Here is a 144,179-nt window from a genome sequence, read left to right as displayed (position 1 = left end):
CTGCTAAGGCCACCTTCTACCACTCTAAATTCCAAGCATCTGCCTCTAACCCTAGGAAGCTCTTTGCCACATTTTCCTCCCTCCTGAATCCTCCTCCCCCCCCCCCCCCCTCCTCTCTCTCTGTGGATGACTTCGTCAACCACTTTGAAAAGAAGGTTGACGACATCCGATCCTCGTTTGTTAAGTCTAATGACACTGCTGGTCCTGCTCACACTGCCCTACCCTATGCTTTGACTTCTTTCTCCCCTCTCTCTCCAGATAAAATCCTGCGACTTGTGACTGCAGGCCGCCCAACAACCTGCCCGCTTGACCCCATCCCCTCCTCCCTTCTCCAGACCATCTCCGGTGACCTTCTCCCCTACCTCACCTCGCTGATCAACTCATCCTTGACCGCTGGCCATGTCCCTTCCGTCTTCAAGAGAGCGAGAGTTGCTCCCCTTCTCAAAAAACCAACACTCGACCCCACTGATGTCAACAACTACAGACCAGTATCCCTTCTTTCTTTTCTTTCCAAAACTATTGAGCATGCCGTCTTTAGCCAACTCTCTTGCTATCTCTCTCAGAATGACCTTCTTGATCCAAACCAATCAGGTTTCAGGACTGGTCATTCAACTGAGACTGCTCTTCTCTGTGTCACGGAGACTCTCCGCACTGCTAAAGCTAACTCTCTCTCCTCTGCTCTTGTCCTTCTAGACCTGTCTGCTGCCTTTGATACTGTGAACCATCAGATCCTCCTCTCCACCCTCTCCGAGCTGGGCATCTCCGGCGCGGCTCACTCCTGGATTGCGTCCTACCTGACCGGTCGCTCCTACCAAGTGGCGTGGCGAGAAGCTGTCTCCGCACCACGTGCTCTCACCACTGGTGTCCCCCAGGGCTCAGTTCTAGGCCCTCTCCTTTTCTCCCTATACACCAAGTCACTTGGCTCTGTCATATCCTCACATGGCCTTTCATATCATTGCTACGCTGACGATACACAACTAATCTTCTCCTTTCCCCCTTCTGATAACCAGGTGGCGAATCGCATCTCTGCATGTCTGGCAGACATATCAGTATGGATGACGGATCACCACCTCAAGCTGAACCCTGGCAAGACGGAGCTGCTCTTCCTCCCGGGGAAGGACTGCCCGTTCCATGATCTCGCCATCACGGTTGACAACTCCGCTGTGTCCTCCTCCCAGAGTGCGAAGAGCCTAGGCGTGACCCTGGACAACACCCTGTCGTTCTCCGCCAACATCAAGGCGGTGACCCGCTCCTGCAGGTTCATGCTCTACAACATTCGGAGAGTACGACCCTGCCTTACACAGGAAGCGGCACAGGTCCTAATCCAGGCACTTGTCATCTCCCGTCTGGACTACTGCAACTCGCTGTTGGCTGGCCTCCCTGCCTGTGCCATTAAACCCCTACAACTCATCCAGAATGCCGCAGCCCGTCTGTTGTTCAACCTTCCCAAGTTCTCTCACGTCACCCCCCTCCTCCGCACACTCCACTGGCTTCCAGTTGAAGCTCGCATCCGCTACAAGACCATGGTGCTTGCCTATGGAGCAGTGAGGGGAACGGCACCTCTGTACCTTCAGGCTCTGATCAGTCCCTACACCCAAACGAGGGCATTGCGTTCATCCACCTCTGGCCTGCTGGCTCCCCTTCCTCTGCGGAAGCATAGCTCCCGCTCAGCCCAGTCAAAACTGTTCGCTGCTCTGGCACCCCAATGGTGGAACAAGCTCCCTCACGACGCCAGGACAGCGGAGTCACTCACCACCTTCCGGAGACATTTGAAACCCCACCTCTTTAAGGAATACCTGGGATAGGATAAAGTAATCCTTCTAACCCCCCCCCCCCAAATTGTAAAGTGGTTATCCCACTGGCTATAGGGTGAACGCACCAATTTGTGAGTCGCTCTGGCTAAGAGCGTCTGCTAAATGACGTTAATGTGCCCTTGAGCAAGGCACTTAACCCTAATTGCTCCTGTAAGTCGCTCTGGATAAGAGCGTCTGCTAAATGACTAAAATGTAATGTAAAATGTTACTTTGGTCCCAGCTCTCTGCAGGTCATTCACTAGGTCCCCCTGTGTGGTTCTGGGATTTTTGCTCACCGTTCTTGTGATCATTTTGACCCCACAGGATGAGATCTTGCGTGGAGCCCCAGATCGAGGGAGATTATCAGTGGACTTGTATGTCTTCCATTTCCTAATAATTGCTCCCACAGTTGATTTCTTCAAACCAAGCTGCTCACCTATTGCAGATTCAGTCTTCCCAGCCTGGTGCAGGTCTACAATTTTGTTTCTGGTGTCCTTTGACAGCTCTTTGGTCTTGGCCATAGTGGAGTTTGGAGTGTGACTGTTTGAGGTTGTGGACAGGTGTCTTTTATACTGATAACAAGTTCAAACAGGTGCTATTAATACAGGTAACGAGTGGAGGACAGAGGAGCCTCTTAAAGAAGAAGTTACAGGTCTGTGAGAGCCAGAAATCTTGCTTGTTTGTAGGTGACCAAATACTTATTTTCCACCATAATTTGCAAATAAATTCATTAAAAATCCTACAGTGTGATTTTCTGGATTTTTTTTTCTTAATTGGTCTGTCATAGTTGACGTGTACCTATGATGAAAATTACAGGCCTCTCTCATCTTTTTAAGTGGGAGAACTTGCACAATTGGTGGCTGACTAAATACTTTTTTTCCCCACTGTATGTGAAGTGAAATAGAATGGTAAATGCAGCGAAAAGGCTGGTTCCACCAGGCTAGGTTATGAAGGTGAATTGGGACAAAACTCCGCTGTTTTGACCAGGTCAAATGTCACCAACCTGATTCAAGTGTCCTCCCTTTTCCATTTACAGAAATGCTCACAGCGAGGGCATGTCTTTGTGATGCTGTGGGCCCCCTTGCTGGTCTTCTCTATGTTGCATGTTCGGCTGCAAACTGGACATCTCTCGAACAACTGCAGCAGGCAATCCTCATAAACAATGGGGAGCCAGGCCCAGCCAATTAGAATTCGTTTTTCCCCACAAAAGGGCTTTATTACAGACAGAAATACTCCTGTTTCATCAGCTGTCCGGGTGGCTGGTCTCAGATGATCCCGCAGGTGAAGAAGCTGGATGTGAAGGTCCTGGGCTGGCGTGGTTACACGTGGTCTGCGGTTGTGAGGCCAGTTGGACGTACTGCCAAATGCTCTAAAACGATGTTGGAGGTGGCTTATGGTAGAGAAATTAACATTAAATTATCTGGCAACAGCTCTAGTGGACATTCCTGCCATCAGCATGCCAATTGCACGCTCCCTCAAAATTGACACACCTGTTGCACTGTGTTGTATGACAAAACTGCACATTTAAGAGTGGCCTTTTATTGTCACCAGCACAAGATGCACCTGTGTAATGATCATGCTGTTTAATCAGCTTCTTGATATGCCACACCTGTCAGGTGGATTGATTATCTTGGCAAAGGAGAAATGCTCACTAACAGGGATGTAAACAAATTTGTTCACAACATTTTTGAGAAATAAGCTTTTTGTATGTATGGACAATTTCTGGGATATTTTATTTCAGATCATGAAATATGGGACCAACACTTTACATGTTGCATTTATATTTTTGTTCAGTATGCTTCAGCTTATGAGGTGGTGTTGACTAGGAGGGCCTGTGACAGGGTGATACAATAGACAGCAAAGAGGTACATGGCATTTTGTTATAAAGAAAGGACAAAGCTTTTTGATAATGCACTTCACAACCAAAATGACTCTACTACTTGTATCTGCTTGGCTGGGTAATTAACCTACTAGTTGATCAAACCGGGTAATTTTTAATACAACTTTTCACATAACACACACATTACCGTTGTCAATGAAGCCATCTTTGTCATCAGGGCAGTAATTTGTCTAAATCTACACTGAACAAAAATATAAATGCAACATGTAAAGTGTTGGTTCCATGTTTCATGAGGTGAAATAAAAGATCCCAGAAATTGTATATTATAGCCAATTTTGGTCATTATATTCAAGTATCTCTGGTTGTACTCACCACCACCGGTCGTTGCACACCAAGCTAGCGTTACTGGTGCAGACTTGGGGACCAACGAACTCCAAGCACCTATTCCGACCGCATACTAGGTAGGGTCCTTCGGCAGGGCAACTTTGGCTGTGGAGCATTGTCAATCCGTATAGGGGCCCGTGACCCCCATTCAATGAAGGGAAGTGAAGTGAGCGAAGGAGCGATTTGCACGTGGAGCTTGTGGTCATGATTTGTTGGCATAATTGTAATCCAAACCCAACCTTAATTTACTCTTTGTGATGCACTGAGGGTCCAAACTCCGTTTTAGACGAGACTGACTTTATGACCAGATTTATCCCATTTACACTTTGTAGTCAATTTTGACACTAGAATACATGTTTATGATTCATATCGATGCCACATTGGCCATTTTCAGAGGGATTAGTTGCTTTTTAGGGGCAGTCGCTCTTTAATTATAGGTCATATTTCATAGAAATCTGGAAACACTGGACAGTTTAAAGGTCGACATTGGGCTAAAAATAACAGCTTTAAACTGTACAACTGATCAATGCATCATCATACCAGGTCATTTAAAGCTTAAAAACAAAAACAAATTATGAATAAGATATTTGGCTACAGAGGTGCCATTTCTTACCGATCTCTACGGCTTCCGTCCAAAAACAAATCCCGTGAAATGATGTCAATACATACTGGAGGAGTTCCTAGCTAGCTACATATTTTGCCAATTTTTGGCAAAAGATCTGATCTGATGGGTCAAAAGACCAATTAGTGGCAAAAGATCAGAATCCGGGCTGCACAACTGATAATGTCACAGTGATGTCAAAGCAAACATCTCCATATGACCAAACATATGAATCACAGAAGACAAACAACAAATAAAGATGGTTCTAAAGGACATACTCTAACGGTTTTTATTGACATTATGATCATTAGCACTTTCCATCAGCAAAAGAGGCATTTTAAACTATAATATTTGACCGCAGTGTCATTTCAATCCAGTTATTATTTCCCACCGACTGGCTCCCTCTCTTCCTTCTTAAACACACACACACACACACACACACACACACACACACACACACACACACACACACACACACACACAATGAATATCTACCTTATAAATAGATTAGTGTCAAAGGTCACTGCAGCTCCTCAGGTCTCCATGGCTTGATAGCATTTTTTTACCAGTCAGCTGACTGGGTTTTTCTGTTGGAGGGAGTGTAGTCTCAGAAATCCCAGACCTAGTGCAAAAACATTGTTGACATTGTGGGAGGCAACCCATGTACCTTGGGAGACTAGTGGGACTCCCTGCTACCGAGGAACGTTTTTGCCTTGCACCTGTGATAAGACGTGTGATGTATACATTTCTACAGTATCTTTTCACAGTGCAGGGAGTACCGACTCAAGCCTCATCATCTTGGTGTGAACTATGGTGACCTCTATCCCCTGACACTAAACAGCCAACTCACCTTTTGTTCAGGAAATTAACTGTTCAAGTTGCTTTTATGGCTTTGGACAAATTATATGAAAATGTGTGTCAAAATATTTACTTTGCCAAGGTGATATATATTCCCATTGCCTTTTTTTGTTGTGGTGAATACTAGGAAAGGGCTATACTGACTTTTCTGACGTGCAAAACAATATTTAATTTCAGAATTAACAGACAGAAAAAACATTTACAACAGAAGACACCAAACAGCGTAGTGACTGGTCACTGATACACATCCTAGTATAAATATATCGCCATCGAGTATGGTATGAGAACATAAAGATCCTTCTGTGATCTTATTGTCATCAAATGGTGTGTATGATATCATTAGGGAGGACCAACTGGCAAGTGTCTTCACTGACATTTTCAACCTCTTCCTGACCGAGTCTGTAATACCTACATGTTTCAAGCAGACCACCATAGTCCCTGTGCCCAAGAACGCGAAGGTAACCTGACTAAATGACTACCGCCCCGTAGCACTCACGTCGGTAGCCATGAAAGGCTTTGAAAGGCTGGTCATGGCTCACATCAACACCATCATCCTGGAAACCCTAGACACACTCCAATTCGCATACCGCCCCAACAGATCCACAGATGACGCAATCTCAATTGCACTCCACACTGCCCTTTCTCACCTGGACAAAAGGAACACCTATGTGAGAATGCTGTTTACCGACGCCTGCGTGGCCAAGCACAACTCCAACACCATCATTAAGTTTGCTGATGACACAACGGTGGTAGGCCTGATCACTGACAATGATGAGACAGCCTATAGGGAGGAGGTCAGAGACCTGGTGACGATGAGACAGCCTATAGGGAGGAGGTCAGAGACCTGGCAGTGTGGTGCCAGGACAACAACCTCTCCCTCAACGTGAGCAAGACAAAGGAGCTGATCGTGGACTACAGGAAAAGGAGGGCCGAACACACCCCCATTCACTTCACATCGACGGGGCTGTAGTGGAGCGGGTCGAGAGCTTCAAGTTCCTTGGTGTCCACATCACCAACAAACTATCATGGTCCAAGCACACCAAGACAGTCGTGAAGAGGGCACGACAACGCCTATTCCTTCTCAGTAGGGTGAAAAGATTTGGCATGGGTCCCCAGATCCTCAAAATGTTCTACAGCTGCACCATCGAGAGCATCACCGCCTAGTATGGCAACTGCTCGGCATCCGACCGTAAGGCGCTACAGAGGGTAGTGCGTATGTCCCAGTACATCACTGGGGCTAGTCACCCAAGTCATAGACTGTTCTCTCTGCTACCGCACAGCAAGCGGTACCGGAGCGCCAAGTCTAGGTCCAAAAGGCTCCTTAACAGCTTATACCCCCAAGCCATAAGACTGCTGAACAATTAATCAAAAGGCCACCTGGACTATTTGCATTGACAATTTTACTTTAGTTTATTTAGTAAATATTTTCTTAACTCTATTTTCTTAAAACTGCAATGTTGGTTAAGGGCTTGTAAGTAAGCATTTCACTAAGGTCTACACCAGTTGTATTCGGTGCATGTGACAAATACAATGTTATTTAATTTTATTTGAACCCGGGAAAACCTTGTAGTCAAAAAGCTGTGTGATGCTGAAGACTAGTGGTCAGAGGTTAATACTACACCCCTACGTTCTCTAACAATAAGAAGAAACCAGATCACCTTGGGTTGGTAGACCAGTGCCAAGCAGGTAGAATCCAATCCTTCCTGTGCCTCCAGCTACATCCAAAATAGGGGAGGGTTGTCTAACTTTTTTTTGCTTTGGGGAGGGTTGTGTTATTTTTTATTAGGCACAGGGGAGAGTAGTACGTTTTTTCCCAGGTTTCCATTCGCTCTTTTCCAGGTTGTACTATATAATTTCTTCAATCATAGCCAAATTTCATCATCTGCTTGCATGCCCCTCCCCTATATCAAGGTGGTTTGGTACTTGCTTTACGCGCTCCAATTTTCTGCGCGCTAACATTTACTATACCACAGGTCAATATAGTCTACCAGCATGTCAATGCTGCCCTCTATACACCATTCAGTGACAATAGTGGTAGGTGGATCGTTTATCCAGATCTGCAATAGGCTAACTAGCATCATACCACACATAAAAGCATTCAAAGCTGCACCAATTTTCAATATGAATCCACAAGAACAAATAGGAATAGCTGATAGGCAGTGGAGGGGCCAGGTGAATCCTTGCGCATGAAAGGACAGTGAAGACATGAGACATGCAGCTCAAAAAGCTCCCCTGTTGATCTTGTTAACGGAAAATACAATTATCCTACCTAGACTAGCCTACAACACCACAACGTAATGAGTAATTGCATTATTGTTTTCAAGTGAGTAATCTAGGCTGCAGTGAAAATGTCATTTGGAATATTGGCACAAAAGCCCTGTGATTTGAATGTTTAATTCCATTTGGATTTTAGTTGAGAGGCTAATCTAAAGTCTCCAAGGTCTAGAAAGGCCCAGTAGCAGGCCAGGCTGTATTTTTACTTATATTTTATATTTGACTGAGATGCGCTGTCTGTTGCCGATCATTATTCTCACATGTCGTCCTATAATAATGTGGCTACATATGATCCTGGCAGGGCCAGTTCTTCTAAATCTTCTAAATATAGGACAGACACTTCAAAACCTTATTCCTTATTAATCTTTTTTTTTTAAGGTCTGTTTTGCCATTTATGAATGTGTTATTCAATGTGTTTCTATGGGCTACAAAAGTAAAGGCAAAATTATATATTTTGATACCTAAAGGGGTCCTAAAAATCTAAATCAAATAGCTAGATGATCCATGGTATGACCATCTTAAAATAATTCCATATGTTACGTTACAGCGTTATTCTAAAATTGATTAATTTAAAAAATGTCCTCATCAATCTACACATACTATCCCATAATGACAAAGCAGAAACAGGTTTTTAGAAATGTGTGCATATGTATTACAAATAAAAAACAGAAATACCTAAAACTCTTCCTATAGCTGGCCGCCTGGCCAAACTGAGCAATAGGGGGAGAAGGGCCTTGGTCGGGGAGGTGATCAAGAACCCGATGGTCACTCTGACAGAGCTCCAGAGTTCCTCTGTGGAGATGGGAGAGTCTTCCAGAAGGACAACCATCTCTGCAGCACTCCACCAATCAGGCCTTTATGGTAGAGTGGCCAGACGGAAGCCACTCCTCAGTAAAAGGCACATGACAGCCTGTTTGGAGTTTGCCAAAAGGCACCTAAAGGACTCTCAGACCATGAGAAACAAGATTCTCTGGTCTGATGAAACCAAGATTGAACTCTTTGGCCTTAATGCCAAGCATCACGTCTGGAGGAAACCTGGTACCATCCCTACGGTGAAGCATGGTGGTGGCAGCATCATGCTGTGGGGATGTTTTTCAGTGGCAGGGACTGGGAGACTAGTCAGGATCGAGGGAAAGATTAATGGAGAAAAGTACAGAGAGATCTTTGAATGAAAACCTGCTCCAGAGCGCTCAGGACCTCAGACTGGGGTGAAGGTGACATTCTCCCAATCCTCTTCTGGATCATCCAAATGCACTCTAGCAAACTTCAGACGGGCCTGGACATGTACTGGCTTAAGCAGGGGGACACGTCTGGCACTGCAGGATTTGAGTCCCTGGCGGCGTAGTGTGTTACTGATGGTAGGCTTTGTTACTTTGGTCCCAGCTCTCTGCAGGTCATTCACTAGGTCCCCCTGTGTGGTTCTGGGATTTTTGCTCACCGTTCTTGTGATCATTTTGACCCCACGGGGTGAGATATTGCGTGGAGCCCCAGATCGAGGGAGATTATCAGTGGTCTTGTATGTCTTCTATTTCCTAATAATTGCTCCCACAGTTGATTTCTTCAAACCAAGCTGCTTACCTATTGCAGATTCAGTCTTCCCAGCCTGGTGCAGGTCTACAATTTTGTTTCTGGTGTCCTTTGACAGCTCTTTGGTCTTGGCCATAGTGGAGTTTGGAGTGTGACTGTTTGAGGTTGTGGACTGGTGTCTTTTATACTGATAACAAGTTCAAACAGGTGCCATTAATACAGGTAACGAGTGGAGGACAGAGGAGCCTCTTAAAGAAGAAGTTACAGGTCTGTGAGAGCCAGAAATCTTGCTTGTTTGTAGGTGACCAAATACTTATTTTCCACCATAATTTGCAAATAAATTCATAAAAAATCCTACAATGTGATTTTCTGGAAAAAAAATTCTCAATTTGTCTGTCATAGTTGACGTGTACCTATGATGAAAATTACAGGCCTCTCTCATCTTTTTAAGTGGGAGAACTTGCACAATTGGTGGCTGACTAAATACTTTTTTCCCCCACTGTAAATGTGATATCCTTTCATTTGCAAAAAATGTATAAAAACCTGTTTTTGCTTTGTCATTATGGGGTATTGTGTGTATATCCATTTTCGAATAAGGCTGTAATGTTACAAAATGTGGAAAAAGTCAAGGGGTCTGAATACTTTCCAAATGCACTGTATAAAAATCAATCTGGTAAGAACACATTTTTATATACCAGCGCTGTTGAGTGGAAGAAACTACCATAGCAACTCAAAGTCATACCAACCATTACAACTTTTTTAAAGAATGTCAAGAGCTGGCTAATGTGTGAACAGTAGAACCATTTTTTGTCTGGTCAACGTTAGCTAGAGTGATCAGTGGTACTGTTGTTCCAGACAACCTATCCTCACCAATGTTGTTGTAATACTATGTTTGAACACTAGATGGTACACTTGAATATTTCTCCTCCACGAAAGTGTTACAATGTTCAATATTATTGTCCTCGCAGGTCTTGCTGAGCAGCATAGCCTTGAATCCAGAAACCAAGTTATTGGTAAGTTTATACATAAACATTCCAGGGTTTTAGTAGGGTCCCTCATATATTAGACATACAGTACCAGTCAAACGTTTGGACGTTTGGTGTTTTTCTTTATTTTTACAATTTTTCTACATTGTAGAATAATAGTGAAGACATCAACAGTATGATATAACACCTATGGAATCATGTAGTAACCAAAAAAGTTAAACAAATCAAAATAGATTTTATATTTGAGCTTCTTCAAATAGCCACCCTTTGCCTTGATGACATGTAGCTCAGTTGGTAGAGCATGGCATTTGCAACGCCAGGGTTGTGGGTTCGATTCCAGTATAAAAAATAAAAATGTATGCACTCACTAACTGTAATTCGCTAAATGACTAAAAACGTAAATGTAAAATGACAGCTTTGCACACTCTTGGCATTCTCTCAACCAGCTTCATGAGGTAGTCACCTGGAATGCATTTCAATTAACGGGTGTGCCTTCTTAAAAGTTAATTTGTGGAATGTCTTTCCTTCTTAATGCATTTGAGCAAATCAGTTGTGTTGTGACAAGGTAGGGGTGGTATACAGAAGATAGCCCTATTTGGTGAAAGACCAAGTCCTTATTATGGCAAGAACAGCTCAAATAAGCAAAGAGAAACGACAGTCCATCATTACTTTAAGACATGAAGGTCAGTCAATACGGAACATTTCAAGAACTTTGAAAGTTCCTTCAAGTGCAGTCGCAAAAACCATCAAGCGCTGTGATGAAACTGGCTCTCATGAGGACCGCCACAGGAATGGAAGCCCAGAGTTACCTCTGCTGCAGAGGATACGTTCATTAGAGTTACCGGACTCAGAAATTGCAGCCCAAATAAATGCTTCACAGAGTTCAAGTAGCAGACACATCTCAACATCAACTGTTCAGAGGAGACTGTGTGAAATCAGGCCTTCATGGTCGAATTGCTGCAAAGAAACCACTACTAAAGGACACCAATAAGAAGAAGAGACCTGCTTGGGCCAAGAAACACGAGCAAAGGACATTAGAACGGTGGAAATGTGTCCTTTCGTCTGGAGTCCAAATTTGAGATTTTTGGTTCCAACCGCTGTGTCTTTGTGAGAAGCGGTGTGGGGGAACGGATGATCTCCGCATGTGTATTTCCCACCGTAAAGCATGGACGAGGAGGTATTATGGTGTGGTGGTGCTTTGCTGGTGACACTGTCTGTGATTTATTTAGAATTCAAGGCACACTTAATTAACCAGCACGGCTACCACAGCATTCTACAGCGATACGCCATCCCATCTGGTTTGGGCTTAGTGGGACTATCATTTGTTTTTCAACAGGACAATGACCCAACACACCTCCAGGCTGTGTAAGGGCTATTTTACAAAGAAGGAGAGTGATGAGTGCTGCATCAGATGACCTGGCCTCCACAATCCCCCGACCTCAACCCAATTGAGATGGTTTGGGATGAGTCGGACCGCAGAGTGAAGGAAAAGCAGCCAACAAGTGCTCAGCATATATGGTAACTCCTTCAAGACTGTTGGAAAAGCATACCTCATGAAGCTGGTTGAGAGAATGCCAACAGTGTGCAAAGATGTCATCAAGGCAAAGGGTGGATATTTGAAGAATATAAAATATAAAATCTATTTTGATTTGTTAAACACTTTTTTGGTTACTACAGTTGAAGTCGGAAGTTTACATACACCTTAGCCAAATACATTTAAACTTGTTTTTTAACAATTCCTGACATTTAGTCCTAGTAAATATTCCCTGTCTTAGGTCAGTTAGGATCACCCCTTTATTTTAAGAATGTGAACTGTCAGAATAATAGTAGAGAGAATTATTTATTTCAGCTTTTATTTCTTTCATCACAATCCCAGTGGGTCAGAAGTTTACATAAACTCAATTAGTATTTGGTAGCATTGCCTTTAAATTGTTTAACTTGGGTCAAACGTTTCGGGTAGCCTTCCACAAGCTTCCCACAAGAAGTTGGGTGAATTTTGGCCCATTCCTCCTGACAGAGCTGGTGTAACGGAGTCAGGTTTGTAGGCCTCCTTGCTCGCACACGCTTTTTCAGTTCTGCCCACACATTTTCTATAGGAATGAGGTCAGGGCTTTGTGATGGCCACTCCAATAACTTGACTTTGTTGTCCTTAAGCCATTTTGCCACAACTTTGGAAGTATGCTTGGGGTCATTGTCCATTTGGAAGACCCATTTGCGACCAAGCATTAACTTCCTGACTGATGTCTTGAGATGTTGCTTCAATATATCCACATAATTTTCCTTCCTCATGGTGCCATTTATTTTGTGAAGTGCACCAGTCCCTCCTGCAGCAAAGCACCCCCACAGCATGATGCTGCCACCCCTGTGCTTCACGGTTGGGATGGTGTTCTTCACCTTGCAAGCGTCCCCCTTTTTCCTCCAAACATAACGATGGTCATTATGGCCAAACAGTTATATTTTTGTTTCATCAGACCAGAGGACATTTCTCCAAAAGGTACGATCTTTGTCCCCATGTGCAGTTGCAAACCGTAGTCTGGCTTTTTCATGGCGGTTTGGAGCAGTGGCTTCTTCCTTGCTGAGCGGCCTTTCAGGTTATGTCGATATAGGACTCGTTTTACTGTGGATATAGATACTTTTGTACCTGTTTCCTCCAGCATCTTCCCAAGGTCCTTTGCTGTTGTTCTGGGATTGATTTGCACTTTATGCACCAAAGTACGTTCATCTCTAGGAGACAGAACGCGTCTCCTTCCTGAGCGATATGACGGCTGCGTGGTCCCATGGTGTTTATACTTGCGTACTATTGTTTGTATAGATGAACGTGGTACCTTCAGGCATTTGGAATTTGCTCCCAAGGATGAACCTGACTTGTGGAGGTCTACAATTTTTTTTTCTGAGGTCTTGGCTTATTTTTTTATTTTTTTCCCATGATGTCAAGCAAAGAGGCACTGAGTTTGAAGGGAGGCCTTGAAATACATCCACAGGTACACCTCCAATTGACTCAAATTATGTCAATTAGCCTATCAGAAGCTTTTAAAGCAAAGACATCGTTTTCTGGAATTTTCCAAGCTGTTTAAAGGCACAGTCAACTTAGTGTATGTAAACGTCTGACCCACTGGAATTGTGATACAGTGAATTATAAGTGAAATAATCTGTCTGTAAACAATTGTTGGAAAAATTACTTGTGTCATGCAAAAAGTAGATGTCCTAACTGACTTGCCAAAACTATAGTTTGTTAACAAGACATTTGTGGAGTGGTTGAAAAACGAGTTTTAATGACTCCAATCTAAGTGTATGTAAACTTCCGACTTCAACTGTACATGATTCCATATGTGTTATTCCATAGTTTTGATGTCTTCACTATTAATTCTACAATGTAGAAAATAGTACAAATAAAGAAAAACCCTGGAATGACTAGGTGTCCAAACTTTTGACTGGTACTGTATATATTTTTTTTTTTCACTGACAATTTAAATCAATCCAAACTGTGCAGCGGACATTTGATGAATGGTAAGAGACATTTGTTACAAAAAAACAAAAAGTGTAATGCCATTAAGAGATTGTCAAGCCAAGCCTTTGATACTGGGTAAGCCTACAAGGGAGGGAGGGAGGGATTTTCTGTTTGTCCAGATTGACAGTATTTATTGTGGTGTTGAAAATGCAAACCATGATATTGAAGAGCCCGAAGTCAGCATGCTTTGTTTATTGGTTGTATGGTGCATTGGCACAGAAACCTGTTGGTAAAATCTGTTTTGCATACATTTTATATAAATTAGAAATATGGCATCAAAATGTCAAAAATCTGATTTCCCCCTAGCTGATCATTGTCTGCAGCCGGCTCTGATCGTAGTGTAATGAAACAGGCAGGGAGCGGTGAGCGGGTCTGTGGTGGTCGGCGAACCCTCAACCTTCTGGCCTGTAACCCTTTGGGGAGGGGGGTGCATTTTCTTTAATGACACCTTGAGTTGGACCAGCCCAGCCCAAATTTCAACCTGTTCCTTAGAAAGACATTAGGTGACTTGATGATAGGTATCAGCATCTTCTTTAGGCTTAATTTTGGCCTGAATCACTCGCCATTGTGATTGATAGTGTTCCAAAGTATACACCTCCACCACTGGCACATGACCTCTGTGCGTCTGAAAATCCATGTGAAATTCGTTCAAACAGCAGATGTGTTTTGACATGCTCAGACGAACGATTGACAGCAGAGTTATATAAATCCTCTTAAGCTGACAATCCCCAAAATCAGGGACTAGAATTACTTTTAAAAATATGTATATGTTTACATGACTTATTTTATTGATTTCCCACCGTTTTATAAGTCAGAAGACAGCCATCCAGACCATGTAAACGTCCTCCGCGACCGGGAGACTCATGGGCGGCGCACAATTGGCCCAGCGTTGTCCAGGGTAGGGGAGGGAATGGCCGGCAGGGATGTAGCTCAGTTGATAGAGCATGGCGTTTGCAACGCCAGGGTTGTGGGTTCGATTCCCACGGGGGGCCAGTATAAAAAAATATGTATTCACTAACTGCAAGTCGCTCTGGATAAGAGCGTCTGCTAAATGACGTAAATGTAAATGTATAAACGTGCATTTACCTCCCTCTGGTGGTCAGCTGCATCATTACATCCCTTTATATCACTTCACTGCAACATTAGGTCAAAGGGGCGGTCCTTAGAAAAACATTTATCCAACTCGACGTCAGCATGCTTTGTTGTGTGGTGCATTGGCACAGAAACCTGTTGGTGGAAAATTAGTTGCATATATTTTATATAATTATAAATATGGCATCAAAATATTGAAAATCTGATTTCCCCCTAGCTGATCATTGTCTGCAGCCGGCTCTGATCGTAGTGTAGGCCTTGTGAAACAGGCAGGGAGATTGAGTGCATCAGTGGTGGTCGGCGAACCCTCAACCTTCTGACTCGTAGCCCTGCGTGGCATCGACTGTGCCACAAAAGCATGCTGAAGTGTCAAAGTTGATATCCACATTCATAAACACAGGGTCGCAGCTGTTATTTGTGGTCATAAACATTTTTTAGAATAAATTCTATGAGTGGGGAGGTTTTGGAGAAAAAAAATTTAAAGGACACCTTGAGTTGGACTAGACCACCAGTAAATTTCAAACTGTGCCTAAAGGAATTTTGTTTGACTTCTGTTTAAGAACTCACTGGTTGAAATGACTTTCATGGAATAGAACGAGCTGGCTGAGTCCTCCGACAGAATGAATCAAATGCTGAATAATTACAATATAAATACTGTTCATTAACACACCAGAACACTGAGGCAAGGCCTGATCTTTCACAGTGTATCTCCATGTTTTATTAAAACCATTAAGACAAAATTACACACAACTAGGCACAAATGTACAATTGAAAGAAAAGTTCCACACAACACCTTATCTACTTTCTAATTCCCTTTGGTCCACTTACACATGGTGCTGTACATCTTTACTAAAGGTGAAGTGACTGTAAATGGTATGAGTCAGAGTTTATTTTGATACAATGTTGACTTTGACCAGCAGCACTTTGCACTACTGGAGTTTCCCTCTACAAGCATGGCGTCCTGAGCTCTGATGAGAGAAGTAACTCTTACCTCACAGTTGGTTAACACTAATGATACCCCTAACATTTTATTTTCTTAATGCACATCACATTTAAGACTTTTTCGCGTTTCTTGTACACACTTCCAAGATCATTAGCTAACACCAGCAACAAACACATTTAACAAACTCCGACATTGATTTGTTGAGCAGAGCTAACGATAAGCATGTTTAACAATCACAGAGTGAATGAGGATAAGAGTATATTAGAAAACCTGGTCAAACAAGTCATAAACCTCTTCAGCTTATACCAAGGGATGCATGACTCAGCGATGACTCACTTTCAAGTATTTATCACAGCTTTGTGGGAGATTAACATGTGACTTTCATTGTGTTCTTTGATTACGTCACAGTGGATTCTCACATTAATTGAAAACTTGTGATTATCTGGTAACCTGCTTCTATTTTTTATGAAAATGCTTCATAAAGTACAAAACATTGCAACTGATTGCCAAAACAACCAATATAGCTTTTGGAAAAACAATGTGACGTTAAATAGAAAATGCAATTGATTGCAATACGTCATGATTCCAATATACAACACTACTTCAGATGCAGGTGCCCATTGCTTAGAACAAGGAGAGAGGAAGGTCAAAAAGTCAGTGGCGATGTCACATTCTGTTGATTGTGTGACGCAGTCTCTTCCTCAAAGAACCAAAATCAGGGGACGTGAAGAGAGAGAGAGTGGGTACCACTGGCAAGTATAAACTGGCCATGAAAGGAACGTAAGAAATAGGAAGGAGGAAAGACTTAGCAGATGTACAGAGTTGTTAAGCCCTCTTCCTCATTGTACAAAAAGGATGTTGAGATCTTCTCCATGTTTTTATACCATAGTAACTTGATCCTGAAAAACAACAAACAAAACAAAAGCATAATACATCAGTCATTAAGGGACTAAAACAGAGACTTCATGGGTACTCAGACAGAGAAGGAACTGAATTCATGGCAGACTGTGTAGCTGCTTTGGAAGTTTACATTTACATTTTAGTCATTTAGCAGACGCTCTTATCCAGTCGACTTACAGGAGCAATTAGGGTTAAGTGCCTTGCTTAAGGGCACAGACAGATTTTTCACCTAGTCGGCTCGGGGATTAGAACCAGCGACCTTTCGGTTACTGGCACAACGCTCTTACCCACTAAGTTACCTGCCGCCCTGATCGACAGGTATAACATGATGCCCTGATGTTAGGTATGATACAGGTTTACTGAGTCGCCACAGCCTTAATCTACACACAATACCGCATAATGACAAAGCGAAAACAGGTTTTGAAATTTTAGCAAATGTTTTAAAAAAAAGAAGAAAAAAAACGGAAATACCTTAGTTACATAAGTATTCAGACCCTTTGCTATGACACTCAAAATTGAGCTCAGGTGCATCCTGTTTCCATTGCTCATCCTTTATTTTTTTTTATTTTTTTATTTTTTATTTTTTTCACCTTTATTTAACCAGGTAAGCCAGTTGAGAACAGGTTCTCATTTACAACTGCGACCTGGCCAAGATAAAGCAAAGTAGTGCAATAAAAACAACACAGAGTTACATATGGGGTAAAAAAAACATAAAGTCAGAAATACAACAGAAAATATATATACAGTGTGTGCAAATGTAGCAAGTTATGGAGGTAAGGCAATAAATAGGCTATAGTGCAGAATAATTACAATAGTATTAACACTGGAATGCTAGATGTGCAAGAGATGATGTGCAAATAGAGATACTGGGGTGCAAAAGAGCAAAATAAATAACAATATAGGGATGAGGTAGTTGGGTGGGCTAATTTCAGATGGGCTGTGTACAGGTGCAGTGATCGGTAAGGTGCTCTGACAACTGATGCTTAAAGTTATTGAGGGTGATAAGAGTCTCCAGCTTCAGAGATTTTTGCAATTCGTTCCAGTCATTGGCAGCAGAGAACTGGGATGTTTCTACAACTTGGAGTCCACCTGTGGTAAATGAAATTGATTGGACATGATTTGGAAAGGCACACACGTCTATAAGGTCCCACAGTTGACAGTGCATGTCAGAGCAAAAACCAAGCCATTAGGTCGAAGGAATTGTCCGTAGAGCTCCGAGACAGGATTATTTCAAGGCACAGATCTGGGGAAGGGTACCAAAAATGTTTGAAGCATTGAAGGTCCCCAAGAACACAGTGGCCTCGATCGTTCTTAAATGGAAGAAGTTTGGAACCACCAAGACTCTTCCCAGAGCTGGCCGCCCGGCCAAACTGAGCAATCGGTGGAGAAGGGCCTTGGCTAGGGAGGTGACCAAGAACCCGATGATCACTGACAGAGCTGGAGAGTTCCTCTGTGGAGATCGGAGAACATTCCAGAAAGACAACCATCTCTGCAGCACTCCACCAATCAAGCATTTATGGTAGTGGCCAGACGGAAGCCACTCCTCAGTAAAAGGCACATGACAGCCTGCTTGGAGTTTGCCAAAAGGCACCTAAAGGACTCTCAGGCCATGAGAAAGAAGATTCTCTGGTCTGATGAAACCAAGATTGAACTCTTTGGCCTGAATGCCAAGCGTCACGTCTGGAGGAAACCTGGCACCATCCCAACGGTGAAGCATGGTGGAGGGAGCATCATGCTGTGGGGATGTTTTTCAGCAGCAGGGACTGGGAGACCAGTTAGGATCGAGGGAAAGATGAACAGAGCAAAGTACAGAGAGATCCTTGATGAAAACCTGCTCCACTCAGGACCTCAGACTGGGGTGAAGGTTCACTGAAAACAGCTGTGCAGCGACGCTCCCCATCCAGCCTGACAGAGCTTGAGAGGATCTGCAGTGAAGAATGGGAGAAACTCCCCAAATACAGGTGTGCCAAGCTTGTAGTGTCATACCCAAGAAGACTCGAGGCTGTAATTGCTGCCAAAGGTGCTTCCCCAAATTCCTGAATAAAGGGTCTGAATACTTGTAAATGTGATATTTCCATTTGTTTTTTTAAATAAATAAAAATCCTCACATTATTATTTTTTAAAACTGTTTTTGCTGTCATTATTGGGTATTGTGTTTTTTTCCCTGATCAATCTACAATGTAATCCATTTTAGAATAAGGCTGTAACGTAAAAATGTGGAAAAGTCAAGGGGTCTGAATACTTTCCTAATACACTGTATCATCGGAGATAGTACTGCCACTGCTACTAGCACTACTAATACAATCACCACTGAGTACAGGAGAAAAACCTCCCCTTTTCAGGACCCTGTCTTTCAAAGATAATTCGTAAATATTCCAAATAACTTCACTAGATCTTCATTGTAAAGGGTTGAAACACTGTTTCCCATGCTTGTTCAATGAACCATAAACAATTAATGAACATGCACCTGTGGAACGGTCGTTAAGACACTAACAGCTTACAGACGGTAGGCAATTAAGGTCACAGTTATGAAAACTTAGGACACTAAAGAGGCCTTTCTACTGACTCTGAAAAACACCAAAAGAAAGGATGCCCAGGGTCCCTGCTCATCTGCGTGAACGTGCCTTAGGCATGCTGCAAGGAGGCATGAGGACTGCAGATTTATTTTTTATTTCACCTTTATTTAACCAGGTAAGCCAGTTGAGAACAAGTTCTCATTTACAACTGCGACCTGGCCAAGATAAAGCAAAGCAGTGCGATAAAAACAACAACAGAGTTACATATGGGGTAAGACAAAACAAAGTCAAAAATACAACAGAAAAAATATATATACAGTGTGTGCAAATGTAGCAAGTTATGGAGGTAAGGCAATAAATAGGCTATAGTGCAAAATAATTACAATTAGTATTAACACTGGAATGATAGATGTGCAAGAGATGATGTGCAAATAGAGATACTGGTGTACAAATGAGCAAAATAAATAACAATATAGGGATGAGGTAGTTGGGCGGGCTAATTTCAGATGGGCTGTGTACAGGTGCAGTGATCGGTAAGGTGCTCTGACAACTGATGCTTAAAGTTAGTGAGGGAGATAAGAGTCTCCAGCTTCAGAGATTTTTGCAATTAAATTGCAATGTCCGTACTGTGAGATGCCTAAGACAGCGCTACAGGGAGATAGGACTGACAGCTGATCGTCCTCGCAGTGGCAGACCACGTGTAACAACACCTGCACAGGATCGGTACATCCGAACATCACACCTGCGGGACAAGTACAGGATGGCAACAATAACTGCCCGAGTTACACCAGGAACGCACAATCCCTCCATCAGCGCTCAGACTGTCTGCAATCGGCTGAGAGAGGCTGGACTGAAGGCTTGTAGGCCTGTTGTAAGGCAGGTCCTCACCAGACATCACTGGCAACAACGTCGCCTATGGGCACAAACCCACCGTCGCTGGACCAGACAGGACTGGCATAAAGTGCTCTTCACTGACGAGTCGCGGTTTTGTCTCACCTGGGGTGATGGTCGGATTCGCGTTTATCATCGAAGGAATGAGCGTTACACCGAGGCCTGTACTCTAGAGCGGGATCGATTTGGAGGTGGAGGGTCCGTCATGGTCTGGGGCGGTGTGTCACAGCATCATCGGAGGCATCATTGCAGGCAATCTCAACGCTATGCGTTACAGGGAAGACATCTTCCCTCATGTGGTACCCTTCCTGCAGGCTCATCCTGACATGACCCTCCAGCATGACAATGCCACCAGTCATACTGCTCGTTCTGTGCGTGATTTCCTGCAAAACAGGAATGTCAGTGTTCTGCCATGGCCAGCAAAGAGCCCGGATCTCAATCCCATTGAGCACGTCTGGGACCTGTTGGATCGGAGGGTGAGGGCTAGGGCCAGGGCCATTCCCCCCAGAAATGTCCGGGAACTTGCAGGTGCCTTGGTGGAAGAGTGGGGTAACATCTCACAGCAAGAACTGGCAAATCTGGTACAGTCCATGAGGAGGAGATGCTCTGCAGTACTTAATGCAGCTGGTGGCCACACCAGATACTGACTGTTACTTTTGATTTTTTCATCCCCTTTGTTCAAGGACACATTATTCAATTTCTGTTAGTCACATGTCTGTGGAACTTGTTCAGTTTATGTCTCAGTTGTTGAATCTTGTTAAGTTCATACAAATATTTACACATGTTAAGTTTGCTGAAAATAAACGCAGTTGACAGTGAGAGGACATTTCTTTTTTTTGCTGAGTTTATATTGTGGGGGGGGGGGGGGGGGGGGGGGGGGGTAAGAACCACCATCAATACCACTGGTAGCAGTAGTAGTACTGTTATTACTATAACGTTAGAGCAGTAATTATTATTATTATTATTATTCAAGACAAAGTAAACACACAAGCTTGTCTTGACGACAGCTTAAACAACAATGATACACAACTGGAAGCTAAATTAACAGCAGATTACTTTTCTCCATGCAAATAGCTGCTCACTGCCGTGTTATGACTAAGCATTTCCTAAGCCATCTGCAGTGCGGCATTCCCCCACAGTCAGGCAGGCAGGTTCAAACGCTTCCTCCCTTCCTTGAAGTAATCATAGCTGGATTAAACTGGTGAGGAGGTACTGTATCTTTGAGCTGGCCGATATGGACAAAAATCCATATCACAATAAATTGACTACATTATCAAGATAACGATAAATTGAACAATATGTTTATAGCATTAATGTGCACCAGTTACTTTTTTATAATGCCCTTTAAACTACTACTACAGTACTTTGTCCTGTTAGCAATAGCCCATATGAACAGAATTACTCATTTCAAACTACACATTCCTCTAGTAAATGCTACTTATCATTTCTATCAATATCAGTACAATGTCCTCGATAAGTGTATGTAGGTTTGGTTGGTTTCGATAACTTCCGTTTCATCATCCCAGCTCTAAGATATCTACATTAAGTTGTCATTCGATATGGTGGAGAGAACAGCGCATTTGATTAGTATCTGTTTCAGTCCATTTCCTCTTTGTAAATGCCAGTAAGGCCCAGGCAGCATTGGAATAACCCCACTCCTGTCATAAAATACATGCCTGAACATGTCCTAAGGGTTTACATACATCATGGGTATTTATTTGGTACTCACCCATCCTCCCTGCTGGGTGATCCAGCCTGCCAGCCTGGTGTTAATGAAGGCAGCCATACAAGACTGGATGGTGGCTCTAAGATCGGGACAGGTCTTCTTTACGTACAGACCCAGGGCCATGGAGGCCCTCAGCAGCTGCATCTCAGGGGCCACCTCTGCACTCTGGGCCGCACACAGGCTGTCCACGCTACGCGCAAACTCCTCCACCGCCTAGGGAGAGAGAGAGGGAGAGGACAGGCTGTTACCCTCGAACTCCAGGGCGTCATCGTTGTCACAATGACAATGATTCTGTAAACACACATGTACAGTGGGGGAAAAAAGTATTTAGTCAGCCACCAATTGTGCAAGTTCTCCCACTTAAAAATATGAGAGAGGCCTGTAATTTTCATCATAGGTACACGTCAACTATGACAGACAAAATGAGGAAAGAAAATCCAGAAAATCACATTGTAGGATTTTTTATGAATTTATTTGCAAATTATGGTGGAAAATAAGTATTTGGTCAATAACAAAAGTTTCTCAATACTTTGTTATATACCCTTTGTTGGAAATGACACAGGTCAAACGTTTTCTGTAAGTCTTCACAAGGTTTTCACACACTGTTGCTGGTATTTTGGCCCATTCCTCCATGCAGATCTCCTCTAGAGCAGTGATGTTTTGGGGCTGTCGCTGGGCAACACAGACTTTCAACTCCCTCCAAAGATTTTCTATGGGGTTGAGATCTGGAGACTGGCTAGGCCACTCCAGGACCTTGAAATGCTTCTTACGAAGCCACTCCTTCGTTGCCCGGGCGGTGTGTTTGGGATCATTGTCATGCTGAAAGACCCAGCCACGTTTCATCTTCAATGCCCTTGCTGATGGAAGGAGGTTTTCACTCAAAATCTCACGATACATGGCCCCATTCATTCTTTCCTTTACACGGATCAGTCGTCCTGGTCCCTTTGCAGAAAAACAGCCCCAAAGCATGATGTTTCCACCCCCATGCTTCACAGTAGGTATGGTGTTCTTTGGATGCAACTCAGCATTCTTTGTCCTCCAAACACGACGAGTTGAGTTTTTACCAAAAAGTTCTATTTTGGTTTCATCTGACCATATGACATTCTCCCAATCCTCTTCTGGATCATCCAAATGCACTCTAGCAAACTTCAGACGGGCCTGGACATGTACTGGCTTAAGCAGGGGGACACGTCTGGCACTGCAGGATTTGAGTCCCTGGCGGCGTAGTGTGTTACTGATGGTAGGCTTTGTTACTTTGGTCCCAGCTCTCTGCAGGTCATTCACTAGGTCCCCCCGTGTGGTTCTGGGATTTTTGCTCACTGTTCTTGTGATCATTTTGACTCCACGGGGTGAGATCTTGCGTGGAGCCCCAGATCGAGGCAAATGATCAGTGGTCTTGTATGTCTTCCATTTCCTAATAATTGCTCCCACAGTTGATTTCTTCAAACCAAGCTGCTTACCTATTGCAGATTCAGTCTTCCCAGCCTGGTACAGGTCTACAATTTTGTTTCTGGTGTCCTTTGACAGCTCTTTGGTATTGGCCATAGTGGAGTTTGGAGTGTGACTGTTTGAGGTTGTGGACAGGTGTCTTTTATACTGATAACAAGTTCAAACAGGTGCCATTAATACAGGTAACGAGTGGAGGACAGAGGAGCCTCTTAAAGAATAAGTTACAGGTCTGTGAGAGCCAGAAATCTTGCTTGTTTGTAGGTGACCAAATACTTATTTTCCACCATAATTTGCAAATAAATTCATTAAAAATCCTACAATGTGATTTTCTGGATTTTTTTTCTTCTCAATTTGTCTGTCATCGTTGACGAGTTCCTATGATGAAAATTACAGGCCTCTCTCATCTTTTTAAGTGGTAGAACTTGCACAATTGGTGGCTGACTAAATACTTTTTTCCCCCACTGTATCTCAAGTTGGGATTCTGCCCTATATCAGCCCCAGAGCTACAAGCATTCTGAGAAAGTATTACACCATATCCTACTCTAACTGGCCCTTTTATTGAGTCAAACATGTTGCCTCGTGTTTGTGGTGTTTATTTTTATATACACCCTTTCCAAAGAACCTAACCAGACACCCCACAACTTAAGTTCTGAGTCTTTCTCTGGAACTGAAACAACCAAATTAGACACCAATGCACTGTAAATGTATGATTCTGCACTGACTTTACACAATTTCAAGACTACTACCAAAGAATTTAAAGTAGCCTACTGTTACTAAATGTGAAAGTCTCAAATGTTGGGCAAACTGGAGAAGTTCCTTTTATGTATAGTGAACAAAAATAAACGCAACATGTAAAGTGTTGGTGCCATGTTTCATTATCTGAAATAAAAGATCCCAGAAATGTTCCATACACACAAAAAGCTTATTTCTCTCAAATGTTGAGCAAAAATGTGTTTACATCCCTGTTAGTGAGCATTTCTCCTTTGCCAAGATAATCCATCCACCTGACAGGTGTGGCATATCAAGAAGCTGATTAAACAGCATGATCATTACACTGGTGCACCTTGTGCTGGGGACAATAAAAGGACACTAAACACCTACAGTTTTGTCACAACACAATGCCACAGTTGAGGAAATTTGCAATTGGCATGCTGACATTTACATTTTACATTTTAGTCATTTAGCAGACGCTCTTATCCAGAGCGACTTACAGTTAGCACATACATTATTTTTATCGAACCCACAACCCTGGCGTTGCAAACGCCATGCTCTACCAACTGAGCTACATCCCCTGCCGGCCATTCCCTCCCCTACCCTGGACGACGCTGGGCCAATTGTGCGCCGCCCCATGGGTCTCCCGGTCGCGGCCGGCTACGACAGAGCCTGGATTCGAACCAGGATCTCTAGTGCGATGCAGTGGGATTTTTTTTCCCTGACTGCAGGAATGTCCACCAGAGCTGTTGCCAGATAATTGAATGTTAATGTCTCTAACATAAGCCACCTCCAACGTTGTTTTAGAGAATTTGGCAGTACATCCAACCGGCATCAACGGCAGACCATGTGTAACCGCGCCAGCCCAGGACCTCCACATCCGGCTTCTTCACCTGCGGGATCTTCTGAGACCAGCCACCCGGACAGCTGATGAAACTGTGGGTTTGCACAACTGAAGAATTTCTGCACAAACTGTCAGACACCGTCTCAGGGAAGCCCATCTACATGCTCGTCGTCCTCACCAGGGTGCTACAGTAGGTTGGACTTCTGCTATAGTCTGTGACTCGGTCGGGAGTGTACAGAGTCAAACGTAGGGCAGCTAGAGTTGGCCTTTCTTAGTTGCCATGCAGGACTTGTAAACACCTTGTAAACACCTGCATTATGGTCTGAGGAACAGACTACTTCGGGTAAACAGTCATTCTAAATGTAAACACTTCCTGGTTCAGAATGTGTGTCAAATTATACAACGGGTGGGTCTAATCCTGAATGCTGATGGGTTAAAACCGCATTCCAGTTATAACAACTCATTTGACTGCGCAATATGCTCTCTCATCAGCCCAGCCATGCACTTTATAAACTTGATCTCCACTGTATAAAAAAGCATTTTTACATTATCTCACATTTCTTTTAGACTAACATTTAGTTTTCAACAGCGGAGATTTGTATAAACCTTGCTGTCTGTCTCTCCGACATTTGAAATATTGTTTCAATTTTCAAATTCGATCTCAGTTGTCCCATAGTAATGAACGTGTCGGGAGGAGACAGGCAGGCAGCTTTCTCAGCCAGTCGAAATCATGAATCAGCTGGCATCATTTTTATTATACATACATATATATATATATACACATACATACATATACACACAAAGAAATGTCAATTGAAAAAAGGTAAAACGAAACGTAGTGCAGCTAGTGCAGTCTTGCCAGCTTCAGTTTGAAATGATTGTGTTAGCTGTGTTGTTGGCTAGCTCCTCTGAACAACAGTGTGCTGACGAGAGAGCAAATGTTCTATGCCAGGCGAAATCGCGCCTCATTAGGTCACGGATATATCCAAATAAATGTCACTAGAAAACAGCTTAAACAAATGCGGCTACTTTGCTGTTATTCTGGCTGCACTTCTTGACGTGACTGTAAAGTAGCAGTAGTTGGCTAGCTAGAAAGCAAGGGATAACGTTGCCAGCCAGTATGGAACACAGAACGTGTCCATAGATACAGAACAAAAAGACTGAACGACTGGGTCGCCTCTAACAACCGAAACGAACCCTAGATTTTATAAAAGTGATAATGCCCTCGAAGCCGGTGTTTCCAAACACTGGCTTCTCGGGCATTATCACTTACATAGAACAGTACGCTTACCTTGTTTGCAACTGCTTGTTGGAGTCTTCTGATATGAGGCTGGATATACTTCTCTTCAAAATCATCTCCAAGTTCCCTCAGTTTATCAGCTATTACAACTGGGTCAAACATGTCATCTGCAAAACACGTCAGGTTATCTGTATGTCATTCATTATCTGGGATCAGTTTACCATCCCCAAATCCTAACATTACTGTATGATTAGGGTAGAAAACAGTGGCAGCTACTCCATCCTAGTCTCTCCAGTCTTACTGACGAACTTCGGTTCTGGAAGGGATCCAACCCAATGGTGCATTGAAAAACAAATTCCGATTCAAAATAAGTTAACCCTAGCCTCCTGTTGAGTCGACTATGTTTCAAGTAAATCAACATAATATAGCCTGAAGAAATGACAGAGTTCTCATTGTGTACTTTAACAAAAGTATTACCATCTCCAGGTCCATCGGACTCAATGCATCCGCCCAAATCCCGAAAACCTAATGCGTGCTCCTCTTCAAAAAAACAAGAAATAATTTCAAGTGTCTGTTGTTCTATATCTCGAGGAGCCATAGTTAAATTCCTTCAACAGCTTTCGGTGAAGCAGAAGACAGAGAGTTTATGTCGACTGTTCCTCAATCACGAGTGGACCAGTAAATGCAGCACGCCTAGATTTTATCAACGGGAGGTAGGGTTGGGCTTGTTCGGCATTGCAGACGACTGCCAACTAACTGATCTACAAATCACCTCCATCATAAATAACTACTCATTATTTTTTGTAAATCAGTCAGTCATAATTTACCCATGATACATTACGGTTTTGTTCTGCTTATTCTTCTGGGGTTTTTATCTGGCGGTTGGCAACCAAATTTATGGTGCATTACCGCCACCAACTGGACTGGAGTGTGGACCAGAGACAGTGAAGGGCTAAATCCTATCCAATAATCTCGTCTCCCTAAGGAAACGAAATATATAATTAAATACTACATCCCTTGAAGATTTCCCCAGCAGGTCACTTAATCCTGTCTCTTCAACCCCATTACTCCTCAAATCTAAAACAATCGCTCCCATTTTCTCACATATTTCTGGCACTGAAATAGAACATGTTCCACTGTCTCCAGCTCCACCTGACAATAATCACACCTCCCAGTCGGATGTTTCCCCACCAATTTCAATTTCCCCAGTCTCCGCCTTGTGACAACACTTTCCTCCTTTCCTGGATCTTATTCAGGGGTCTTCCCTTACTCTCCCTGTTCCACAACTCTTGCCACTTATTAATCACTTGGCTTCTGCTTTACTGACAATTCTATCTCAACATTAGGATGTTTAAGAGCCTGCTTGGCAATAATATCCACTTCCTCATTCCCCTCTACTCCCACATGAGCTGGTACCCAGAGGAACATAACAAAGATCCCCATCTGTTTCACCCTATTCAAACACTGCAAAACCTCATAAAATACATCCTGTCTGCTCTGAGACACACATTAATTTAATCTCATCAGTGCTGCACAGGAGTCAGAGCAGATGACTACCCTGTTTGGCCACACCTCCTCCACCCACTCTGCAGCCAATAGTATGGCCAACAACTCCATTGTGTAAACAGATAAAACTCAGGAACACTAAAAGCTGCTCCTGTCTTCCTTGTTTTAGGGTCCTTAGATCCATCTGTGAATATATTCAAGAAAGCATAGTATTGTGTTCTTAAATGTTCACTTACAACTGAATCTACTCCTTCCTCAACATCTCTTACCCTCTCAAGCAACCCTAGATCTATCACTGTGTCACGATCGTTTAAAGATTTGTGGAACCACGGCGCAGCGTGATAAGCGTACATATTTATTAAAGTACACAACACGAACAAAACAACAAACAAACGATATGTGAAGTCCAAGGTAGACTAATAACATACCTATACGGAACAAGATCCCACACAGACTGGTGCCAAACAGGCTGCCTAAGTATGGTCCCCAATCAGAGACAACGAGCTACAGCTGCCTCTGATTGGGAACCACCCTGGCCAACATAGATCTAAACGATCTAGAACCTAAACATAGAAAAACTTAACATAGAAACTACATACCCTGGCTCAACATTTAAGAGTCCCCAGAGCCAGGGCGTGACAGTACCCCCCCCAAAGGTGCGGACTCCGACCGCGCCACATAAACATAACAGGGTAGGGGCCGGGTGGGCATTCCGCCTCGGAGGCGGAACCGGCTCCGGGCTTGACCACCACTCTCTCTCCACCTCCCTGTTGCGCCCCTGGTCTGGTCTGGACCTCGGCACGCTGCTTCCCCTCTCCTTCCTCCCACGAAGTACCAAGCCCTGTCTGGACCCTGGTGTGGGAGACTCCGAACCTGGAGAGGGGCTGACGTCTGGGTCTGGACTGGCACCGCTGACTGGAGCTGGACCCGACGACGGTGGAGCGGATTGCTCTGGCTCCGGAGTGGAGCAGCTGACTGGAGTTGGACCGGACCCCGATGGAGCGGATTGCTCTGGCTCCGGAGTGGAGCAGCTGACCGGAGCTGGACTGGACCCCGGTGGAGCGGATTGCTCTGGCTCCGGAGTGGATCCGCTGACTGGAGTTGGACCGGACCCCGATGGAGCGGATTGCTCTGGCTCCGGAGTGGAGCAGCTGACCGGTGCCGGACCAAGCACCGGTGGAACAGGCACGGGCCATGCCAGACTGGACACACGCACCACTGGCTTGGTGCGGGGAGCAGGAACGGGCCGGACCGGGCTGACGACGCGCACCACTGGCTTGGTGCGAGGGGCAGGAACAGGCCGGACCGGGCTGGCGATGCGCACCACTGGCTTGGTGCGGGGAGCAGGAACGAGCCGGACCGGGCTGACGAAGCGCACCACTGACTTGGTGCGGGGAGCAGGAACGGGCCGGACCGGGCTGACGAAGCGCACCACTGACTTGGTGCGGGGAGCAGGAGCGGGCCGGACCGGGCTGACGCAGCGCACCACTGACTTGGTGCGGGGAGCAGGAGCGGGCCGGACCGGGCTGGCGACGCGCACCACAGGCTCGGTGCGAGGGGCAGGAACAGGCCGGACCTGGCTGGCGACGCGCACCACTGGCTTGGCGCGAGGGACAGGAACAGGCCGGACCGGGCTGGCGATGCGCACCACTGGCTTGGCGCGAGGGACAGGAACAGGCTGGGCTGGACTGGGAATACGCACCAAACAACAAACAAAGAAACAACAAACAAACGATACGTGAAGTCCAAGGTAGACTAATAACATACCTATACGGAACAAGATCCCACACAGACTGGTGCCAAACAGGCTGCCTAAGTATGGCCCCCAATCAGAGACAACGAGCTACAGCTGCCTCTGATTGGGAACCACCCTGGCCAACATAGATCTAAACGATCTAGAACCTAAACATAGAAAAACTTAACATAGAAACTACACACCCTGGCTCAACATTTAAGAGTCCCCAGAGCCAGGGCGTGACACACTGGTTGAGGGAGAAACCAAGGTGGGATAGCAGGAGGAACCACAGTGGGGCTAAACTCCCTCCCAAACAACCCCATCTCTCTCGCCATGCAGTTGCCTATCCACCCAAAGCTTGTATTCAGATTGTGTTCATGTTCCCAGCACTATAGGAGCACCTTTTTTGTAGGATGTGTAACCTTATTTCCTTGTAGATTTACCCAATATGTCATGGCTAGCTGTTGTCTTCTTAACTTTAACGGCATCTCTCCCAACTCTACCTGCATCGCTGCCACCGGGGAGGTCCTGAGTGCTCCACAGCATATTCTTAAGGCTTGGGCCTGGATAACATCTACATTTACAGCTTTTGCAGAGAGGAGAGAACAGGGATAGACAGACACATAGTTGACAGACTACAGAAAAAGGCTACAATAATGCAAAGGAGATTGGAATGAAATTAACTAAACATCTGGGTTTCACTGAAACACTCAAATATAACTCTCCCAACTTCCACTTTAGAAATTATAATTGTTGTAAACTACAGCGGTTCAATGTTTTCTAGGAATAGACTCTAACTTAGTTTATTCAGCTAGCTAACTTGGTACAGTATTCTTCCGTGAAAACCGTCCAGGGCACCGAATCCTATGACGCCATAGCCAACTAGCATGCCAGCCTCCAATAACACGGTTTAGCACCAATACTCGGTTACAACAAACCACCAGTGTGTTAACATGCCAAACAGATCATTCGTGTCTGTGTCTAACGCTTTTTTAAAGATGTCTGAGCTGCTGTTCCATATGCTATACTTCCATAATCCATTGATGACCTTAACAGCGCTATATATAACATTTTCAATGCCATTCTATCTGCCTCCACTCCATTCCTGACAAGCAATGCATCACATTCAATATTTCCTTTCCTTTGACAACTACTCTGTTAATATACTCCGCCCATGTCATTCAAGTGTCAAACCAGACCCCCAGGAACCTAAACCCTCCCACCCTCTCCAGATTCCTTCCATACAACTTCAAGTATATTTCCTCCCCAACCTTCCTTCTAGAAAAAAACACAGTCTGTGTTTTCTCAACTGAAAACTTGAAGCCCCACCTGATGGACCACTGCTCTACTTCACTAATCGCTTCTTGAACTCTTCTGGCTGTCTGGGTAATATTTCTCCCTCTCTTCCACAGCGCTCCATCATCCGCAAACAATGACCTCCCAATATCAGGTCTCACCTGGGAGAATACACTGTCAATCATAATGGAGAACAACAAAGGACTAATGACACTTCCCTGGGGGGTACCATTATCTACCTCATAGCTTTCTGACATAGAGCTACCCACCCTCATGTCACTTCCCTGGGGGGTACCATTATCTACCTCATAGCTTTCTGACATATAGCTCCCCACACTCACTTGTTTTGATCGCCCAAAAAGAAAATCCTTTATCCAGTTAAAAACCCTTCCTCCAACCCCCATGTTATCCAGCTTGATAAGTAGGCCTTCCTTCCACATCATATCATAAGCCTTCTCTACATCAAAGAAAACGGCTACCACCACCTCCTTATTTGCCTGTGCCTTCCGTATGACTCAAGGCACAGTACAGGATCCATCGATCCCCTGCCTTTCCTGAACCCACTTTGATCTGGTGACATTAGGCCTCTACTCTCCAGAAAGTACGTCAGCCTTTCCTGAACCCACTTTGATCAGGTGACATTAGTCCTCTACTCTCCAGAAAGTACGTCAGTCTTTACGTTATCATCTTTTCCGTAAGTTTTCATATACGTGAGATATCAACGCTATCGGCCTATAGCTTGATGGGACTAGTAGGGTCTTTCCCAGGTTTCCTTATTGACACCAATAACCCCTGCTTCCAACTTCCAGGCAATTTCCCTTCCTGCCACACCTTATCGTAAAGGCCCAATACTTTCCCCACTGCAGTGTCACTGAGATGAGCCATCATGATGTAACATATCTCATCCTTCCCAGGAGATGTTACCCCAGCTTTAGCTAAAGCTCTCTTCATCTCAGCCAACGTAAAAGGGCCATTCAATGTATCCCCCACCATCTCTTTCTGATCCATGACCCCTGGATGTTCTCCTCTGACCCTCTCTCTCCCACGCTGCCCCTCTTCTGTCAGATTATTTGAGCTGTGCACCACTAATGCCTGGGCTAACATCTCTGCCTTCTCCATATCTCTCACTGCAACAATCTCCCCACTTTTCAACACAGGGAGATCCCAATCTCTTCTGACCCAACTCATCCCCCATACCTCTCCCACGGGGGTGGTCCTGCCTATGTTTCCACAGAACCGGCGCCAATACTCCCTCTTAGCTGTCCTAATGATCCTCCTTACTACTGCTTGTGCTTGTTTATACTGAATCAGATGCTGGTAATTATGGGACCTTTTCAACATTCTGAAAACCCTGTCCATCAGGGAACATCGTTACTCTTTCCCCCCCCCTGTACCCATAGGAATCACCTGCCTTGCTCCTTCTCCCCCCTGTACCCATAGGAATCACCTGCCTTGCTCCTTATCCCCCCTGTCCCCATAGGAATAACCTGCCTTGCTCCTTCTCCCCCCTGTCCCCATAGGAATCACCTGCCTTGCTCCTTCTCCCTCCTGTACCCATAGGGCATTGCGTTCATCCACCTCTGGCCTGCTGGCTCCCCTTCCTCTGCGGAAGCATAGTTCCCGCTCAGCCCAGGCAAAACTGTTCGCTGCTCTGGCACCCCAATGGTGGAACAAGCTCCCTCACGACGCCAGGACAGCGGAGTCACTCACCACCTTCCGGAGACATTTGAAACCCCACCTCTTTAAGGAATACCTGGGATAGGATAAAGTAATCCTTCTAACCCCCCCCCCCAAATTGTAAAGTGGTTATCCCACTGGCTATAGGGTAAACGCACCAATTTGTGAGTCGCTCTGGCTAAGAGCGTCTGCTAAATGACGTTAATGTGCCCTTGAGCAAGGCACTTAACCCTAATTGCTCCTGTAAGTCGCTCTGGATAAGAGCGTCTGCTAAATGACTAAAATGTAAATGTAAAAATAGGAATAACCTGCCTTGCTCCTTCTCCCTCCTGTACCCATAGGAATCACCTGCCTTGCTCCTTCTCCCTCCTGTACCCATAGGAATCACCTGCCTTGCTCCTTCTCCCCCCTGTACCCATAGGAATCACCTGCCTTGCTCCTTCTCCCCCCTGTCCCCATAGGAATCACCTGCCGCTTTCCCAAATAACCATCTCCTCAAGCCATTTCCTACGGATTCTTCCTCCCTCAATCCTACAGTACACATGATAGGATAGTGATCTCTACCCACTGTAGATTCCTCCAAAACCTCCCATCTGCCTGCCATTGAACTTGAGATCAGAGTAAGATCCAGAGCAGATTCATTTCCAGTTACTTGGTCAATCCTGGTTCCCCGGCCGTCATTAAGACTCACAAGCCCTTTGTCATCCAGTAGTTCCTCCAACACTTGGCCATTTACATCAGTCCGTAACCCTCCCCAGAGCGCACTATGAGCATTAAAATCCACACACCACATTACCCGTCTCCTATCTTGACCTTCTACATTCCCAAGGGCCAGCAACTCCAGTCTCTTACACGGGTTATTATCATATTCCCCCGTCCCAACCACACCACTACATACTCCTGTTCCACTCCCTCTCCCACACACCTGTATGGGATCCCCCGCTTTATAAAGGTAGCACACCCTCCTCCTCCCGCTGCCACCCTAGCTCTATGGACTACAACATAACCTTGTAATACTAAATCTAGAGTAGGTTTTAGCCATGTCTCCTGGAGACATGTCACATCAGGTTTGGCTGGTACCTCCTCAAGAAACTGTTTGAACTCTTGACCATTAGCCATCACACTTCTGGCATTCCACTGAAGGATTAACACCATAATGCAAATGAACCAATACATGATTCCTGGCTGGACGGATCCTGTACATTTTCCCATGTCAGTCCCGTGATCCCAAGATACCTCACTGCCTGCTCCACTATGATCTTTATCTTCTTAGTCCTCCATTGTAATTTTTCTGTGTAATTGATTGCTGCTGTCACAAATGTAACAACCTTCCTCATGTCTCCTACCAGTGTTGTGTTCTCCCCCATTCTGCTCCCTCCTGTTTGTCACGTTCGTCTTCAAAATGAGCGGACCAAAGCGCAGCGTTGCGAGTGAACATAATGACTTTAATTAGAAAAAGGCACGTAAATACAAAACAAAAGACGAAAGTGAAGTCCTACAGAGACAACAACTAAACAGGAACAAAAACCCACAAACACAAGGTGAAAAACACACAGAATATATATGGCTCCCAATCAGAGATAACGAGCCGACAGCTGACACTCGTTACCTCCGATTGGGAGTCACCAGACCAATTACCAAAAACACAAACAAATGAAACTCACCCATACCCAACACCACCAAATGAAATACACCCTGGCTCTAACACACAGTCCCGGAGCCAGAGTGTGACAGTACCCCCCCCCAAAGGCGCGGACTCCGACCGCGCCTAACCCAAAAAATGGGGAGGGCTGGGTGGGTGTTACTCCACGGAGGCGGCTCTGGCACTGGTCGTGATCCCCACCCCACCATAGTCATTACCCACTTAAGTAGCCTCCTCCAATCGACCACCCTACATCCTAACCCCACTGGATTAAGGGGCAGCACCGGACTAAGAGGCAGCACCGGACTAAGGGGCAGCACCGGACTAAGGGGCAGCACCGGACTAAGGAGCAGCACCGAGCTAAGGGGCAGCACCGGACTAAGGGGCAGCACCAGGATAAGGGACAGCACCAGGATAAGGAGCAACACCGAGCTAAGGGGCAGCACCGGACTAAATGGCGGATCCTGGCTGGCTGGCTCTGGCGGATCCTGGCTGGCTGGCGGATCCTGGCTGGACGGCTCTGGCGGATCCCGGCTGGACGGCTCTGGCGGATCCCGGCTGGACGGCCCTGGCGGATCCCGGCTGGACGGCTCTGGCGGACCCCGGCTGGACGGCTCTGGCGGACCCCGGCTGGACGGCTCTGGCGGATCCCGGCTGGACGGCTCTGGCGGATCCCGGCTGGACGGCTCTGGCGGATCCCGGCTGGACGGCTCTGGCGGATCCCGGCTGGACGACTCTGGCGGATCCTGGCTGGACGGCTCATGGCTGGCTGACGGATCTGGCTGCTCATGGCTGGCTGACGGATCTGGCTGCTCATGGCTGGCTGACGGATCTGGCTGCTCATGGCTGGCTGACGGATCTGGCTGCTCATGGCTGGCTGACGGATCTGGCTGCTCATGGCTGGCTGACGGATCTGGCTGCTCATGGCCGACTGACGGATCTGGCTGATCCTGTCTGGCGGAAGGCTCTGGCTGATCCTGTCTGGCGGAAGGCTCTGGCTGATCCTGTCTGGCGGAAGGCTCTGGCTGATCCTGTCTGGCAGAAGGCTCTGGCTGATCCTGTCTGGCAGAAGGCTCTGGCTGATCCTGTCTGGCAGAAGGCTCTGGCTGATCCTGTCTGGCGGAAGGCTCTGGCTGATCCTGTCTGGCGGAAGGCTCTAGCGGCTCCGGTCTGGCGGACGGCTCTGATGGCTCATGGCAGACGGGCGGCTTTGCAGGCTTTGGGCAGACGGGCAGTTCAGGCCCCGTTGGGCAGACGGCAGACTCTGGCCGTCTGAGGCGCATCGTAGGCCTGGTGCGTGGTGCCGGAACAGGAGGTACCGGGCTGAGGACACGCATCTCAGGGCTAGTGCGGGGAGAAGCAACAGGGCATGCAGGACCCTGGGGACGCACCGTAGGCCTGATGCGTGGTGCCGGAACTGGAGGTACCGGGCTGAGGACACGCATCTCAGGGCTAGTGCGGGAAGCAGCAACAGGGCATGCTTGGCCCTGGGGACGCACCGTAGGCCTGATGCGTGGTGCCGGAACTGGTCGGGCTGGGCTGGCGACGCGCACCGTACACTTGGTGCGGGTGGCAGGAACAGGCCGAACCGGGCTGGCGACGCGCACCGTAGGCTTCCTACGAGGCTCAGGAACAGGCCGGGCTGGGCTGGCGACGCGCACCGTACACTTGGTGCGGGTGGCAGGAACAGGTCGGGCTGGGCTGGCGACGCGCACCGTACACTTGGTGCGGGTGGCAGGAACAGGCCGAACCGGGCTGGCGACGCGCACCGTAGGCTTCCTACGAGGCTCAGGAACAGGCCGGGCTGGGCTGGCGACGCGCACCGTACACTTGGTGCGGGTGGCAGGAACAGGCCGAACCGGGCTGGCGACGCGCACCGTACACTTAGTGCGAGGGGCCGGAACAGGCCGTACCGTACGGGGAACACACACCACTGGCTGTACCTCGGGACTAGGAACGGGCCGGACCGAACTGGTTACACACCCCAGTACCTCTCACCGTGCCTCTACACCTTCCTTCCCTGCTTTACCCAGTAGCCCCCTTGACCTGGTAGCCTCCTGAATCCGTCCCTTCTCTGCCTCCGTCAGCCCCCTTAACCTGGTAGCCTTCTGCATCTGCCTTGTGGCAGCCTCCTGCTGCTCAGTCGCCCAAGCCATGTGCCCCCCCCCAAAAATTTCTTGGGGTTGCCTCTCGTTCACGGGCTTCCAGCCTCGCCTTCGTGCTGCCTCTTCATACCACCTCCTCTCGGCTTTGGCTGCCTCCAGCTCTTCACGAGGGAGGCGATATTCTCCCGGTTGTGCCCAAGGACCCTTTCCGTCCAATAACTCTTCCCATGTCCAGACCCTCGGCTCCTGGACACGCTGCTTGGTCCTTTGATGGTGGGTTTTTCTGTCACGTTCGTCTTCAAAATGAGCGGACCAAAGCGCAGCGTTGCGAGTGAACATAATGACTTTAATTAGAAAAAGGCACGTAAATACAAAACAAAAGACGAAAGTGAAGTCCTACAGAGACAACAACTAAACAGGAACAAAAACCCACAAACACAAGGTGAAAAACACACAGAATATATATGGCTCCCAATCAGAGATAACGAGCCGACAGCTGACACTCGTTACCTCCGATTGGGAGTCACCAGACCAATTACCAAAAACACAAACAAATGAAACTCACCCATACCCAACACCACCAAATGAAATACACCCTGGCTCTAACACACAGTCCCGGAGCCAGAGTGTGACACTGTTAGGCCTACTGCTGCTATGTAGCTCTCTCTGCTCTCTCCCTCCCCTCTGTCTGTCCTTGATTGCAGGAGTGAAGTCTGGTGTGCGGGAGTCAGGGTTCCAGCTGCAGCTCATTCACCATAATCACCTCAGCCTTTAAGACCCGGTCAAACTTACCACTCATCGTCAGATCATAGTCAAGACGACCATATATTTGGAACCTGACTCCTGCCTCCGCTTCACTCCTGCCACCACCATCCTGCTCTCCACTACCGGACCTCTCTTTTTGGACTCACCACGGACACTAGTACATCACGGTACCACACCTGCCCTGATCTGGATCTGTTACCCTCCCTGTAACCTGGACTTGCTCTTCCCCTATATTTGGAAACCTGGACTTTGAACATTGTAAATAAACCTGTTAAAACTTCTCTGGCTTAGTGTACTTGTCTGCATTTGGGTTCTTATCCAGTTAAATCATAACACCTCCATCACGCCCAACCTGCATCGCAATCTGCCCTGGAATACCTGCTATTCTAGGTGCCCCGATTGTTTCTGCGTGAATTACCTTCACTGCTTCTCATACGAGATGTTACGCTCACTCCTCACCTGCTGCACATCCACCTGTCTTTTAATCACTGAACAACCCCCATATGCTACACTATGGGCGCCCCCCACAGTTACAGCACTTGAACTGGACCCCATCTTCACATTCCCCATATGCATGTTCTCCCCCACACTTCGCACATCTCCTTTTCCCTTTACACACCGCCGCCACATGCCTAAACCTTTGACAGTTATAGTAACGCAATGGTTTCGGAACATATGCTCGCACATACAGTGGGGAAAAAAGTATTTAGTCAGCCACCAATTGTGCAAGTTCTCCCACTTAAAAAGATGAGAGAGGCCTGTAATTTTCATCATATGTACACGTCAACTATGACAGACAAATTGAGTGAAAAAAATCCAGAAAATCACATTCTAGGATTTTTAATGAATTTATTTGCAAATTATGGTGGAAAATAAGTGTTTGGTCACCTACAAACAAGCAAGATTTCTGGCTCTCACAGACCTGTAACTTCTTCTTTAAGAGGCTCCTCTGTCCTCCACTCGTTACCTGTATTAATGGCACCTGTTTGAACTTGTTATCAGTATAAAAGACACCTGTCCACAACCTCAAACAGTCACACTCCAAACTCCACTATGGCCAAGACCAAAGAGCTGTCAAAGGACACCAGAAACAAAATTGTAGACCTGAACCAGGCTGGGAAGACTGAATCTGCAATAGGTAAGCAGCTTGGTTTGAAGAAATCAACTGTGGGAGCAATTATTAGGAAATGGAAGACATACAAGACCACTGATAATCTCCCTCGATCTGGGGCTCCACGCAAGATCTCACCCCGTGGGGTCAAAATGATCACAAGAACGGTGAGCAAAAATCCCAGAACCACACGAGGGGACCTAGTGAATGACCTGCAGAGAGCTGGGACCAAAGTAACAAAGCCTACCATCAGTAACACACTACGCCGCCAGGGACTCAAATCCTGCAGTGCCAGACGTGTCCCCCTGCTTAAGACAGTACATGTCCAGGCCCGTCTGAAGTTTGCTAGAGTGCATTTGGAAGATCCAGAAGAGGATTGGGAGAATGTCATATGGTCAGATGAAACCAAAATAGAACTTTTTAGTAAAAACTCAACTCGTCGTGTTTGGAGGACAAAGAATGCTGAGTTGCATCCAAAGAACACCATACCTACTGTGAAGCATGGGGTGGAAACATCATGCTTTGGGGCTGTTTTTCTGCAAAGGGACCAGGACGACTGATCCGTGTAAAGGAAAGAATGAATGGGGCCATGTATAGTGATCTTTTGAGTGAAAACCTCCTTCCATCAGCAAGGGCATTGAAGATGAAATGTGGCTGGGTCTTTCAGCATGACAATGATCCCAAACACACCGCCCGGGCAACGAAGGAGTGGCTTCGTAAGAAGCATTTCAAGGTCCTGGAGTGGCCTAGCCAGTCTCCAGATCTCAACCCCATAGAAAATATTTGGAGGGAGTTGAAAGTCTGTGTTGCCCAGCGACAGCCCCAAAACATCACTGCTCTAGAGGAGATCTGCATGGAGGAATGTGCCAAAATACCAGCAACAGTGTGTGAAAACCTTGTGAAGACTTACAGAAAACGTTTGACCTGTGTCATTGCCAACAAAGGGTATATAACAAAGTATTGAGAAACTTTTGTTATTGACCAAATACTTATTTTCCACCATAATTTGCAAATAAATTCATTAAAAATCCTACAATGTGATTTTCTGATTTTTCTTTTCCTCATTTTGTCTGTCATAGTTGACGTGTACCTACGATGAAAATTACAGGCCTCTCTCATCTTTTTAAGTGGGAGAACTTGCACAATTGGTGGCTGACTAAATACTTTTTTTCCCCACTGTAGTAACTCATATTTGCAGACGACACAACAGTAGTAGGTTGATTGATTACCAACGACGATGAGACCGCCTACAGGGAGGAGGTGAGGGCTCTGGGAGTGTGGTGTCAGGAAAATAACCTCTCACTCAACATCAAAGAAACAAAGGAGATGATGGTGGACTTCAGGAAACAGCGGAGGGTGCACCCCCCTATCCACATCGACGGGACCGCAGTGGAGAAGATGGAAAGTTGTAAGTTCTTCGGCGTACATATCACTGACAAACTGAAATGATCCACCCACACAGACAGTGTGGTGAAGAAGGCGCAACAGCGTCTCTTCAACCTCAGGAGGCTGAAGAAATTTGGCCTGTCACCTAAAACCCTCACAAACTTTTACAGATGCACAATTGAGAGCATCCTGTCGGGCTGTATCACCGCCTGGTAAGGCAACTGCACAGCCCACAACCGCAGGGCTCTCCAGAGGGTGGTGCGGTCTGCACAACACATCACTGGGGGCAAACTACATGCCCTCCAGGACACCTACAGCACCCGATGTCACAGGAAGGCCAAAAAGATAATCAAGGACAACTACCACCAGAGCTACTGCCTGTTCACCCCGCTATCATCCAGAAGGCGAGGACAGTACAGGTGCATTAAAGCTGGGACTGAGAGACTGAAAAACAGCTTCTATCTCAAGGCCATCAGACTGTTAAACAGCCATCACTGGCACAGAGAGGCTGCTGCCTACATACAGACTTGAAAATCACTGGCCACTTTAATAAATGGAACACTAGTCACTTTAATAATGTCACTTTAATGTTTACATATTTTGCATTACCCATCTCATATGTATATACTGTATTCTATAATATTCTACTGTATCTTAGTCCATGCCGCTCTGTCATTGCTTGTCCATATATGTATTTTTAAATTCCATTCCTTACTTAGATTTGTGTGTATTGGGTATATGTTGTGAAATAGTTAGATATTACTTGTTAGATATTACTGCACTGACAGAGCTAGAAGCACAAGCATTTCGCTACACCTGCAATAACATCTGCTAAACACGTGTATGTGACAAATCTAATTTGATTTGATTTGATTCAATTCGATATCTTGCATTACCCATCTCATGTATATACTGTATTCTATACTATCTATTGCATCTTAGACTATGCCACTCTGATAATGATAATGACATTGCTTATCCATATATTTATATATTCTTATATATCTGCTAACCAATAACATCTGCTAACCATGTGTATGTGACCAATACATTTGATTTGATTTGATATACCAATCCTAACTTTTCCTGGCAATACTAGATCCTCAAAGCTATCCACCTTCTTCCGATCTGGTGTCATCTGGAGGCGCTTGGCCTCAATAAGAGAGCCTCCCTTTAAGTGGTCCTTTATTTATTGCATGTTAACCATTTCTGGAACTCCTGTAATAACTCCCTTCACCCACTTCCGTCCAGTTTGATCCGGCATGCTACTATCAACCACACCTTTACATACCTGCTTGAGTTTGAGCTCCTTCTCATACTGTTTAGCATTGAAACCCACCACCACCAAACTTCCATCACAAAGAACTTTAGCAGACACAACCTCTCCTACTTTACTCTCCAAATCCCTAGTCAACGCGATCGGACTCACCGCCGGGACTCCACCTTGATCCTTACATTTCACCAACACCTTGAACTCCACTTCTCTCAGTACAACACTGCGACCCGAACCTCCCTCGTCACTACTCTCCTCTGACAAGACCTGCAAAGGCTCCTCAGGCTTCCTCTTCTTCTTAACCTTTACTCTTACTATACTGCCACCTTTTCCCACTCCACCACTACACTTCATCCCCTCATCCTCAACTCCTAACCCCCCCTACCTTTCCATCCATCCATCTCTGCTCCTTTTTTTTATTCGCTCCCAGTCTTACATATCTTCACGTCCTCTATCCTTCTCAAAACCCATTTCTGCTAGCTATGAGGGGTAATCGATGCCACTTATAAGGAGGAGCTAGCGATTGTTGTGGATCATTGAGCTGACAGCCGTTTTGCACATTGTTTCGCTATGGTTTTAGTCATCAATGTAGTAAGATGCCAATATTTTATTAATGTAGTAGTGTGTCCCGTCCTCCTCTCTCTCCCCCCCCCCCCTCCCCCTCCCCCCACCCCCCTTAGAAAGCTATGACCTTTGGCTTTCACCTGGAATTGTTTATATATGTCTGAGAAAAAAACACTTTTCAACCCAAATGATCTAGTAGACAATAAAAGTATAATAAAAATATACAGATATGATGATATAATAAAATAAAATAAATGTTTCATACTTTATAATATGTCCATATATAGTTATACATCTGTTTTAGAAAATATTTCACCTTTTTTATTACTTTACCAAACATATCATGACATCTGTTAAATCTGTGAACGTCTAAATCAACATTTGGGCTATTTAAACAGCGTTCATCCCTCCTATAGACAATGTCACACCCTGATCTGTTTCACCTGGCTTTGTGATTGTCTCCACCCCCCTCCAGGTGTTGCCCATCTTCCCCATTATCCCCAGTGTATTTATACCTGTGTTCTCTGTTTGTCTTTTGCCAGTTCGTTTTTGTTTCGTCAAGCCTACCAGCAGTTTTCCCCCATGCTCCTGGCGTTTTCAAGTTCCTGTTTTCCCGGTTTTGACCATTCTGCCTGCCCTGAGCCTGCCTGCCGTTCGGAACCTTGTCACACCACCCTGGATTATTGACCTCTGCCTGCCCTGACCCTGAGACTGCCTGCCATTCTATACCTTTTGGACTCTGCTCTGGATTACTGACCTCTGCCTGCCCTTGACCTGTCGTTTGCCTGCCCCCTGTTTTTGTAATACACTTTTGTTACTTCGACACTGTCTGCATCTGGGCCTTCTCCTGAAACATGATAGACAAGGGGAGAAGAGCTATGTAAAGGGATCGATGTTATCGTTCTGAGCATATGCAATGTGTCTGCCTCCGACGTAAAACAAACGTTTGACTTCCACACAAAATTACTTATTTACTTATTTTAGGTTTAAGGAAGTGTATAGGTCGCATTCTTTATCGTAGAGCTATGAAAGTTATGTATTTAGATCCGCCTGCTCGAGACAAATTCAGCGATTGCTTTGCCGTGAAGCAGTCGAGTTGGATAAATGTTTTTCTAAGGACCGCCCCTTTGACCTAATGTTGCAGTGAAGTGATATAAAGGGATGTAATGATGCAGCTGACCACCAGAGGGAGGTAAATGCACGTTTATTAGACAGAGGACGTTTACATGGTCTGGATGGCTGTCTTCTGACTTATAAAACGGTGGGAAATCAATAAAATAAGTCATGTAAACATATACATATTTTTAAAAGTATTTCTAGTCCCTGATTTTGGGGATTGTCAGCTTAAGAGGATTTATATAACTCTGCTGTCAATCGTTCGTCTGAGCATGTCAAAACACATCTGCTGTTTGAACGAATTTCACATGGATTTTCAGACGCACAGAGGTCATGTGCCAGTGGTGGAGGCAGGGGCGGTGTGTTCAATAGGGCGATATGGGCGACGCACTGCCAAACGGGAAAAGGAAGGGATTTTTTTTCTAATCAATTATATCACGGCAACAGTAGTTCAGTGTTCTAATCTAGACGTCTGATCTGCCAGCCACTAAATGTCCAATCAGGCTAAAGGCGTGCTTCAAATGTCCCCGCCCGTTTTGGGGCGATTTCAGTCAGGTTGAAAATCGCCCAGAAGTCTCTCATAGCCTCTAATGTAAAATATTTTTTTTTTCAAATTTCAGAGCTTTCAATACAATCTCTATGGGTTTCTGAGGGCTTGCACTTACGCGCTTTCGTCATACGTAACGTAACGTAACCATGAACGTAACTAAGAAACTACTCTTTCACCCTGAAGGCGGCACGGCAGACAGCACCGCTTGGACAGCGACTGGTGTAACCGACATGCACCATCTTTCAGAAAAGATTAAGAAAAATGAGCTGTCAAAGACCCACATTGATAGCTGTTTGAGATTGTCTGCTTTGGGGAGAGTGAATATTGCCACTCAACTGGATGAGGGATACAGGCTAGCTGTCCGCCGCCACAACGATGAGGTTAGCAACAGCAGAGTCGTGAACACTGTCTACGAGAATCGAGACGACCTCATGGAATGTTTTGAAGCCATCCGGACGGGTTCATTGGGTTCATTTGACCAGCCCACCGTACCAGAAGCTACAGAAGAAGGACATCGATGCTGTCTTTATCAAACGTGCCCTCGACAGCTTCGCAAGCAGTGTGCAGGCCATAAGGTAAGATAAAGATTAAACAATATCATTCGATCTTTCTCAAAGCAGAGCTTTATTTGAAAATGTATGCATGAAAGGAGACTGCATTTGTGTTTGAAATTACATTATTCTCATTATATATGGCCAGTGGTGTAATCTATCTTATTTTATATACTATGTGTACTGTACAGTGGTGCTCATAAGTGTATGAACACATTCTAAAGCTGACTAAAAAGAGGAATAAAAAAATCATCTTTTGGAAATTGATCTTAATGACTTAATTAAAAAAGTTGGAAAATCCAACCTTTAAGGACACCAATTTTATTTTCTTTTTTATTCCTCTTTTTAGTCAACTTTAGCATGGGATCATAAGCTTATGAGCACCACTGTATACTGTGCTGAACATCCAGGCTATGTGAGACACAAAGGCTAACTTAAACACTAAAGACTTTATGCATCCCTGCCCATTTTAAGTGGAACTGAAGTATTTGTACTATACATGGATACATTGCATATACCTGTGCATCACATAGACAACAATACTGTACAAAGCCAACAAACACATTGGTCTGTTTGCCTTCAGGGACTCCTCTCAACAGCAGCTGCAAGAAGCAACAGGAGCCAAAAGACCCAGAACAGCTTTGAGAGAAGAGGAGAAGCAGAGGCTGTCTGAAGAGGTCTGCAACACCATCCTGGATCACACCAAAGAAAGGTTCTCTTTCTCTGGCCACCTTGTGAGTGCTACCTTACTGCAAGCAGACATGTTTGAAAGGTACTGCCATTCAAAAAAATAAAAAATCTGTTCATGTTCATTTTTACAAATCTATACAATTGGCCAGAATATGGTTGTTCATATTTACAAATCTATACAATTGGCCAGAATATGGTTGTTCATTTTTACAAAGCCATACATATTGTTTATGCAGTGTTGAGGAATGTGAAAGAACACCCTTGATTATTTTTACTGTGATAACTTATTTTGCTTTTGTAAGCCAACACTTTTGAGATCAGTCAATAAATGCTTCTGGTATTGACTTATATGCTGCCCCTGTCTTCATGTTGTTGCTGGACATATCTTTTTAAAAATGTGTGTAGGTCACCTAAATCATCAGAAAAATTGCCCCCCCTGAGAATTTTTTCAGGAGCCGCCACTGGTCCTGAAACCTGACTGGTTTGGATCAAGAAGGTCATTCTGAGAGAGATAGCAAGAGAGTTGGCTAAAGACGGCACGCTCAATAGTTTTGGAAAGAAAAGAAAGAAGGGATACTGGTCTGTAGTTGTTGACATCAGTGGGATCGAGTGTTGGTTTTTTGAGAAGGGGTGCAAGTCGCAGGATTTTATCTGGAGAGAGAGGGGAGAAAGAAGTCAAAGCATAGGGTAGGGCAGTGTGAGTAGGACCAGCAGTGTCATTAGACTTAACAAACGAGGATCGGATGTCGTCAACCTTCTTTTCAAAGTGGTTGACGAAGTCATCCACAGAGAGAGAGGAGGAGGGGATTCAGCAGGCAGGAGAATGTGGCAAAGAGCTTCCTAGGGTTAGAGGCAGATGCTTGGAATTTAGAGTGGTAGAAAGTGGCCTTAGCAGCAGATGAAGAAAATGTAGAGAGGAGGGAGTGAAAAGATGCCAGGTCGGCAGGGAGTTTAGTTTTCTTCCATTTCCGCTCTGCAGCCCGGAGCTCTGTTCTGTGAGCTCGCAATGAGTCATCAAGCCACGGAGCTGGAGGGGTGGACCGAGCCGGCCGGGAGGATAGGGGACACAGAGAGTCAAAGGATGCAGAAAGGGAGGAGAGGAGGGTTGAGGAGGCAGAATCAGGAGATTGGAGGGAGAAGGATTGAGCAGAGGGAAGAGATGATAGGATGGAAGAGGAGAGAGTAGTGGGAGAGAGAGAGCGACGGTTGCGGCGGCGCATTACCATCTGTGTAGGGGCAGAGTGAGTAGTGTTGGAGGAGAGCGAGAGAGAAAAGGACACAAAGTAGTGGTCGGAGACATGGAGGGGAGTTGCAGTGAGATTAGTAGAAGAGCAGCATCTAGTAAAGATGAGGTCAAGCGTATTGCCTGCCTTGTGAGTAGGGGGGGACGGTGAGAGGGTGAGGTCAAAAGAGGAGAGGAGTGGAAAGAAGGAGGCAGAGAGAAATGAGTCAAATGTAGACGTAGGGAGGTTGAAATCCCCCAGAACTGTGAGGGGTGAGCCATCCTCAGGAAAGGAGCTCATCAAGGCGTCAAGCTCATTGATGAACTCTCCAAGGGAACCTGGAGGGCGATAGATGACAAGGATATTAAGCTTAAATGGGCTAGTGACTGTGACGGCATGGAATTCAAATGAGGAGATAGACAGATGGGTTAGGGGAAAAATTGAGAATGTCCACTTGGGAGAGATGAGGATTCCTGTGCCACCACCCCTCTGACCGGATGCTCTCGGGGTATGCGAGAACACATGGTCAGACGAGGAGAGAGCAGTAGGAGTAGCGAGAGAGCAGTACCAGTGTTTTCAGTGGTAATCCATGTTTCCGTCAGGCATACCACTGGTCTACTATAGGACATTGATTATATTAGGCATACCACTGGTCTACTATAGGACATTGATTATATTAGGAGTGTATATCTGTTCAGGCATACCACTGGACTTTGCTTCAGACTGTGTGTTTGTTTCCATTCAGGCGTACCACGGCCACCACCATGCTATGGAGGTCCTGGTTCAGTCTCTGCTGGATCTAGACGTGAGGAACAGCCAGGGGCGCACCCCTCTGGACCTGGCTGCCTTTAAAGGCCATGTGGAGTGTGTTGACGTCCTCATCAACCAGGGAGCCTCCATCCTGGTTAAAGACTTCACCCTGAAGAGGACCCCCATCCACGCTGCAGGTATGCATAGGATATCACGTAAGACCTAGAGATTCTGTAATTCAAAAGTTTTCCTGACCAAGATGGAGATTTGTTTGGTCATGTTGCTACGACGCCAATGTCCACTCTAGGGATGTTTATATAGTATAGTGTGAAATGCCCACTACACACTGATCTAAGGACATTTTTTGTCATGTTCCCCACTAATGGTTGAGGATCTGGGGAGGGTAAGCTGATCCTAGATCAGTGCACAGGGGGACTTCTATCCAGAGCCAGGTACACAGCTAGCAGGTGACAGGCTTCGAGGGCCTCAGCCCCAAAATGATTTATTATCTGCTGTGTTATCATGAGGATGTCATCTACCGATACCACTGTTCTAGAAATCTGTCTGTTCATGTGAAGGTAATAGTCGTCCAGCAATCAGCTCATATCCTCTCTGTTTAGCCTCCTCTAGCTACCAACGGTCAATCATCTCACATTCTTCTATCCTCGGTATTTATCCTCCTCTAGCTACCAACGGTCATTCAGAGTGTTTGCGTTTGCTGATTGGAAATGCTGACCTCCAGAGTGCAGTGGACGTTCAAGACGGGAATGGACAGTAAGTCAATTGGGTTTTGGATACAATTCCTGAAATAAAGAGATTTTGACACTAGGTATACGTCCCAAATGGCACCCTATGCCCTACTTGGTGCACTACTTTAAACCAGAACCCTATGGGTTCAGGTCAAAGGTAGTGTACCATATAGGGAATAGGTTGCCATTTGGGACTCATCTTAGTTATTACCAGTTTGTAATATGACCTTGTTGTCTTGTGTATCAGAACCCCTCTGATGCTGTCGGTGCTGAGCGGACACACAGACTGTGTGGACTCACTGCTCAACAAGGGAGCCAGCGTAGAAGCCAAAGACAAGTGGGGCAGAACAGCGCTACACAGAGGGGTGAGGAGGAGAGCTGGCTGTATACGCTCACACACAGAAAGAGACGGGGAGGCTTGTTCTGATCTAGGGATGGGGCCATTGAACTACTAGGGATGGCTTTGGGGTGGGATCTAGCATGGAATATAAGTTATGCCCAAATATACATATTATCTTCAGAAAAGTAGTTGTCCATGGGTAGTGGTGTATTCATCCCGGTAGGGGGACCTGCCTCCAGACATCATTTTAAATAATTGATGATTCATTATTATATCATTGATTATTAGTTATTCAAATCCATTCTTGTCTCCCCGCCCTTCCTCCCAGGCGGTGACGGGTCATGAGGAGTGTGTGGAGGCCCTGCTGCAGCACAGCGCCAGCTTCCTGGTTCGGGACTGTAAGGGGCGGACCCCTGTCCACCTGGCGGCGGCATCCGGACACATCGGGGTGCTGGGGGGGCTCCTACACGCCGCCCAGTCAGTGGAGACCCTCCCCGTCATCACAGACAACCAGGGCTACACGCCACTACACTGGGCCTGCTACAACGGTACGTACTGAACTAACGGAACACTAGATATTTTCTGATTTTCTCTCTTCAGCACTGTAAACATGTCCCTGAATTAGGTAGGCCATACAACGGTACGTACTGACTAACTGGACTGTAGCTCTGTTCTCTCCTCCATGAAGTGTACACCCATTCACTCCCTCTTGTGGCTTGAAAAGCATTTGATTGGTGTGGACGGAGCCATGTGGGGGAATGAACAAGACTACAACAGAATTAAGGGTTATGACTCTCAGTGGAGGACCTTACACTGAAACAGGACTTTGTCAGGGATTGTCAGATTTTTAGCTTTCTCGGAGAGTATTGTTGTGGTCTGCAGCGACGTCATCTTTTTCCTGTATGTAATGTTTCCTGCTGGAGCAACCTATTACTTTTAATTATAAATTAAATGAATCAATCTTCCACTAGGCCATGACACGTGTGTAGAGGTGCTGCTGGAACAGGAGGTTTTCCACAAGACTGAGGGCAACTCCTTCAGCCCCCTCCACTGTGCTGTGATCAATGACAACGAGGGGGCTGCAGAGATGCTGATTGACACTCTGGGGCCGGCCATTGTCAACGCCACTGACACCAAGAACCGGTAACTACAGCACATGACAAAGTCATTTTCTTCTGGAGAATAATGTTGTTAAAATGACCTCTGGGGTTGGATGAGGGATTGTAGATTACTTTTAATACATCTATTAGTGATTTTATATTTCTATGGTATAAACAGGGTTAATTGAACAAACTTGTTTATAACAGTCCTACACGATATCGGTGAAATACGTTTCCTCTCTCCAGGACCCCCCTGCATGCGGCGGCCTTCACGGACCACGTGGAGTGTCTTCAGCTGCTGCTAGGCCACAACGCCCAGGTCAATTCCCCCGACGCCTCCGGGAAGACCTCCCTCATGATGGCTGCTGAGAACGGACAAACCAACGCCGTCGGTATGCAGCCCCCTCTCCTCCACTTTGCCTCGCCAGCCGGCTTAAGTTCAACCTGTCTGTTTTATATTTTAATAAGTCGCTTAATTTCCTCATTGAGTTTCTTTATGTTTCTCTGTCTGTGTCAGAGCTGTTGGTGAGCAGTGCCAAAGCAGAACTCACCCTGCAGGATGCAGTCAAGAACACTGCTCTTCATCTGGCCTGCAGTAAGGTGAGCATTCCCACATCAAGATGACGTTCATCTGAACAGTTGGCTCTCTCTGGTTTAAATTTTGGTCTGACATGTTTGACTCTGGTTTTTAAAGGGGCATGAAACCAGTGCCTTGTTGATATTGGAGAAGATTACAGACAGGAACCTCATCAACTCGACTAACGCAGCCTTACAGACGTACGTATGGTTCAGCTGTATTAATTGGGCCCTGGTCAGAAGAAGTGCACTATATAGGGAATAGTCTGGCATTTGGGAGGTATCCTCATTTTCTGCTGTCTAATCTGACGGTACTTTCTCCTCAGGCCGTTACACGTTGCAGCCAGAAATGGTCTGACGGTGGTGGTGCAGGAGCTACTAGCGAAGGGTGCTAGCGTGCTCGCAGTCGATGAGAATGGTAAGATCCATTACGCTAACACTGTTTTCTTCTGTACTTCTCTTCTCAATGTGTCCACAAATGTTTCTCTCTAATCCACTGCTTGGTTATTGTCTTAACTTTGTATCTCCTAGCCTGGTGTTATTTCATGTTTTTCACCAAAAGCGTTGTAGTAAACGGTGATGCTCCTGAAGTGACCCTCTGCTGTTCTGTTTGAACCCCTCAGGTTACACGCCTGCCTTGGCCTGCGCCCCCAACAAAGACGTGGCGGACTGCCTGGCGCTGATCCTGGCCACCATGATGCCCGTGTCCCCCTGCAACCCGGCGCCCAGCCTGTCCTTCAGTGCCATTAACCACTACACCACCAGCCCCTCCAAGAGTGTGACCTTCGACAGCCTGCCCGTGCTGCGCAGCGAGCACAGCTCCTACTGCAGCTTCAACAACATCGGCCACCGCGACCACGATGGAGGCTTCTACAAGGATGAGGACCTCAACGACTCAGACTCAGAGACATACTGAGGGTGGTGGTGGTCGCTGCCCAGGAGGGGAGCCAAGGGCAGGCGGATGGACAGTGAAGTGGGGCAGAGGCCACAAACAAATACACACATACACACCGTGTCTTAAATCACCACAGCCAGCTTTGGGAGGGCACGAGCCGAGACAGATGGAGAGAAAGAAATGGAGGGAGGGAGGGAGAGGGGGAGGCACAACAGGCTGGCTGGCCACACTCATCCTCTCGTACCACCAGGTGTCCTTCCAGCAGATACTGGACTTCAGAGGAACTGCTGCTGCTATACCCCACCTTTACCTTTACCCACAAAGGTCCTAAACGGTAGAAACTGTCCAGCCAACAGACAGACGGACACCTTATGACGGCAATAACCTGTAGTCCTAAGAGATAGTAGCACTTCACTGAGTGAAAAACAGACATGGACCAAAAGATGTGGAAGAAGCCTTTTCAAAACCTGTTTTGACAGTAGAAATGGGATTGAGCGTTTTGGGCTGATAAAAAACATAAGGAGTGATGTTTCATTTAAGTTTTATGAGAGTGATGGTCATGTTTATCCGCACACTAAGACAGTCAACGTACCTAGCCTATTGTCTGTAATCCATGTGGAAGGAGGGGAAATCATTTATGTTTTATGAACAAACATTTTATTAAAATCATTCATGTCTTAAGCTCCTGACCCTCTGTGGGAACCAAAAAATCGTAGTATTTGCTCTCATTAGTAATTTCAGATAAATTCCATCCCCAATGGCACCCTATTCCCTTTATAGTACACTACTTTTGACCTGGGCCCATAGGGTTCTGGTCAAAAGTAGTGTACTCTATAAAGAATAGGGTGCCATTTAGGATGTAGATTTTGCATACTGGTATGTGAGCAACATGACTTTTTACATTTGCGTTATTAAACCTACCTAAAATATTTTAGAAAGTAAATTATTCATTCATGTATTCTTTCTTGTGATATTTATGTCATCATTTTGTGCCTTCTTTAGTTACTGAGTGGAGGTTAGGAGAGTAGGGGCAGCTGTATGAGCGAAAGCAATGATGCACACTAAGTATTACAACGTTTGTGAAAAGCACTGATACTATTCCGAGGCATACGAGGCGGAAAACATGCCTCCCTTGGAGAGGAGAAACACTGTAAACCAATGGTAGGACAGCAGCATTTAGATTTTCTTCTGTTGAAAAAAAAAAAAAAACATCTATATTATTTGTCTTGGTCTTATAATCAATGTATTTTGACAGGTTTTGCTTGCTTTAACTTCTTCAAAAAAATGAAACCACTCAATCCTTTTATGTGATGGCTTGTTCAAACCGCCGTTTTTTTGTCTCTTTTTGAAAATCATTTTAACTGGAAATATGTACAATACATATGCTATGTTAGTCAAATCAGGAACAGGAGGTTCACAGGTTTTTCGTGTCCTTTTTTTTTCTTTAAAAGGATGAAACTAGCATGTACATATGAAATAGTGACTGAATTCGAAACTCCCATGAATTCTTTCAGTATCTGAAGATTGCTGTATATTTTATGAGTAATAAAATAAAGAAATGAGTTATGTTATTTAATAATGAACTATGGGTTATCTGTTTTATGTGACAACCGCAGTATCAATTTCTAGGTGTCGGGCAGTGACAGTGGTGCTAATCCCAAAAGAAAGGCTACAACGAGGAACAAGAAGTCTATTGGCAAAGTGATGAAAATTGCATTTACTTTGGCCTAACGGTGTGGGTTATGTATTTTATTTTTCATGGCGTCCTCAACATTAGTTTTAAGGGCAACAATAGCCTACATTTGTTTCCAACTCGCAGGATTTCCATACGTGAGCTTTCAACAGCACAGAGCGTTGCATCAGCACCAGATCGGAAGTGCGTCAAATCTTTACAGCATTGTTACGTCATCACTGATAAACGTTGAAACGGATCAGAAACCGCTGGAGCAGTTCAGTCTGATCCTCCCTAGTGCTGGAGGAATGCGTTCATTTTGGCAAGGAAATGTGCTGATTTTGCAAGGAGATGGAGAATAATGAGTGCAAGGTAGGCATGTTATTTATTTTTTAAAATCTTCAATTATAGTAATTACACTGTGGATTAAATATTGTTTAACAAATGAAATAATGTGCTATTCATGCTGTAATATCAAACTAGAAAGCCTATGGCTGGGGAGTCATGAGAGTTGGCTAAAGGTACAGTAGAATCTGCTGTGGGTCAAAGGTTATGGCATCACCTTCATAAATACGTCCTAAATGGCACCCTATTCCCTATGTAGGCTAGTGCACTACTTTTGACCAAGAGCCATAGAAGGGTTGGCTGACGTCACGAAAATGATGCTCGCGCATCGATGGCCGGAAGTCGTGTATCTTGTTATGATTCTGAACCTCAGCTAACAACAAGCTGCCATGTGGGGAATCGTAGCTCTGTGGCATGTTTCAGCTCATTGTATGGTGTTATTGATACCATGTCTTGTTTTGAGGTGTTTTGACTGATATCATGTCTATGCAATGGCTAAAATTCGCTACCTAGCTAACCAACAACAACTGTAACAATGTATTTGAGACGAGTTCATTGTTCAAATGTATTTATGGTTGCAATAAACATTTAGAGACTAAATATAGTTTACATGTTGTCAACAGTCTAAGCAAACCCTGTCTATTTTGCCCCATAGTTGCATGCCAGTTTTGTTGCTAAACAACCAACCCCTCTATAGAGTCCCACAGTGGAGGTGTCATAATACCCATAAAACATAGCGGTCAAACAGGGAAATGGTTCCAATCGTTTTTCCACCATTCATTTTTCCCATAGGCGATTTTAGAAACACATAAAATAAGGGCTGTATTTCGTGTAGGCTTACCCTGGCGTGACGTTTTTGTAACCATGTAAATCTCTCTCGGACAAGGTGACTTTTATCAGTATATTCGGCTCCATTTACTCTCAGATTCGAAAATGCTAATTAGCATCAAAGTAGACATCATGCAAAACTACAAATCCCTGCAAGCTCCTGCATGTCATCTCTAGCTGACACCTTTGCTAACAGGTATTGTGTCAATTTAAAACTTGCACATACAGTTCACAGAATTGTCAATTTAAAGAAATGCAGCCAATTTATTCATATACTACATTTAGCTAACATTAGATAGTTAATCCAGAGATTCTTACCTTTGCCTCGATCAGCATGATCATCATGGCATTTGTAGTTCTTTATGATAGCCACATTAGCAGCTAATAAGCATTACATTTTTGGGAGGTAAATACAAGAGAATATATTGATAAGTCACCTTGTCCTAGAGAGATTTACACGGTTATCAAAACGTCACACCAGGGTAAGCCTACACGAAACACAGACCTTATTTTAAGTGTTTCTAAAATCCCCAATGGGAAAAATGAATGGTGGAAAAACTCAATTGGTAGAGCATGGCGCTTGTAATGCCAGGGTAGTGGGTTCGATCCCCGGGACCACCCATACGTAAAAATGTATGCACGCATGACTGTAAGTGGCTTTGGATAAAAGCGTCTGCTAAATGGCATATTATTATTATTATTATTATTATTAAAACGATTGGAACCATTTCCCTGTTTGACCACTAGGTTTTATGGGTATTATGACTCATACTGTGGGACTCTATAGGGCTCCAGCCAAAATAAGTGCACTATATTGGAAATAGGGTGCTATTTCGGACACAAGCATAGATATGATGCATTATGATGTGATCACTAGAAAGGATAGAGCCTCTGACCATGGCAATTTGACTGGTAAACTGAACTGTACACCTGATATGATGTTCTGGTGATTCTATTTCTATGAATATGATGCATTATGATGTGACAATGAGAGTTGGGTTAATGGTGCTCTCAAGGCAACCGGGAACTCGAAGAAAAAAAACTAGGTCAAATCATGACGTCTGTGATCTTCAGGTCGGAAAGTCGGAGCTCTAGAAAGATGCCAGAGTTTCCGACTTGGAATTCCTTTTTACATTTTGTGGTGGTAATTTTACCCCCTTTTCCTCCCCAATTTTTCGTGATATCCAATTGGTAGTTACGATCTTGTTACGATCTTGTCTCATCGCTGCAACTCCCCAGCGGGCTCGGGAGAGGCGAAGGTCGAGTCAGGCGTCCTCCAAAACATGACCCGCCAAGCCGCGCTGCTTCCGACTTGGAATTCCGAGTTGGATGACTGTTCAAAAAGATTTTTCCCAGTCGGAGCTTGTTTTTTTTCCCGATTTCCCAGTTGTCTTGAACGCACTGAAGTCGGAAGTCAGAGATTTCCCAGTTGTTTTGAACACGGCAAAAGGCGACACAGTAGGTGACATCTAAACATGACTTTGTGCTGTCTTTCAGAGGTCAGAGGTCAGTGGGAATGACCTCACCCTCATAGACCTGGATGACCCCATCAATGGTGCTGATGTTATGAAGGAAGTCAGGTAAGTGATTTACACTAATGACACATTTGTGACTGGTTACAGGATCACATAGGCCTAAAGATACAGATTCAGTAGTAGGTCAAAGGTCACCGCCTATGGAGAGGTAGGCCCAGAGCTATGTATTTATAGAGTTGGGACATTGAGATATAAACTCAGCAACAAAAAAAGAAACGTCCTCTCACTGTCAACTGCGTTTATTTTCAGCAAACTTAACGTGTAAATATTTGTATGAACATAACAAGATTCAACAACTGAGACATAAACTGAACAAGTTCCACAGACATGTGACTAACAGAACAAAGGGGGGGTCAAAATCAAAAGTAACAGTATCTGGTGTGGCCACCAGCTGCAATAAGTACTGCAGTGCATCTACTCCTCATGGACTGCACCAGATTTGCCAGTTCTTGCTGTGAGATGTTACCCCACTCTTCCACCAAGGCACCTGCAAGTTCCCAGACATTTCTGGGGGGAATGGCCCTAGCCCTCACCCTCCAATCCAACAGATACAGGCTCTTCGCTGACCATGGCAGAACACTGACATTCCTGTCTTGCAGGAAATCACGCACAGAACGAGCAGTATGGGGGAGGGAGGAGGATGTCTTCCCTGTAACGCACCACATGAGGGAGGAGGATGTCTTCCCTGTAACGCACAGCGTTGAGATTTCCTGCAATGACAACAAGCTCAGTCCGATGATGCTGTGACACACCGCCCCAGACCATGATGGACCCTCCACCTCCAAATCGATCCCGCTCCAGAGTACAGGCCTCGGTGTAACGCTCATTCCTTTGACGATAAACGCGAATCCGACCATCACCCCTGGTGAGACAAAACCGCGACTCATCAGTGAAGAGCACTTTTTGCCAGTCCTGTCTGGTCCAGCGACGGTGGGTTTGTGCCCATAGGCGACGTTGTTGCCAGTGATGTCTGGTGAGGACTTGCCTTACAACAGGCCTACAACCCCTCAGTCCAGCCTCTCTCAGCCCATTGCGGACAGTCTGAGCACTGATGGAGGGATTGTGCATTCCTGGTGTAACTCAGGCAGTTGTTGTTGCCATCCTGTACCTGTCCCGCAGGTTTGATGTTCGGATGTGCCGATCCTGTGCAGGTGTTGTTACACGTGGTCTGCCACTGCGAGGACGATCAGCTGTCCGTCCTGTCTCCCTGTAGCGCTGTCTTAGGCATCTCACAGTACGGACATTGCAATTTATTGCCCTGGCCTCATCTGCGTGAACGTGCCTTAGGCATGCTGCAAGGAGGCATGAGGACTGCAGATGTGGCCAGGGCAATAAATTGCAATGTCCGTACTGTGAGACGCCTAAGACAGCGCTACAGGGAGACATGACGGTGGCAGACCACGTACGGGCATCTTCGCAGTGGCAGACCCTGGGCATCTTTCTTTTGGTGTTTTTCAGAGTCAGTAGAAAGGCCTCTTTAGTGTCCTAAGTTTTCATAACTACCGTCTGTAAGCTGTTTGTGTCTTAATGACCGTTCCACAGGTGCATGTTCATTAATTGTTTATGGTTCATTGAACAACATTTTACATTTTAGTCATTTAGCAGACGCTCTTATCCAGAGCGACTTACAGTTAGTGAGTGCATACATTTTCATACTGGCCCCCCGTGGGAAACGAACCCACAACCCTGGCGTTGCAAGCGCCTTGCTCTACCAACTGAGCTACAGGGGACTAGCATGGGAAACAGTGTTTAAACCCTTTACAATGAAGATCTGTGAAGTTATTTGGATTTTTAGGAATTATCTTTGAAAGATCCTGAAAAAGGGACGTTTCTTTTTTTGCTGAGTTTATGTATACATTACATGACACAGTAGATATCCATATGACAGCTGGCTCCCCATGGGCAATGTTGACATTTTAAACAATGCTATGTAACTGAACATCTATAATTAGAATGTACTTATAATGAAAGGATAAATGAAAGGCTCCAAGGCGCTAACATGGAGTCCTTTTAAAAGTTGGCAGAATTCTCTAAATATTTGGCTCTGGATAGGCCGAGTCATCTCAAGAGTATTGGAGCCTATTCTATATATCTATTCTAATTCTAGAATGATTCATTCTAATTCTATGATTCTAATTCTATAATGGGAACACATCCTCACACTCACATTATAGCAGTGACCTAAGAGAGATTCCTTTTTCTCTATCTAGATCCCATAAGGATCACAGAGAGGCTGAGAGACTGACCAAGTTGGACGAGGCTGTTCTAGAGACAGATACCCCAACTCAGTCACAGGAGGTTGAAGGAGAGAGTGAGTTGGACGAGGCTGTTGCCATCCCATCTCAGTCGCAGGAGGTTGAAGGAGAGAGTGAGTTGGACGAGGCTGTTGCCATCCCATCTCAGTCGCAGGAGGTTGAAGGAGAGAGTGAGTTGGACGAGGCTGTTGCCATCCCATCTCAGTCGCAGGAGGTTGAAGGAGAGAGTGAGTTGGACGAGGCTGTTGCCATCCCATCTCAGTCGCAGGAGGTTGAAGGAGAGATTGAGTTGGACGAGGCTGTTGCCATCCCATCTCAGTCGCAGGAGGTTGAAGGAGAGAGTGAGATGGACGAGGCTGTTGCCATCCCATCTCAGTCGCAGGAGGTTGAAGGAGAGATTGAGATGGACGAGGCTGTTGCCATCCCATCTGAGTCGCAGGAGGTCGAAGGAGAGAGTGAGATGGACGAGGCTGTTGCCATCCCATCTCAGTCACAGGAGGTATGATGTATTTTTCTATTACATGTATGAAATTTCATTTAGATATTTTGTGTTTTAATGACGCAAAATTGAATTCCAGCCTAACTCTGCTTTCTGTTGTCGCCATCAGGCTGCAGTGGTGACCTTCACTACCGTGACCCACAAGGATGCAACCTCCCAGACCAGCCTCACCCTCAGCAGGGGAAAGAGAAGCTACCCAGACCTACACACCTTTGTGCAGGACATGAAGGACGAGTAAGTTGCTCTTTGGCTTCCCCATGCATCCCCTAGATATGTTCCCTGTCTCAATTGCATACTCCTCGTGTCCTCTCTTCTCGCCTCCTCAAAACCCATTGGATGAGAAAGCCAGAGGTCCCGCCTTTCTGACCTTCTCATCCAATGGGTTTTGAGAAGGAGGTGAGGAGATTGAGAGTCTCCTATAGTCTCGGGCAAATACAAAGGACTCAACGGACCAAATAACCAATCAGGGATGTCTGGGTGTGGCCTAGTTCCATAGAGGTCCATCCATAACGTAATCTAAGATAATAGAGGTAATTTCCATCCATAACGTAATCTAAGATAATAGAGGTAATGTCCATCCATAACGTAGTCTAAGAGAATAGAGGTAATGTAATTAATTGTGTACTTGCATTTATTTACTTTTCAGCCATTGGAATCTGCTGAGTGAGAATATGCGTGTCGGGGTGAGTTATAGTCACCTCTAAAGTAGTTAATGTTGGTAAAATGGACCAAATATTCATTTGTGGAAATCCTGCAGGACCTTTAATCCTGAACCACTGCTTTAATTGACAAGTTTGAGTAAATGGTTCTAAGTTTTATATCAGTGCAGCCCCTTTAACAAACTAACTCTGTATGGTCTTTTAACATTGCAGATGAGCAGACATGAGTTTAGTGCCAAGTGCATGGATATTGTAGCATGGGTGATGGAGTCTACATCCACTGTGGTTGTTCCCGCCCTTGACCTCACCATGCAGATAGAGCTCTCTGATTCGCCAAGCTCTTCTGGATCAGGAAGTAATGAGGCAGGAGAGGTGACCTCTCTTGGCCGCAGCGTCAGATTCAGCTGTAGTGGAGGACCCAGCAAGTGCACCAGCGCCAGAACCGCCTGCAGCACACGCACTCCCACGCCTTTCCCCTCCTCTCACAGGTACCTAGCCCTATCCCCTCCTCTCACAGGTACCTAGCCCTATCCACTCCTCTCACAGGTACCTAGCCCTATCCACTCCTCTCACAGGTACCTAGCCCTATCCACTCCTCTCACAGGTACCTAGCCCTATCCCCTCCTCTCACAGGTACCTAGCCCTATCCCCTCCTCTCACAGGTACCTACCCCTATCCACGCCTCTCACAGATACCTAGCTCTATCCCCTCCTCTTTTTGCAGGTCTTTCCTGTTATAGGTACAAATATCCATTCCAGATCCACTTAGTGAGAAATACTACTTAGATACTACACAACCACTCTAAAAAGTTTACTCTAAATGTTAATGTTTGGTCTGAGTGTGGTTTGAGATGGTTCACAATGCTTCCTTTGAATAACAATAACAAGGTTGAGTTTGTGTCCCAAAGTCTTGGATCATATTTTTTATTTTGTTACCATGTACTATTCATTTCTGTTGTGCATTCTGCAGGTCCATGACCTCTTTGCTGAGTGAGAACGAAGAGCGATATGTCTCCTCACCTGAGGGTGGCGATAGAGAGATGAGACACAGACCACACTCAGCACCACTGAGATCTGTGTTTGGAATCTCTGAGGACTCTGTCTTAGACATGGTCCAGAGCGGCCAGTCGCAGAGTGACATCGTACTGCCGCCGAAACGAAGTAGACAGGAGAAATACAGACTTAGCAAAATATCAACGGACGGCAAGTTAATGATGGATATTGTCGAGTTGGTTATAAACCTTCTCACCTCCAGATTGGCTGAGCTAATGCGAAGTGTCAGTCAGGGAACTCTAGATCCGCTGACTGGAAGTATCTCAGCAAGTCAACAGTTTGTCCAAGAGATGCTAAGCATGGCGACTTCTAAGATGTATTCCCATGCCATAGAGCATATTGCGCTCGGCCACAAGTCTCCCCTTGAGTTAGAGAGGGAGCTTGAGGCCATCTTGGGTCCTCTGGCTGGACAGGTCATAGTCATCATCATAGATAGCATCACCAAGGCTAAAGCCAACGGAGGAAATGAGGGGAGAGCGACCAGCCCCTTGACCTATTTTCTAACTGCCATTTCGGCAGAAATACAAAGCCTAGTGGTTCACAGATCGGCTAGCAGACCATCCACCAGACTGTCCAACAACGACCCACTGCTGAACATTTCCAAATCGAAGGTCTTAAGATCAGTTCTGCTCAAAATGGCAGAGCTCTTTGGCCAAGGTCAAAGTGAAACCTGTCTAGTTCCACTAGTCCAGAGTCAGTCCAACAACTCCATTTGCGACTGGACTGTGAATGCAGGCACCATTCATCCAAGTACATTTCTGTCTGACAACAGAATGACAGAAGTGTCATCCGATGTTGTGGATCTTGTACTTGAGGTTTTTTGGACAACAGGATTTTTGGATAACAGGAACCCGTCAAGGCCACAGAGTGCCTGCTCCCACAACTCAGCTAGTGGAGCAATAGATAAGAGAGCTCTTGCTGGGGACTTGGTCAGACAGGTGTCTGTCAAACTCAGCCCGTTTGTCTCTGAGAGTCAACTCTCCACCATGTCCATGACAGATCTGTCATCATCTTTTTCTGACTCCACCTTGAAGCAGTTGTGTTCTCGCTCTGTTGTTGCTCTGGCAACTGCCTGTCAAGCAATCAAAACAGAGCTCGAGAACCAGAGACCTACCAACCTGGCAGCCAGAGACCTACTATCGTCTCTGGTAGAGACCATTGAGGACATGGATATCTCTGACATCCTCCAGGGCCCGTCTGCCATTTTGGAGGAGGCTGCTGTGATAAAGCACCCAGAGATGTCCACCTCGACAATATACAGATCTCTGCTTCTCGACTCATCTCTCGCCTCCTCTAAGATGGTCACTGAGAGCATTATCTTCAACAACCCATGCCCATCAAAGGAGAATGTGAGTATTCAGAAGGAGCGCCCTGCTGATAAAGTTGACATCCTCCTTGGTCAGCCAGTGGAGGAGTATATTGTCAAAGCTGAGCAATGCATCACTCAGGTCATTCAGGATGCAGCTGTGACATATACTGCTGCGCTGGATAAAACCGACACTTGTGGGAAACTGTCGGAAATCCTATCTGTCCATGTTTCCTCAGAGAATATTGAGGAGGCATCCTCTGATCTCTTTGGTGGAATTATTTCCGACCTGCATGAGGTATATGAGGTCAATAAGGCCTCCAAGCGTACGAAACCAGGTCGCAAAATATTCTGGGTGGAAGTGAGTTCAGGTTCCCAGAAGATTTACACCAAAACCCTGGACAAACTAAGGAAGCTGTTCACCTCCAACCATCTCACTGAGGGAAAATATATTCCTGTGCAAATCGAGCTCTCTGCAACTGGACTACTTGTAACTGAGGCCACTGTGGAGGTATCTCCTGTAACTGAGGCCACTGTGGAGGAATCTCCTGTACAGAAGACAGACAGTAAGACCCCTTCTAAGTCCTCAGCCCACCAGCTCACCCTCGACACCTGCACTAAAGGGGTAATCAAACAGGTGATCTCGGTGCTGAGGGTGGACACTTCAAAGGAAGACTGCTCCGCTTCCGTTGGGGAGAGCAAGACAAATTCATCCTTCGACTTCAACCAGAAGTTGGACTCGATAATTTCGAAATTGGAGGACCTCACCATTTTGAGTGATGTGACGTCAGCCGAGATTGCCACACTCATGCGATCTCTTAGTGCAGCCAGCAGAACCTCTAACATTTCCATCCAGAGCTTTTACAGTACTGAGTTCCGAGCTAAGGCCAAACACATTGTGAGTGAGACCATTCTCAGAGCTGCTAGCAAAGCCAACCATTCTTTGCTACAGGGCATGCCTAGCACCACCTTCTCACACCATGTGGTTTCTACAGCCGAAGATATAGTAAATATTATCATGCAAGACCTTGAAAGTGTATCCCAGTACACTGTGGACGACGCAGACTCCTTCCCACTAGGAGAGAAAAAGCTGGAGTCCCAGCTCAAACCCAGAGTTGTCTTTGACAACCTATTGGATGCTGCTCAAACCATGTACCACAGAGTAAAGGATAGACTGAACATCTTTTTCTCTTTTCCACCAGTGTCAGTCACCACAGCCAAAGATGTGCTGGACTCCACCCCTGTGGAGACACTCAGACGCATTAAGTCCCCTGACACTGCTCTTGTTGAGGACAGGAGCCGCCATCCGTCTGTGAGAAGTGAGAAGCCTTTGTCAAAAGTCTGTTTGGCTAAAAGGTCTAAAGCCCTTGTGTCTTCAAGTGGCTCTTCAACAGACCACCATGTAATTGACACATGCAGTGAGGATGTCACTCTGCCCACCAGGAGTATGTCAGTTGTGAGCAACAACAGTTTGAAGAGAGCCTCTCCTCTCCACGGCAGTGGATTGAGTGAAAGTTGCAAACCTCTTGTGGCTCTAAAAGACGTAACAGTGGCAGTCAGCCAAGAAGGCTTTAGCAAAACTGCAAAGAAGATGCTCAGCTTGATCCTAAATGAGATCAAGTGTAGAGTGGCCAACTCTGAGAGTTCATCTGTTGGGCAGGAGTGTCTGATAGCCACTAACATGTTAGACTCTTTACTGGAGAGCCTTGACCAGTTACCTGACATGAGCGCTGCCGATGAGATCACAAGGACAGAATCCCATACCTCTATCGCAATGGACGAGACAGGTTCACGGTCAACGCTTGTGAGCCAACAAGAAATAAACATATCTGACACCAATATCATAGTGAAAACTATAATGGACACATTGAAGACGGACGACCCAGAGATGACTTCAGCAGAAGAACATCTGGAAAGGCTCCTGTCAGTTGAAGCCCTTCAAGGTGCGTCTGACAACCTGATCGCAAAGGTCCACGGTCTCATTCTGGAGATAACCATAAGCCGCCAGCTTCAATCCATGGCTGGCCACAGAAGCCTCTCTCAACCAGCGCTGCCTAAGCCAGCCCTGAGGAAGCTGTCAAAGGACGATGCCTCAGAGCTCATTTACAACTTTGCCCAGACTTCTGTTAGGAGACTCCTGGGGCAGTGTATGGGAAGGCCTATGCCACCCTCGGCTGAAATGGTTTTGGATCAGGTCATCAAGTTGATGACAGACGTGGTGATGGACAGCCTGACTTATGGGTCCAAGTCTGCAATGGAGGATGGTAAGTGAAAGTATCTATTTTCATCTGCATAGGACTTAATTGTAACATGATGCTCAATACTTTGCGTTTTATGATGTAAAATTCACTGGTTGTGTCCAGAATGGCACCTTATTCCATATTTAGTGCACTACTTTTGACCAGACCCTATGGGCCCTGGTCAAAAGTAGTGCACTATAAAGTGAAGAGAATGCCATTTGGGACGCAGTGACTAACTTCCATGGCTGCGTCCTCTTCTCCCAGTTATTGTGCACAGGTCGGTCACACTAGCGTGCTCTTCTCACTCAGACACCAGCAATGCCGCAAGTGACATCATTCATGGTGTTGTAGCTGACCTTAATGCTACTGAGGAATTCCCTGCCAGGAGCCTTAGCCCGGCTGATGTAAAGGCTGACGGCATGGCCCGCCTTCCCTCTGCCAGAGGGGAAGAGACTAAGAAGAACAGGAAGTGGCATTTCCTACCGAAAATGCATACGTTTCCAAAGATCATGATTAAGGTAGGGTGCTCTGTGTTTTGAGATTACCTCTGTAAGGCAGGGCTGAAATTTACCCTACAGATTCACTACACACCTATTGTCTCTCAGCATTAGAACAATACTGTTGTCATTGTCTTGAGGAGGTTGAGTGAGGACGCTGTAATACAATCCTAATACACATGGGAGAGAGTCAATGGCTATGTCCCAAATGGCACCCTATTCCCTATATAGTGCACTACTTTTGACCAGCGCTCTATGGGCCCTTTTCAAAAGTAGTGCCTTACATAGCGAATAGGGTGCCTTTTGGGATGCACCCTCTGTATTTTACACAGGCTCAGTTGTCCTGATGTGTTTTGTCAACAGCTGTTCAAGACAAAAGGGGAACCGAAGAGACACCCTAAACTGGATTGGCTGCCTACCAAACGTCTCAGAGAGACTCATATTTCACAGGGTAAGTGATAAGCATCGATGTTATATTGATATATCACCCTATGACAAGCTTGTTAAAACAGTGACAACAGATACAGGCAGACGGACGGACAGACATGCAGACAGACAGACAGACAGATGGACAGACAGGCAGGCAGATGGACAGGCAGACAGACAGACGGACAGACAGACATGCAGACGGACAGGCAGGCAGACAGACAGGCAGACAGACGGACAGACACAAACACACACATTCATTTTCTGATTATGAAATGTTCTTATGACAGATGCTGAGTGTGAGGTTCCAGAGGTTCCATCCACTTCCCCTCCCAAGGAGGACCTGACAACCACACCGGCCCCTGCTCCCCAGGAGTCCCAGTCCCGTAAACGCCCTTTCATAGTCAGGGTGTTACACGCTCTCTCCAGAGCCATCTCCAAACCATTCAGAGGAGCTTCTGGGAAGAAGAATTAGCTAAATGCCTGATTTCATTAATATTATATTTTAATCAGAGCCTTTATTTAATAAAACATTACTGCATTGATTTCTGTCTATAACAGTCTTAATGTTTGTGCACGATAACGGTAAAGTACTTCAAACCACATAGTCAAAAGTATTCATAGTGAAGTACCGTTTATTATTATTGATTGTGGAAATACACATAATACAGAAAAGTTGTTGTCACATATAAAAAAGGGTGCCATATATATATATAAAGACAGACATAAAGGAGAAAACTCTGTAGACCAGTCACATTCTCAAGCCATAACTAAATCCATGAATGGATCTCCTATAAGATGACAGGAGAACATTTGTAACACTTTCTATGAAGCCTATATCTATAATGCATACACTCAAGTCATTTACATTTGACATTTTAGTCATTTAGCAGAAGCTCTTATCCAGAGCGACTTACAGTTAGTGAGTGCATACATTTTTTTTTCATACTGTCATACACTCATAATGACTTAATTGAGTTAAGTGTTAAGTTAAGTGCAGTTATAAACACATACAGGGGCGGTGTGTTCAATAGGGCGATATGGGCGAAGCACTGCCAAACGGGAAAAGGAAGGGATTTTTTTTCTAATCAATTATATCACGGCAACAGTAGTTCAGTGTTCTAATCTAGACGTCTGATCTGCCAGCCACTAAATGTCCAATCAGGCTAAAGTCGTGCAGGCTTTCAGTCAGGTTGAAAATCAGGCTTTCAGTCAGGTTGAAAATCGCCCAGAAGTCTCTCATAGCCTCTAATGTAAAACATTTTTTTTTCAAATTTCAGAGCTTTCAATACAATCTCTATGGGTTTCTGAGGGCATGCACTTACGCGCTTTCGTCATACGTAACGTAACGTAACCATGAACGTAACTAAGAAACTACTCTTTCACCCTGAAGGCGGCACGGCAGACAGCACCGCTTGGACAGCGACTGGTGTAACCGACATGCACCATCTTTCAGAAAAGATTAAGAAAAATGAGCTGTCAAAGACCCACATTGATAGCTGTTTGAGATTGTCTGCTTTGGGGAGAGTGAATATTGCCACTCAACTGGATGAGGGATACAGGCTAGCTGTCCGCCGCCACAACGATGAGGTTAGCAACAGCAGAGTCGTGAACACTGTCTACGAGAATCGAGACGACCTCATAGAATGTTTTGAAGCCATCCGGACGGGTTCATTGGGTTCATTTGACCAGCCCACCGTACCAGAAGCTGCAGAAGAAGGACATCGATGCTGTCTTTATCAAACGTGCCCTCGACAGCTTCGCAAGCAGTGTGCAGGCCATAAGGTAAGATAAAGATTAAACAATATCATTCGATCTTTCTCAAAGCAGAGCTTTATTTGAAAATGTATGCATGAAAGGAGACTGCATTTGTGTTTGAAATTACATTATTCTCATTATATATGGCCAGTGGTGTAATCTATCTTATTTTATATACTATGTGTACTGTACAGTGGTGCTCATAAGTGTATGAACACATTCTAAAGCTGACTAAAAAGAGGAATAAAAAAATAAAAAAATCATCTTTTGGAAATTGATCTTAATGACTTAATTAAAAAAGTTGGAAAATCCAACCTTTAAGGACACCAATTTTCTTTTCTTTTTTATTCCTCTTTTTAGTCAACTTTAGCATGGGATCATAAGCTTATGAGCACCACTGAATACTGTGCTGAACATCCAGGCTATGTGAGACACAAAGGCTAACTTAAACACTAAAGACTTTATGCATCCCTGCCCATTTTAAGTGGAACTGAAGTATTTGTACTATACATGGATACATTGCATATACCTGTGCATCACATAGACAACAATACTGTACAAAGCCAACAAACACATTGGTCTGTTTGCCTTCAGGGACTCCTCTCAACAGCAGCTGCAAGAAGCAACAGGAGCCAAAAGACCCAGAACAGCTTTGAGAGAAGAGGAGAAGCAGAGGCTGTCTGAAGAGGTCTGCAACACCATCCTGGATCACACCAAAGAAAGGTTCTCTTTCTCTGGCCACCTTGTGAGTGCTACCTTACTGCAAGCAGACATGTTTGAAAGGTACTGCCATTCAAAAAAATAAAAAATCTGTTCATGTTCATTTTTACAAATCTATACAATTGGCCAGAATATGGTTGTTCATATTTACAAATCTATACAATTGGCCAGAATATGGTTGTTCATTTTTACAAAGCCATACATATTGTTTATGCAGTGTTGAGGAATGTGAAAGAACACCCTTGATTATTTTTACTGTGATAACTTATTTTGCTTTTGTAAGCCAACACTTTTGAGATCAGTCAATAAATGCTTCTGGTATTGACTTATATGCTGCCCCTGTCTTCATGTTGTTGCTGGACATATCTTTTTAAAAATGTGTGTAGGTCACCTAAATCATCAGAAAAATTGCCCCCCCTGAGAATTTTTTCAGGAGCCGCCACTGGGTGGAGGTGTATACTTTGGAACACTATCAATCACAATGGCAAGTGATTCAGGCCAAAATTAAGCCTAAAGAAGATGCTGATACCTATCATCAAGTCACCTAATGTCTTTCTAAGGAACAGGTCGAAATTTGGGCTGGGCTGGTCCAACTCAAGGTGTCATTAAAGAAAATGCACCCCCCTCCCCAAAGGGTTACAGGCCAGAAGGTTGAGGGTTCGCCGACCACCACAGACCCGCTCACCGCTCCCTGCCTGTTTCATTACACTACGATCAGAGCCGGCTGCAGACAATGATCAGCTAGAGGGAAATCAGATTTTCAATATTTTGATGCCATATTTATAATTATATAAAATATATGCAACTAATTTTCCACCAACAGGTTACTGTGCCAATGCACCACACAACAAAGCATGCTGACTTCGTGCACTTCAATATCATGGTTTGCATTTAACACAATAAATAGACTATGTCAATCTCTACAAACAGAAAATACATCCCTCCCTAACTTGTAGGCTTACCCAGTATCGAAAGCTTGGCTTGACAATCTCTGAATGTCATTACATTTTGGGGTATTTTGTTACTGATGTCTCTTTCCATTCATCAATTGGTCGCTGCACAGTTTGGATTGATTGATTGCTAGATTTTATGTGTGAGTTAAAAAAATACGTATATAGACAAAGATGTTTTACAGTGACTGGGATTGCACATTAAAGTCGGGGACTTATTTCCATTGTGTACCTATTTTCTACATATACAGTTACATACAGTCCATTTGGAATGTATTCAGACCACTTGAATTTTTCCACATTTTGTTATGTTACAGCCTTATTCAAAAATGGATTACATTGTCATCATCAATATACACACAATGCACACAATGCCCCATAATGACAAAGCAAGAACAGATTTATAGAATTGTTTTCTAATTCATTAAAAAATAAAAAACTGAAATATCACATTTACATAAGTATTCAGACCCTTTACTCAGTACTTTGTTAAAGCACCTTTGGCAGAGATTACAGCCCCAAGTCTTCTTGGGTATTACGCTACAAGCTTGGCACACCTGTATTTGGGGAGTTTCTCCCATTCTTCTCTGCAGATCCTCTCAAGCTCTGTCAAGTTGGATGGGGATCATCGCTGCACAGCTATTTTCAGGTCTCTCCAGAGATGTTCGATCGGGCTCAAGTCTGGGCTCTGGCTAGGCCACTCAAGGACTTTCAGAGACTTGTCCCGAAGCCACTCCTGCATTGTCTTGACTGTGTGCTTAGGGTCATTGTCCTGTTGGAAGGCAAACCTTCACCCCAGTCTGAGGTCCTGAGTGCTCTGGAGCAGGTTTTCATCAAAGATCTCTCTGTACTTTGCTCCATTCATCTTTCCCTTGATCCTGAAGGTCTCCTAGTCCCTGCCGCTGAAAAACATATCCATGTCCAATCAATTGAATTTACCGCAGGTGGACTCCAATCAAGTTGTAGAAACATCTCAAGGATGATCAATGGAAACAGGATGCACCTGAGCTCAATTTCGAGTCAATAGCAAAGGGTCTGAATACTTATGTAAATAAGGTATTTCTGTTTTTTATTTTTGATAAATTTGCAAAAAAATCAAAAAACCAATTTTCACTTTGTCATTATGGGTTTTGTGTGTAGATTGACTTGAATGGGAACTGCCATCTATGGATTATATTTATATGGTTGGTAGCCACTTTCTGTTTGCCTTTTGCACATTTCTAAATACAATCGCGTGAAACACGTACAGTTTGAAAAGCAAATGCCTACCGCTGAAAAAAGACGAATCTTTCTGTAGAACCAATAGAAGGAAAAAAATCTCAACAACTCCCAATTTTTGGCGAACAGCAGAACTCTTTTTCAAAGTAGCTCATCTTGAGATAGGCTATTGCCAAGAGGAGCGCATCGGCCATCACTGTGAGTAGTAGCCTATGGCTTCATCTTCATCATTAGGTGAGTCAGTGTGTCACTGGAAATTGTATTTAGTAGCCTACTGTAGCCTATTATTTATATATATATATATACAGTTGAAGTCAGACGTTTACATACACTTAGGTTGGAGTAATTAAAACTTGTTTTACAACCACTCCACAAATTTCTTGTTAACAAACTATCGTTTTGGCATGTTGGTTAGGACATCTACTTTGTGCATGACACAAGTCATTTTTCCAACAATTGTTTACAGACAGATTATTTCACTTATAATTCACTGTATCACAATTCCAGTGGGTCAGAAGTTTACATACACTAAGTTGACTGTGCCTTTAAACAGCTTGGAAAATTCCAGAAAAGGATGTCATGGCTTTAGAAGCTTCTGATAGGCTAATTGACATCATTTGAGTCAATTGGAGGTGTACCCGTGGATGTATTTCAAGGCCTACCTTCAAACTCAGTTCCTCTTTGCTTGACATTAGGGGAAAATCAAAAGAAATCAGCCAAGACCTCAGAAAAAAAAATGGTAGACCTCCACAAGTCTGGTTCATCCTTGGGAGCAATTTCCAAACGCCTGAAGGTACCACGTTCATCTATACAAACAACAGTACGCAAGTATAAACACCATGGGACCACGCAGCCGTCATACCGCTCAGGAAGGAGATGTGTTCTGTCTCCTAGAGATGAACGTACTTTGGTACGAAAAGTGCAAATCAATCCCAGAACAACAGCAAAGGACTTTGTGAAGATGCTGGAGGAAACAGGTACAAAAGTATCTATATCCACAGTAAAACGAATCCTATATCAACATAACCTGAAAGTCCACTCAGCAAGGTAGAAGCCACTGCTCCAAAACCATCATAAAAAAGCCAGACTACAGTTTGCAACTGCACATGGGGACAAAGATCATACTTTTTTGAGAAATGTCCTCTGGTCTGATGAAACAAAAATAGAACTGTTTGGCCATAATGACCATCATTATGTTTGGAGGAAAAAGGGGGACGCTTGAAGCCGAAGAACACCATCCCAATCGTGAAGCACGGGGGTGGCAGCATCATGCTGTGGGGGTGCTTTGCTGCAGGAGGGACTGGTGCACTTCACAAAATAGATGGCATCATGAGGAAGGAAAATTATGTGGATATATTGAAGCAACATCTCAAGACATCAGTCAGGAAGTTAAAGCTTGTTCGCGGGGCGCTAGAGAGCGTGCTATGGAGTAGACGTGCATTGCTAGAGCTCCGCTCAATTTTGAAACAAATTAATATTTATCTTAACCTCTCACAACCTATAACTTCAAACAAATATGACAAAGGGAAAAGGCAACAAAAAAGGGGGCGCTAAACAAGATAATTGGAATGAGATAGACAACGAACCAATTTCAACGTCGCCGACCCACGAGGAGCTAGCTGAAGAGGCTAGCTTCCAAGAGTTCCCCACAGATCCTACTCAAAGTGACATACTGGCTGCCATAAACGCACTAAGCAAGAAGGTGGACACAAGGTTGGCTGATATCTCAAAGAGTATTGGGACTTTGGCCGAAACTGTGAAGGCAACTAAGGGAAGGGTGCACGAGGTTGAGCAGACGACAATCGATCACGAGGCCAGGCTACAGGACATAGAGAAACAGTGCGCAACGTTCAAAAATGACAACAAAACCCTGAAGGCCCGACTGGAAATGCTCGAGTCGCATTCAAGACGCCAGAACATCCGTATATGTGGGATCCAGGAGGACACGGAGAAAGGGAAACCCACTGAATTTGTCTCGGAGCTGATACCGGCATTGCTGGGGAGTGAACACTTCAAAACGGCCATCCTGATCGACCGCGCACACAGAGCACAGGCAACGAAGCCGGCCAAGGGCGGGCCACCAAGGCCATTCATTGTAAGGCTGCACTATCCCCACACCAGGGATCTCATCCTCAAGCTGGCTAGTCAAAAGTTCCCCCTTAACTACAACGGAGCCAGGGTGTCTTTCTACCCAGATCTTACCTTGGAGGTGAGGAACCAACGGAAAGAGTATGATGAGGTACGCAACAAATGCAGGGCGGCCAACATCCGATATGGATTCCTCTTCCCAGCCCGGTTTAAGGTGACAGTCGAGGGATCAACACGTACGTTTGACAACGCAAAAGAGGCAGATCTGTTCTTGACAAGCAAGCTCCCCTGATGAGGATACAGAACGGCTGTGCCAGCAGGCTAAATGGCCAAATACAGGCCAGGAATGTGTGTGAATTGAATTTCCGGCCTATGTCTTTTCGATCAGAAGATCAGAAATTGGGACTTATAGGATAGGTGAGATGTTGTGGCTAATATAGCATTGTTTGGCATGTCATGTTTTAGCGACACTCACCCCCTAACATGAGAGTTAAGTTAAGTGTTATTTAATATTAGTTAATATGCGGAGCATCTATAGACGACGAGTTAGTTCAAGCTTTATGTCTAGACACCCTAACGTTTGTGTGTTAGCCAAGGAGTGCTTCGTTTGGGGAAGTCACTCAGTAAAGGGACGGGAGGGGGGTTGGGGTCTGTGTTTTATGTTCACGTTTATTAGTACAGGTGGCATGACAAGCTCCCGCACGGCGGGACGTTTTTCTTCTGGGTTTTGTATGACAGCAGCAATTTGCTTTAAAATAAGAAATGCCACATAGTGACCGAGCACAGAGTAGACCAGGTGGAATAAAGATAGTCAGCTGGAACTGTAATGGATTAGGGCATGTCGTGAAACGAGCTAAGGTTTTTTCTCATCTTAAATCACTGGGTGCTGACATAGTGCTTCTTCAAGAAACTCATATTAAACGCCCCGCGCAGGCCAAGCTACGAGTCGGCTGGATCGGTCAGATATACCAGTCTAACTTTGATGCAAAAGCGAGAGGGGTAGCAATCCTGATAAGGAAAAACATTCCTTTTGTTTACTCAACCTCGATTTCAGATCCTAATGGTCGGTATATTATTGTGGCTGGTACACTGAATTCAAAACCAATAACCTTGGTCAATTTATATGGACCCAACTTCGATGATCCATTATTTTTTCAAAGGGTATTTAAGGCCATACCAAATATCTCGGATACAAGTGTTATTGTTGGAGGTGACTTTAACTGTACGTTAGACCCTCTTTTAGATAAACAGCTATCAAGGTCACTTCAACAATCAAATGCCAGTGTCTGTCTAAATACATTGATGACAAACCTTAACATTGTCGATATTTGGAGACTGACGCACCCAACAGACAGGGATTATTCTTTCTTCTCATCAGTTCATAAATCATATTCCAGAATTGACTATTTTTTGTTGGACTCCAAACTAATCTCAGCAGCTGAGTCGGTTACCTATCACCCCATTCTAATTACGGACCACTCTCCTCTGTCCATGGTGCTGAAACTCGACAATATGTCGACAGGTCGGCGACCGTGGCGCTTAGACGCATACCTGTTGAAAGATGAGGCTTTTTGTCAGTATTTGGAGGAGCAGATTGCCTTTTTCCTCAGTACTAACGACACGGGGGATGTTGACGACTCCACCCTTTGGGAATCTCTAAAGGCTGTGATTAGAGGTTACATTATTTCTTATACATCAGAGAGGAAGAAACGTGCCAATACTAGGCTGAGAGAAATTGAAAGAGAGTTAGGGGAACAGGAGAACGTTTTTAGGACAAATTCCTCGTATACAGTCCTTGAGAAGATCACAAAGTTAAAGTATGAATACAATACCATCCTTTCGAAACGGGTGGGCTCTTTACTTGCTAGAACGCAACAAAGTTATTTTGAACTGGGGGACAAACCACATAAATTATTAGCAAGACAGCTAAGGCATGTACAAGCATCTAGAGCTATTCACAAAATAAAAGACAAGAAGGGTAAAATAGTAACAGATCCGCAGGACATTAATAAATGCTTTGCACAGTTTTACTCAGAGCTATACCAATCAAAATGCGATGCTACTGATCCACAAACTATGGAACGCTTTCTCGCTGATTGTGAACTTCCTAAACTAGACAGGGGGGCAGCTGCCGCACTCGATGCAGGGATAACATTAGATGAAATTAACACAGCGATAGCACAATTTCCAAACAGCAAGGCCCCTGGGCCCGATGGATATGTAATAGAATTCTATAAGAAGTACTGCGCTAGTCTATCTCCACTTATGCTGCGAATGTTTCAACAATCCAAAGAAAATACCAAACTCCCGCAAACACTGTATGAGGCTACAATAGCCCTGATCTTGAAAAAAGATAGAGATTCCATGGAGATGTCGTCGTATCGCCCCGTGTCGTTACTCCCCATAGAAAACAAGGTGTTGACAAAGATATTGGCAAACCGATTGAAAAAATATATTTCCGACATCATACACCCTGACCAGACAGGTTTTATCCCGGGCCGACATATATACTACAATTTGAGACGCCTTTTCAACGTAATGTATCATGATCATAAAGTTGAGGCAGTGGTAATAGCTCTTGATGCAGAGAAGGCGTTTGATCAGATTGAGTGGAAGTATATGATATCGGTTCTGGAGCATTTCGGATTTGGAAAGGAATTTATTAATTGGATAAGAATTATTTATGCACACCCAATGGCGTCCGTGGTGACCAATCAGGAAATGTCGCAGTCATTCCGCCTGTTCAAGGGGTGCCGACAGGGGTGCCCTATTTCGCCTGCTCTCTTCGCTATAGCCATGGAACCCCTTGCTACGCGCATTCAGGCATGTGCCGATATAGCTTCTGTTAAAATAAAAGACACACAGCACAAAATTTCCCTATATGCAGACGATGTTCTTTTGTTTTTGTCCAAGCCTAAAACGTCTATTCCACCATTACTTAACTTGATAAACACATTCGGCTCCTTCTCTGGCTACAAGATAAACTGGCAAAAAAGTGAGATGATGCCAATATCACGGCCTGTGGATATGCAATTTCTGCAATCTACCCCGCTTAGAACAGTGAGGGACAAGTTCACAAGCCTTGGCATTGTAGTGACAAGAGACCTCGACCAGCTATTGAAAGTGAATTGGGACATGAAAATATATCAGCTTAAACAAAATATAGATTTCTGGAAAACTCTGCCTATTTCCTTGGTTGGTCGTATAAACGCTATTAAAATGGTTGTCCTACCCAGGTTTCTTTACCTCTTCCAATGTCTACCCAATTTCATACCACAAAGCTATTTTAAGAAACTGGATTCAATAGTAACTCCATTTTTATGGGATAACAAGGCAGCCAGAATTGCAAAGAAGCATTTATGCAAGTACAAGATAGAGGGGGGCTTTGGCATTCCTCACTTCAAACTGTATTATTGGGCTGCTAATCTGAACATTGTGTCTTTCTGGAGGGAAAGTTTACCTGAGATGAGACGGAAGGATATGCCTTCATGGCTTTTGATTGAGCAGGCCTCCTGTCAACGTTCCTCACTCCCTGCACTTGTTAATAGCCCATCATATGTGAAAAAAGCCACTTATGACTCCAATCCAGTCATTTGTCATACTCTTAGGATCTGGAAACAGATTAGGGATTTTCTTAACATACCCACTGTGTACATAGACAGCCCGATTAGCCGGAATCATGCTTTCCACCCTGCAATGGATGATGTGGTGTTTTCACAGTGGAGGGAGAAGGGGCTCACAACAATTGGTAATCTATACATAGATGGTCAGTTAGCTTCATTTCAACAACTACAGGCAAAGTTCAACATGCCAACAACACATTTTTTCAGATACCTCCAAATCAGGAATTTCTTAAGGACACACATCCCACAGTATGGCATGAAGCCAAATAGTCCTACATTAGATAGCTTGATCCTTGTCAAACCCCATTCAAAAGGGTCGGTCTCCAGACTGTATGATGTGCTACAGGCCCACATAGAGGTATCCACAGACACCATTAAAAGGGCTTGGGAACAAGAACTTGGTTCAGAAATCTCAAATGAGGACTGGATAGAAGCTCTCAGGAATATAAACCACATTTCAGTGAATGCCAGACACAACCTTGTACAGTTTAAGGTGATACACAGGTTACACTACTCAAAAGTAAAACTGCATAAAATATTCCCGGACACCTCACCACTGTGTGAGAGGTGCAAGCAGGAGGAGGGGACGTTGTCCCACTTATTCTGGACATGCCCTAAATTACAGGCTTACTGGGCTCTCATTTTTGATTACTTATCTAAGGCCTTTGATAGAGTTCTAGCCCCAGACCCATTGATCGCTCTGTTTGGTACAGTTGATGGGAATAACCAGGAGGGGAAAGCTGTCTCTCTTTGTACTCTATTAGCCAAAAGGCTCATATTGCAATTTTGGAAATTGGAGACTGTACCTACCTTTGAAATGTGGTTACGGGATTTAGGGAATGTAATCCATATGGAAAAGATTCGATACAACACCTCCAATAGAAGTCCATTGTTTTACAAAATATGGCAGCCGATACTGGATAAATGGTCTAGTCCCGCTTCATAACTGGGCTGACGATCTGCGGCTACTCTGTGCTGTACTCCACTCAATATTTATTTTTGGCTGAACTACACTGCTTGTAATGACTATATGCTGTCTTCTTATACACGTACCACCTAATAGGATTTTGTTTTATTTTGTGTATGTGTGAGTTAACTTTTGTTTTGTCCTCTAAACTGGCCATCCCATCCAACAGTACAATGAATGTCATTGTTTGTATTGCTGTCTCTTTTACTTTATTTTTATTGGAAAATAATAAACATATTATAAAAAAAAAAAAAAAAAAAGCTTGTTCGCAAATGGGTCTTCCAAATGGACAATGACCCCAAGCATACTTCCAAAGTTGTGACAAAATGGCTTAAGGACAACAAAGTAAAGGTATTGGAGTGGCCATCACAAAGCCCTGACCTCAATCCTATAGAACATTTGTGGGCAGAACTGAAAAAGCGTCTTTAGGTGCTTTTCGTCAAACTCCAAGCGGGCTGTCATGTACTTTTTACTGAGGAGTGGCGTCCGTCTGGCCACTCTACCATAAAGGCCTGATTGGTGGAGTGCTGCAGAGATGGTTGTCCTTCTGGAAGGTTCTCCCATTTCCACAGAGCTCTGTCAAAGCTCACCTCCCTGACCAAGAACCTTCTCCCCTGATTGCTCAGTTTAGCCAGGGGGCCAGCTCTAGGAAGAGTCTTGGTGGTTCCAAACTTCTTTGATTTAAGAATGATGGAGGCCACTGTGTTCTTGGGGATGTTCAATGCTGCAGAAATTGTTTGGTACCCTTCCCCAGCTCTACGGACAATTCCTTCAACCTCATGGCTTGGTTTTTGCTCTGACATGCACTTTCAACTGTGGGACCTTATATAGACAGGTGTGTGCCTTTCCAAATAATTTCAAATCAATTGAATTTAGCACAGGTGGACTCCAGTCAAGTTGTACAAACATCTCAAGGATGATCAATGGAAACAGGATGCACCTCAGTTCAATTTCGAGTCTCATAGCAAAGGGTCTGAATACTTATGTAAATAAGATATTTCTGTTTTTTGCAAACATTTCTAAAAACCTGTTTTCGCTTTGTCATTATGGGGTATTGTGTGTAGATTGCTGAGGATTTTTATTTATTTAATCTATTTTAGAATAAGGCTGTAACGTAACTAAATGTGGAAAAAGTCAAGGGGTCTGAATACTTTCCGAAGGCACTGTAAGTATCAAAAGTAAAAGTATAAATAATTTCAAATTGCTTATATTAAGCAAATCAAACAGCACAATTTATTGTTTTTATTTTAATTATGGATAGCCAGGGTCACACTCCAACACATAATTGACAAATGAAGCATTTGTGGTTTAGTGAGTCCGCCAGATCAGAGGCAGTAGGGATGACCATGGATGTTTTCTTGATAAGTGCGTGATTGGTTCATTTTCCTGTCCTGCTAAGTATTCAAAATGTATCGAGTACTTCTGGGTGTCTGGATAAATGTATGGAGTAAAAAGTACATTATTTTATTTTGGAATGTAGTGAAGTAAAAGTAAAAGTTGTAAAAAATATAAATAGTCAAGTAAAGTACAGATATCCCCAAAAATGACTTAAGTCCCCAGTGAAAGTTGCGCCCCTGGCATATATATACTCTTCAAAAAAAGAAACGTCCTCTCACTGTCAACTGCGTTTATTTTCAGCAAACTTAACATGTGTAAATATTTGTATGAACATAACAAGATTCAACAACTGAGACATTAACTGAACAAGTTCCACAGACATGTGACTAACAGAAATTGAATAATGTGTTCCTGAACAAAGGGGGGGGGGGTCAAAATCAAAAGTAACAGTCAGTATCTTTTGTGGCCACCAGCTGCATTAAGTACTGCAGTGCATCTCCTCCTCATGGACTGCACCAGATTTGCCAGTTCTTGCTGTGAGATGTTACCCCACTCTTTCATTCCTCCGATGAAACGCGAATCCGACCATCACCCCTGGTGAGACAAAACCGTGACTCGTCAGTGAAGAGCACTTTATGCCAGTCCTGTCTGGTCCAGCGACGGTGGATTTGTGCCCATAGGCGACGTTGTTGCCGGTGATGTCTGGTGAGGACCTACCTTACAACAGGCCTACAAGCCCTCAGTCCAGCCTCTCTCAGCCTATTGCAGACAGTCTGAGCACTGATGGAGGGATTGTGCGTTCCTGGTGTAACTCGGGCAGTTGTTGTTGCCATCCTGTACCTGTCCCGTAGGTGTGATGTTTGGATGTACCGATCCTGTGCAGGTGTTGTTACACGTGGTCTGCCACTGCGAGGACGATCAGCTGTCAGTCCTATCTCCCTGTAGCGCTGTCTTAGGCGTCTCACAGTACGAACATTGCAATGTATTGCCCTGGTCACATCTGCAGTCCTCATGCCTCCTTGCAGCATGCCTAAGGCACGTTCACGCAGATGAGCAGGGACCCTGGGCATCTTTCTTTTGGTGTTTTTCAGAGTCAGTAGAAAGGCCTCTTTAGTGTCCTAAGTTTTCATAACTGTGACCTTAATTGCCTACGGTCTGTAAACTGTTATAGTCTTAACGACCGTTCCACAGGTGCATGTTCATTAATTGTTTATGGTTCATTAAACAAGCATGGGACATTAAGATCTGTGAAGTTATTTGGATTTTTACGAATTATCTTTGAAAGACAAGTTTCTTTTTTTGCTGAGTTTAGTAGGAATGCTACACTTTTACCTGAGATTAATATGGGAAACCAGCTACACTGTAAACCCTAATAAATTCACATAACTCAAAAATTATTTTGTAACAGATTACACAAAAATATTTTAGTGATGTTTTTAAATGTTTTAAGTTTACATAAAATAAAAATTACATTTACAGTTGCCTTAAATTATCTCAATGTTATCTTATAAATATTTATATTCCTCAACTTATAATTGGGGAGTAATTCACTCAAAATTTTCAATATTTTTCAACTCATATAATGTGGGAAATACACTCAACATTTTCAATATTCTTCAACTCATAAATGTGGGAAATACACTCAAAATATTAAATATTCTTCAACTCATATAATGTGTGAAATACACTCAAAATTTTCAATATTCTTCAACTCATAATGTGGGACATGCAATCAAAATTAATTCTAAACTGAAATACTGATGTCGGTCCATTACACAATTATAATCAGCGAATAATGTTAGAAAACATGAAAGTGACACCACAGTGACAATTTAACTTTTTTTTTATTCAACACAATGTGCTTTTAAAAAGGCACGAATCAAAAGGAGCTCAGTCAAAACAAAGTGCTTGTCATAAATTAAAACAAAAAAGGAAAAGGAAATGACTCCATAAAAACAAAATGTGTTTTAAAGTACATTAAGTGTTAATAGTTCCATATTCTGATAGTGGTCATTGCTACAGAGGGTAGATTCAGTTTTTGGGTCTCCATATCACACTATTCAGTAAACATTATGATAAAAACTCACAAAGGCTTCATGATAAAATTCAATAAGATTCTAATTATAATCCATCCTCAACAGCAATGACAACTATTAGAATGTGGAGCCATTTAAAACGTTTTGGCACTTACTGTACCTTGAAGGCTGCAACTCACTTTTTTAAAATAAAACATTCAAATAAAAGTACTGGTTTCTACTGTGCCGTACTTCAACTGGCAACATCATGGTAAGCATTAGGTCACACAACATTAAACATGTATAGTGCACGAATTCAACAGTCGTTTCCCACAAGTACAGTACAAAAACTTGGGCTTGGCAATACGTCAATGTTGTGATATTTATCTATTAACAATCAATGTATTAAATCTGAGGTAGAAGAGGCAAACAGTGTAACATATTAAACATGAGGTAGAAGAGGCAAATTATTACATTTGTAAAGAGGGGAAAAAAACTAAAAACATCCTCAATACTCAGCTCAACAAATAGTCCATTCTGAGTGATTCACTCATTGAACAAATCATTCTTCAGTGTCAGTAGACAGCCTTTCAGTGGTTTGTTGTCCTCAAGACACATCACAACTTTTTGGATAAATGTGAATGTAAGCTCAAGATTCTTTGGGTACTGTAGGTCTAGTGCATAGACATACCCAAAGAGCAGGAGAAATGAGTCAGCCAGGTTTGTGGGACCACTCACAAGTATTTCATCTTCCACGACAATACAGATGCTCTCAGGGCTGAAGAGGGCCGCATCAGTAGTATCATCAGTGACAACTGTCAGGAGAGCCACCGGAGTGTCAGTGAGGTCTGGACCATCTGCTGACTATAAAACACAAATAATACAAAAATGAGTTCAGCCCCTCAAGGATACAAATCATGCTAATGATGTCTAGACATTACGGTCACTTTGCACTTAGACTGCAACTAAGCTACATGTTTAAACTATTTTCTTTACACATGCTTATTATTTTATGTTAGTTTCACACCTACCTGTAAGCATACTTTTTGTTTAGTGGAATTCTTTATACTTACCTTTTCATTTATGTAATTTCTACATGTCAGTTTGCAGAATAACAACTCAAGGAAACTTAATAAACAGGTTCTGGGGGCTATTCCAGAAAGGAGGTTCAACAATCTGAGCCTAACCCTGAACTCAGAGTTGACTTACCCTGTGAAGTGAAACTGAGTTTTCAGTTACAGAACAGCTGATCTGAGTTAGGTAAGTTGACTCAGAGTACGTTAACTCGGAGTTGAGCTTGTGCCTGACGACTAGTAAAAAGCCATCATCAATGGAGCTCCGATACGGTTATTCACCATGGCAACGGGAGAAAACAGGAAGCAGACATTTTCTGGCTGCGGCTGTTATATAAATCACTGACAGAGTTTCAGATGCAGTCGTCTTTTCATTTTGAATTTAACATCACTTTATTTTATATTAGCCTTTAAGGAAGTGGTTGAATGTTGTTCAATGTTTTATTTTAGGCTATTTTGTTTTATTTAAAATCGGCTGAAAATGAAATATAAAAACATTTTATCTCATACTCAATGCGGCGACAAACTAGAAACACGGACTTTGAAATTACATTGTTGGAAAAAATACAATTGGCTATACTGATGGTTTTCACATAACCTGCTTTCTGGAATGCCCCTCTGGTTCTCCTAGAGTTCTTTGAGTGATGTCATGTTTAAGCTGACTGAATAGCTAAGCAAAGGGATTGATAGTGAGGCCAGTACACTTACATTACAGGTCCTGAAAAACTTGGAGGCATCTTCATGCAGGTACACAGGAAGTGCACGAAGGACGAGGGCCCGTCTCATATTTACATCACGTTGTTCCTACATGGACAAAAAATATCCATTACAATAATAATTACACAAATATCAAAAACATTCATTGTACACTAATTATAGTAAAAATGAAAATGTTAAAAGATAAGCAAGTTAGTTATTAACAAGCAAAGCATCAAAGTTGTGTGCTTATAGATCTGCTATTTCTGTTGTTGTTCTTTGTATTTAACAAAGTATTAATAAAGGGTTCAAGTGATCAACTGTTGACCCCACAGTTGAGATAAAAACATTTAGAGAAATAGCAAAAGAATGACTGTGGAAACACATAAAATAAAACCAATTATTAGTGTAACCCTCTCACCAGGCTCGAATTTGACTCTCACGATATTACCTTATTTAGAATATCTGAACAGCATGGGATATTAGGTGAGAAGGACATCTCCAATAAGAATCCCTATTGTAAACTTGCTAGGGTGAATGACAAATAGGGTATTAACTTCAGATATAATGATTATAGACTTGGTTATTGTTATAAGGATATGCTTTCCCATGCATTAAATGAAACTGAAACAGTAAATGACTCCACCAATACAACAGACATAAGGTTCAAGTTCTATATTAATCAAATGTTCAATGTATCACATCAAAAGAAATACAAATTATAAACCCCAATGATTTTTCCACAACCCCATGTCCAAATTATTTGCAAGCTGGCTTAAACCCTGGGCGCGCGTTGGAGCTCATAAAAAAAATGACGACATACATAATGTCCCGAAGTCCACCCCACATTTGTAGTTACTCACTACTTGTAGATAATGCCTCAGCAAAATATAGTAGTTCCGTGCAGGTGTCCTCACAAGATCCACCCCGAACACAGCTATCAATGCAGCCAGTACTCGGTAGCAGCAACAGACATCCGTTGGAAACCCGAACTGATCGTCACAAGCAATTCTCTCCAAGTCTTGCACGATGCTAGGCTAACCTCTAGGATGTCGAATGTCTCCACAATGCGACGGCAGCTTCAGTCTCCACTTGGTCTTTCTTAACTAAATAATAAACACTCTTATAGAAATAAAATCAGGATTTCCCTTAAAAAAAACTCTGTAGGTATGGTTTTGTTCTCTCTTTATCGTTTCCTTTGGTCGTTTTTTCCTTCACCAACCCCACTAACGTCTCTCCTCTCCCTTCTTTCAACTTTTCCCTCCCTTTTCTTTCCCGGCAACCAGTCCACTCTCCCATTGGCCACAACTTAACAAGTTAGCTCATTGGTCAAAACTTTAACGGGATACGTGGGAAATTTAAACTTAAAAGTAAACCAACCTATTCACTTGTACATTTAAAAAAAAACATTGCTTCAAAAGAAATGCATTAATGACATTACAAATCAGGAGCTATTCGATCACCTTTTAAATCTAATACCAATGAATTATAACAAATACACTCTATACTTGGTTTTAGCAATGTATTACATTAGTAACACTATTTCATAATACATCCTACCTGAATTGTTAAAAGGATTTCGAGATGATCTCACAACCACACACTTGAGCCTAGGAAGAAATACAAACACAGGCCTGGTTAGCATCATGATAACACACTCACATTATGTTGTTTAGCATTGTTCGTTTCACGCTAGCACACACGTACACACAGCTCGATAACGTCAAATATTTACTGTGTAAGGCAGACACTTATTGAAATAAGTATACTCACAGTACGCACTTGCATTACCGGCGAACAGCGAAAACTCATGGACCTTCCTCCACCGTCAATGTCCCGGGCAAACATGCATTATGGGAAATGTAGTTCATCCAGGAAACCTGCTGATAACATTACACCGTTGTAAGATGAAGTAACGTAACGTATTTGTCACATATTTAACAACTTCTAAAGTTACAATTACTTAGATTTTTAAACTATTTACAACAAATATTCACTGTGCACATTGTACAAATGTATTCCCAGTTCCACATTTAAGACTATCGAAATTCAATTAAAAAAAAACAACAAAATAAAAACAGAGTTACTTACCAAATCAGAGGTGATGATAAGATGGCGCTTAAGAAAACGAAGGCAATAAGACTAATGATAAAAACGGAGGTGGTGGTGGTTTCAAGCGAGCAGCATAAAACTGCGCATTGCAAACAAATTAAAACAAATTAAACTGTGTTCCACATCCACACGGGCGGCCCAAACATCCCCGCATCAAGGCAAATTCAAGATGGCTGACTCAGCTTTCCTGAGGGAGAGATGACCCACCCACCAGAACGTCATGACGTCGATAACGTCATGACACTCCCTAAACTTTTTTGAGCGTTCCACACAAATTACCTATAAAATATTGAGCCCTCTTCAATTAAAGTGGCATAAATCTCAACAGAGCTCAACACTTTATAGTTTGGTCAACTGCATAACGACATTTGACTGTTATGACCTTATTACTTATGAGCTAGTACAACTGTTTGGGATTACAGTGTATTTAAGAATCTATGCTTGCCCTGATCGGTGTGTGTGCATACTCGTACCACTAGGTAACGCTACTAGACTGGTGTTGGACAGGTTGGCACTTGACAGTGCATCATCCAACCTGCATGCCATGAAGGCGTCTGGAAAATGTACAGAATAAATCAAATGCATGGCAAACTCCTGCTATAAATAAAGTAGGCCTAGACTTGGCCTAGGCCACATCTGCTTGATTGACGATGATCGATTTTTGGGGCAAGTGAAGCAGGACTACGGTTTATTCATGTAATAAGATTCGATATAATCATAAAGCAATAGGATCCATGAACATATTTATTTTCTAAGAGGATATATTTGGCATAAATTATTATTTTGTTTCATAGGTCTACCGAGGGGCAGAGACAGTAAGTGGGCGTCGTCAAGAGGGAAAGTTGTGGAAGTTTTCCCTGGAAAGGGGCGCCTGCGCTCACCGCTACACTAAAAACGGACCGCTCAACTCCAGCTTCAACTCCAGCCGGCTCGCTTACAGCATGGAAAGGAAAGGTAACCTGCCCAAAGAATAGGGACGATAAATTAATAGTATCAGTGAATGCGCACAGTAATACGCCAACAAGCTGAGGCCGTTGATTTTGGACATATGACTGTTATTAAAGGAATTGTCAAGGCCGTGCATTTTTTTTGCTAAACTGAACAATAGCGAACCACGCGTTGTAGCTGGCTAGCCACCACATGCTAGCTAAAATGAGCTGTAAAGCTAGCTAGCATTGCTAATTTTCACAGCGCTTGAGTGGGGGGAGAGACTAAGGACACAGCTGACGCTTAACCCGAATAGCAAAAACCTAAAACGGACTATTGCTTTAACCAAATCCGTACTCAAATGTTATACATTCTGGAATAAAACATTGGTTTGGGCGTCAGGCGTGTCCTACGGGTCTTTTCCGCTTGAGTGTACGCGCTCAAATAAACGTCGAACATCTGTTTGCACCATCCTGATTTCTGACGTTATAAACAGATTATTAAACTCGTTTGTGCAATTGAATAAACCAAACCATCTGTGTTAACTATAACTAGCTATATTTTGTCGCTAGCTAAGTCTGGCCATTTTAGCAACTGTCGTTATCGCTAACCAGTATGTTTGCTGCTACCTTCACACTTGTAACTTTATGCAACCGCTTTTGTATCCCTGGTTTTCGCTATGCAAACAGTCTCACTGGTGTTTTAGCTATAGCCAGTTACCAATATAAGTAGCCAGCCAATTGGTTGCTAGCTAGCTTGATACACCAGCTGCTAACTAGCTAACTAATATTGACATGAAAGTGAGGGTTCTGCTGAATGAAATGATATTTTGTCATCTATCCCGGTGACAGTTCTTGCACTCCAGGCTAGGAAGAAAAGGACAAAGACGAAGAAACCCGGCAAAAAGTAAGTAACTAACTAGTAACTTCTGTTGGTTAGTTAGACATTTACTGTCGAGTGCTCCTCTCCCTTACGGGAAAAAAATATTGCAGTATGCTGCAAATAATGCGTCCAAAATACGTTTGTTTTACTGCAGTAATTTTGCAGTGTAACTGCAGTCCAACTGCAATTAAGTCATCACTAACTGTAAAGTCGCTCTGGATAAGAGCGTCTGCTAAATGACTTAAATGTAAATCCAAAAGACCACAGTCGACTGCAGTTACTGCGCTTTTACTGCAGTTTCAAAACTGCAATCTTTTTTTGTAAGTGCTGTGCATAACTGAATTGAAAGTGTAGGGTCGGCCGGGCACTGCCATGACAGTCTAGACATGGAACTGGTGAACATTAGATAATGCAATCATTTATGTACTCTATATTTCTGTATAGCACTTTGTGACATCTGCTGATGTAAAAAGGGCTTTATAAATACATTTGATTGATGACTATATATACTTTTATATATAAAAGTATATGGACACCCCTTCAAATTAGTAGATTTGGCTATTTCAGCCTCACCCGTTATTGACAGGTTTATATAATCAAATACACAGCCATGCAATCTCCATAGACACACATTGGCAGTAGAATGGCCTTACTGAAGAGCTCAGTGACTTTCAACGTCATAGGATGCCACCTTTCCAGTAAGGAAGTTCATCAAATTTCTGCCCTCGTCAACTGTAAGTGCTGTTATTGGTGAAGTGGAAACGTCTAGGAGCAACAACGGCTCAGCCGCGAAGTGGTAGGCCACACAAGCTCACAGAACGGGACCGCCGAGTGCTGAAGCGCAGCGTGTAAAAATTGTCTGTCCTCTGTTGCAACACGCACTACCGAGTTCCAAACTACCCCTGGAAGCAACGTCAGCACAATAACTGTTTGTCGGGAGCTTCATGAAATGGGTTTCCATGGCCGAGCAGCCGCACACAAGCCTAAGAGCACCATGCACAATGCCAAGCGTCGGCTGGAGTGGTGTAAAGCTCGCCGCCATTGGACTCTGGAGCAGTGGAAACACATCCTTTGGAGGGATGAGTCACTCTTCATCTGACAGCATACAATGACATTCTAGACGATTCTGTGCTTCCAACTTTGTGGCAACAGTTTAGGGAAGGCCCTTTCCTGTTTCAGCATGACAATGCCCCTGTGCACAAAGCGAGGTCCATATATAAATGGTTTGTTGAGATCGGTGTGGAAGAACTTGACTGGCCTGCACAGAGCCCTGACCTCAACCCCATTGAACACCTTTGGGATGAATTAGAACGCAGACTGCGAGCCAGGCCTAATCGCCCTACATCAGTGCCCGACCTCACTAATACTCTTGTGGCTGAATGGAAGCAAGTCCCCACAGCAATGTTCCAACACCTACATTTACATTTGACATTTTAGTCATTTAGCAGACGCTCTTATCCAGAGCGACTTACAGTTAGTATCTAGTGGAAAGCCTTCCCAGAAGAGTGGAGGCTGTTGTAGCAGCAAGGGGGGGGGGGCAACTCCATATTAATGCCCATGATTTTGGAATGAGATGTTCGACAAGCAGGTGTCCACATACTTTTGGTCATGTAGTGCAGTGGTTCCCAACCAGGGGTACTTGAGAAGACTCATGAGACGATCGGCCTACTGGTAAAATGCACATGAGGGATACTGCGGACAGAGCAAAATTCAGTTGGTGGTACAGTAACCGAAAAAGGTTGGGAACCACTGATGTAGTTAGTGTATGTGTGATTTATAATCTTTTTATTGGTAGCTGCCTGGTGTTTTGGTTTTCATAAAAACATTTATTCAGTGCATTCCTCATCCTGATTTGTGTGGTTGGGTCATTCCAACCATCCGGTGCCTTTTCAGTCCCCAGGACATATCACTTCTTATTTAGTGTATAGTAGTGTGTCTCCCGAGTGGCGCAGTGGTCTAAGGCTGCGCCATTAGAGATCCTGGTTCGAATCCATGGGGCGGCGCACAATTGGCCCAGCGTCGTCCAGGGTATGGGAGGGAATGGCCGGCAGGGATGTATCTCAGTTGGTAGAGCATGGCGTTTGCAACGCCAGGGTTGTGGGTTTGAGTCCAACCAGTATGGGCCAGTATGAAAAAAAAAATTATATTTATAAAATAATGTATGCACTCACTAACTGTAAGTCGCTCTGGATAAGAGCGTCTGCTAAATGACTAAAATGTAAATGTATTGTAAAATGTGGTTTCCAAGAGGCTTTAAATATAAGGTCAGGTGTCCTTTACCTTAACACAAACATTTGGATCTTGAAAGGGAATTTTATGCATTTTGAACACTTTCTTTCAGTGGATGTTGGCGTTTTTGCCATGTCCTCTGGTATTATTCATCAGCTTCCAAGAGAAATATAAGCCAAAAATATTTATCTTAATTCATTATTTTATATTCCTTGTCTCATCAATAACGTTTTTTCATATTATTTATTCTTATTTGATTTAAGATTTTCTGTGTCGCTGATATCACTTAACACCCTGTTAGTTTGTAATTCTCCTTTAAGAAAACAACCCTTTCCTACAATGACACCACATTCAGGGAGTGTCATTTCTTTGGTGGGGAAAAATTAAAAGGTAAATAAACATCCAGTTTATCTATTTTTTAAAAAATGTTTCATGTTAGTTTGTCTCACTCATCAATTTCAACCCTGTTAGGCAAAATCAAATCAAATATTTGGTATAATTATAGACAAAATTAACATTTTTGAAGTACGCTTGATTTAAAATCCTGTTCAAGTGTTCACCATTATGCTCAATCTTGCTCACTCACAGACCTATGGCTAATTTAGGCTCCAAATGTCCACCCTGTTAGGATTGTGCACATAACAGGTTGGGAAATGCACTTCTTAAGTTAAGTGCCTGAGCTTGACCAATACGTTTTTCTGAAAGTCAAATGTCCTTTCTCCGATAGAGCGTCTGCTAAATGACTAAAATGTAAACGTAAATAGATATTTTATTTATTTACTTTCCCTCCCAAAATATGGAGGTCCAAAAGGCACGGGACATTACCCGGTTGACTCAATCACTTTCACTGACATGTGAAGTGAAAGCTGCCCTGATGCAGGCATTCCTGCATCTCAATAGTGTGAAGAGGCTTCATCCTAGGTGGTAGGAGAGAAGGTTGCTGCCCTTAGTGCTGCTGTTACTGATCATTAATAAAACGAGTACATTTAAAGGACCGTTGACATTATTCCTGTTGACAGTGGTGTTCCTATGACAGTACAGTCTGTCTTATGCTTTCACTGAATACCTCTGTGTGTTTGGAGTGACTTCTGACTGGAATCTTTACAGGGTTAATGGCAAAGAGCCTTTTCATTAGAGACAAATCACCAGTGTTTCCACTGTCGGCTAATTCGGCTGCTTACAGACTAATTTTCAGCCGGCTACATTTTCCGCTTCATATTTTGAGTGAGAGAAACTGGGAAAACAAAACCTTTTATTTTGTGGGCTATTTAGTTAATTTTTATATTTTAATAAAATGCATAATTTGAAGAACAAATGTCATTGTGGCATTTCATATCTTGAAGTAAAACTGTAAATAAGACTTAAAAACGCTCTAGGGTCTAAGCCAGGGGGAGGGTGGTTCTACTAAGTTTACATTTACATCTGCTAAATGGCATATTATTTATATATTATTTACTAAGTTTACATTTACATTTAAGTCATTTAGCAGACGCTCTTATCCAGAGCGACTTAGTTAGTGAATACATTATTATTTTTTATACTGGCCCCCCGTGGGAATCGAACCCACAACCCTGGCGTTGCAAACGCCATGCTCTATCAACTGAGCTAAATTATTATTATTATTATTTTTTTGTCATTTATCAGACGCTCTTATCCAGAGCGACTTACATGAGCAATTAGGGTTAAGTGCCTTGCTCAAGGGCACGTCGACAGATTTTTCTGACTCATTTGGATCAAGAAGGTAATTCTGAGAGAGATAGCAGGAGAGTTGGCTAGAGACGGCACGCTCAAGAGTTTTGGAGAGAAAATAAAGAAGGGATACTGGTCTGTAGTTGTTGACATCGGAGGGATCGAGTGTAGGTTTTTTGAGGAGGGGTGCAACTCTCGCTCTCTTGAAGATGGAAGGGACATGGCCAGCGGTCAAGGATGAGTTGATGAGCGAGGTGAGGTAAGGGAGAAGGTCTCCGGAAATGGTCTGGTCAAGCGAGGAGGGGATAGGGTCAAGCGGGCAGGGTCAAGCGGGCAGGTTGGGGAGAAAGAAGGCAAAGCATAGGGTAGGGCAGTGTGAGCAGGACCAGCGGTGTCATTTGACTTAATAAATGTGGATCGAATGTCGTCAACCTTCTTTTCATTTACATTTTACATTTTAGTCATTTAGCAGACGCTCTTATCCAGAGCGACTTACAGGAGCAATTAGGGTTAAGTGCCTTGCTTAAGGGCACATCGACAGATTTTTCACCTAGTCGGCTCGGGGATTAGAACCAGCGACCTTTCAGTTACTGGCACAACGCTCTTACCCACTACAGAGGGGGAGGAGGAGGAGGATTCAGCAGGGAGGAGAAGGTGGCAAAGAGCTTCCTAGGGTTAGAGGCAGAGGCTTGAAATGTAGAGTGGTAGAAAGTGGCTTTAGCAGCGGAAACAGAGGAAGAGAATGTAGAGAGGAGGGAGTGAAAAGATGACAGGTCCGCAGGGAGTCTAGTTTTCCTCCATTTCCGCTCAGCTGCCCAGAGTCCTCTTCTTTGAGCTCGCAATGAGTCGTCAAGCCGGCCGGGAGGATAGGGGACAGAGAGTCAGAAGATGCAGAAAGGGAGGAGAGGAGGTTTGAGGAGGCAGAATCAGGAGATCGGAGGGAGAAGGATTTAGCAGAGGGAAGAGATTATAGGATGGAAGAGGAGAGAGTAGCGGGAGAGAGAGAGCGAAGGTTGCGACGGCACATTACCACCTGAGTAGGGGCAGAGTGATATAAAGAGCGAGAGAGAAAAGGATACAAAGTAGTGGTCGGAGACTTGGAGGGGAGTTGCAGTGAGATTAGTAGAAGAACAGCATCTAGTAAAGATGAGGTCAAGCGTATTGCCTGCCTTGTGAGTAGGGGGGGACGGTGAGAGGGTGAGGTCAAAAGAGGAAAGGAGTGGAAAGGAGGAGGCAGAGAGAAATGAGTCAAAGGCAGACGTAGGGAGGTTCAAGTCACCCAGAACTGTGAGGGGTGAGCCATCCTCAGGAAAGGAACTTTATCAAGGCGTCAAGCTCATTGATGAATTCTCCAAGGGAACCAGGAGGGCGATAAATGACAAGGATGTTATGCTTGAATGGGCTAGTGACTGTGACAGCATGGAATTCAAATGAGGAGATAGACCGATGGGTCAGTGGAAAGAGAGAATGTCCACTTGGGAGAGATGAGGATTCCTGTGCCACCGCCGCGCTGACCAGATGCTCTCGGGGTATATGTCATGGAGCATCGCCTCTTGGAACAGAGTTTAGTGGTCCCAGAGAGGCTTGATTAGTTTCAGGATTCTTGTGAAATTGATTGGGGACGGGGTTTGCTCTACAAGCGTGTGCGCTTCCAATTGGCTCTCCCCTGCAACTATTCCCCAGGTCGTTGTTGTAAATGAGAATGTGTCATCTTACCTGGTTAAAAAAGGGTTAAATAAAAGTGTCTCGGTTGGTGGTTGCTCTCCAAACGGCTGAGCCGCAGCCCTCAGAGGACTCTGTTACGTAAGGCTGCTGAAGTGAGGACACTACGGAACAGACACACTTGCACGGACACACACGCATACACACACCAATCCCTGTAACTAGTGCCATGGGTCTTGGTAGCTGCAGTATAAAGAGGGACTGCCTAGTCTGTTTGGCTGTCTTTTTGGGATGCTGGCAGTTCTCACTCTCTCTCTCTCTCACTCACACACACCTACTTTGCTTCCATTGCTCAGGGGAAATACACACGGCCTCCAGTCCTCAGGCTGGGTCTGGTTGTCCTAAGATGGTCTAACACTGACAGTCGGTCTACACAACACAACTTCAACTTCCTGTCTTTAGTTTCCCTGTATCTCTCACTTCCGCACTCTTCCATCTCTTCACGTCGGTTTCATTCCTTCCTCACTCCTTTTCTCTGTCACTCTATACTCACCAGCATCATTTTCTCATTTTCTCATTTCTCCTTCCCCCCTCCCCTTCGTCTGAGTCCTGTTCGCTTCTCTCCTTCCTTCCCTCCTCACTCTCCCCTCCCTGTCTCTTTCTCTTTCTTCCTCTCTCACTCCCTCTTCCCCCCCTCTCTCACTCCCTCTTCCCCCCTCTCCTGCCTCAGTAGCTCAGTAATATTAGCTGTGCAGTGAGCAGGCAGCGCAGTGTGTTCAGTTCTGGTGTGGTACAGAGAAGAGGAGAGGGGAGTGGCGTGGAGAGCGAGCTCCAGATTTTAGCACCGTTCCTTGGTTAGCCTGTCCGAGAGTCCCCCAGCCTCTGGGCCATGTGGCTCCTTGACTGGATCGTCTCTCTCAACACCGCCATGGTCAAGCTGGCCACCGGCCTAAGGTGCAAGTGAGTAGCAGATCGGACTGTGTGTGTGTGTGTGTGTGTGTGTGTGTGTGTAACAGAGATTGTCTCAGCAGCCCTGGCTATAGCCCCTGGTAACTGCTGCTCTGTTCTCATTAAGCAAGCCTTAATTGTCTCATCTCTCTCTCTCTCGATTGCTGTCCTCTCTCTACCTCATCCATCTCACTCTCTCCCTCATCCCTCGCCGTCTCTCTCGCTCCCCCATCCCTCTTTCTCGCTCTCTCCGTCTCGCGCTCCACATCCCTCTCTCTCTGTCCCCCTAAATATATATTGTTCTCTCTCTCTGTCTCCCTAAATATATCTTGTTCTCTCTCTCTAAATATATCTTGTTCTCTCTCTCTCTGTCCCCCTAAATATATATTGTTCTCTCTCTCTCTCTGTCCCCCTAAATATATATTGTTCTCTCTCTCTGTCCCCCTAAATATATCTTGTTCTCTCTCGCTCTCTCCCTAAATATATATTGTTCTCTCTCCCTGTCTCCCTAAATATATCTTGTTCTCTCTCTCTCTGTCCCCCTAAATATATATTGTTCTCTCTCTCTCTCTGTCCCCCTAAATATATATTGTTCTCTCTCTCTCTCTGTCCCCCTAAATATATCTTGTTCTCTCTCTCTGTCCCCCTAAATATATCTTGTCCTCTCTCGCGCTCTCCCTAAATATATATTGTTCTCTCTCTCTCTGTCCCCCTAAATATACACTGCTCAAAAAAATTAAGGGAACACTTAAACAACACAATGTAACTCCAAGTCAATCACACTTCTGTGAAATCAAACTGTCCACTTAGGAAGCAACACTGATTGACAATAAATGTCACATGCTGTTGTGCAAATGGAATACACAACAGGTGGAAATTATAGGCAATTAGCAAGACACCCCCAATAAAGGAATGGTTCTGCAGGTGGTGACCACAGACCACTTCTCAGTTCCTATGCTTCCTGGCTGATGTTTTGGTCACTTTTGAATGCTGGCGGTGCTTTCACTCTAGTGGTAGTATGAGACGGAGTCTACAACCCACACAAGTGGCTCAGGTAGTGCAGCTCATCCAGGATGGCACATCAATGCGAGCTGTGGCAAGGTTTGCTGTGTCTGTCAGCGTAGTGTCCAGAGCATGGAGGCGCTACCAGGAGACAGGCCAGTACATCAGGAGACGTGGAGGAGGCCATAGGAGGGCAACAACCCAGCAGCAGGGCCGCTACCTCCGCCTTTGTGCAAGGAGGAGCAGGAGGAGCACTGCCAGAGCCCTGCAAAATGACCTCCAGCAGGCCACAAATGTGCATGTGTCTGCTCAAACGGTCAGAAACAGACTCCATGAGGGTGGTATGAGGGCCCGACGTCCACAGGTGGGGGTTGTGCTTACAGCCCAACACCGTGTAGGACGTTTGGCATTTGCCAGAGAACACCAAGATTGGCAAATTCGCCACTGGCGCCCTGTGCTCTTCACAGATGAAAGCAGGTTCACACTGAGCACATGTGACAGACGTGACAGAGTCTGGAGACGCCGTGGAGAACGTTCTGCTGCCTGCAACATCCTCCAGCATGACCGATTTGGCGGTGGGTCAGTCATGGTGTGGGGTGGCATTTCTTTGGGGGGCCGCACAGCCCTCCATGTGCTCGCCAGAGGTAGCCTGACTGCCATTAGGTACCGAGATGAGATCCTCAGACCCCTTGTGAGACCATATGCTGGTGCGGTTGGCCCTGGGTTCCTCCTAATGCAAGACAATGCTAGACCTCATGTGGCTGGAGTGTGTCAGCAGTTCCTGCAAGAGGAAGGCATTGATGCTATGGAATGGCCCGCCCGTTCCCCAGACCTGAATCCAATTGAGCATATCTGGGACATCATGTCTCGCTCCATCCACCAACGCCACGTTGCACCACAGACTGTCCAGGAGTTGGCGGATGCTTTAGTCAAGGTCTGGGAGGAGATCCCTCAGGAGACCATCCGCCACCTCATCAGGAGCATGCCCAGGCATTGTAGGGAGGTCATACAGGCACGTGGAGGCCACACACACTACTGTGCCTCATTTTGACTTGTTTTGACGGACATTACATCAAAGTTGGATCAGCCTGTAGTGTGGTTTTCCACTTTAATTTTGAGGGTGACTCCAAATCCAGACCTCCATGGATTGATAAATTTGATTTCCATTGATAATTTTTGTGTGATTTTGTTGTCAGCACATTCAACTATGTAAAGAAAAAAGTATTTAATAAGATTATTTCATTCATTCAGATCTAGGATGTGTTGTTTAAGTGTTCCCTTTATTTTTTTGAGCAGTGTATATTGTTCTCTCTCTCCTCTCTTGTTCCCTCTCTTTCCCCTCAAAAATCTAGGGCCCGGCTCTGACTCCATCCGTGTTAGGCCTAATTTTGGCGCTCTTTTTTTTAGATTTAATCTTAGTCATTTTGACAAAAATATAATTAAGTCTTAGTCACATTTGTCATTTAAATAATGATTTAGTCTAGTTATTGTCAAAATGACAGTGGGCCATTTTAGTCAACTAAATGTTATTTCAATTTAGTCACATTTTAGTCATCACATTTCAATTGCCTCACTAACCTTCAGTGCCTTCAGAAAGTATTCATACCCCTTGACTTATTCCACATTTTGTTACAGCCTAAATTCAAAATTGATTACATTTTCTCACCCATCCACACAAAATACCCCATAATGACAAAGTGAAAACATGTTTGCAAATGTATTGAAACTAAAATACAGATCTCATTTACACTGAACAAAAATATAAACGCAACATGTAAACTGTTGGTCCCATGTTTCATGAGCTGAAATAATGAACGATCCCAGAAATGTTTCATACGCACAAAAAGCATATTTCTCTCCACTTTTTTGCACAAATTTGTTTACATCCCGGTTATTGAGCATTTCTCCTTTGCCAAGATAATCCTTCCACCTGACAGTTGTGGCATATCAAGAAGCTGATTAAACAGCATGATCATTACACAGGTGCACCTTGTGCTGTGGACAATAAAAAGCCACTCTAAAATGTGCAGGTTTGTCACACAACACAATGCCACGGATGTCTCAAGTTTTGAGGGAGCGTGCAATTGGCATGCTGACTGCAGGATGTCCACCAGAGCTGTTGCCAGATAATTGAATGTTTATTTCTCTACCATAAGCCGCCTCCAACGTCATTTTAGAGTATTTGGCAGTACGTCCAACCGGCCTCAACTGCAGACCATGTGTATGGTGTCGGGTGGGCGAGCAGTTTGCTGATGTCAACGTTGTGAACAGAGTGCCCAATGATTGCAGTGGGGTTATGGTATGGGCAGGTAGAAGCTACAGACAATGAACACAATTGCATTTTATCTATGGCAATTTGAATGCACAGAGATACCGTGACGAGATCCTGAGGCCCATTGTCGTGCCATTCATCCGCCGCCATCACCTCATGTTTCAGCATGATAATGCACGGCAATGTAGCAAGGATCTGTACACAATTCCTGGAAGCTGAAAATGTCCCAGTTCTTCTATGGCCTGCATACTCACCAGACATGTCACGCATTGAGCATGTTTGGGATGCTCTGGAGCGATGTGTATTACAGCGTGTTCCAGTTCCTGCCAATATACAGCAACTTCGCACTGCCATTGAAGAGCGGGACAACATTCCACAGGCCATGGTGGTCACACCAAATATGGACTGGTTTTCTGATCCACGCCCCTACCTTTTTTAAGGTACCTGTGACCAACAGATGCATATCTGTATTCAGTCATGTGAAATCCATATATTAGGGCCTAATGAATTTATTTCAATTGACAGATTTCCTTTTATTTGAACCAACTCAGTAAAGTCGTTGAAATTGTTGCGTTTACATTTTTGTTCAGTATACATAAGTATTCACAATGTTTAAAAAAAAAAAGGCTTCCTTTTCACTCTGTCTTTTAGGTTAGTATTGTGGAGTAAGTACAATGTTGTTGAGCCATCCTCAGTTTTCTATCACAGCCATTAAACTCTGTAACTGTTTTAAAGTCACCATTGGCCTCATGGTGAAATCCCTGAGTGGTTTCCTTCCTCTCCGGCAACTGAGTTAGGAAGGATGCTTGTGTCTTTGTAGTAAATAACTGGGTTTATTGATAATAACTTCACCTCAAAGAGATATTCAATGTCTGCTTTGCAGAGGTGTGGACTCGAGTCATGTGACTTGGACTCGAGTCAGACTCGAGTCATGAATTTGATGACTTCAGACTCGACTCGACAAAATGTACAAAGACTTGCAACTCGACTTGGACTTTAACATCAATGACTCGTGACTTGACTTGGACTTGCGCCTTATGACTCGAGAAGACTTGCTACGAGGACTTGTAATGACTTGAAAAGACTTGCTAAGAGGACTTGAAATGACTCGAAACTAAAATGTAGGACTTTGGACTCGACTTGAGACTTGATGGCTTTGACTTTTGACTCGACTTGGGACTTGCCTCATCTTTGACTCGACTTGACTCGGGACTCGAGGGCAAAGACTTGAGACTTACTTGTGACTTGCATAACAATGACTTTGTCCCACCTCTGCTGCTTTGTATTTTTACCAATAGGTGCTTTTCTTTGTTGAATCTGTTTGAAATTCACTGCTCGACTCAAGGACCTTACAGATAATTGTATTTTTGTGGTACAGAGATTAAGTAGTCATTAAAAAATCCTGTTAACCATTATTATTGCACACAGAGTGTGCAACTTATGTGACTTTTTAAGCACATTTTTACTCCTGAACTTATTTAGGCTTACCATAACAGAGGGGTTGAATACTTCACTCAAGACATTTCAGCTTTTCATTTTTAATTAAATTGTATTGTGTGTAGGCCAGTGTCAAAAATCTACATTTAATCCATTTTAAATTCGGGCTGTTATGGTGACCGTATTACCGCCTCACCAGCAGTCACGAGTCATCCAGGCTCTGTCGTAGCCGGCCGCGACCGGGAGACCCATGGGGCGGCGCACAATTGGCCCAGCGTTGTCCAGGGTAGGGGAGGGAATGGCCGGCAGGGATGTAGCTCAGTTGGTAGAGCATGGCGTTTGCAATGCCAGGGTTGTGAGTTCGATTCCCACGGGGGGCCAGTATAAAAAATAAAATAAAATAAAACATGTATGCACTCACTAACTGTAAGTCGCTCTGGATAAGAGCGTCTGCTAAATGACTAAAATGTAAATGTAAATGACCGCAGTCAAATTACAGTAACTAGTCTTCTCCAAGCTCTGATGCTGCTGATGGTCATTAGTAGCCTACCAAACTTGCTAACTGCCTGGTACTCCGCACTCTATTGTCCCTCTAATCACTCGGACATCATTGCAAGTGTGTTAAAAAAATCTAATCAAACACTTCATGAGAGCCCATGCGCTGATGTTGCACTCATTTCTATAGGCTATGCAATTGGGTGAGAAAATAGTTTTGATGGCCTGTAATAAAAAAAGGATCCCATCCGCTTTCTATAGGCTAGGCCTACTATATTTATTTCTCAACTTTCCTAATATTAAGCACATTGCTTATATTTACAACAGGAGTATAGCCTACCTGGCTGGCATGAAAAGGAACCACGGGAAAAGCATCCTCCATTCGCTTTTTTTTTTGCCCCTTTCAAGACAGGTGCATGATAATGGTCCATTCTAAATCAAACTAATGTCACACATATTTAGTATATGTAAAGACAAGATTAAGTTAAGAATAGTATGATGTGTGACAATATTAGACTATCACTTGTGAATGATGCCCAGCGTGTGCAGTAAGGCAAGAAACAGCACAGGCCTTTTTTTGTTGACTTTCTCAAATCATAGTCGCACACCTCGTGTAGCCTAGCCCAACTAAAGTGGCCAATGAACTTCATAAAATGAAGCACATTAATCCGCTTTACAAGGGGTGTAGAGCCTAACTGGTATACATAGGCGGCGCGTGAGTTTCAAGTTTGGGAAATATTATTTTCACCATAAAAATGCACCTTTTAATAATAAAGCATTACACGCATAATCACATTTGCGGTCACTTTTGAGAACTGTGTTTTCCCGAGAATTGATTGCATTTTGGAACGTTTGCGCTTAGAGCCTACTGCCGTGCTGCGCTTCAAATGTGAAGAAATAGCCGAATAGTTTATCAACATTTTAAGCTATCTGTTGCATCAGCCTGATTAGCTTTTAAAATGTTTTTTTATTTTTTTTATGTGAGTGGTTGTATTCATTTGGGATCGATCGCATCCCACAACTGTCCCACAGTATGTTTGGAATATTTATTGCACAAAAGACACGTTGACCAATAGAATAGGAAAATGGTTTGGGGATTGACAGGCTAGTGCTGTTGCTGTTCGTTAGGCCTACTCATCTTGTTGGCTGACAAAGTAAATGTGGACAGTTCTACCATCTTCAATATGGAATTCGATAAGGACGCGTGCAATTGCGTCCCAAGTGTGTCTGTCTTCGCTTGTAACTGAGATGCCTGTGAGAAGGACCCGTTCACGTGACAGGCATTTGTTAATAAGAATTTAGATATCTGAGAGAGCCATGTGAGTGAGAGGTGCTTCGGAGCGTGGCGATTGGCAGCTGGGAGAAGGGAATTATTATATTCAGTCCAAGGGCACAACGGTCACTTTGGCCGCAAAAGGCATGGATTTTTTTTAGGGGCCATTATGGCCACACAAGGGTGATGCCGCTGGGAAATCCGAGGCCTAGTGAGAATATTGTCAAGTGCTTTTCAAATTGTGAACGTGCAGCCTGCACAAGAAACAAAGCAGAGCTCATGCCTTTCATGCAACTTTTTTCAAATCATCATTAGTCGCATCATGCAGCCTTAATGTATTAAAAATCTAAACATACAGTGGGGGAAAAAAGTATTTAGTCAGCCACCAATTGTGCAAGTTCTCCCACTTAAAAAGATGAGAGGCCTGTAATTTTCATCATAGGTACACGTCAACTATGACAGACAAAATGAGAGAAAAAATTCCAGAAAATCACATTGTAGGATTTTTAATGAATTTATTTGCAAACTATGTGGAAAATAAGTATTTGGTCAATAACAAAAGATTCTCAATACTTTGTTATATACCCTTTGTTGGCAATGACACAGGTCAAACGTTTTCTGTAAGTCTTCACAAGGTTTTCACACACAGTTGCTGGTATTTTGGCCCATTCCTCCATGCAGATCTCCTCTAGAGCAGTGATGTTTTGGGGCTGTCGCTGGGCAACACGGACTTTCAACTCCCTCCAAAGATTTTCTATGGGGTTGAGATCTGGAGACTGGCTAGGCCACTCCAGGACCTTGAAATGCTTCTTACGAAGCCACTCCTTCGTTGCCCGGGCGGTGTGTTTGGGATCATTTTCATGCTGAAAGACCCAGCCACGATTCATCTTCAATGCCCTTGCTGATGGAAGGAGGTTTTCACTCAAAATCTCACGATACATGGCCCCATTCATTCTTTCCTTTGCACGGATCAGTCGTCCTGGTCCCTTTGCAGAAAAACAGCCCCAAAGCATGATGTTTCCACCTCCATGCTTCACAGTAGGTATGGTGTTCTTTGGATGCAACTCAGCATTCTTTGTCTTCCAAACACGACGAGTTGAGTTTTTACCAAAAGTTATATTTTGGTTTCATCTGACCATATGACATTCTCCCAATCCTCTTCTGGATCATTCAAATGCACTCTAGCAAACTTCAGACGGGCCTGGACATGTACTGGCTTAAGCAGGGGGACACGTCTTGCACTGCAGGATTTGAGTCCCTGGCGGCGTAGTGTGTTACTGATGGTAGGCTTTGTTACTTTGGTCCCAGCTCTCTGCAGGTCATTCACTAGGTCCCCCCGTGTGGTTCTGGGATTTTTGCTCACCGTTCTTGTGATCATTTTGACCCCACGGGGTGAGATCTTGTGTGGAGCCCCAGATCGAGGGAGATTATCAGTGGTCTTGTATGTCTTCCATTTCCTAATAATTGCTCCCACAGTTGATTTCTTCAAACCAAGCTGCTTACCTATTGCAGATTCAGTCTTCCCAGCCTGGTGCAGGTCTACAATTTTGTTTCTGGTGTCCTTTGACAGCTCTTTGGTCTTGGCCATAGTGGAGTTTGGAGTGTGACTGTTTGAGGTTGTGGACAGGTGTCTTTTTATACTGATAAGTTCAAACAGGTTCAAACATTAATACAGGTAACGAGTGGAGGACAGTGGAGCCTCTTAAAGAAGAAGTTACAGGTCTGTGAGAGCCAGAAATCTTGCTTGTTTGTAGGTGACCAAATACTTATTTTCCACCATAATTTGCAAATAAATTCAAAAAAAATCCTACAATGTGATTTTCTGGATTTTTTTCGCTCAATTTGTCTGTCATAGTTGACGTGTACCTATGATGAAAATTACAGGCCTCTCTCATCTTTTTAAGTGGGAGAACTTGCACAATTGGTGGCTGACTAAATACTTTTTTTCCCCACTGTATAGCCCAACGTTTGGGTTACAACTAAAGTTGCATAAATAACTCTAAATTAAGCATATAGGAGGACCTGTTTCTTCGTTAACTGTTCAACACAGAATAGCCGCATGTGCGCACTCCCTCGGAAATCGTTTGGCGATGATATCTGACACAGTGAAAAATATCTGGTTCTGCCCTTCAGCAAGGCAGTTAACCCCCCCCCCCCCACACACAACAACAGCCAATGTGGGAAGACCAGTGGCAGCCCCCCACACCTCTCCGATTCAGAGGGGTTTGTCCAAAAGCGTATGTCAAGTTTCTGTTGGACCTTGTGTGCAACTGACGATAAAAATAATTGTGCCTTATTTGCATAAATAATTGTTTTGCCACCAGATTGGAGAACGGTTGCCGGGCAGAGGTGACTCATGAAAGACCTGGGCATGGTATTTATTTTCCACCGATCACAGCATTGCAACATTGCAGTGAGAAAGCCATACAATTCTGCTAAAGTCATGAATGCTTTTGATTGGACCAAACAAATAACACTGAAAAGCTCCCAATCTCTCCAACTATTGTCCAGTCCACTTATTAGTCAGATTTTAGTCACACAGATAATTTCGTCTCGTTTTAATCAACCGAAATGAAAAATAATTTTAGTTTAGTTATAGTTTTTTTCTGGGTCTATTTAGTCTGTTCTTCATATGTGGGTACGCAGCCACTGTGGCCCCTCATGATTTCAGATTTTTTGTGGCCCCCACCCCCATCAAAGTTGCCCATCCCTGCTCTAGTCTTTTCCCTGCCTCCCAATGCTGACCATTGTCCCACAGATTTAGAAAGGGAAGACCAGTCAGTTCCAGTTGTGTTATCCAGGGCATTGGACTGTGTTACTGCAGTGTTTCTCTAACACACTGGAATTCTCTGCTCCATTTTCCTCCTCTCTCTGTCTCTCAATCTCCCCCCCCCCTCTCCCCTCAACCCCTCTCTCTCCCCCCTCTCTCTTCCTCTCTTCCCCTCTCTCTCCCCCCTCTCTCTTCCTATCTTCCCTTTCTCTCTGCGCCTCTTTCTCCATCATTCTGACATGGTCTCTTTCCCCCCTCACTTTGTCTCTCTCTCTCTCTCTGTCTCTCTGTCTCTCTCTCTCTCTCTCTCTCTCTCTCTCTCTCTCTCTCTCTCTCTCTCTCTCTCTGTCTCTCTCTCTGTCTCTCTCTCTGTCTCTCTCTCTCTCTCTCTCTGTGTGTGCATAGCTACTCCTGCTCATTATATAACCCATTTCTTTCTGCAGTGTGTGTGTGTTGGACTGCAGGGAGCGAGCTAGTCTAACCAAGCCCCAAGCAGTGAGAGGGAGTTTGTTAGGACATGAGGAGAAAGGATGTTAGGGGGCGGGTAAGGAGCACTGCAGACTGTGTGTGTGCTCAGATAGAAGGCTACAGAACTACTGTTGTAAGACTGACTGGCTGTCTCGCTGACTGACTGACTGACTGACTGGCTGTCTCGCTGACTGACTGACTGACTGACTGGCTGTCTCGCTGACTGACTGACTGGCTGTCTCGCTGACTGACTGACTGACTGACTGACTGACTGGCTGTCTCGCTGACTGACTGACTGACTGGCTGTCTCGCTGACTGACTGGCTGTCTCGCTGACTGACTGACTGACTGACTGGCTGTCTCGCTGACTGACTGACTGACTGACTGACTGGCTGTCTCGCTGACTGACTGACTGGCTGTCTCGCTGACTGACTGACTGACTGACTGGCTGTCTCGCTGACTGACTGACTGACTGGCTGTCTCGCTGACTGACTGGCTGTCTCGCTGACTGACTGACTGACTGACTGACTGGCTGTCTCGCTGACTGACTGACTGACTGGCTGTCTCGCTGACTGACTGACTGGCTGTCTCGCTGGCTGGCTGACTGGCTGTCTCGCTGGCTGACTGACTGACTGGCTGGCTGTCTTGCTGGCGGTCTCGCTGGCTGTCTCGCTGGCTGTCTCGCTGGCGGTCTCGCTGGCGGTCTCGCTGACTGGCTGGCTGGCGGTCGGTGAGTGTACCAGGCAGGCGTTAAAAACAAGAAAAGTCCTCCTCTTAGTCTAGCTGGTGAGTCACATTCTCGTGTTTGTTTTCTCTGCCAGAAGTTAAGATCATTCAGTCAGAATCCTCAGAACTTTGCATTTAGAATTTCTTCTGAGGTGTTGTAGCTCTTCTCAGGGTTCACGCAGCACAGGGAGATCTAGACGTCACGTTTGTTGATCTGACAAATTGTTTAATGCGAAATGTTAGCATATCTCAGGTGGTGTAACTTCGAATGGCAGCCAGGTAGCGGAGCCAACACATCCAGCTCCAGCTATTGCCCTGCTCTGCTGTTTCTCCGTGCTGTCTGGGCATTGCAAGACTTTGGTAGAATACCAGCGTTGAATGTTAGCATATCTCCAGTGGTTTGAATGGCTGGTAGCTAGCCTAGCACTAACGCATCAAGCTCCAGCTATTATCCTGCTCTGCTGTGTCTCTGTGCTGTTTGTCTAGGCATTGAGTTCAGCTGTGGAGGCATTGATTACTCTGGGGGGGGGGGGCTTCACAATCACTATTTTTTGTTGTACTTTTCCCCCCTTTTCCCCCAAATTTCATGATATCCAATTGGTAGTTAGTCTTGTCCCATCGCTGCAACTCCCATGCGGACTCGGGAGAGGCGAAACACGACCCCGCCAAGCCGCACTGCTTCTTGACACACTGCTCGCTTAACCCGGAAGCCAGCCCCACCAATGTGTCGGAGGAAACGGCGTACAGCTGGCGACCGAAGCCAGCATGCATGCGCCTGACCCACCACGTGGAGTCGCTAGAGCGCGACTGGACAAGGACATCCCAGCTGGCCAAACCCTCCCCTAACCCGGAAGACGCTGCAACGCCTCATGGGTCTTCCGGTCGCGGCCGGCTGCGACACAGCCTGGGATCGAACCAGGATCTGTAGTGACTCCTCTAGCACTGATCAGTGCCTTAGACCACTCGGGAGACCCTTCACAATCACTTTTAACCACTTAACAAGCCTGGAGGGAACATTGTCTATATGCACACCCTTTGCCTTGATGACAGCTTTGCACACTCTTGGCATTCTCTCAACCAGCTTCGTGGAATTTTAAGTCCATATTATGGCAAGAACAGCTCAAATAAGCAAAGAGAAACGACAGTCCATCATTACTTTAAGACATGAACATTTCAAGAACTTTGAAAGTTTCTTCAAGTGTGGTTGTAAAAACCAAGCGCTATGATGAAACTGGCGCTCATGAGGACCGCCACAGGATAAGTTCATTAGAGTTACCAGCCTCAGAAATTGCAGCTCAAATAAATGCTTCACAGAGTTCAAGTAACAGACACATCTCAATATCAACTGTTCAGTAGAAACTGTGTGAATCAGGCCTTCATGGTCGAATTGCTGCAAAGAAACCACTACTAAAGGACACCAATAAGAAGAAGAGACTTGCATGGCCAAGAAGCACGAGCAATGGACATTAGACCGGTGGAGATGTGTCCTTTGGTCTAGAGTCCAACTTGGAGATTGTTGGTTCCAACCGCCGTGTCTTGTGAGACGTGGTGTGGGCGAACGGATGATCTCTGCATGTGTATTTCCCAACGTAAAGCATGGAGGTGGAGGTGTTATGGTGTGGGGGTGCTTTGCTGGTGACACTGTCAGATTTATTTAGAATTCAAGGCACACTTAACCAGCATGGCTACCACAGAATTCTGCAGCTTTACGCCATCCCATCTGGTTTGGGCTTAGTGGGACTACCATTTGTTTTTCAACAGGACAATGACCCAACACACCTCCAGGTTGTGTAAGGGCTATTTTACCGAGAAGGAGAGTGATGGAGTGCTGTATTAGATAACCTGGCCTCCACAATCCCCCGACCTCATCCAAATTTAGATGGTTTGGTATGAGTCGGACCGCAAAGTGAAGGAAAAGCAGCCAACAAGTGCTCAGCATATGTGGGAACTCCTTCAAGACTGTTGGAAAAGCATTCCTCATGAAGCTGGTTGAGAGAATGTCAAGAGTGAGCAAAGCTGTCATCAAGACAAAGGGTGGCTACTTTGAAGAATCTCAAATATAATATATATTTTGATTTTTTTAACACTTTTTTTGGTTACTACTTGATTCCATATGTGTAATTTCATAGTTTTGATGTGTTCACTATTGATGTCTTCACTATTATTCTACAATACTCTTCCTAGAGCTGGCCGCCCAGCCAAACTGAGAAATCGGGGGAGAAGGGCCTTGGTCAGGGAGGTGACCAAGAACCCAATGGTCACTCTGACAGAGTTCCAGAGTTCCTCTGTGGAGATGGGAGAACTTTCCAGAAGGACAACCGTCTCTGCAGCACTCCACCAATCAGGCCTTTTATGGTAGTGGCCAGACGGAAGCCACTCCTCAGTAAAAGGCACATGACAGCCTGCTTGGAGTTTGCCAAAAGGCACCTAAAGGACTCTGACCATGAGAAACAGGATTCTCTGGTCTGATGAAACCAAGATCAAACTCTTTGGCCTTAATGCCAAGCGTCACGTCTGGAGGAAACTTAGCACCATCCCTACTGTGAAGCATGGTGTTTTCAGCAGCAGGGACTGGGAGACTAGTCAAGATCGAGGGAAAGATGAACGGAGCAAAGTACAGAGAGATCCTTGATGAAAACCTGCTCCAGAGCGCTCAGGACCTCATACTGCGGTCAAAGGTTCACCTTCCAACAGGACAACGTCCCTAAGCACACAGCCAAGACAACGCAGCAGTGGCTTCGGGACAAGTCTCAATGGCCTTGATTGGCCCAGCCAGAGCCTGGACTTGAACCAGATCAAAGATCTCTGGAGAGACCTGAAAATAGCTGTGCAGTTTCGCTCCCCATCCAACCTGACAGAGCTTGAGAGGATCTGCAGAGAAGGAATGAGAGTAACTCCCCAAATACAGGTGTGCCAGGCTTGTAGCGTTATACCCAAGAAGACTCAAGGCTGTAATCGCTTACGGCTGTAAGTACTGAGTAAATGGTCTGAATACTTCTGTAAATGTGATATTTCCGTTTTTTTATTTTGAATAAATTGGCAACATTTTCTAACAACCTGTTTTTGCTTTGTCGTTATGGGTTATTGTGTGTGTATTTAGGGGGAAAAACAATTTAATCCATTTTACATTTTAGTCATTTAGCAGACGCTCTTATCCAGAGCGACTTACAGTTAGTGAGTGCATACATTTTTCATACTGGCCCCCTGTGGGAATCGAACCCACAACCCTGGCGTTGCAAGCGGCATGCTCTACCAACTGAGCTACAGGATGCCCTGTACATTTTAGAGTAAGGCTGTAACGTAACAAAATGTGGAAAAAGTCAAGGGGTCTGAATACTTTCGAATGCACTGTATAAGCAACCCATGCTAGTTGTTGCATATTAGATCTGCCCTCTTACTAAATTTCTAACTGATATTTTCATGTAACATAAATCAAATTTTATTTGTCACATACACGTGTTTTAGCAGATGTTATAGCGGGTGTAGCGAAATGCTTGTGCTTCTAGAACTGCTTGCATGTGCAGTGCGTTTATGACAATGGGTTTCCCCGCTAATTGCATTATGGAACGAACATTCGCGCGTAGCGTACTGCCTTGTGCAAAAATGTCACAATGTCGTCATAATATATGCACAAACTCTACCAAACTGTTTCGGCTGGGAAGCATGCGGATGCCTTTAGGGGGTAAGTGTTCGGTTTGAGATTCAGCCTATGGCTGAGGTAGATAGAATTTCATTGCCCCCTAGCGGACATATACAATAGGACCATATTCTGCATTGTCAATTCACGTGGAATTCTATCCGTTTTTCTTAACGTTTTTTTTTTTTTACAGAAATCCGATTTTAAACATTAAGAAAACGTTTCCATTTGTCACATCCCTACTGAGTATTATATGAATTCACTCACAGTACGATGATAGCGGAAGGTTAAGGCAGTCAGATAAAGACTGACTGAAAGAGGAGTGTACGCCGAGAGAGAGAAGGGGAGAGCGATTGAATAGAGACAGAGATGGTGATAATGTGTTAAAAAAAGAGAAGAGGGACTGGGTGGAATGAGAGAGGGATGTTTTGGTCTGAGGAGGAGGAAGTGAGAGCGTTCTTCACCTGCAATGCAATGCGGGGCTGAGTAAACCAATCAGAGCTTTGCAGAGAGGAGAGGGGGTGGGGCCAGGCCACTGACTACAGCGAAGGAGAGTTCTCGTCAGAGCGGGAGAGAGTGAATGAGCGAGAGGGAGGGAGGGAGGGAGAGAGAAGCGGCGTCAAACTCCTCTGCTTTGCCTGAGCCTGTGGCGACACTGATTCTCACAGATTTCTCTTCTCTCATCCTTCTCTCTTCTCTCACCCTTCTCTCATCCTCCTCTCCTCTCTGCATTGCTCCCTTCTCTTCCTTTCCCATTGCTGTGCTCTTCTCTTCCTTTCCCATTGCTGTGCTCTTCTCTTCCACTCTTTCCCTGTACTTCCCCCCTCTTTTTTCTGAACTACTACCGTCTGCTCTCTTCTTCCTCTCCTCTTTACACTCACCCCCCTCTTTCTCTCCTCATTCCCATTTACATTTACAGTCATTTAGCTGACGCTCTTATCCAGAGCGACTTACAGTTAGTGAGTGCATACACTTTTGGTACGTGGAGAGAGGGTCTCTGGCCCCCACCTGCACCCCTCCTCTCTCTCTCTCTCCACCTCCCTCCATGGGCATCCGAGCATCCTGCAGGTAAGCGCAGAGGGAGAGAGATGGAGAGTGTGTGTCGGGGTCTCTGCACTTGCATGTCCTTGAAGTACCCCTGCTGTGAGTGTGTGTGTGAGCTGTAACAGCTGGACTCTGTCCTCTCCGGTTTGAGGACGCAGAAGAGACAGTTCAGGGATTTAGGGAGAGGAGAGTCTGTCTGCAAACACTGTATGTCTCTCTGGTGCTCTAGCTCAGTGTTTTCTAATTCCGGTCCTCCAGTACCCCTCAACAGTACACGTTTGCTGTAACCCCGGACAAGCACACCTGATTCAACTTTATTATCACACCCTTGATGAGTTGAATGAGGTGTGTTTGTCTGGGGCTACAATAAAAAAAAGTGTACTGTTGGGAGTACTGTAGGACTGGAGTGGGGAACCACTTCTCTAGCCTAACTGAGAATGTAATGGTGCTCAGGGGAGGTTTGTGGCTCTGGCTCTGGTCAAGGTTAGACAGGCAAAGTCGTAATGGGCGAAACGGGACAATAATGGAAAGAGGTGTGTGTTTGCATGAATTGTGTGTGTGTGTTGGGTAAAAATGCAACAGCATTGCAGGTGTGACGGTTGCTCATCAATGGAGATGGGGAAAATGGCTATGACATTTTGTCTACACCTCCTTCCCTTTCATGATTGTCTGGCTCTCTCTCTCTCTCCCTCTCTCCTTGATCTCGCTGATTATATCCCTTTCCCCTTTGTCTGATTAGTCTTGCGTTGTCATGTTGGGTGAGCATCAACAGAGGCAGGTGTTCTGGTCTGTGTGGTTGGAAGGAACCAGGGGACCTGGGTCTGTTTTACCCTCCATCACTGACTGAGACACTCACAATTCATCCACAGGTGTGAGGTTTGGAGTGCAGCTGTGGCGGTTATGACATTTTGTCTGCCGGTTATTGACATGCAAAAGATTGTCTGTCTCACGGTAATTGATCGTTAATTAACAGAAACATGTTGCGCGTCTTTGGAAAATTTACAGTGAGGGGAAAAAAGTATTTGATCCCCTGCTGGTTTTGTACGTTTGCCCACTGACAAAGACATGATCAGTCTATAATTTTAATGGTAGGTTTATTTGAACAGTGAGAGACAGAATAACAACAACAAAAATCCAGAAAAACGCATGTCAAAAATGTTATAAATTGATTTGCATTTTAATGAGGGAAATAAGTATTTGACCCCTCTGCAAAACATGACTTAGTACTTGGTGGCAAAACCCTTGTTGGCAATCACAGAGGTCAGACGTTTCTTGTAGTTGGCCACCAGTTTTGCACACATCTCAGGAGGGATTTTGTCCCACTCCTCTTTACAGATCTTCTCCAAGTCATTAAGGTTTCGAGGCTGACGTTTGGCAACTCGAACCTTCAGCTTCCTCCACAGATTTTCTATGGGATTAAGGTATGGAGACTGGCTAGGCCACTCCAGGACCTTAATGTGCTTCTTCTTGAGCCACTCCTTTGTTGCCTTGGCCGTGTGTTTTGGGTCATTGTCATGCTGGAATACCCATTCACGACCCATTTTCAATGCCCTGGCTGAGGGAAGGAGGTTCTCACCCAAGATTTGACGGTACATGGCCCTGTCCATCGTCCCTTTGATGCGGTGAAGTTGTCCTGTCCCCTTAGCAGAAAAACACCCCCAAAGCATAATGTTTCCACCTCCATGTTTGACGGTGGGGATGGTGTTCTTGGGGTCATAGGCAGCATTCCTCCTCCTCCAAACACGGCGAGTTGAGTTGATGCCAAAGAGCTCGATTTTGGTCTCATCTGACCACAACACTTTCACCCAGTTCTCCTCTGAATCATGCAGATGTTCATTGGCAAACTTCAGACGGGCCTGTATATGTGCTTTCTTGAGCAGGGGGACCTTGCGGGCGCTGCAGGATTTCAGTCCTTCACGGCGTAGGGTGTGTTACCAATTGTTTTCTTGGTGACTATGGTCCCAGCTGCCTTGATCATTGACAAGATCCTCCCGTGTAGTTCTGGGCTGATTCCTCACCGTTCTCATGATGCAACTTCACGAGGTGAGATCTTGCATGGAGCCCCAGGCAGAGGGAGATTGACAGTTCTTTTGTGTTTCTTCCATTTGCGAATAATCGCACCAACTGTTGTCACCTTCTCACCAAGCTGCTTGGCGATGGTCTTGTAGCCCATTCCAGCCTTGTGTAGGTCTACAATATTGTCCCTGACATCCTTGGTCTTGGCCATGGTGGAGAGTTTGGAATCTGATAGATTGATTGCTTCTGTGGACAGGTGTCTTTTATACAGGTAACAAACTGAGATTAGGAGCACTCCCTTTAAGAGTGTGCTCCTAATCTCAGCTCGTTACCTGTATAAAAGACACCTGGGAGCCAGAAATCTTTCTGATTGAGAGGGGGTCAAATACTTATTTCCCTCATTTAAAATGCAAATCAATTTATAACATTTTTGACATGCGTTTTTCTGGATTATTTTGTTATTCTGTCTCTCACTGTTCAAATAAACCTACCATTAAAATTATAGACTGATCATGTCTTTGTCAGTGGGCAAACGTACAAAATCAGTAGGGGATCAAATACTTTTTTCCCTCACTGTGTGTGTGTGTGTGTATGTGTGTGTGTATATGTATATATATATATATGTGTATATATATATATATATATATATATATATATATATATATATATATATATATATATATATATATATACTGCTCAAAAGAATAAAGGGAACACATCCTAGATCAGAATGAATGAAATAATCTTATTAAATACTTTTTTCTTTACATAGTTGAATGTGCTGACAACAAAATCACACACAAATTATCAATGGAAATCAAATGTATCAACCCATAGAGGTCTGGATTTGGAGTCACCCTCAAAATTAAAGTGGAAAACCACACTACAGGCTGATCCAACTTTGATGTAATGTCCTTCAAAACAAGTCAAAATGAGGCTCAGTAGTGTGTGTGGCCTCCACGTGCCTGTATGACCTCCCTACAATGCCTGGGCATGCTCCTGATGAGGTGGCGGATGGTCTCCTGAGGGATCTCCTCCCAGACCTTGACTAAAGCATCCGCCAACTCCTGGACAGTCTGTGGTGCAACGTGGCGTTGGTGGATGGAGCGAGACATGATGTCCCAGATGTGCTCAATTGGATTCAGGTCTGGGGAACGGGCGGGCCAGTCCATAGCATCAATGCCTTCCTCTTGCAGGAACTGCTGACACACTCCAGCCACATGAGGTCTAGCATTGTCTTGCATTAGGAGGAAACCAGGGCCAACCGCACCAGCATATGGTCTCACAAGGGGTCTGAGGATCTCATCTCGGTACCTAATGGCAGTCAGGCTATCTCTGGCGAGCACATGGAGGGCTGTGCGGCCCCCCAAAGAAATGCCACCCCACACCATGACTGACCCACCGCCAAACCGGTCATGCTGGAGGATGTTGCAGGCAGCAGAACGTTCTCCACGGCATCTCCAGACTCTGTCACGTCTGTCACATGTGCTCAGTGTGAACCTGCTTTCATCTGTGAAGAGCACAGGGCGCCAGTGGCGAATTTGCCAATCTTGGTGTTCTCTGGCAAATGCCAAACGTCCTGCACGGTGTTGGGCTGTAAGCACAACCCCCACCTGTGGACGTTGGGCCCTCATACCATCCTCATGGAGTCTGTTTCTGACCGTTTGAGCAGACACATGCACATTTGTGGCCTGCTGGAGGTCATTTTGCAGGGCTCTGGCAGTGCTCCTCCTGCTCCTCCTTGCACAATGGCGGAGGTAGCAGTCCTGCCGCTGGGTTGTTGCCCTCCTACGGCCTCCTCCACGTCTCCTGATGTACTGGCCTGTCTCCTGGTAGCGCCTCCATGCTCCTTACACTACGCTGACAGACACAGCAAACCTTCTTGCCACAGCTCGCATTGATGTGCCATCCTGGATGAGCTGCACTACCTAAGCCACTTGTGTGGGTTGTAGTCTCCGTCTCATGCTACCACTAGAGTGAAAGCACCGCCAGCATTCAAAAGTGACCAAAACATCAGCCAGGAAGCATAGGAACTGAGAAGTGGTCGTGGTCACCACCTGCAAAACCAGTCCTTTATTGGGGGGTGTCTTGCTAATTGCCTATAATTTCCACCTGTTGTCTATTCCATTTGCACAACAGCATGTGAAATGTATTGTCAATCAGTGTTGCTTCCTAAGTGGACAGTTTGATTTCACAGAAGTGTGATTGACTTGGAGTTACATTGTGTTGTTTAAGTGTTCCCTTTATTTTTTTGAGCAGTGTATATATAATTTTTAATTTTTTAAAAATGTTTCTTAGAGGTTTAAAAAGGAAACACATCAGCTGTAACTTTTTTGGTTCGAACCGGTTCTTAACTTTATTTTGCTGGTCGGAACAGTATAACGTAGAGGAGAAAAAATTGTTCTCTAACGGAAAAAAATAATGATTCTGTTCAGAACAAAACGATTGGGAAATGATTTAGGTTCGAACCCCATATACACTACATGACCTAAAGTATGTGGACACCTGCTCGTCAAACATCTCATTCCAAAATCATGGCCATTAATATGGAGTTGGTCCCTCCTTTGCTGCTATAACAGCCTCCACTCTTCCGGGAAGGCTTTCCACTAGATGTTGGAACATTTCTGCGGGGACTTGCTTCCATTCAGCCACGAGCATTGGTGAGGTCGGGCACTGATGTTGGGCGTTCCAATTAATTCCAAAGGTGTTCGATGGGGTTGAGGTCAGGGCTCTGTGCAGGCCAGTCAAGTTCTTACACACCAGGGGGGCATTGTCATGCTGAAACATGAAAGGGTCTTCCCCAAACTGTTGCCACAAATTTGGAAGCACAGAATCTTCTAGAATGTCATTGTATGCTGTAGCTTTAAAATGTCCCTTCACTGGAGCTAAGCGGCCTAGACCGAACCATGAAAAACAGCCCCAGACCATTATTCCTCCTTCACCAAACTTTACAGTTGGCACTATGCACTGAGGCAGGTAGCGTTCTCCTTGCATCCGCCAAACACAGATCCATCCATCGTACTGCAAGATGGTGATCGGACTGCCAGATGGTGAAGCGTGATCCATTACTCCAGAGAACGCGTTTCCACTGCTCCAGAGTTCAATGGTGGTGAGCTTTACACCACTCCAGCCAATGCTTGTCATTGCGCATGGTGATCTTAGGCCATGGAAACCCATTTCATGAAGCTCCCGACGAACAGTTCTTGTGCTGACGTTGCTTCCAGAGGCAGTTTGGAACTTGGTAGTTAGTGTTGCAACCGAGGACAGACGATTTATACGTGCTACGCACTTAAGCACTCGGCAGTCCCATTCTGTGAGCTTGTGTGGCCTAACACTTCACAGCTTTTATTTTGATTTCATGTAATGGACATATACAAAATAGTCCAAATTGGTGAAGTGAAATGAAAAAGGTATTGCTGCAAAAGGTGGCTCTACAAAGTATTGACTAGTTATGCACGCTCAAGTTTTCAGTTTTTTGTCTTATTTTTTGTTTATTTCACAATATTTTGCATCTTCAAAGTGGTAGGCATGTTGTGTAAATTAAATGATACAACCCCCCCAAAAATCCATTTTATTTCCAGGTTGTATGGCAACAAAATAGGAAAAATGCCACGGGGGGTGAATACTTTCGCAAGCCACTGTATAGTGTATCTATGAATTGAGATGAGACTGGGCTTTGTTCTGGTGTGATTTGTGTGTGTATATATACTGACCAAAAATATAAACTTAACATGCAACAATTTAAAAGATTTGACTATATTACAGTTCATATGAGGAAATCAGTCAATTGAAATACATTTGTTAGGCCCTAATCTACAGATTTCACATGACTGGGCAGGGGTGCAGCCATGGATGGGTGGGCCTGGGAGGGCATAGGCACATCAACTTGACAGCCAGGCCCACCCGCTGGGGAGCCCGGCCCAGCCAATCAGAATACGTTTATTTTCCCACAAAAGGGCATTATTACAGATATAATGAAGAAGCTGGATGTGGAGGTCCTGGGCTAGCATGGCTACGTGGTCTGCGGTTGTGAGGCCGGTTGGATGTACTAAGTCCCCTGTAGCTCAGTTGGTAGAGCATGGCGCTTGCATCGCCAGGGTTGTGGGTTCGTTGTAATGTTAAATGTATGCACTCACTAACTGTAAGTCGCTCTGAATAAGAGTGTCTGCTAAATGACTAAAATGTAAATGTACCGCCAAATTCTCTAAAACGACGTTGGAGGCAGTTTAGCAAATGTAGAGAAATGAACATTCAATTCTCTGGCAACAGCTCTGGTGGACATTCCTGCAGTCAGCATGCCAATTGCACGCTCCCTCAATACTTGAGACATCTGTGGCGTTGTGTTAAAGTGGCCTTTTATTTTCCCCAGCACAAGGTGCAACTGTGTAATGAGCATACTGTTTAATCAGCTTCTTGATGTGCCACACCTGTCAGGTGGATGGATTATCTTGGCAAAGGAGAAATGCTCATGTTCACTTTACATGTTGCGTTTATTTTTTGTTCAGTTCCTTCGGAAAGTATTCAGACCCGTTGACATTTCCCAATTTTTTGTTACGTTACAGCCTTATTCTAAAATTGCTGAGGATTTTTATTTATTTAATCAATCTACACACAATACCCCATAATGACAAAGCGAAAACGATACCTTATTTACATAATTATTCAGACCCTTTGCTATGAGACACGAAATTAAGCTCAGGTGCATCCTGTTTCCATTGATTATCCTTGAGATGTTTCTACAACTTGATTGGAGTCCACCTGTGCTAAATTCAATTGATTGGACATGATTTGGAAAGGCACACACCTGTCTATATAAGGTCCCACAGTTGACAGTGCATGTCAGCGCAAAAGCCAAGCCAAGAGGTCGAAGGAATTGTCCGTAGAGCTCAGAGACAGGATTGTGTCGAGGCACAGATCTGGGGAAGGGTTCCAAAACATTTCTGCAGCATTGAAGGTCCCCTAGAACACAGTGGCCTCCATCATTCTTAAATGGAAGAAGTTTGGAACCACCAAGACTCTTCCTAGAGCTGGCTGCCTGGCCAAACTGAGCAATCGGGGGACAAGGGCCTTGGTCAGGGAGGTGACCAAGAACACGATGGTCACTCTGACAGAGCTCCAGAGTTCCTCTGTGGAGATGGGAGAACCTTCCAGAAGGACAGCCATCTCTGCAGCACTCCACCAATCAGGCCTTTATAGTAGAGTGGCCAGACTGAAGCCACTCCTCAGTAAAAGGCACGTGACAGCCCGCTTGGCGTTTGCCAAAAGGCACCTGAAGACTCTGACCATGAGAAACAAGATACTCTGGTCTGATGAAACCACGATTTAACTCTTTGGCCTGAATGCCATGCGTCACGTCTGGAGAAAACCTGACACAATCCCTACGGTGAAGCATGGTGGTGGCAGCATCATGCAGTGGGGATGTTTTTCAGCTGCAGGGACTGGGATACTAGTCAGGGTTGAGGCAAAGATGAACGGCGCAAAGTACAGAGAGATCCTTGATAAAAACCTGCTCCAGAGCGCTCAGGACCTCCGACTGAGGCGAAGGTTCACCTTCCAATAGGGAAACGACTCTAAGCACACAGCCAAGACAACGCAGGAGTGGTTTCGGGACAAGTCTATGAATGTCCTTGAGTGGCCCAGCCAGAGCCTGGAGAGACCTGAAAATATTTGTGCAGCGACGCTCTCCATCCAACTTGACAGAGCTTCAGAGGATCTGCAGAGAAGAATGGGAAAAACTCCCCAAGTACAGGTGTGCCAAGCTTGTAGCGTAATACCCAAGAAGTCTCGAGGCTGTAATCGCTGCCAAAGGTGCTTAAACAAAGTACTGAGTAAAGGGTCAGAATACTTATGTAAATGTAATATTTCGTTTTTTTATCGGTAATACATTTGCTAAAATTTCTAAAGACCTGTTTTTGCTTTGTCATTATCGGGTATTGTGTGTAGATTCATTGGGGGGCACTATTTTAATCAATTTTAGAATAAGGCTGTAAGCTAACAAAATGTGGAAAAATTCAAGAGGTCTGAATACTTTCCGAATGCACTGTATATCTGCTTACTGACCGGCTCTGTTGTAGAGTAGGGGATATGCATTATGACACAGGATTGAATAATATATGAAGGCATCACGGCTTACTCTGGGGTACTCTAGAGGCCTGACCCCCAGGCCTCAGTCTCTGGGGTACTGCAGAGAGGGCTTTACCCCGGCCTCAGTCTCTGGGGTACTGCAGAGAGGGCTTTACCCAGGCCTCAGTCTCTGGGGTACTGCAGAGAGGGCTTTACCCCGGCCTCAGTCTCTGGGGTACTGCAGAGAGGGCTTTACCCCAGCCTCAGTCTCTGGGGTACTGTAGAGAGGGCTTTACCCCGGCCTCAGTCTCTGGGGTACTGCAGAGAGGCTTGACCCCCAGCGTCAGTCTCTGGGGTACTGTAGAGAGGGCTTTACCCCAGCCTCAGTCTCTGGGGTACTGTAGAGAGGGCTTTACCCCGGCCTCAGTCTCTGGGGTACTGCAGAGAGGCTTGACCCCCAGCGTCAGTCTCTGGGGTACTGTAGAGAGGGCTTTACCCCGGCCTCAGTCTCTGGGGTACTGCAGAGAGGCTTGACCCCCAGCGTCAGTCTCTGGGGTACTGTAGAGAGGGCTTTACCCCAGCCTCAGTCTCTGGGGTACTGTAGAGAGGGCTTTACCCCGGCCTCAGTCTCTGGGGTACTGCAGAGAGGCTTGACCCCCAGCGTCAGTCTCTGGGGTACTGTAGAGAGGGCTTTACCCCGGCCTCAGTCTCTGGGGTACTGCAGAGAGGCTTGACCCCCAGCGTCAGTCTCTGGGGTACTGTAGAGAGGGCTTTACCCCGGCCTCAGTCTCTGGGGTACTGCAGAGAGGCTTGACCCCCAGCGTCAGTCTCTGGGGTACTGTAGAGAGGGCTTTACCCCGGCCTCAGTCTCTGGGGTACTGCAGTGAGGCTTGACCCCCAGCGTCAGTCTCTGGGGTACTGTAGAGAGGGCTTTACCCCGGCCTCAGTCTCTGGGGTACTGCAGAGAGGCTTGACCCCCAGCGTCAGTCTCTGGGGTACTGTAGAGATTACCCCAGCCTCAGTCTCTGGGGTACTGTAGAGAGGGCTTTACCCCGGCCTCAGTCTCTGGGGTACTGCAGAGAGGCTTGACCCCCAGCGTCAGTCTCTGGGGTACTGTAGAGAGGGCTTTACCCCGGCCTCAGTCTCTGGGGTACTGCAGAGAGGCTTGACCCCCAGCGTCAGTCTCTGGGGTACTGTAGAGAGGGCTTTACCCCGGCCTCAGTCTCTGGGGTACTGCAGAGAGGCTTGACCCCCAGCGTCAGTCTCTGGGGTACTGTAGAGAGGGCTTTACCCCGGCCTCAGTCTCTGGGGTACTGCAGAGAGGCTTGACCCCCAGCGTCAATCTCTGGGGTACTGTAGAGAGGGCTTTACCCCAGCCTCAGTCTCTGGGGTACTGTAGAGAGGGCTTTACCCCGGCCTCAGTCTCTGGGGTACTGCAGAGAGGCTTGACCCCCAGCGTCAGTCTCTGGGGTACTGTAGAGAGGGCTTTACCCCGGCCTCAGTCTCTGGGGTACTGCAGAGAGGCTTGACCCCCAGCGTCAGTCTCTGGGGTACTGTAGAGAGGGCTTTACCCCGGCCTCAGTCTCTGGGGTACTGCAGAGAGGCTTGACCCCCAGCGTCAGTCTCTGGGGTACTGTAGAGAGGGCTTTACCCCGGCCTCAGTCTCTGGGGTACTGCAGAGAGGCTTGACCCCCAGCGTCAGTCTCTGGGGTACTGTAGAGAGGGCTTTACCCCAGCCTTAGTCTCTGGGGTACTGTAGAGAGGGCTTTACCCCGGCCTCAGTCTCTGGGGTACTGTAGAGATACCTGACCCCCAGCCTTAGTCTCTGGGGTACTGTAGAGAGGGCTTTACCCCGGCCTCAGTCTCTGGGGTACTGTAGAGATACCTGACCCCCAGCCTTAGTCTCTGGGGTACTGTAGAGAGGGCTTTACCCCAGCCTTAGTCTCTGGGGTACTGTAGAGAGGGCTTTACCCCGGCCTCAGTCTCTGGGGTACTGTAGAGATACCTGACCCCCAGCCTTAGTCTCTGGGGTACTGTGGAGGCCTGACCCCCAGCTTCAGGGGTTGGTAAATAGTAATGTCAAGATGAAACCACATCCCTTTTCATCGGTTGTGTAGATCCGGCAGTTATATGCCTCATTCGCAAATGAATGGAAAAGATAAGCTTTGTCTAATTTACAGTAACCCCCTCTCTCTCTCCCTCCTCTCCCCCCTCTCCACGTTCACCGTCTCTCTCTCTCTCTCTCTCTCCAGACCAGATCCTGCGCCGCGGGGAGGAGCATCCCAGCAGAATGAATCTCCTTTCCCAGACCAGGATGAGGAGATACTGGGCTCTGACGATGAGGAGCAGGAAGACCCCAACGACTACTGTAGAGGTATGACACAGTACACTCACTGACTACTGTAGAGGTATGACACAGTACACTCACTGACTACTGTAGAGGTATGATACAGTACACTCACTGACTACTGTAGAGGTATGACACAGTACACTCACTGACTACTGTAGAGGTATGATACAGTACACACACTGACTACTGTAGAGGTATGACACAGTACACACACTGACTACTGTAGAGGTATGACACAGTACACACACTGACTACTGTAGAGGTATGACACAGTACACTCACTGACTACTGTAGAGGTATGACACAGTACACTCACTGACTACTATAGAGGTATGACACAGTACACTCACTGACTACTGTAGAGGTATGATACAGTACACACACTGACTACTGTAGAGGTATGACACAGTACACACACTGACTACTGTAGAGGTATGACACAGTACACACACTGACTACTGTAGAGGTATGACACAGTACACACACTGACTACTGTAGAGGTATGACACAGTACACACACTGACTACTGTAGAGGTATGACACAGTACACTCACTGACTACTATAGAGGTATGACACAGTACACTCACTGACTACTGTAGAGGTATGACACAGTACACTCACTGACTACTGTAGAGGTATGACACAGTACACACACTGACTACTGTAGAGGTATGATACAGTACACACACTGACTACTGTAGAGGTATGACACAGTACACTCACTGACTACTGTAGAGGTATGATACAGTACACTCACTGACTACTGTAGAGGTATGATACAGTACACACACTGACTACTGTAGAGGTATGATACAGTACACACACTGACTACTGTAGAGGTATGACACAGTACACACACTGACTACTGTAGAGGTATGACACAGTACACACATTGACTACTCTAGACGTACAACACACACACACACACACACACAACTACCATGTGTTACTGTTGCAGGAGGTTACCACCATGTGAAGATAGGAGACCTGTTCAATGGGCGATACCATGTGATCAGGAAGCTGGGCTGGGGACATTTCTCCACCGTATGGTTGGCCTGGGACATACAGTAAGTTATGTATGTCTGTGTGTAAAAGGTGCTGAGTAAAGGCGTGTTAAAAAAATGTTGGTGTGTTTTGAGTTTAAGTGGTAGAGGCTTGTTGGTTGTTCAGTGTGTGTTTCAGTTTGTAACATATGTTGTCCTGTATTCCTAGGGGGAAGTGTTTTGTGGCCATGAAGGTGGTGAAGAGTGCAGAGCACTACACTGAGACAGCTCTGGATGAGATCAAGCTTCTGAGATCAGTGAGGAACGAACACACACTCACACACACACACACACACACACACACAATTGTACTCAATATGAATTGTATGAATGTGTGCTCCAGGTAAGGAACACGGACCAGAACGACCCCAGCAGGGAGAGGGTGGTTCAGCTACTGGACGACTTCAAGATCTCTGGCATGAATGGAACTCGTATCCTCACTTAAACAACGACGACAACAGTGCTTTATTCACTTTATTAACACGATAAAAGCACGTTCAACATTAGTATGAAAACAGACAACAAGAGAGAACCGGCATATTCCATGTACTCCAGCGTTGTCTGGATGTTGGCAGCTCAACACAGTCCAGCTAGAGGACACACACAGACACACAAATGTACTGACAGTTTGTGTATCCGTCCCAGCTAGAGACCATTTAGATCCTGATCACAGCTGGGTGTCCAGGCAACACGCCTAGACTCCGTCCTAGCACGCCTAGCTTCTGGAAGAGGTCATAATGAGTTCTGGGTTGGTGTGCCCACTTCCATCTTGGTTCTTTGCAGAACCTTTAGGTGTTCACGTTTTGATATTGTGTAGGTGTAAGCCAAATGCATAGGGGTGAATGACATGGGTGTGTGCGTTTTTGAGTTAGGTTTCCCAGCTTGTCCCTCTCCCTTGCTGTCCTGTACTTGTCCGGTACTAGTCCTTGACCTCCCCTGTCAGATGTCTGTATGGTGTTTGAGGTTCTGGGTCATCACCTGCTCAAATGGATCATCAAGTCCAACTACCAGGGCCTTCCTCTGCCCTGCGTTAAGAGCATCATACGACAGGTAAAACAAAACAACTACTTACTTCTCACACATTGGGTTCCAGGTTGGGTGTTCCAGGTTATCTTGATTGCAGAAACAAACACTCAACAGAACTCTACAGAAGTTTAACACTGAAATTGTTAGTAATTCTGTTATTGAAAGGGGGTTGAAAATTCCAGAAACTTTACCAAAAGTTTCCATGATTCCAGGAAACCTCCAACTGGAATTTTGGGAATGTTTCCTCAGTGTTGAAACCCTACGATAAAGTCTTACTGATCCTCTGTCCTCCTGTAGGTCCTCCAGGGGCTGGACTACCTTCACTCCAAGTGTAAGATCATCCACACAGACATCAAGCCAGAGAACATCCTGTTGACGGTCAACGAGCCCTACATCAAGAAGATGGCTGCCGAGGCTACAGAATGGCAGCGGACTGGAGCTCCACCCCCCTCCGGATCCGCAGGTACACACACACACACACCGCGTCAGGAAGATGTCTTCTGGTAACTGGCCCCTCGCTTCCACCATTTTGAATGAACACAGTGCAGTGTTGGAAAGCTGTATCAACATGGACATAATAACATTACCATCCGGGCATGGCATGCTAGTGAATAATGAGATTGTATTAATTAGTGCTTTTCACTCAAAGCTCTTCAAAGGATCATATTCCTTTTGTATGGAGCTTTGTCCCAATGTTCTGAACAAAAAGAGCGAGCCCTGCCAAGTCAAGGCAGACATTCGGCGTTTCAGTCTGTGATCACCAGCCAGTCTAGGAGACATTGAGGTGATTCATTCATTGTCTGGATTCCTGTTTTGCTGGTACATCAAGAGTTTTGTAGTGAAATTCAGACACAAGCATCAGAGACAAATCATCTGACGATTTAACGAGAGACTGATATCTAAAGATTGAGCCTAACGTTTAGATTGGTGCTAAAAGTAGTTGATGGTAGAGACAGTGTTTCTATGGATTGAGATGAGACTGGGCTTCTGGTGTGGTGTTGAAATGATGAGACAACCCTTTTATCTAGCTGTCTGATGCTGATCCATCTGTAATGGTAGGGGTGACATTGAGAGGGAGAGCTGCAGTAGAGCTTACTCGAAGCCAGGCCATTATGCAAAGCCATGAAGGCTATAAAAAAAAAAATAGGTGTGTGTTCAGTGAGTCACTGGGTTTTGTTACAGAAATAACCGTCCATCTCTCAGGCGGAGTCCCGCTGGTCCACGACACTGGAGAGGGTATCAGAACAGCTGTGTGTGTGAATCAGCGCACACACACACACAATGTACATACACACAAACACACTGTACTACTGAAACTGCGTGCTAATTACTGAGGCAGATTGCTGCTGGTTTATATTGCTGAGGATATAACACTGACTAGAATGTTCTCTCTCCCCTCTCTTCATAGTGAGCACAGCCCCAGCACCCAAACCAGTGAGTATATCAGTATTTTTGTGTTATTTATAAAAGCATGTTTTGTGTGTGGTTGCTGCTACCAGCTGTATCTATAATACAGTATAATACTGTATAATGCATTGGAGTGGGTGGATCTGTTTAGACTTAACAATGGTTTTGCAAATGGTAGAGTAGTCCAAACGGTACAGTAGTCCAAACCTCTCATCCCCTTTTTCCTCTCCTTGTCCTTCTCCTCTCCTCATCCCTCTCCTCTCCTCGTACTTCTCCTCCTCCTCTCCTCGTCCCTCTCCTTGTCCTTCTCCTCTCCTCCTCCTCTCCTCGTCCCTCTCCTCGTCCTTCTCGCCTCGTCTTTCTCGCCTCGTCCTTCTCGCCTCGTCCTTCTCGCCTCGTCCTTCTCGCCTCGTCCTTCTCTCCTCGTCCTTCTCTCCTCGTCCTTCTCGCCTCGTCTTTCTTGCCTTGTCCTTCTCGCCTCGTCCTTCTCTCCTCGTCCTTCTCTCCTCGTCCTTCTCGCCTTGTCCTTCTCTCCTCGTCCTTCTCTCTTCTCCTCGTCCTTCTCCTCGTCCTTCTCTCCTCATCCTTCTCGCCTCGTCCTTCTCTCCTCGTCCTTCTCGCCTCGTCCTTCTCTCCTCGTCCTTCTCCTCGCCCTTCTCCTCGTCCTCCTCTCCTCTCCTCGTCCTTCTCCTCGTCCCTCTCCTCGTCCTTTTCCTCGTCTCGTCCCTCTCCTCGTCCCTCTCCTCGTCTCGTCCCTCTCCTCGTCCCTCTCCTCGTTTCTCGCCTCGTCCTTCTCCTCTCCTCGTCCTTCTCCTCTCCTCGTCCTTCTCTCCTCGTCCTTCTCTCCTCGTCCTTCTCTCCTCGTCCTTCTCTCCTCGTTCTTCTCTCCTCGTCCTTCTCTCCTCTCCTCGTCCCTCCTCGTCCCTCTCCTCTCCTCATCCCTCTCCTCACCTCATCCCTCTCCTCACCTCATCCCTCTCCTCATCCCTCTCCTCGTCCCTCTCCTCGTCCCTCTCCTCGTCCCTCTCCTCGTCCCTCTCCTCCTCCTCTCCTCGTCCTTCTCTCCTCGTCCCTCTCCTCCTCCTCCTCCTCTCCTCTCCTCATCCTGCTCTCCTCGTCCTGCTCTCCTCGTCCTTCTCTCCTCGTCCTTCTTCTCGTCCCTCTCCTCGTCCCTCTCCTCGTCCTTCTCCTCTCCTCTCCTCATCCTTCTCTCCTCATCCTTCTCCTCTCCTCGTCCCTCCCCTCTCCTCGTCCCTCTCCTCTCCTCGTCCCTCCCCTCTCCTCGTCCCTCCCCTCTCCTCGTCCCTCCCCTCTCCTCGTCCCTCTCCTTTCCTCGTCCCTCCCCTCTCCTCGTCCCGCTCCTCTCCTCTCCTCATCCCTCTCCTCGTCCCTCCCCTCTCCTCATCCCGCTCCTCTCCTCGTCCCTCTCCTCTCCTCGTCCCTCCCCTCTCCTCGTCCCTCCCCTCTCCTCGTCCCTCTCCTCTCCTCGTCCCTCCCCTCTCCTCGTCCCGCTCCTCTCCTCTCCTCATCCCTCTCCTCGTCCCTCCCCTCTCCCCACCCGCTCCTCTCCTCGTCCCTCCCCTCTCCTCGTCCCTCCCCTCTCCTCGTCCCTCCCCTCTCCTCGTCCCTCCCCTCTCCTCGTCCCTCCCCTCTCCTCGTCCCTCTCCTCTCCTCGTCCCTCCCCTCTCCTCGTCCCTCTCCTCTCCTCGTCCCTCCCCTCTCCTCGTCCCGCTCCTCTCCTCTCCTCATCCCTCTCCTCTCCTCATCCCTCTCCTCGTCCCTCTCCTCTCCTCGTCCCTCTCCTCTCCTCGTCCCTCCCCTCTCCTCGTCCCGCTCCTCTCCTCTCCTCATCCCTCCCCTCTCCTCGTCCCTCCCCTCTCCTCGTCCCTCTCCTCGTCCCTCCCCTCTCCTCGTCCCGCTCCTCTCCTCTCCTCATCCCTCTCCTCGTCCCTCTCCTCTCCTCGTCCCTCCCCTCTCCTCGTCCCGCTCCTCTCCTCGTCCCTCTCCTCTCCTCTCCTCATCCCTCTCCTCTCCTCGTCCCTCCCCTCTCCTCATCCCGCTCCTCTCCTCGTCCCTCTCCTCGTCCCCCTCCTTATCGCTCTTCCTCAGACGGCGAAGATGTCTAAGAACAAGAAGAAGAAGATCAAGAAGAAACAGAGGAAGCAGGCAGAGATGTTAGAGAAGAGGATTCAGGAGATGGAGGGAGTGCTGGAAGGAGGAGAGGAAGAGGAGGAGGAAGAGGGGAGGACAGAGACCACTACAGACGCCCCACCGCCCTCGTCTGACACGCTACAGGACATCGCTAATGATGTCACAGCAGGTAAACACACTGTACTTCACCTTTAATCTAGATCAGAATGTTGTGTTGTGTACCACTATTATATTCTGTTCCCTCTTTAAAAAGTAACTGAAATGCATAGATTTTTTTAAACCAAATATCATGGGACCAGAGTTGGTGACCTGAATCGTGTTCATTAGGGAGCACTACAGCAAAACGTTTTTGCAAATTCTTGTTGGATAAGTTGACATGGTACCTTCCCTGTTTCAGGCCGTTTTCTTCTGTTTGGAGCATACTGAACACACAGCGGTGTATTGATTACTAATCGTGTGACTGACTGTGATCTGTTGCATTGACCAAGGTCCAGATAAAACGGAAGAGAAGGAGTGCAGGATGGAGGTGACCTGCAACGGTCACGCCCACTCGGAGGGGGAGGAGAACACGGTGAGCCAGGCGGTACAGAGGACCGATGAAGAAGAGCAGGAAGATGAAGAGGACCAACAGAAAGACAAACTCAACGCCGGCACCCCCGACAACGCCAGCATGGAGGGTCGGGACTTGCCAGTCAATGCAGCTTACCCGGAATACAACGGCACAGGGCCCGGCGTCCCACACGATCCCGGAACAGACGGTAAAGAAGGGAGAGAGCAGGGGAAGGAGGGAGAGATGGAGGAGTGTAAACGACCAGAGAAGGATGAGGAAGAGATTGAGACTGAGGTGATGCCTGGAACAGAGGATGAAGAGGAGAGCGAGAGGAACGGTTAGTGGTGGAGAGGTGACACTTTGCTGGGTACTTCATCAGGAGGCTGCAACGTTCCAGAATGTTCAGATGGAACAGAGATGTCATGTAGATCACACGTCTCTCTGACATGTAGATTAAATGCTGGTCAGATCTACTCCTTGCATGTCTATCTGCAACATTCTGAATGTTTCACCTCACTGAATACCCTCCAGCTGATGGTGTAAGTGTTATGTTATCTGTAAGAGTCCGTAGCTGTTAGTCTCCCCACTAACAACCACCTAAGTGCTCCTAATATCACCTCCTCTTCTTTCAATCTCCACTTCGCTTTCCTCTCTTCACAGGGATGTTTTTTTATATACTATATATACAAAACAGTGGAGGCTGATGAGGGGAGAACGGCTCATAATAATGTCCGGAACAGAGCAAATGGAATGGCATCAAACACCTGGAAACTGTGTGTTTTGATGTATTTGATACCATTCCACTGATTCCGCTCCAGCCATTACCACGAGCCCGTTCTCCCCAATTAAGGTGCCACCAACCTCCTGTGATACAAAAGTATGTGGACACCGCTTCAAATTGGTGGATTCGGCTATTTCAGACAGGTGTATAAAATCGAGCACACAGCCATAGACAAACATTGGCAGTAGAATGGCCCGTACTGAAGAGCGCAGTGACCTTCAATGTGGCACCGTCATAGGATGCCACCTTTCCAACAAGTCAGTTCGTCATATTTCTACCCTGCTAGAGCTGCCCCGGCCATCTGTAAGTGCTGTTATTGTGAAATGGAAACATCTAGAAGCAACAACAGCTCAGCCGCAAGGTAGTAGGCCACACAAGCTCACAGAACGGGAACGCTGAAGTGCGTAGCTCGTAAAAAAATTATTTGTCCTCGTTTGCATCACTCACTACCGAGTTCCAAACTGCCTCTGGAAGCAACGTCAGCACAAGAACTGTTCGTCTGGAGCTTCATGAAATGGGTTTCCATGGCCGAGCAGCCGCACACAAGCCTAAGATCACCTTGCGCAATGCCAAGCGTCGGCTGGAGTGGCGTAAAGCTCGCGGTCATTGGACTCTGGAGTAGTGGAAACGCGTTCTCTGGAGTGAGGAATCACGCTTCACCATCTGGCAGTCCGACGGACGAATCTGGGTTTGGTGGATGCCAGGAGAACGCTACCTGCCCCAATGCATAGTGCCAACTGTAAAGTTTGGTGGAGGAGGAATAATGGTCTGGTGCTGTTTTTGATGGTTCGGGCTAGGCCCCTTAGTGCCAGTGAAGGGGAATCTTAATGCTACAGCATACAATGACATTCTAGACGATTCTGTGCTTCCAGCTTTGTGGCAACAGTTTGGGGAAGGCCCTTTCCTGTTTCAGCATGAGCGAGGTCCATACAGAAATGGTTTGTCGAGATTGGTGTGTAAGAACTTGACTGGCCTGCACAGAGCCCTGACCTCAACCCCATTGAACACCTTTGGGATGAATTGGAACAGCGACTAATCGCCCTACATCAGTGCCCGACCTCACTAATGCTCTTGTGGCTGAATGGAAGCAAATCTCCACAGCAATGTTCCAACATCTAGTGGAAAGCCTTCCCAGAAGAGTGGAGGCTGTTATAGCAGCAAAGGGGGGACCAACTCCATATTAATGCCCATGATTTTGGAATGAGATGTTCGACAAGCAGGTGTCCACATACTTTTGGTCATGTAGTGGATGTTCACTTGGCTAATGCATTGTGTTCCTCTCTCATTCTTTCTCTCATGTCTCTAGATAAAGTAGCTGCAGGTAGTCTGTTGGTCAACCCTCTGGATCCTCTCAATGCAGACAAGATCCAGATCAAAATAGCTGACCTGGGGAACGCCTGCTGGGTGGTGAGTACATCAGACATTCTGAAAGATAGTGTTGAAATAGCAGTGGGTCGGCTTGGCACCCATTCTGCAGTGGTATATGTGTTCCGGAGGCAGTGGCTTATACCACTGGACCACCCTAGACCACACTGTTTAGAAACGTTTAAATTCATCCTTCCATAAATGCTGCCTTGAAGTACTTAATTGTTAATCAGGACAGGTAGTTGTGGAAGCTACACTTCTCATCGACTCCAGATAGGGCTGTTGCGATGACCGTATTACCTCCACACCGGCGGTCACGAGTCATGAAGGCATTCAAATTCCACGTGACCATTTAGTCACGGTAATTAGGCTTCTCCAAGCTCTGATGCTGCTGATGGTCATTAGTAGCCTACCAAACTTGCTAACTGCCTGGTACTCAGCACTCTATTGTCCCTCTAATCACTCGGACATCAATGCAAATGTAATCAAAAATCTAATCAATCACTTCATGAGAGCCCATGAGCTTATGTTGCACAACATTTCTATAGGCTATGCAATCGCACAAGAAAACAGTGATGGCCTCTATTAAAAAGAGGAGGATCCCATCAGCTTTCTATAGGCTAGGCCTACTATATTTATTTCTCAACTTTCCTAATATTAAGCACATTGCTTATCTTTACAACAGGAGTATAGCCTACCTGGCTGGCATGAAAATAAACCACGGGTAAAGTGTCCTCCATTCGCTATTTAAGGCATTGATTGAATGTATTTTTTCTCCTGCCCCTGTTTCAAGACAGGTGATGATAATGGCCCATTCTAAATCAAAACAAATTTCACACATATATATTATTTAGTATATGTAAAGACAAGATTAATTCAAGAATAGTCTGATGGGTGACAATATTAGCCTATCACTTGTGAATGATGCCCAACGTAAGGCAAGAAACAAAGCCTTTTTTTGTGCTTTTTCTAATCATAGTCGCACACCTCATGTAGCCTAGCCCATATGCCTATATGTTTTGATAAGGTTTGTATCACAACTGAAGTGGCCAAATAACTTCTTAAAATTAAGCACATTCATCCGCTTTACCAGGAGTGTAGAGCCTAACTGGCATACATAAGGAGCACGTGAGTTTCAAGTTTGGGGAAGATCATTTTCACCATAAAAATGCACCTTTATAATAAAAGCATTACATGCATAATCGCATTGGCGGTCACTTTTGATAACAGGGTTTTCCCGCTAATGGAACATTCGCGCTTATAGCCTACTGCCGTGTGCGCATTGCTGCGCTGATAATGTGAAGAAATAACCTAATAGTTGATCAACATTTCAAGCTAAACGTTCTGATCTGTTGCTTCAGCCACATTGCGTAAAAACGTTTTTGGGATGCTATTGGTTGTATTAATTTGGGATCATTCGCATCCCACAACTGTCCCAGACTATGTTTGGAATATTTATTTATTGCACAGAATAGAATAGGTCGGCTTTTGCACTATGGGGGATAGTAGATTGACATAGGCTAGTGCTTTTGCTGTTCGTTAGGCCAACTCATCTTGTTGGCTGACGAAACGTAAATGTGGACAGTTCTTCCAATATCTTCAATATGCACCTTGGAATTGGATAAGGACATGAGCAGTTGCGTCCCCGATGTCTGTCTTCACTTGTAGCCTGTGAAAAATAATTGTTCACGTGAAGGAGAGCCATGTGAGTGAGAGGTGCTTCGGAGCGCACAGCACTCAGAGGAAAATATCCTTTCTGTTTAATTCAGCTTTGTTCAATTGTATCCTTCATACTATAAAATAATGCCACGGAACTCTTGTGTGCTAAATGAACTAGTGTAGCCCAAAGCCATTTGGCATAGCCAGATCAGGACCTAACATAAGGACAACTCAGAGGATGCTATTCTGTTCTTCTGAAATAGACTACATTTTCTTCATATCATGTTTCTTTAGACTTGTCTAAAATAAATCATTGATGTATTGTGAAGGTGTAGACTATATTACATGGATTTTTTAAATGTAGATGTTCCAAGGGTCTGCATCAGTGGCTTGTAGGCTATGTGTGGAAGCCAGGAGGTTTATGTTAATTAATTGTCAATTACCGTGAGCCCGACAGTTATTTGGTTGACATTCACTGGCTGATGAAATTTCGTGACCGCCACAGCCCTAACTCCCAGATGATCAGATGATGAAACTGACTGGATGAGCAACAGTTTTACTAATACGAGTCATTTCAGATCAGTGATGGCTTTTTTATTTTTCTCCCTCGCTCTCTCCCTTCTTTTATCTCTCTCTCTCCCTCAGCACAAGCACTTTACAGATGACATCCAAACTCGTCAGTACCGTTCTCTGGAGGTGTTGATGGGAGCGGGCTACGGGACGCCTGCTGATATCTGGAGTACTGCCGCAATGGTGGGTGGACACACATATATACACACACACACACACACACACACACACACACACACACACACACACACACACACACACACACACACACACACACACTCTCCTCCTGCATGTAATATCAACCCAAAACATGCCCTTGCCGGTCTGTGTTCCTGTCAGTTGAAACACACATTGAATGTTTCTGTTTACCAACTGTCAGAAATACCACAGGTCAGGTGGGCTGTATGATATTGACTTAGAAATAAATGTGATGCAGTGAAATGACTATGTAAAAAATAAATATAATTATGCGGGTTACAACTTACGATTACAACCATGTTTCATAAATGGGTTAGTTTCCTAAGGAAGGTCCCCCAGGAACATGAAACACCTTAGTAAATGTGGTTCTCTGTAGCTCAGCTGGTAGAGCACGGCGCTTGTAACCCCAAGGTAGTGGGTTCGATCCCCGGGACCACCCATACACAAAAAAAAATGTATGCACGCATGACTGTAAGTCGCTTTGGATAAAAGCGTCTGCTAAATGGCTTATTATTATTATTATTATTATTATTATTATTATTATTATTATTATCCTCAGTAAGTTTAACTAGCCTAGCAGACAGTGCTTTGATATGTGCTTGTATTGAGCTGCTCGGCTGGCTAGTCATCAGTCTATACCCTGTCTGGTGTGACTGAGCGGTTCAAAACAACAACAAGGGCTGGCTATGGTCTACTTCATTAGTTACCTACACAGACGCATGAAGGAGAGCCTTCCCTGAAAGTCACACACACACACACACACACACACACACACAGGAGATCCGCCTTCCTTGAAGTGCAGGAGGAGTGTGCTGACCTTCAGAAGGCAGTTAAACCACAAAGGAATGTGAGGGAAGAAACAGGACAAGGACAAGTTAAGAACATTTTATTCTGGTATACAATGGTTTGTGGTAGTGTGTTATAGTAACTATGTTGTGACTGTGTTTTGACCAGGCCTTTGAGCTGGCTACAGGAGACTACTTGTTTGAGCCTCACTCTGGACAGGACTACACAAGAGATGAAGGTATGATCCCCTCCTCCACCCCCCACCCTCCCTCTTATTTAAATCTTACAGATTGTGCCTTTTTAAAAGTCTGTCAGATATTTTATACCTCAAAATAGGGACCTGTGTTTTGTGTGATCATGTGACATAGCAAGATTTTATCCTGTATTTTAATCAGGAAATTGAAAAATTACCCCACAATGAAACGCAATTGTCTGAGGGTGGTGTTTGGCAGTCTGACATATAAAGAAAAGGGGACAGTTTGATAAAATCGTTTAAAAAAAATAAAGGTTCAAATCCCAGCATGTCATGTTTGCACAAAACACAAGGCCTTACTTTAGACACTCACATCCATTGGCATCCTGCTGCTGTCTCCCTGAGGACCTTTATCACAAATGAGATCGGCACCATGTTATTCATTTCTCCTCCTCTTCCTTTCTTCTGTGTGTTTAGACCACATAGCGCTGATCATTGAGCTACTGGGCAAAGTTCCTAGGAAACTGATCTTAGCAGGAAAATACTCCAAGGAATTCTTCACCAAGAAAGGTAAACAAATGCCACACCTACTGTTTCTTAGTGTTAGTGTGTGTGTCAGTGTTAGTGTGTGTGTCAGTGTGTGTGTGTGTGTGTCAGTGTTAGTGTTAGTGTGTGTGTTAGTGTGTGTGTCAGTGTGTGTGTGTCAGTGTGTGTGTGTCTGTGTGTGTGTCTGTGTGTGTGTCAGTGTTAGTGGGAGTGTGTGTGTGTGTCTGTGTTAGTGTGTGTGTGTGTGTGTGTGTGTGTGTGTGTCAGTGTTAGTGGGAGTGTGTGTGTCAGTGTCTGTGTGTGTGATGTTTTTCTGTCTTTTTGCTCTTTCATGTAAACTCAAACAAGGTCTGTATTATAGTGTATTATAGTTATCCTAGTTTTATAGTTTTTGTGTCCTAGCAGGTTTAATGTTGAGCCTTATCTATGTGTGTGATGTTTTTCTGTTTTATTGATCTTTCCACATGTAAACTTAACTTTTTGCGGTATGTGTGTAGTTAACTCCCTCCCTCCCTCCCCGTATAGGTGAACTGAGGCACATTACCAAGCTGAAGCCGTGGGGTCTGTTGGAGGTATTGGTAGAGAAGTATGAGTGGTCTAAAGAGGAGGCAGCTACCTTCGCCAGCTTCCTGCTCCCAATGTTAGACCTGGTACCAGAGAAGAGAGCCACGGCTGCAGAGTGCCTCCGACACGCATGGATCGCCCCCTAGAGGATCCCTGGCGCTACTACAGCCACAAGCAATACATATACAGTACATACAGACATGCACACATATACATGAACATGCGTACATATACACACAAACCCAGACACTCTTCAACATACATGCACACATTCAAACATACGTAAACGCACACCTCAACGGAGAGCCAGTGCTTTCGCTATGACTGCATCTCCACCTAGTGGTTCAAGTCAACACATACACTCCAACATACGCACGTGCACACACTCACACTAGAGACTGGCTGCTGAAAACCCTAGGGTCATATAAAACACTGGTTCCAGATAATCCAGTAGAACTCTATCTGTTTCTCTTATTTGGTTCCTTGTTTCTACTGACTGGATATCACTTGAGTATCTGATGTATTTTTGTTCCTCTTCTCTCCCTCTCTTCTCTCTGTACCAATGATGACACCTAGTAACACGTTTTGTTCTGAGAGTGTCCTTTCTTTTAGTTTACTTCTTGTTTGTTTGACAGATGTGCATGTTCAATCAGATTTAAGATCTCCAATGGAATTTTTGTTCTGCAATCATATCTCCAGAACACCAGCCGTCTACCACTAGACTAGCACATCCAGAATGTTTTTGTTTTATGTACAGTGTTGATAGAGGTTAGTTGGAATCTTTCCTTCAATAACAAAGCATATTTATTATGTGTTTGTGGGGAAGAGTAGCTGCCTAGAGTACGATAAGGAAGGTTTGGACTCTGTCATAGATTCTAAGGATTCTCCATGAAGTCTTCCTGAACTGGGAACCGATGTGAATGAACTGAAACTGACTGAACGGAATGGAACCTTCTGGTTCCACGTGTGTTTCTGTCTCTTCTATGACATCATCCCTGTCCTTCCTTGTCTCGCTCCAGGTAGCAGCTTTGGAATGGCACAATGTGGGGATAGTACCATAAACTCATTTCATTTAATTTACTACTTTCTGTTACCTGCATGGGTCCACAGACCACGACTAGACTAATGCTACTGAATAACCATGTTTCAAACGTTCTCTCCTGTGGTGTTTAACATTCCAGACAAGGTTTGCCTCAGAGAAGAAGAAAACAGAATGCTATGGCCGTTAGCCAGATGATGTGATACAATATCATGAGAATTTTCCACTTTCACACAATGATCAGAATCGGAATACTACTGTATCCGATTCCAGAACGTCCAATTCAGATATATATATATATATATTTTTTCTATTCAGATGATCGTGGCTGCCTTCCATAAATGGCACCCTGTTCCTATATAGTTAGGAACAGGGTGCCATTTTGAACGCGTACCATGTCTGGACCCCTGTGTTGTACATATCTGTACCAAAAGAGTTGGCCTTGGCTCTCTGCTTTCCCTCTACAGAACAGCGGCTGTACAGTTTTTAGGAGTTGTTGTTTGAACTGTGTACATTATAAAGGAGAGGAGGCTGGGTGCTTCCCAAATGGCACCCTATTCCCTACATAGTGCACACTACTTTTGACCAGATTCCTAAGGGCCCAGTTCAAAAGTAGTGCACTACATAGGGAATAGGGTGCCATTTTGGGACAGAGCATGTTTGAAAATGTTTGACTCGTTTAGGAGGTCAACTGATGCTGAATTTTAAAGCTTATTTTCGTACTGACGTTGCCCCGCTTGCAGTGTTCTGCTGTTTTAACTGTATCAAAGAGAAACAAAATGGTGGATTGTAATAATAATGATGAGGCTGTAATAAGGCTTTGAAGCCCCCCCCCCCCCCCCCCCCCCCTGCTCTTTTTCTACAAGCCTCCTCCCTTCTCGATTATCTTTCCCTGACCGCTCATTGCCTCCCTTCCTCCTGCATTTGATTGTTCACTGCTAAATTGAGCCCCTTTTCTGTAGTTAATAAAAATGAAGATTTTGAAAATGGCTGACTTGTAATTGTTAGGAGGATGCTATAGTATTTTCTATATTCCAGTAAAGCAAGTGTTGCCGATGTGAAAAATGTAATATGCTTTGTGGGTGAAAGTTGTCAATGTGTTCAGAGGGTCCATGGTTGGGGCAAGGAGAAGGACTAAAGAAACACGATTACACAAGGTTGGCAAATATTAATATGGAACATTTTTATTATTATTGTGTTATCAGCGTTCTACCAGGGACTTGAATTATTGTAAAGTGGTCCTTGAATTGGAGTTTATATTGGCTCTCAACTAGCTGGGCTTTATTCCATCATCAACAGTACCTCTCAGATCCTTCAGTCATGTTGTTATTCTATGTATTGTATGTAGGAAGTCTTCTGTGGTCGATGAGCTCAGGCTTCCTCTGAAACAGAGAAAGAGAACTGACTGTTACATCATGGGAGCATTGTGTAAAATGTGTTGGGGGGGGGGGGGGGGGGGGGGGGGGGGGTGGATGTGGGTACGCAGACCCATGAGCCACTGCGGCCCCTCATGAAGAGTTCTGTTTTTTTGTGGCCCCCACCCCATCAGATGCCCATACCTGGTGTAGATTATGGGAAGGAGACTGGTTAAAGAAGGATTTTAAAGCCTTAGACTGGTTAAAGAAGGATTTTAAAGCCTTGGTGGAACAAGCTCCCTCACGACGCCAGGACAGCGGAGTCACTCACCACCTTCCGGAGACATTTGAAACCCCACCTCTTTAAGGAATACCTGGGATAGGATAAAGTAATCCTTCTACCCCCCCCCCCAAAAAAATAAAAATAAATAAATAATAATAATAAAAAAAAATGTAAAGTGGTTATCCCACTGGCTATAGGGTGAATGCACCAATTTGTAAGTCGCTCTGGATAAGAGCGTCTGCTAAATGACGTAAATGTAAATGTTGAGACAATTGAGATATGGATTGTGTGTGTGTCGTTAAGAGGGTGAATGGGCAAGACAAAATATTTAAGTGCCTTTGAACGGCGCACCGGTTTGTCTCAAGAACTGCAACGCTGCTGGGTTTTCACTCTCAACAATTTCCTGTGTGTATCAAGAATGGTCCACCACCCAAAGGACATCCAGCCAACTTGACACAACTGTGGGAAGCATTGGAGTCAACATGGACCAGCATCCCTGTGGAACGCTTTCAACACCTTGTAGAGTCCATGCCCCGACGAATTGAGGCTGCTCTGAGGGCAAAGGGGGGTGCAACTCAATATTAGGAAGGTGTTCTTAATGTTTTGTCACAGGTCTATAAGGCCTATACTATGTTATATTCTCCCAATTAATACAGAGCCTTCAAAGTATTCACACTTTTTCCACGTTTTGTTGATTTACAGCCTGAATTTCAAATCGATTGAGATTTTGTGTCACTGGCCTACACAAAATACCCCATGTCGAAGTGGAATTATGTTTTTACAATTTTTGTACAAATTAATTAAAAATGAAAAGCTGAATGGTCTTGAGTCAAGTATTCAACCCCTTTGTTATGGCAAGCCTAATTAAGTTCAGGAGTAGAAATGTACTTAACAAGTCACATAAGTTGCATGGACTCTGTGTGCAATAATAGTGCTTAACATGATTTTTGAATGACTACCTCATCTCTGTACCCCACACATACAATAATATGTAGGGTCCCTCAGTCGAGCAGTACATTTCAAACACAGATTCAACCACAAAGACCAAGGGAGAGTTTCTAATGCTTCGCAAAGAGGGGGAGGTATTGGTAATGTTGTTGTTTTTTAAGCAGACAGTGAATATCCCTTTGAGCATGGTGAAGTTATTAATTACACTTTGGATGGTGTATCAATACACCCAGTCACTACAAAGATACAGGCGTCGTTCCTAACTCAGTTGCCGGAGAGGACGGAAACCGCTCAGGGATTTCACCATGAGGCCAATGGTGACTTTAAAACAGTTAGAGTTGAATGGCTGTGATAAGAGAACTGAGGATGGATCAAAATTGTAGTTACTCCACAATACTAAACTAATTGACAGTGAAAAGAAGGAAGCCTGTACAGAATAAAAATATTCCAAATGCATCCTGTTTGCAACAAGGCACTAAAGTAATAACTACAAAAAAAAATGGCAAAGCGATTAACTTTTTGTGATGAATACAAAGTGTTATTTCTGGGGCAAATCCAATACAACACATTACTGAGTATCACTCTTTATATTTTCAAATATAGTGGTGGCTGGATCATGTTATGGATATGCTTGTAATCGTTAAGGACTGGGGAGTTTTTCAGGATAAGAAGAGAAATGGAGCTAAGCACAGGCAAAATCCTAGCGTAAAACCTGGTTCAGTCTACTTTCCACAAGACACTGGGAGATGAATTCACCTTTCAGCAGGACAATAACCTAAAACAGAAGGCCAAATATACACTGGAGTTGCTTACCAAGACGACATTGAATGTTCCTGAGTGGCCTAGTTACAGTTTTGACTTAAATTGGCTTAAGTCTATGGCAACACTTAAATGGCTGCCTAGCAATGATCAGCAACCAACTTGACAGAACTTGAAGAATTAAAAAAAATAATGTGCAAATATTGTACAATCCAGGTGTGCCAAGCTCTTAGAGACTTACCCAGAAAGAGTCACAGCTGTAATCGCTGCCAAAGGTGATTCTAACACGTATTGACTTATGTATATTGAGATTTCTGTATTTCATTTTCAATACATTTGCTAAAATTACTAAAAACATGTTTTCACTTTGTCATTATGGGGTATTGTGTGTAGATGGGTGAAAAAACAACATCCATTTTGAATTGAGGCTGTAACAACAACATGTGGAATAATTCAATGGGTATGAATACTTTCTGAAGGCACTGTACCTCTCAATGACTCATGGGGTTTTGGAAAGTTGCTTTGCCTAAATGTATTTTTAATAACTGCGTGTTTGATGTGGTCCCAATTTCTCATTACGCGCTCAGTGAACGGCCCTCTGGTGATCTGATTCCAGCACTAATGATGTGGACAACAGCTAGAGACTAATGTAGAATGCCTCGTTTTGGAGGAACATTCTGCTCACACACATCAACATCACTTCTGGAATTGAGGTTATAATAGACTTGATATTTTCTCTCTTCTCTCTCTCTCTATTCTCTCTCTATTCTCTCTTTCTATTTGCTCTCTCTCTCCACCACTTTTCTGCTTTCCAGTTTTTTTAAAGTCTGGAGATGGAAGACGGTTGAGGTACCATTTTATAATTCTATAATTCAACTTTTCCATGTGTCTCCATCGCACCCTTTCTCACCCCTTTCCACTCCTTCCACACCTTTTTATTTCCCTTCCAACCCAAAAGGTTTCGGGCAGTAGTTTGTCCTGTCTCCCAAAGAGAAGGCATGCCCACCTCTTCCCTCCATACATTCCTCCTCATCTCTCCATACCTTTGTCTTTGTCTTTCCCCTCCAGCTGATAGATGTCAGGCAGTAGTTGGTCCTGTCTGTTCCCCAGGGACAATGCTAGGAAGGAGTGGATGAGAGAGTCTATGATGCTGATGATAGCCAGGATGTAGGCCCAGCGCACTGTGCAGTTACCCAGGGTGTGCTTATCTGTTCTCTGTTCACACATCCTCTTCACCTCCTCACTGTCGCAGCCGTCCGGGTAGATCATACAGACCTCAGCCATCTCACCAGCGCTTAGCACACGCTGCCACGTCATAGGATTAGATGACACCTTGAAACATTACACACACTTACTTTCTAATCTGCCTCAGGGAAACCACTCTCACTGGTGCACAAACACTCTTACCTTCTAACCTGACACAGCACACAAGGACACTCTCTTTCAAACCTGGAACAAACACTCTCACTCTACCCTGGCACTGGAAACACTCTCACTCTACCCTGGCACTGGAAACACTCTCACTCTACCCTGGCACTGGAAACACACTCCCACTCTATCCTGGCACTGGAAACACACTCCCACTCTATCCTGGCACTGGAAACACACTCTCACTCTACCCTGGCACTGGAAACACTCTCCCTCTACCCTGGCACTGGAAACACACTATATCCTGGCACTGGAAACACACTCTCACTCTACCCTGGCACTGGAAACACTCTCACTCTACCCTGGCACTGGAAACACACTGCCACTCTACCCTGGCACTGGAAACACACTATATCCTGGCACTGGAAACACACTCTCACTCTACCCTGGCACTGGAAACACACTCTCACTCTACCCTGGCACTGGAAACACACTGCCACTCTACCCTGGCACTGGAAACACACTGCCACTCTACCCTGGCACTGGAAACACTCTCACTCTACCCTGGCACTGGAAACACACTCTCACTCTATCCTGGCACTGGAAACACACTCTCACTCTACCCTGGCACTGGAAACACTCTCACTCTACCCTGGCACTGGAAACACTCTCACTCTACCCTGGCACTGGAAACACACTGCCACTCTACCCTGGCACTGGAAACACACTGCCACTCTACCCTGGCACTGGAAACACTCTCACTCTACCCTGGCACTGGAAACACACTGCCACTCTACCCTGGCACTGGAAACACACTGCCACTCTACCCTGGCACTGGAAACACTCTCACTCTACCCTGGCACTGGAAACATACTCTCACTCTACCCTGGCACTGGAAACACACTCCCACTCTATCCTGGCACTGGAAACACACTCCCACTCTATCCTGGCACTGGAAACACACTCTCACTCTACCCTGGCACTGGAAACACACTATATCCTGGCACTGGAAATACACTCTCACTCTACCCTGGCACTGGAAACACACTCCCACTCTATCCTGGCACTGGAAACACACTCTCACTCTACCCTGGCACTGGAAACACACTCCCACTCTATCCTGGCACTGGAAACACACTCTCACTCTACCCTGGCACTGGAAACACTCTCTCACTCTACCCTGGCACTGGAAACACTCTCTCACTCTACACATTTACATCATTTAGCAGACGCTTTTATCCAGAGCGACTTACAAATTGGTGAATTCACCTTATAGCCAGTGGGATAACCACTTTACAATTTATTTATTTATTTATTTATTTATTTATTTTTTGGGGGGGGGGGGTAGAAGGATTACTTTATCCTATCCCAGGTATTCCTTAAAGAGGTGGGGTTTCAAATGTCTCCGGAAGGTGGTGAGTGACTCCGCTGTCCTGGCGTCGTGAGGGAGCTTGTTCCACCATTGGGGTGCCAGAGCAGCGAACAGTTTTGACTGGGCTGAGCGGGAACTATGCTTCCGCAGAGGTAGGGGAGCCAGCAGGCCAGAGGTGGATGAACGCAATGCCCTCGTTTGGGTGCAGGGACTGATCAGAGCCTGAAGGTACGGAGGTGCCGTTCCCCTCACAGCTCCGTAGGCAAGCACCATGGTCTTGTAGCAGATGCGAGCTTCAACTGGAAGCCAGTGGAGTGTGCGGAGGAGCGGGGTGACGTGAGAGAACTTGGGAAGGTTGAACACCAGACGGGCTGCGGCATTCTGGATGAGTTGTAGGGGTTTAATGGCACAGGCAGGGAGCCCAGCCAACAGCGAGTTGCAGTAATCCAGACGGGAGATGACAATTGCCTGGATTAGGACCTGTGTAAGGCAGGGTCGTACTCTCCGAATGTTGTAGAGCATGAACCTACAGGATCGGGTCACCACCTTGATGTTAGCGGAGAACGACAGGGTTTTGTCCAGGGTCACACCAAGGCTCTTCGCACTCTGGGAGGAGAACACAACGGAGTTGTCAACCGTGATGGCGAGATCATGGAACAGGCAGTCCTTCCCCGGGAGGAAGAGCAGCTCCGTCTTGCCAAGGTTCAGCTTGAGGTGGTGATCCGTCATCCATACTGATATGTCTGCCAGACATGCAGAGATGCGATTCGCCACCTGGTTATCAGAAGGGGGAAAGGAGAAGATTAGTTGTGTGTCGTCTGCGTAGCAATGATAGGAGAGGCCATGTGAGGATATGACAGAGCCAAGTGACTTGGTGTATAGCGAGAATAGGAGAGGGCCTAGAACTGAGCCCTGGGGGACACCAGTGGTGAGAGCACGTGGTGCGGAGACAGCTTCTCGCCACGCCACTTGGTAGGAGAGACCGGTCAGGTAGTACGCAATCCAAGAGTGAGCCGTGCCGGAGATGCCCAGCTCGGAGAGGGTGGAGAGGAGGATCTGATGGTTCACAGTATCAAAGGCAGCAGACGGGTCTAGAAGGACAAGAGCAGAGGAGAGAGAGTTAGCTTTAGCAGTGCGGAGAGCCTCCGTGACACAGAGAAGAGCAGTCTCAGTTGAATGACCAGTCTTGAAACCTGACTGGTTTGGATCAAGAAGGTCATTCTGAGAGAGATAGCAAGAGAGTTGGCTAAAGACGGCACGCTCAATAGTTTTGGAGAGAAAAGAAAGAAGGGATACTGGTCGGTAGTTGTTGACATCAGAGGGATCGAGTGTTGGTTTTTTGAGAAGGGGTGCAACTCTCGCTCTCTTGAAGACAGAAGGGACATAGCCAGCGGTCAAGGATGAGTTGATCAGCGAGGTGAGGTAAGGGAGAAGGTCACCGGAGATGGTCTGGAGAAGAGAGGAGGGGATAGGGTCAAGCGGGCAGGTTGTTGGGCGGCCTGCTGTCACAAGTCGCAAGATTTTATCTGGAGAGAGAGGGGAGAAAGAAGTCAAAGCATAGGGTAGGGCAGTGTGAGCAGGACCAGCAGTGTCATTTGACTTAACAAACGAGGATCGGATGTCGTCAACCTTCTTTTCAAAATGGTTGACGAAGTCATCCACAGAGAGGGAGGAGGGCGGGGGGAGGAGGATTCAGCAGGGAGGAGAATGTGGCAAAGAGCTTCCTAGGGTTAGAGGCAGATGCTTGGAATTTAGAGTGGTAGAAAGTGGCCTTAGCAGCAGAAACAGATGAAGAAAATGTAGAGAGGAGGGAGTGAAAAGATGCCAGGTCCGCAGGGAGTCTAGTTTTCTTCCATTTCCGCTCAGCTGCCCGGAGCTCTGTTCTGTGAGCTCGCAATGAGTCATCAAGCCACGGAGCTGGAGGGGAGGACCGAGCCGGCCGGGAGGATAGGGGACATAGAGAGTCAAAGGATGCAGAAAGGGAGGAGAGGAGGGTTGAGGAGGCAGAATCAGGAGATTGGAAGGAGAAGGATTGAGCAGAGGGAAGAGATGATAGGATGGAAGAGGAGAGAGTAGCGGGAGAGAGAGAGCGAAGGTTGCGACGGCGCATTACCATCTGTGTAGGGGCAGAGTGAGTAGTGTTGGAGGAGTACTCTACCTTGGTACTGTCAACAGCTTGCCTTGAGAGCTTACGGGTGTGTTGTTTTGTTCCAACACTAACTAACGTAATTACTTTAGTTGAATCAATGTGCTGGGCTATAACAAAAGCCTGCACCACATAGCTATCCAGACCAAGAGTTGGTGACAATACTAGCTACCCTCTTCCTCTATGTAGCTGTCCTTGGTGCTGAACAGCTCATTCTGTTCATTTCTTGAACTACCCTGGAAAAGTTGTGCACTCAGTGATGTCAAAGGCGAGTGCACAAATAGACCCGTGTTGCCATGGGGAAAAGCCTTGGTGTAGCATTACACACAACACAGGCAGGCGGGTCGGTGTGGGAGCAGGGACAAGTATGGAATGGAAGGAGATGGAGATGGAGGAGGAAATGGTAGAGAAAGAGGAGGAGGAGGAAGAGAAGGAGATGGAGGAGGAGGAGGAGGAGGAGGAAGAGAAGGAGATGGAGGAGGAGGAAGAGGAGGAGATGGAGGAGGAGGAAGAGAAGGAGATGGAGGAGGAAGAGAAGGAGATGGAGGAGGAAGAGGAGGAGATGGAGGAGGAGGAGGAAGAGAAGGAGATGGAGGAGGAAGAGGAGGAGATGGAGGAGGAGTAAGAGGTGGGGAGGAGGAGGAAGAGGAGGAGATGAAGGAGGAAGAGATGGAGGAGAAGGAGATGGGGGAGGTGGAGGAGGAGGAAGAGGAGGAGAAGGAGATGGAGGAGGACCATGAGGAGGAGGAGGAAGAGAAGGGGGATGATGATGAACAGGTGGAGATCAAGGAAAAGGAGGTGGAGAAAGAGAAGCATATAAAAAATCTGCAGCTTCTTAAAGTTAAAAACAAGTTACAAACAGCATCAACCACATTATCATCCCATCTTCTTCTACTCACATGAGGCGAATTGCATCCAAGCACAGATCTTGTACACACTCCCTGCATTGCAGAAGAAGAAGAGGCTGAAGCAAACGATGCTCCCCACCACCAGCAGCATGGAGATACCAACGAAGAACATGGCTGTCTTGAAGGCTCCGGACGGGATGGAGCCGAAGTCCAGCGCACTCCCTTTGCAGATGAGTTCGCCAGTGAGCGCGTTCCCGATGCAATAGTGGAACAGGCCGAAGTAGCCTTCCTGCGGAGTGTTGACGCTGTCACCGATCCAGTAGGGCAGGAGGAGAGGGACACCAAGAAGAAATATGCGCTGCCTGTGTTGTGTTTAGGTTACTTGCAGCATCTTAGCGCACTGCGTAAGATAGCTAAAACACAGGCTTTCTTCAGGCAACCTAGCAGCTGATATGTAGGCTAATCAGTTGTGCCTTTACCCCACTAATGGTTAAGGTTATAATTGGGGGAGGGGAAGCTGACCTGTATGAACACCACCATCACCAAGATGGCGAAGCAGATTGTAAAGATGGTCCACAGGACGCCCACTGCGCGCGCGTTACGCACGTGGTTGGTGTGGTAGATCTTGGCTGCTTCCTGTGCTGGGAGCATGGCGACGGTTGGAGAAACTATTGCTAGATATCTATGATGGCTGTCTAGATATCTATGCTGAAGAAGAAAATTCCGCACTATAAATTCACACACGGACGTAGAGTGGGCGAGAGGATTGCGTTTCTCTGAAGGTTTCCAAGTGACTGACATTCAGTAAGTCAAGAGAGAGAAAGAAAACGCAGCCTGTTTTTGAATAGTTGATTCCTTCAACCTACACTCCCTCGCACCATCACTTATAGATGTAGGCTATTCCTCCGTTTAGAATAGTGGAGAGACGCACAGGTAGCTAGAGAGAGTTGTATCTGCGTTGCCTCTTCTGTCCATCGCCAGTCCTGATGCGCGCCGCTGCTGCTCGGAAATTCAAAACCATGGACAGCTACCTGTGCTGAACGCGTTTCTTGTTGACCTAGCCCCTCTCTCTCTCACACACACACAGTATCGTCACTTGTTGACATAGCATCTCTCTCTCTTTCTCACAAATACACACACAGACACTAAATGTAACAACCAACACGGACCCCACATGGAACAGATTGATGATTTGACAGTTGTGTAGAACAGCCAGTCAGAATACCACCTGTTGAAATGTTTGGTTCCTAACTGAGGCATGCAGTGGAAGGTGGGACTAGTGGGTAATGCCTCGTGTATTTATCAGAATGTCAAATAATTATTAATTGATGGCGGGAAACAGATCCTTGGAATAGAATGACAGTGGGCGCCCTGGCTACCAGATGGTGAGCGAGGAAAGTTCTAGGCTACTTATTGATGGTCGGATGTCTTGTCTACAGAGAAAAGGCAAAGTAGCCTAGGCATCCCTACTCAGGCACCCGAAAACAACCGTGTCTCACAGGAGAGTTTCAGACACTTCGTGAGTGTCTTATAGCCTATGTGAAGGCCTATCTTGCATGACAATGTCATAATAATGGTATATGATGTGAAAAGATAGACGGCCATATAGGGCTATTTTATAGTTTAATTCAAGTTGGGGGTTCAGGTCAGGGCCATGTTCACCAGTAGGTGTCGCTATAACGTTATAATTGAAATGTCTTTAGTTCTCTTTACAGTTTTTTTCAATTGTTTAAGCACAATTTTGAAAACAGGGCCCGGTTTGTCAAAACACTACACACAATTAGCACAACCCTACACCAAAGTAGCACAACACTTCAGATAATTTGCAAAATGGAACACTTGTCAAAACTATACACGACTTCATAAAAACAATATTTTGTTACCATACGAAACACACATTTCATATGACTTCAATCTTTTTGAACCAGTTACACACTGCTCTTGCTAACCTAAAACACTTTTAGCAAGTCTAATTCTAGGTGATTAGAGTACTGTAAATGAAGTACACAGAGAAAGTGCAACTATACAAACACTACACAAGACCAATGCTGCAGACTGAGGAAAATATCATTTATTTCTCTCCATATACCCAAATCAGTCAACATGTCAACATGGAGAATCACAACAAAACATGTCCCAGTTTTCATGCTACTACAGTAGTGTGCATAACACTGTTAGCTCAGCAAACAACAGAAAAAGTAAAATACTGTATCCAGTACAGGTTACAATTACAGTAAATAACAACAACAAACATAAAAAATAATCTGAAAAAAAACGGACAATATTGTACAGAAAACACTACAGTAAACATACTATACATTATCTCTTCGCCTAGCTGGATCTGGCCAGAGAATTTCATCAACATCACAAGCAATATCCTCATTAGCAAGACAACGCGGGAAAAACCGTCTTGAATGTCGAATCCATCCTTGCACAGCTGCGGCGTCGACTTGGTCACAGGCGTCCTCCATGGCCTGAATGAGGGGTGCCTGGGGCTGGAGATCGTAAACCTTCCACCGCCATGCAGAGAAAAACTATTCGATAGGGTTTAGAAACGGAGAGTATGGTGGAAGGTATAGTACTGTCAACTGTGGATGGTGTTGAAACCAGTTCTGGACCAAAGCAGAGCGGTGGAATGACACATTGTCCCAGATGACAATGTATTGCATCTGGTGCATTTCATTACCTGCTGTGACGATGTGGTGCAATCGGTCCAAAAATGCGAGAATGTGAGGTGTGTTGTAAGGGCCCATTTTGGCATGACGGAGGAGAACTCCATGCTGTGAAATGGCAGCGCAAAGGGTGATGTTACCCTCACGTTGCCCTGGGAAATTGATTATAGCCCTGTGGCCAATTATATTTCTGCCTCTCCTTCTTGCTTTTGTGAGGTTGAACCCTGCCTCATCAATATATATGAATTCATGCAGGATTTCCTCAGCATCCATCTGCAAAACTCTGAAATACAGTGAAAGACAAGATTGTGTAGTTCAGGATAGGTCTAGTATACAGTCAATGTAAAAAAGTAATGTGTGCAGTATGCAACATCACAGTGCTAAAGTGAACAATACAAACCTCCACATACTCATGCCGCAGCCATTTGACCCTCTCTGAATTCCGCTCAAAAGGCACTCGATAAAGTTGTTTCATTTGAACCTGATGTATTTTCAGGATGCGTGCCAGTGTTGACTGAGAGACCTGATGGACATTATTGAAAATGGCATGGTCACCGATCATGTTGGCTTGTAGTTCTCTGAGCCTGATAGCATTATTGGCCAAAACCATGTTTATTATCTCTCTCTCTTGTTCTTGCGTGAATATGGGCCCCCTTCCTCCTTGTCGTTCCCGACCCTCAATCCTATGTAGAGAATAATAAATGTAACTTACTGTACAATGTCACAGGAAGGGGTATCACAAGTGCTGATATGGTGCATACAATAAGCGGCTGATTACTGTAACTGTAGACAGATCTTCTTTTACAGTGAGCGAAAAAAGTATTTGATCCCCTGCTGATTTTGTACGTTTGCCCACTGACAAAGAAATGATCAGTCTATAATTTTAATGTTAGGTTTATTTGAACAGTGAGAGACAGAATAACAACAAAAAAATTCAGAAAAACGCATGTCAAAAATGTTATAAATTGATTTGCATTTTAATGAGGGAAATAAGTATTTGACCCCCTCTCAATCAGAAAGATTTCTGGCTCCCAGCTGTATTTTATATAGGTAATGAGCTGAGATTAGGAGCACACTCTTAAAGGGAGTGCTCCTAATCTCAGTTTGTTACCTGTATAAAAGACACCTGTCCACAGAAGCAATCAATCAATCAGATTCCAAACTCTCCACCATGGCCAAGACCAAAGAGCTCTCCAAGGATATCAGGGACAAGAATGTAGACCTACACAAGGCTGGAATGGGCTACAAGACCATCGCCAAGCAGCTTGGTGAGAAGGTGACAACAGTTGGTGTGATTATTTGCAAATGGAAGAAACACAAAATAACTGTCAATCTCCCTCGGCCTGGGGCTCCATGCAAGATCTCACCTCGTGGAGTTGCAATGATCATGAGAACGGTGAGGAAACAGCCCAGAATTACACGGGAGGATCTTGTCAATGATCTCAAGGCAGCTGGGACCATAGTCACCAAGAAAACAATTGGTAACACACTACGCCATGAAGGACTGAAATCCTGCAGCGCGCGCAAGGTCCCCCTGCTCAAGAAAGCACATATACAGGCCCGTCTGAAGTTTGACAATGAACATCTGAATGATTCAGAGGAGAACTGGATGAAAGTGTTGTGGTCAAATGAGACCAAAATCGAGCTCTTTGGCATCAACTCAACTCGCCGTGTTTGGAGGAGGAGGAATGCTGCCTATGACCCCAATAACACCATCCCCACCATCAAACATGGAGGTGGAAACATTATGCTTTGGGGGTGTTTTTCTGCTAAGGGGACAGGACAACTTCACCGCATCAAAGGGACGATGACTGGGGCCATGTACCGTCAAATCTTGCGTGAGAACCTCCTTCCCTCAGCCAGGGCATTGAACAGGGGTCGTGGATGGGTATTCCAGCATGACAATGACCCAAAACACACGGCCAAGGCAACAAAGGAGTGGCTCAAGAAGAAGCACATTAAGGTCCTGGAGTGGCCTAGCCAGTCTCCAGACCTTAATCCCATAGAAAATCTGTGGAGGGAGCTGAAGGTTCGAGTTGCCAAACGTCAGCCTCGAAACCTTAATGACTTGGAGAAGATCTGCAAAGAGGAGTGGGACAAAATCCCTCCTGAGATGTGTGCAAACCTGGTGGCCAACTACAAGAAACGTCTGACCTCTGTGATTGCCAACAAGCGTTTTGCCACCAAGTATTAAGTCATGTTTTGCAGAGGGGTCAAATACTTATTTCCCTCATTAAAATGCAAATCAATTTATAACATTTTTGACATGCGTTTTTCTGGATTTTTTTGTTGTTATTCTGTCTCTCACTGTTCAAATAAACCTACCATTAAAATTATAGACTGATCATGTCTTTGTCAGTGGGCAAACGTACAAAATCAGCAGGGGATCAAATACTTTTTTCCCTCACTGTACCTGTTTTCCTGTCGAAAAGTCCTTATGACAGATGACACTGTATATCTGCTAAGATTTGGCTGAACTCTCAGTCCAGCCTCCCTCAGCGTCAATCCATGGTACACAACATGGTCCACTAGTGTTGCACGAATGTCATTTGATAAGTTTGGTCCTCTTCTTCTTTGTGCACGTTCTCCTCCTGCTTCAGGTCTTCCTCGACCTCTGGCTCGGCCTCTGCCTCTTCATCTACCTCCTTCTCCTCCTCTGTGTACTCCTCCTCTCACCCTCACTCATCTTCTGACTCCTTCCATTTTGGTTGAAGGCAGGTGAACCTACCTGCTGCATTTTTATAGTGCTTAAACCTGATTGGTGTGTCTACAATTTAGCAATCATGTGTTTGTGCTCCTGATGGCTGTGTTTAACAGATTGGCTCATAGGTGTGGTAATTTGACAGTCAGTGCTTTGGAATTGCAAGGAAGTGACATCATGATATACTTCTGTGTCTGATGTATACAAGTGTGTTTAGTGTTTTGCAAATCACTGTATGTAATGTTTTGCAAATAGTGTGAAGCTGACAATGTGCTTACAGTTGTGCAAATCTAGCCTTGTGTTTTGCTCCTTGAGTGTAAGGTTTTGCTAATTGTGGGAAAAGTTTGATTTTAGTGTGTAAGCAATCCTCAAAAACTGTAATAGGTCATCACACACATGAACAG

The 144,179-nt window shown here is 45.1% G+C and overlaps 5 protein-coding genes and 1 long non-coding RNA gene across 6 annotated transcripts; 3 read left to right on the top strand and 3 right to left on the bottom strand.

Annotated features, from left to right (window-relative positions):
- Positions 1-15,553: 15,553 nt before the first annotated feature.
- On the bottom strand, positions 15,554-26,903 carry LOC311137896 (bcl-2-like protein 15). The gene is made up of 4 exons (XM_084172502.1): positions 26,561-26,903; positions 26,135-26,250; positions 21,843-22,052; positions 15,554-16,705 (listed from the first exon to the last, which is right to left on the bottom strand). Exons 1-4 carry the CDS (start codon positions 26,679-26,681, stop codon positions 16,685-16,687), a joined length of 468 nt encoding a protein of 155 aa, XP_084028628.1. The 5' UTR covers positions 26,682-26,903; the 3' UTR covers positions 15,554-16,684.
- A 12,415-nt stretch (positions 26,904-39,318) lies between these two features.
- LOC311138312 (serine/threonine-protein phosphatase 6 regulatory ankyrin repeat subunit A-like) lies at positions 39,319-51,326 on the top strand (the record flags this gene model as incomplete). Its single annotated transcript, XM_084172995.1, has 12 exons — positions 39,319-39,328; positions 46,077-46,220; positions 46,710-46,797; positions 47,020-47,137; positions 47,441-47,660; positions 48,084-48,255; positions 48,459-48,604; positions 48,730-48,812; positions 48,907-48,989; positions 49,115-49,206; positions 49,412-49,528; positions 51,313-51,326. The coding sequence occupies 12 exons, from the start codon at positions 39,319-39,321 to the stop codon at positions 51,324-51,326; spliced, it is 1,287 nt and encodes a 428-aa protein (XP_084029121.1).
- Positions 51,327-61,692: 10,366 nt separating this feature from the next.
- On the top strand, positions 61,693-63,030 carry LOC311138311 (uncharacterized protein; the record flags this gene model as incomplete). Its single annotated transcript, XM_084172994.1, has 3 exons — positions 61,693-62,098; positions 62,384-62,592; positions 62,935-63,030. 3 exons carry the CDS (start codon positions 61,693-61,695, stop codon positions 63,028-63,030), a joined length of 711 nt encoding a protein of 236 aa, XP_084029120.1.
- A 14,454-nt stretch (positions 63,031-77,484) lies between these two features.
- Positions 77,485-79,684, bottom strand: LOC311137897. Its single transcript, XR_014613996.1, has 2 exons — positions 79,456-79,684; positions 77,485-78,538 (listed from the first exon to the last, which is right to left on the bottom strand). It is a non-coding gene; the product is annotated as an uncharacterized lncRNA (long non-coding RNA).
- A 2,759-nt stretch (positions 79,685-82,443) lies between these two features.
- On the top strand, positions 82,444-130,152 carry LOC311137894 (SRSF protein kinase 1-like). Its single transcript, XM_084172500.1, has 16 exons — positions 82,444-82,509; positions 83,334-83,388; positions 115,347-115,468; positions 116,404-116,512; positions 116,658-116,745; positions 116,832-116,919; positions 117,432-117,538; positions 117,812-117,977; positions 118,923-118,948; positions 121,031-121,241; positions 121,561-121,959; positions 123,710-123,810; positions 126,073-126,180; positions 127,150-127,219; positions 127,652-127,744; positions 128,246-130,152. Exons 1-16 carry the CDS (start codon positions 82,497-82,499, stop codon positions 128,428-128,430), a joined length of 1,941 nt encoding a protein of 646 aa, XP_084028626.1. The 5' UTR covers positions 82,444-82,496; the 3' UTR covers positions 128,431-130,152.
- A 3,545-nt stretch (positions 130,153-133,697) lies between these two features.
- Positions 133,698-139,053, bottom strand: LOC311138310 (LHFPL tetraspan subfamily member 5 protein-like; the record flags this gene model as incomplete). Its single annotated transcript, XM_084172993.1, has 3 exons — positions 133,698-133,962; positions 138,450-138,727; positions 138,925-139,053. 3 exons carry the CDS (start codon positions 139,051-139,053, stop codon positions 133,698-133,700), a joined length of 672 nt encoding a protein of 223 aa, XP_084029119.1.
- Positions 139,054-144,179: the final 5,126 nt, after the last annotated feature.

This window comes from Coregonus lavaretus, assembly GCF_964263955.1.
Source record: "Coregonus lavaretus genome assembly, chromosome: 12".
In the NCBI taxonomy this organism is placed as follows: domain Eukaryota; kingdom Metazoa; phylum Chordata; class Actinopteri; order Salmoniformes; family Salmonidae; genus Coregonus; species Coregonus lavaretus.
Note: the sequence above shows the minus strand (reverse complement) of the source record. Positions and strands in the feature narration are given on the sequence as shown.

Coding starts and splice junctions, on each gene's coding strand:
- LOC311137896 (XM_084172502.1), bottom strand. CDS start 26,681: ATGGCTCCTCGAGATATAGAACAACAGACACTTGAAATTATTTCTTGT. Junction 26,251..26,560: donor GTCCGATGGACCTGGAGATG/GTAATACTTTTG, acceptor CGTGTTTTGCAG/ATGACATGTTTGACCCAGTT. Junction 22,053..26,134: donor AACAAGCAGTTGCAAACAAG/GTAAGCGTACTG, acceptor CTCTCTCCCTAG/GCGGTGGAGGAGTTTGCGCG.
- LOC311137894 (XM_084172500.1), top strand. Junction 117,539..117,811: donor TTAAGAGCATCATACGACAG/GTAAAACAAAAC, acceptor GTCCTCCTGTAG/GTCCTCCAGGGGCTGGACTA. Junction 118,949..121,030: donor CAGCCCCAGCACCCAAACCA/GTGAGTATATCA, acceptor GCTCTTCCTCAG/ACGGCGAAGATGTCTAAGAA.